Below are 127,779 nucleotides of genomic sequence, written 5' to 3' on the forward strand. Positions count from 1 at the left end.
TACAATGATGGTAAAAAAATAAAAAAATAAATAAATAAACTTTCTTAAAAAGAAAAAAAAAATATGAAGAAGGGAAAAAAAAGAAAAAAAAAAGAAGTGAAGTGAGGAAGGAGAAGGAAATAGTAATTGATCATTTATATGTAACTATTTTGATTTCAATTCAAATTTTTTAAATAAAATGTAAACAAAGGCTATTAAAAGAGGTAAGGGAAGTCATACTGTTTAACTGCTTACGAATGATTTTGAATGCTTCTTTTGTAGTATAAGACAATCCTATCTTTGGATCACAATACCTACAACATGAAATGACAATTCATTAAGAAGTACAATGGTAGAGTATATGAAGGAACCATTTATTTCAAAATTACATTTTAAAATAAAGAAGAAGAAGAAAAAAAAAAAAAAAAGAGTTAATGTGATACATATAAGGAAAAAAAAAGTAGAACTTAAAGAAAGTCTATCATAAACAAAAGAAAAGAAAACAAAGAGGAACTTGCAAAAGATAGAACCTGAAAATTTGTTGAAACTTTGACAGTAAATGTCTTTAATCTGAAGAAAAAGAAAGGAAGATATAGAGCTAAACTAAATGTCTTCAATTTGAAGAAGAATGAGAAAGAGAAAGTGAGACAGAAACTGCAAAGCGTACGTGAGTTTATGGTTTTAAAATGTAGGAGTTTTAATTTACATATCTATCCCTGGTAGTTGAAAACTTGTAAGTGGGTATGATGAGGGTATCTTAGATATAAACAATATGGAATCCAAACAGGGGAAGCTCCTTAAATAGTAGTATAGATATATATGGAATTTGTTTAAATTGTTTTGCCAACTGTATATGGAGGGATTATGGGCTAAAGAATGGGTAGTTATTTACTTTTAGGTTCTTTGTATCAAATTTCTAAAGATTAAATTTAAATTTTAGGAAGGCCAAAATATTAGGGGAGCCAGTAAGTAAATTTTAGAAAAATGTTACGTTCACAATATTTTCACAACAAATCATACATGGTTAGTTGTTATTGGTTCTAATTTAAATATATCATTGAAATTACTTTTTTACCCTACTAATAACAACCTTTCACTTAGAATTTATTTTGAAAATGTTGTGAAAATATTATGGACATAGTATTTTTCTAAATTTTAATACTAATTATAATGTTATTACTATTTTTAATGGAAATTTTAAAAAAGTCAAGGGGGCCAACCAGCTCTGCCCCAGTCGCCACCATATAATAGCCTACCACCAATGATGACAATGGTAGAGGTGCTTAGTAAACTGATGAGAACTTGTTGGCTCATTATATCAGTGAAGACATGGAGAGCTTAACTGGTGACTTACCATCCCATGGCATCGAGATCGAGAAAGCAACTTCTCACATGGGCTGCCAATTATTCAAGTTCCCTCCCAATAAAGTCTCTGCCACCATATAATAGCTTGTCACATATGAAGTAATCCCAGATACCCTACGCCAGGTTGGTTTTTCAATCATATTTTCTATTATTGTAAGTAGAATAACTTTGTTTGGATGCTGAGTTTTAGAGGTGAGGCCGCGTTAGAGTCCCATAGATATGGAAAATGATATGAGTTTATGTAATGCTGAAACCTCTCCTAATAACTTAAAGCTTCTACCATTATTAAGATAAAACTATATGAATAATACATTGGCTCGTCTTAAATTTAGAAACTGATATTATTGAATTTGTAGAAAGCTTCCTATAAATTTTTTGAAAAAAGAATTAGAAATAATTGGTCTTGCAGTTGCCTGCAGAAACCGGTAGTAAACAAGAAGAAATGATGGTGCAATAGGTTTCAAGCAAGAACGGAGAGGTTGAATACATTTCTATTTATGTTTGTAAGTGTAACGTATTGCAACTATTCTTATTAGTGGATTGGTTGGAGCTATAGCCTATAGGCCCTTTAGAGTTTTTTTGCCCAATTTTGACTTTTTCTTTCCGTAGACACTTTGAGGTGTTTGGGTGCTTATGTTTGCTATTGGGATTTGCTATCTATATATATGCTAATTGGCTAACCAAATTAAAAATGGGCTTAAAATTGGAATTGGGGTCTAAAGTTTTAATTTCTCACAAGTAGTCATATCATATGGGATGAAAATAAAGGTCAATCCCCAGCCTTCTGAATGACAATTAATTGCATAGAAGAAAACGTATTATCCTTGTTTGATTTTGGCCGCGGCCAATTATAGGCACTGTCTAAAATTATATGCGTGTGTTGGACCTCAAAATCAGTAAAGAGAGATTCCCTCAACTAAAGCAATCTACACTCTGAATAAAATGGTTAAATCTTACTCTTCTTGTTGGTCCCCGTAGGCCGGTACCAGTAGTCCAAGTTAGGCTAATTGGATTATATTTGTTCTTTTGTTTGGCAATGCTTTGCCTTTTCTGCTATGTAAAATTTGATTTGATAAGTAGGTGATTAACCAGATCCATTAATAATTAATGACTGTGGTAAGCTAAAAGCTTAAAAGAGAAAAGGTATTGTCAACCAAAAGAACGAATCACCTAGAAAGTTAGCCTAACTTGAACTACTGGTATTGGGACCAACAAGAAGAGTGTGGATTGCCTTAGTTGAGAGAAGCTATTTCAAATTTTTGTTTTTCAAATATAAAAAAGAAATAGAAGAGAACCTATCTTCGGTTATTTTAAGGTGAAAAACTAATAGTTTCAATACACAAATTATATAAATAAAGTCTATATAAGTGACATAAAAATTTTCGCTAATGTTTTTCTTAATAATTCAAGTAACATGTAGTTGATGCATAAGTTAAAATAATATATTATGATAGAATAATCTAAAAGTGACTCGACATCATATATAACTTGAAACCAATAAATTGTGAAAAATATTGGGTCTCTCACATGATTTTTATTTTGGTAATTAACCATTTTTTGCAAATACATAATCTTTTTATTCCATTTTCATGTAACATTTCATTTTTTTTTTCCCTATCTTTCAACTAAAACCACTCAATGAGAGAGAGCGAGCGAGAGATAGCGACCAAACTTCTCTACGCAGGTTGGGTTCTCACATCAATCTTCACCTAGACCATTTAATTGAAGCCCTATAGCCACATATCACCTTCATCCCCATCCTTTCCTCCATTAATGGCCATGGTCTACAACCATGTCGCTGAAGTAGTGAAATCCTAATGCAGTCTTTCAAATATTTGGAATGCACGTCTTGGGAAAGTTTAGAGAGGGAGAGATGGCGACCTAACTTCACTAATCGCACAAGGCTAGTGCTAGGTAGTCGTATCACTCTTCATAAACCATTTGATTGACGCCTAAACTAGCAATCCAGAAAACAATTTTTTAGTTGAGTTATCATTAAAAAAAAAAAAAAAAAAAAACCTGTAAGTGTGAGGCAAGTGAAAGCAAGATTTAGGTGGAAGAGTTGAATCGGTATTATCAGTGTAAGCGTTAGAAGACATTGAAGAAGCTAAAAGCTCAAAAGTTGAAGAAAAAGCAAAAGAAAAAATAGCAAGAAGGTTCTAGAGAGTGTTGGACAGAACAAGAAATATCTAAACTGGTTAATGATTCTCTTATACTAACCATACCAAATTGACAGAATATTTCATTATTAGCTGACATGAATAATTCTGTTATAGGAAGTAGTTAGTTATTTTTTTAACTCATCTGGTGATCCCACTATTGTTGTACTATGATTTACACGTGTGGATCTTTGTTCATACTTGCAAGCTATACTGTTCCTTAATTAGCTTTACTTAATTGGCTTGTAACAACACGTTGTCGTTTCCAATTGCTCGCGGCTTGTGTCACTAAACTGTGTTGTTTCATCATTCTTCTTAACTTGAACCTCTAATATTTATATACCTATGATACCAAGTTAAATTCATAAGTAATATTATACCGTTAATAATTTGTCGTTAATTTTTTTTTTTTCCAGCATCACACTCTTAGATTACAGTTTTGGATTAGAACCAGCATTGTTATTGTACCGGGTGCAATTAAACCCAATCATTCTTACAAATTTTTTTCACTTTTTTATTTTTTTTAACTTTTTTTAATCAATGGCTGAGATTGAAAGTTGCTTTTTTAAACATTGAATCTCAACCATTAAGAGGAATTGCATCCGGTCTATAGGGTATTGCACTTGATTTCACTCCACATGTTTTATATGTTCTTAATATGTATGTCAATTTTCATGACCAATTAGATATTATTTACTATTAAATCCATAAACTCATCTTTTATATATTATTTTGAATTACCAAAACTTGAATTTAAATAATTGATTAATGATATGACTTGAAATTTTGCATGCATGTAGAGTAAAAAAAAAAAAAAAAAAGTCTAATTCAAGTGTGAATTTGTTAAAATTCACATCTAATAAAAAAATATTAAATAATATAACATAATTTAAAGTTACACCAAATGTAACTTGAACTAATTTTCAATGCCTACCAAATAATTTTAAATGTTTACCAAACTTAAGAGTAGCATTATGTACAAGATTAGATCACATAATTATCAAGTAAATTTTCTCTCCATAAAAAAAATTTCAAATAAATTAATGAACTACTATATCATCAGAATAGCTTGCTTGCAAACTCTTCAATGGCCTCCTCCCCTTTTTTTGAAGAAGATAATGCAGCAAGATGCTTGAGTTCTGAAAGACTCCTGCCAAGCTGTAGTGCCACCTTTATCTTAAATAGTTCCCCGTTCTCTCTTCTCTCAACTTCTCTCAAACTTATATTTGATTCTATAATCTCTTGCATGAGCCTAAAGAAACCAGCATTGCTCCTATACATCTCAAACACCATCCCAACTTGCCCTCCATGCTCCAATGTGTTTACCACGCTTGCCAAAGCTCCAGCAATGACTGCAAGCATCACAGCCCATGCCCCATGAGTAGTGCCCAAAAAACAAGACCCTAAAGCCGCAATGCCAGTCAATAAAGGGCCAGAAATTGCTAAGATCTTGTTAACTTTCAAGGCTTTTTGACTCAACCTCAAGTACTCAGCCACATCCTTCCTCTTCAAAACCCCAACAATCTCTCTCATTTCCTCTTCCAACTTTCCATCCCAGCCATTCCCATCTATTTCTTCACCAAGTCTCTCTAATCTTATTTGTCTTTTTGGAGGCCACCACACTGTAGGTTCCACAGTTTTTGGAAATTTCTCAATCATCGCACCTAGTAAAGGAAGTGGATATGCCTTATCTAATGCCAAAACTTTCTCCATTGCTTCATTGATCACATCTATATTAGTCAACTTGTAGAGAGACATAGTTGTTTGCATCTCTCTATAAAGCTGCTTAAATAATCTAGCAGCATTGCGCTGTTCTTCACCTAGTTGTGAAGGCTGTATCTTGTTCATCACCACCAAAATGACTGTGGCTGCTAAATATAGCAAGGTAGAAGATACCTTTAGTGCCACAAGAGGTGTACTAGTACCTCCAATTGCTGCTAGTCCAGCCATAATAGCAGCAGACAGAGTTATTGAATTAATAGATGTTAGCAACAGGTGGTTCCAGTTGTCACGTTGTGCTCCGATATTCAAATGCATCTCCACTCTATCAGCAACAGCCTCCATGATTGTATAAAACTTAGCAACCACCAATGCTTCCGGAGGATTTGCGCTCTGCCTTTTACAAGTATTGAGATTGATCACAGAGTTGTGATCCTTCTCCAGCTCCTCAGCCAAGCCTCTACTAAAGATTGTTGGTATAAAAAGAGGACTCATCTGGGTTTTGGGTGCATTGGCTGTGGCTCTAATACTTCTTCTACAACTACATGATGAAAATGGACCAATTGAGTACAAGAATATTGGAATTTGAAGGATTGACATGCTCACAATCTAATAATGGTCTTTTATTGAGTTCTTCTCCAGGCTTCGATGGTGTTGTGAATGTTTTTGACTTAGCGGATGAGTATGGTGAACATTCACAATCTAATAATGGTCTTTTATTGAGGACCCTTGGGTCAAAAACATTCACAATCTAATAATGGTCTTTTATTGAGTCCTTTAAATCTCTTGTTCCGTAAATGTAGACCGTGTAGTTGAACCCCTTAAAACATGGGTTTGGAGCTTTCTACACATGGCTTTTGAAATTAGACCACCACTTACCGTATAATCTGGGTTTGGGAGATTGCAGTATTGCACTGTTCGTACAGTTTGGTTTGCTCAGAGTTGAGGTCTTTTATGTTGACTTTGTAACACCGATAACGAGTAGAACCTTGAAACATCCAACGACTTAAAGACAAAAAACTGTCGCCTCAACCATTCTATATTTGAAATAAATATAAAGAGTTCAATGAGAATTAGACCACTTGCATTTAATTATTAATCCAATATAATATATTTATTATATAAAAAGAATGCATGGAAATCACGAATCACTGGTGACATAATTTTATTTCAACATATTTCTCCACCATTCACATGTGTGCCCTTTTTTGTTTTCTTCGAGCTATCTCCACTTTTTATAGGGAATATGTCAGGAGAATGAAATACCAATAAATATAAACAAATCTTATCCAAAATTTGTTTGAGACATTGAGCTAAACATTCTATAAGGACTGAAATTGGATTGGACCTAATATAGGATTTGGTTGTAGCCCAAGATGCTCAAATAATAAATTTATAGAGCGTGGATGAAAGAACTAGATCTACTCTAAAAGAAAGACGATAAAATTGGCTAATTTGAGGCTATTAAACACATATAAGACAAGAAAGTTCGTCATCGGATTGGCCTGAGGAGTTTATATTATATTATCTTGTTTTTCAACAAAGTTATAAGAGTTCACAGTCTTATCGTAAAAATTGCTTGATTTCTTCTCCGATCCTCTTTTTAGTACATCTTCTCATGCTATATACTACAATCTTGGTATCATCCCTCCTATACACGTGTAGGTTAGATTCTGGAGACTCTTTCCTGTCTCGTCTAACACCTCCCAGAACCAGCAACTAGTAGCTGTAAGGCTGCTTGACCACTGTTCAGGCATCACCTCCACATTAATGCGGTCAGAGGGTTAGTTGGGAGGCATTTAATGCGAATGTAACAGTTTTTTGAAAATATTTGTTGCCCTTCTCCTCTCTTACCTCTTGTCCAATGTCCAACTTTTAGTTGTGATGTAACTTCGAAGAAAGTCCATGATGATATGGCACTCTTACTGACCTCGGACCCTTGTTGTCGAGATGGCTTTTCTCCTCGGACATTCGTAGGACTTATCTCATATTATCTCTACTTTTCTCTTTACTCTGTTCCCCTTATAATCTTATCTGGATATCTTCGGATTGACTAATGTTTTCAAATTGGGTCATAGGCCCAGTTAGTACAGTCTTAACAGTACCTCCTAATTAACTGACCCCCACGTTCTTTGGCATATCTCTCTCAAAACTTTAAAAAAAAAAAAAAAAAAAAAAAAAAAAAAAAAACTCATAAATATATATATATATATATATATATTTTATATATAGAGAATTTCAACTTATGGTGTCCATTCTTGATGAGTGCTCTTTATTATCATACCAAGACACCAATCGGTTTTTAGTGTAGACAGAAATTGAACTTGAAATCTCTTATTCAACCATAAAAAATTTTACTAGTTGAGTTAATTGGAACCACAACTCATATATAATAGTTTATCCAAAAAAAAAAAAAAAAACTCATATATATTATATTAACATGATTTTCTTTTTTCTTTTTATATAACATGGATTTGCTTGAATAATCATTGATTTTGTTCAAAAGGCATTTTGTTTCTTGAGCATATCGATTTTTTAATTCTAGTACAAAAACAAATGAAGAAAATAGAACACTCAGATATCCCCAAAAAGTTTTGCACATCTTTTCTGAAAGTCTTGAACATCCAGTACATTGTCAATCCACAAATCTTGAATATCTGTAACTCTGAATTACGAACATATATTTAATAAATAGTAACTACATATCCTTCTAATTTTTTTTCCCTTTTTTTAATACCACCTTTGTGGCGCACATAAAATGCACACCACTTTCACATGTCCAGGATAATTCATCTTGTTTGTTCATTAAAAACGATGGAACCCCACACTTGGTACCCGATGCCAAACAATTCCAGAAAAAGAATCAACCACCCTTATTACCAAGACAGTTTGGCAATTTTCGGACTCAGTTTGCGATGAATGTTATAGACTCTTCTAAGCAGGCCCTGCTCTTAGGTGTTGATGAGCTTATGGACATAATGTTTTATGGTCTTTATGTTATATTTAAACCTCAACTATATAAGGTGAGTCCCAGAGTTCGATCAACATTCAAAACTCAAGGTGGTATATTATCAACATCATGCAAGTATATGCAAGAGGGACCTAAGTGTATATGTGAATTTTACATAAATTTGATAGAAATGCTGCATACAACAATAGTAAATTTAAGATTTTATTGATTCACATGTTTTTTATTTCTTGGGACTGTCACTCTCACATGCTTTTGTGGGCTCGCTAGCAGGCAAGAACTTACCTCGGAATGGAAGCAAAGCAATCTTTGACATATCCTTGGTTGTTGAAATTGACATAAACTTGTAGCAATCCAATTGTCAATTCTCTTGTTTGCACACTCCCATGAAAAAATTTTAAAATGACAAATGACAAATGCTTAGTGAAGCATGAAATCATTGATAAATAATCCACGGATACCACACAGAGAGTCAGGATTGATATTCAATTATTTAAAAATACATGAATGCTTAGACATCATCTTTGAGCCACAAAGAATAAGCTAGCACAAACTGTGCATTTGTCCCATCTGAAGACTCAATTTCCTTGTTTTCATTTCGCCTTTGTCAATGCCATGGATCTTGCTCGTAGATTCAGAAATATTCCCCTAAAAAATTTATTAAAAAAAAAAAAAAGGAAAACACCAGAGAAACACCACTTTCATTTTGGCAATTAACAGAAATGAAAAGTAATTAAGACAAAAAATTCATGCACATAAGTAGAGCAGAAGGGAGTTATAGGTACCAGCCAAATGCAATGAAGCTATGGAAAATGACACGAAACTGCAACGGCACATACTGGTGATTCACCCACCCAACAACTGGCCAGAACTGTTCAAAATGATTAAGGTAACATTAGGATACAATTCATGTTTTCACGAAATGTATTACAAGAATTCATAATGAGAACAGAGCAATACCGTCCAAGCTGTAAGCTGCACTGATGGATAATCCTTCTTAATTTTAGTTTTCACATGCGTCCAGGGTCTTCCTGCATTCACATTCCTTTTTCCAATTATTACAAGCAGTAAATTGTACAACTTTATAGCATGCTACATGATAGTTCATATGTAACTTACATGCTTCTTTCAGGCTGATTGTTTTTGAAAACTTGAGAGATGTTTGACAATTAAATTTATTTAAGAGTTGACACCAGAAAAAATCCTAATATATATATATATATATTCTTAAGGCTGATTGTTTTTGAAAACTTGGTAGTTGTTTTGACATTAAATTTATTTAAGAGCTGACAATAGAAACAATCCTATATATATATTGCATGCACCTGGCACGTCTTTCCATACCAACCTCCCCCCCTCCCAACCAAGAAAAAGAAATACTGCATACATTAAGGAAGGACCCAGGGAAGAAATTACATTTGATTACTCTAAAAACAATTACGAATAATCTGTTATTGGCTCCACTAATATGTCTCGGTGTCTGGATTCTTTATATAACACTTATATGTGATCCAACACTTATATGTGATAGACTTACCCTCAATAACCAACCCATAGTAAACCATAAAGAGCAAGTTGTTCCAAGGTGAAGATGTCAACTGTTCCAGCACCACCTGAAATAATTTGACAAGGCAGTTTAGAATAACCTCTTTGTTCTTCAAGGCTAGGATGACTTAATAGATTAAATGACCAGTGGCTGCTTACTCAGGCTCTGAGTACTAACTCCTAATTTCAAGATAATCAGTACCTGATTAACCTCATACAGTCTTGGATATATAAATAGGAAAGCAAACTTCTGTTTAAAATGAACATCAAGGAAAAGTGGCATATAGTTGTGAAGATAAAAACCAAATAATTGAGAATTTGAAATTTTTTCAGTATTTTGGTTTGCAATGATTATGCTAAAATTCCAGATAGCTATTCATCACTTCTGCCCACTCAGTAATCAACCAGAGCATGAGGGTGGGTAGCATACCTTCTTGGCTACTGTTTTTGAGTCCCTCTTGCCCTTGAAAATTTTGTCCAGTACAATATACAGGAAATGCCCAAAAGGTCCAAGATATAAGACTCCAAAAAGCTGCAGATAGCTATGTTAGAAATTAGGAAGTAAGACTGGAAAGATAGATGAAACAGTAGATAGAAACATGAAAATCAAAATATAAGTAGTTGACATATATACAACTCCATGAAATTAGCATCTTTAAATTTTTAGTACATTAATATTGTCATGTAAAACAAATAGTGCATTCAAACACATCCAAACAATTTTAATCAACCTTTTTTTTAACAGTTTTAACTTTTAAACAGAGACATAAATTGTCACCTAATAATAATTGCACTTTATTTATTTATTTATTTATAAGTAATGAAATTTCATTCATTAGAAGGGAAACACTCGTGTACACCAGGGTTGTACTCAGGAGTAGTACAATCACTCTTTCAAATTACAATGTTCAAGCATTTCTAATAATTTAGAGCAGTGGAGGGCTTTAAAAGCTACACTTCAATCCAGTAAAGTGTAAAAAAAGAGAGATTTAATCCCAAGAATAGACTGTTCAAATCCCATCTCACATTTCTTTCCTGCCAAAGACACCACATAATGCAATATTGCAATACAGCACAACCCTCCAAAAAGCTATATTATGGTGCATACCAAAGGCACCTTGCCAAGCTGCTAACAAATCAAGAACCCTCTGTGGCCTATACCAAAGAAGACCAAACAAACTCCAAACCATTGACCATAGCCCATATGCTATGGGAGAATGAAGAAGGAGATGGTCCACTGACTCCCCACTCTACTAACACATATAGCACCAATCAACAATGATAATAACTTTCTTCCATATATAATAAGAAGACAAAATCTTCCCTAAGGCAGCAGTCCACAAGAAGAAAGCTACCCTAGGATGAACCTTCGAAAGCCAAGCCAACTTCCAAGGAAATAACATGCCAATAGTAGAAGAGAGGGAAAGGTAGTACCCATGCACTTCAAAACCCTGGCTCTTGGCTAGTCTCCAACAGAGAGTATCAAATACTCCAATTCCTAATCTTGGACTGATCTAAAGAACTACACATCCCAATGAAGTTTCCCATTTGGGAAATGCATAACCTCCACTATAGAGACTGCTTATCACAACTAATTCTATATTAACTCCTAGAAGGCCTCTTTAAGTGGACAATCACCACACCACAAATCATGCCAGAATTTTACTCTAGTACCATTGCCTACCTCGAATTGTATAAACTGAGAAAAAGTCAATCACTCCTGTCTTATGGATTTCCAGAGACTTAACGCCATAAGGACCTCACACCCCTTCTGTACACCAATCAACCCCATTCACTCCCATACTTTACCTCTATGACCCTCCTTCATAGATGATTTCTCTCAGTCCCATATCTCCACAAACATTTCCCTAATAATGCTTGGTCTCAGATTCTGAACACTCAATCCGCCAAACTGAAGCTGTTCACAAATCTAAACCCAACTAACCAGATGGAATTTAGGTTCCTCACCAATACCACTCCATAAGAAATCCCTTTGAAGCTTCTCCATACAGTTGGCCAGCTCCGCCAGAATAGTTGTTTCTCTTTCTTTTCTTTTCTAATAATATTCTCTTCTTACTTATCAAAAAAAAAAAAAAGTTGGCCAGCTCCGCCAGAATGGGAAAGAGAGAATAATTGCACTTATAATTCTTATATTGAAATCAATCATGAGCATCGCAAGCAAGCATGACTTGCAATTCATGCCATGCATTTTCCATTAGGGTGGCATGCTTTTGGTGTGATCCATCCACCTCACAACTAGGTTTGGTGATTATATAGTTCTCCAGACTGCATGCCCAAATACCAAAAGTCTGCTTGAGGGATTGATTTTCCAACAGGTCTTGAAGAACCAAATTTATGCCATGCCATTAATTTATATTGAACCTAAAGGTCCCAAACCCCATTCCCTCATTGTAATTTGAGGTTATCGGGCATCCAAACTAATGAAACAATTCCACAATTATCCACATTCATTTGGTACTCACATCATCTGAAGTTAATATGCAAGTCCTAATAAGGGACAGGTAAAGATATAGAGCATGAAGCCATGAACTTTACATTCCAACACACTCACACCAAGTTTCAGAGGAGGAAATAAAAAAACAAAAATAAAATAAATCCCCCAATCCTCAGCCAGGTACTTAAATTTCGGTGCTGCATCATGTGGTAGTACAAATGATTGAAGAACTTGGAAAAAGTGATACCAAGATTTTCTAACAGTAGCAATTAGGGGAACTACTTCCTGAGAACTTGCTCTTCTTAGGTGTATTTATTTTTCAGTCCAAAAGTAATTCAAGATATCTTGCCTATGGTTGAACAGGGCAAATTAAAATGTTAGTATTTTGGGTAAATTTTCCTGCATTCCAGAACATACCAGGTCTATATATTCATTGCACTATATATAAATTATGGTCATTGGTCAATGATAAATCATAACTTTCTCAGGCATAAATATCGACATAACTTATAAGATATTACAATTACAGACCACAGATATCAAAATTTCTCTTTCTTTTTAGCACTAGCACCGACCTAGTTCACATTAGCATCTACTACAAATATTTGCCAAGATTTTAGCATTACTAACTACAAAGAGCATCTTCTGAATTCTGATTATTCTAAAGACGATAAATGGTACCCTACTTAATGCCACAACTAATGTTGCAGAGTATCATATCAACGCACCAACTGAAATCATACTCACTAAAGCCACTACTTACTGTCCTCCCATCCTCTACATTCACTTAATTATTTTTTCATGTTCAAATTAGGAACAGACTCAATCTCCCGGTGTCAAAACACAGAGCACCAACAGGTTTGGTTTGAGATTTTAGCATCATTTTAGGCCAAAGGGTCCTCAAAATCCAATATCAAAAAAAGAAAAAAAAAAAAATGCATACGTGCACATGTACAATAAGAAGCTTTATACTATACAATATAACTATCTTCAATTGAATTGACAACATAAGTAATTTTGCTATAAATTGAATTGAGAAAGAGCTTTACCACTTTGAGAACAAGCCTTCTCAGTTGAATCTTCTGTATCCCAGTGAGCTTCTGCGAAACCAAGTCACTGATCCCCGACAACACCCCTGCTGTAATTGCCTGATTTAAATAACAAATTGCACACTGATTAATCGCAGAGAAAAAGTAAAACCCAATTTATAGCCGTTAAAAATACATATATAATTCACTTTCAGCACAGAAATAATACAAGAAAATTAAATTTGACATTTTTCCTGATTCAGCTGAATGTTCGTGACATATAATTCCAAACCCAGAAAAGAAAAACAATGGAAAAGATTCAAACTTTCATGTTTCTTCTATTTCCTCTTCATTTCTCAGCAACCAAACATGGGTCAAACGAAAAATTAAGCAAAATCAAAACTTCAAACGAACCCAGATAACCAAAAAAAAAAAAAAAAAAAAGAACAAAAATTATGTGTTGTTTTGTTGAGTGAGACCTTGGTTCTCAGTGGATGATGCTGAAGCTGCAACAAGTACTGGTTCAACAAACCCTTCTTTGCCATTGACCCAGAGCTCGATTTTTGCTTCCAACTCCTTGAGATTTTGCGAGTGAATTATTATTAACAAACTGCTCTCTCAGTTCTGTGCTATTATTGGTCCAAGTAGTCTAGTACTAAATAATGCTATACTGTCATTGACTGACAGACCATGAGCGCAATTTATAATGCCTCACTGTTCTGAAATATCTTTTGTTTGGGACAATGTTTTGAGTGTTGGGCCGACGGGCCCAGCCAGCATTGGTTCTTTTCGACCAAAACTATTGGAAATCATCCTTAAAATCAGAATTGTGCTAAGCATATGCTTGTGTTTCTTTTTGTTTTTTGACTAAATATATTCTTGTTTTTCTGGTTGGTTTTTTACTAAGAAAAAGTTAACTGATGTTGTTTTGAGTGTTAAATTACCGATTGTTATAAAAGTTTAAGCTATTAAAAAATGGTAAATTTAATCATTTAATCACATCATCCTAAGCGATTCTACACATAAATAGCAAAATGCTAATTTAACATACAAAAAAAATTTTACTGTGCAGATGAACAGCAAAACCTAACTACATGGGTGGGTCACCATAAAAAAATGACATCAAAAAACCCAAATGCAGATGAAAAAACATCACACATACCTTGCCCAGGTTCGATGATGCAAAAGAAGTGCTTTCTCCCTCTCCACACGCTCCAAACCGCGAAGAACAAGCCTGATTGCACCTTGGGTGTCTCTCTCGAAAAGTGTTTGAGTTTTGGGGATTTTGATTCGCGTTATGTTCTGTTTTGGAGTTACAAGGTGTTTTTGTAACGGCAGAGACCGAGGTGGGTTACGGAGAGTGACGGAAACAGACCTCAGGTGGGTTAAGTGATACTTTTCAAACCACGGGTAGGCAAAGTGATTTTCGCCCAAACCACAGGTGGGTTATGTGTAATTATCCCAGTGAATTATTATTAACAAACTCCTCTCTCACTCCTGTGTTATTATTGGTCCAAGTAGTCTAGTACTAAATAATGCTATACTGTCATTCAGCAAAAAAAAAAAAAAAAAAAATTAATGCCATACTGTCATTGAAAAATAATGCCATACTGTCATTGACTGACAGACCATGAGCGCAATTGACAATGCCTCTCTGTTCCAAAATATCTTTTGTTTGGACAATGTTTTGAGTGTTGGGCCGACAGGCCCAGCCAGCATTGGTATTTTCGTCCAAAACCTATTAGAAATCATCCTTTAAATCAGAATTGTGCTAAGCATATACTTATGTTTCCTTTTGTTTTTTGGCTAAATATATTCTTGTTTTTCTGGTTGGTTTTTTACTAAGAAAAAGTTAACCGATGTTGTTTTTTAAGTGTTAAATTACAATTAACAAAAAAAAGTTTAAACTATTAGAATATAATAAATTTAATTATTTAATTATGCAATTTTAATACTCGTCTTCACATGTAGACGGTAGCTCCTTCTTTTACTCTAATTCCATATTAAAGTTTAAGGTATTAAGAGGAGGTAAATTCTATCATTTTATTACATAATTCTAACATTAAGGACATGATAAAATTTAGTTACAAAATTAATTGTAGCCTAAAGTTACAACCTTACTTAATAAAATAAACATTAATACATATTTTTTGGAAATCTAACCGTTGAATTGAATGTTCTTTTTGCTCTTAATACACATGTCAAATTTTGTGTCAATTGAATATTCTTTACTTTATAATCTATAAATTTATATTTTATGGATACTTTTAAACTATAAAAACTTACAATTTAAATAATTTATTAATGATATGGCTATTGATCTATAATTTTCTAGAAATTTTGCAAGTATAGAAAATATAAAAAGAAGATGTGATCCAATGGTGAATTTGTCAAAATTCATTTCCAATAAAAAGATATTGAGTAAGGTTGTACCCTAAGGTTATAATCAATTTTGTAGCTAAACTTTGCCCGATATTGGTTTTTGAAATATTTTTAGAAACTTTTTATAAGAAAAAAAAAAAAAAACTGAATTTTTTTGATTGTTTTATATATTTTTCATGAAAGTGATGTTAAAATTTTCTTAAAATAGTTTATTAACAAAGAGTAATGTCATAGTCACAAACTATTTTACAACATTTTTATAAACTATTGATGCGGCAAATTCTTATTAATTCTAATATGGGTCCACCACTAACATCACATTTATATTTATTAATGATTATTTAAAAATTACCAAAGCCACATCAACAGTTTGTAAAAATATAATAAAATAATTTGTGTTTGTAGCATTAATGCTCTAAAAACACTATTACTAATTCTATTATAATTTGGTAGAACTCTTTTACTAATTCTATTAACAAATGCTCTTAAAACACTGTTACTATTTTTTTTTTTTTGGTTAGAACTCTTTTACTAATTCTTGTGCTTAATAAAATGGGGTTGGGGTTTGGGGTTTGAGGATTGAGTTGCAGTGGACTTTGTTGAATGGGTTTGGCTGTTGGCGAGACCTTTGAAAGTCAAACCCAACCTATTTGTAGTTTGTAATACCTTTCCAAGTCTATTTTGAAAGCCCATTTTGGTTGAAGCGGAAAATTCAAAAGAAACTGGTTAGTACAATTTCCACTTTCTACGTCCTACGCGCATACAAATTTTCATGATATATTATTCAGAACTATTTACATATTACTTTAAAAATATTTAGTATTCTAAAAAAAAAAAATGATATATTTTTCATAACTATTTACATATTACGTTAATTTTGGTGTCATTCAAAATTTTAAATAGTATCATTGATAATGTCATGAAAATAATACTAACACGTCAACTTCTTTCAAAGTCATTATGTGTTGATTCATATAAATATCTACACCTATCATTTAAATAAGTTATATCATTTGTTAAACAAGTTATGTAAAACTAAAAATATAGTGTGGGAGCCAGGCTCAAGAGGAAGGATTTAAACCTAGATAGTTTCGATGGAAATAATAGGAAGTACCAACCTAATTACATGTCCAAATCTAAAAGAAAAAATATTGGAATAGGTAGGGATTTTTTTGAATCCATGAAAAAAAGTGTTGACTTAAACCTGACCCATTAAAATGTTGGCTAGAGTCGACCCACTAGTCACACAAGTTGAATACTTTTTTTTCGGAAATAAATGTTTTATCATTTCCTTTTACCATTTTTTGGCTTTCTAACTTAGTGTAACATTCACATTGTGCTCTTATTTATTTCCTTTCTTTCTAAGTTCTTTTCTTCTCACAAATATTCATATATTATTTCTTAATGAGGTCGAGGCTTGAAGGCTTCAATTTAGTAAACCTTAGATGGTATAAACTTAAGAATTTATGTATTATTTAACTTTTATTTATGAATATCTTCTTTTCGTTTTTTTTTTTTTTTTGGTTCTCTTATTTGTATTGAAAAGAAAATAAAAGACAATATATCAAAACAATTAATTTTTTTTTTTCATGTAAAAAAAATAAGGATCATATTAAGTTGACCTGATCTTCGAAAAGATCATATTAGAGTCATAGGTTTTACCATCCATTTAGGACGTCGTTCCATTTTTTTATCTGAATTTAATTGGATTGAACCCAAACACTACGTTATGTCCTGTTTTTCAAGTCTAGATAAGGTGTTGTGGACTTATAAGTTCTAAAATATGGCAGAAACACAAACTTTAAGAGTCCTTTCACAAATTTTTCTATTGAGACCATAATAAATATACATATGCAAGGAAAGACCATGTCAAGAATTATAAAACTAGGACTTAGCAAAAAACAAATATAAACCTTGGATCAAACCAGTCTCCTATAGAGATGGGGACATAACTCTTAACTGATTAAATTCAATTAAAAGTAATGTTCTAGTCAATGGCAGTTCCCATGAAATCATCAATACCTTGGCAAGAAATTAATCTGAAGGCGAAGGGTATTATCTATGATATTTAGAATGCAAGTAATCTATGATTTGGCTGAGTGGAAATGTAGTATGAAAAAGCCGTATATAGCAGTAAGACATGCTTTCGACTTGGAGATGTTGACCCCTTATAGTAGACTCAGTAGAGCCAGATTGCATTATACGTAATAGAAGAAGTTAAGCAACCAAGGGTTTTAGTAATTAATAGTTTCCAAGTTTTACCACGTCGCATGAGAGACGCAAGACAAGGGGGGAAGATTTTGAATTTGAATGTTATGAATTAAGGAATGGATTAGCCAATGGACCTAAGCCAAAGAGAAAGAAAGGAAAAAAATATAGTCAGCCAATAGGTTGGGAGTCATCCACCTCAAAAGTCACAACTGGGTTTTATGATGATAGACTATTCTTCAGACTACATGCATGCCCAAATACTGAAACCCTGCTTGAGGGATTGATCTTCAGGCAGGTCTCTTAAAAGAACCAAATGCATGTGTGCCGTGCCATATAGTACTTACTGGAACTAAATCCAATTCCCACATATATAGTAATTTGAGGTTTTCAGTCACTCAATCTAGTGAATCAATTCCACAAATAGCTACATTCTTCATCCAATACTCACCTAATTAATCTGAAGCTACTCTACAAGAACCAATAGAGGACGGGGAAAGATAAAGGGGCAAGAAGCCATGAATTTGCATATGTTCCTTGAAACATTTTGGGAGAAATTAAGTTTTACCATCTTATATTATATATTTTTTATTATACTTTACATCCTAAACTTTTTCAAATGCATGTTTTACACCATAAACTGTGACATTTGTTAAACTTTGTACTCTAACGTCAAAATAAAAGAAAAATTATACTTTATCACCCTAAACTATATTTCTTATTACACTTTGCATCATAAACTTTGAATTTTCATCCAAACTAACATCAAACTTGATGTAAGAGTGCAAAGTGTTACAAATATCATAGTTTATGGTGCAAAACATGAATTCAAAAATTTAGGATGCAAAGTATAATTTAGGGTACAGTTTAAGGGGATAAAGTATAATTTTCCCAATATTTTGCTTTCTGTCTCATATTTTATCAAATAAGTTACAAAACTAGTTTTTTCTTCTTTTTTTTTTATAAATAAAAATAAAACTTTTCTTTCTTTCTTTTTTTGTCTTGGTACGTTTAATGAATAAGCTATAAAAAGCATGTCTTGGTATGTTTAACAAATAAGCTATCAGAAACTATAGAAAGTCAAACTTACTGAGCACCAAATTTTAGAACAGGAAATAAACCCTAAAAGTACCTCTACAACCCCACCAACCCAAAAAGAAAAAAAAAAAATATATATATATATATATATACACACACACACACACATACATGTGGGTTGAGTCCAAGTTATATCTGATGTAATTCTAAACAATGTTACATTACTTAATATTTTTTAATTGGATGTAAATTTTGACAAATCTATTATTAGATTACATTATCTTCGTATATTCGCAATACTTGCAAAATTTTAAGGTGATCAAAGATTAATAGCCATGTCATCAATCAATTTTTTAAATTCAAGTTTTTGTAGTTTAAAATAATGCATAAAAGATGAATTTATAGATCAAATGGTAAATAACATCCAATTGACATGAAAATTGACATGATTGTTAAGAACATATAGAATATGTAATTTAACGGTAGGATTTTCAAAATATAAATTCTATAACAAGTTATTGGATTGTGTAATATGACTTAGAGTTATACTAGGTGTAATTTGAAAGCTTGCATTTTTGCCTGAGATTTTGATAGAAATCAACAATATAATTGAGAGATCCTAGAAACCTTTGAAGCTGGGTTTTGTCTAGAATGTCATCGGGAAACTTATCAGCAAACTGGATGGCTCTGTCTATGGGTTTGATAACACCATAACGAATATCAAAACTTAAGAACCGAACACTAGTTTGGAAAAGTTTAATCTTTGGGGCTGAGACAACCAGACCATTGGACTTGATGGTATGGAGAAATGTTCGAAGGTGTTTCCAATGTTGTGCTAGGGAATCTGAAAATATGAGTACATCATCAATGTATACAATGATGTGACTGGAGAAGGGATTGAAGATCTCATTCATGATGTTCTGGAATTCAGAAGGTGCATTTTTTAGACCAAAAGGCATTACATTCCATTCGTAATGACTAAAGGGTGTGGTAAAGGCTGTCTTGTACCTATCAGATTCTTGGTTCACCCGTGTCAGCTGAGAGAGAGGCGTTTTAGGGTGTTAGCATTGTGGAGAGTTTGTGGCAGTAAGAGGTTGTAGTTAGCTTGAGAGAAGGCATTGGATAACATATTCAAAATAATGAATAATGCATAAAATAATGGATAACTATGGCAGTTGAACCGGCCAACTTGATTGAATATAAACAGTAACTTACAACTTATTATCAGCCAAACTTGGCTCTGATACCAAAAGGGGATAAGTTACAGACAAAGGGGGTGAGGGCCGACTGAGGCCGTCAGGGGGCGGAAGCATAAATAAAAGGTTACACTTGTAACGCTATAGTCATAGTCTTCACAACTGTAACCTTTTATTTATGCTTTCGCCCCCTGACGGCCTCAGTTGGCCCTTACCCCCTTTGTCTGTAACTTACCTCCTTTTGGTATCAGAGCCAAGTTTGGCCGATAATAAGTTGTAAGTTACTGTCTATATTCAATCAAGTTGGCCGGTTCAACCGCCATAGTTATCCATTATTGACCCATTTCAGGACTCTCAAGATCCTTATGATGGTTATAACTTGGACAGCGATTAGGCAATTCAGAACAGCTCCAGGATGCTCCAAAACAGCTCTAGAAGCCCCAAAACAACTCAAGAACCACCTTTGCAACCCGGTTACTATTCCAGAACAGTACCCGCACTGGCAAAGTTGCAAACAGACTACTATTCATCCACAGTCCCAGAACACTGTGCATGATCACTATTCAGAAAAGCAAGGAGACAAATCACTATTCATGAACAGTGACTGTTACCGTTCATCGAACAGTGCCCCGACAGAATCATCTAGTTTACTGTTTACTTTCGGCTGAAAAGATTTTCACCCAGAGTAAAAGCAATTCACCCTCCATGATTCTAGCAATCTCTTGAAAGAATCCAAGGCTTCCTCCAGCTATTTAAGGAACCCTTTGCTTCAGTCTTTAGCAGGTCCAATTTGCAGTCTCCATTCCAGAGATTAGAAACCTCCCTTCTCTTTACTTTGTAAACAGATGGCTTTTTCAGTTTATTTTCAAGTTTACACTTGTAATGCTATAGTCATAGCCTTCACAACTGTAACTTTTTACTTATGCTTCCGCCCCCAGACGGCCTCAGTCGGCCCTCACCCCCTTTGTTTGTAACTTACTCCTATAGGAAGAAAACAAAGTGATTGTAACTCTCCATTTTGGAAGGAGAAGTTCATCAATGGCTTACCCACATTATTTGGACAAAAGGTCAAAGAAACTCTTGCTATCCCTTTAGGTGTCATAGATTATGATAACCTAACCTATGGAGACATCTCTAGCACAATCCGAAATGAAGGAATGAAGATGTGTAGAGATCTCAAGATCCAAAGTCAAGCCAACAAGAGCAAAGCCAAGTACGAAATAGGAAATTTCTGTACTCAATATGGCTTACCTTCAGCCATTCACAAAAGAAAATCCAAACACAGAGGAAAAGAACCCTCTGAGAAATCCCATTGGAAGAAAACAGCCTCTAAGTACTATAGAAAACAGAAGTTCAAAACTGATGATTTCTATAAGAAAGGAAAGTCCAAATCCACAGGAAAGTTCATACCTAAAACATCAGGAAAATGTTTTAAGTGTGGAAAAAGAGGTCACTTCCAGAAAGAGTGTAAAGCTAAGGCCAAATCCCTTATCAATACCTTCATCACTGACCAAACCAGTAAAGAAGAAATCTTCAAACTCTTAGAACTTGACCGCTCAGATAGTGAGTCTTCAAATAATTCTAATGAAAAAGAGAAACACCAGTTGTATAGGTCATCTTCTGAACCCTCTAGAGTTTCCTCTAGCTCCTCTAGTGGCATAGATGAAATCCTAGCTTGCAAAGATAGTTGTTGTAGGAACAAGACTATTAGTGTTCTTTCTAAACAAGAAGAGCTGCTCTTAGATCTCATAGAACAGATTGAAGACCCAGTCATCAAAGCTCAAAAACTCAGTGAGTTCCATAAAACCCTAGTTAAGGAAGCCAGTACATCCAAACCTAGGATCCAGGAACCCAAAGTTGATTTGGAAAAGATCTACAATAGGTTTACCAAATCCAAGAAAGAGATAACCGTCCAAGATCTCTAGAAAGAGATTAAGGATACCAAATCAGAAGTGAGAACCCTTAAGCAAGAATTAACCATCCTTAGGGTTGATCACAATCTCATGGACCAGAGAGTCAAACAATTAGAAAGCAATTCTCATCAAGACAATGGGGAAGGCACCTCATTACAAAACTCCTCTGATGAAGAAATAGATGAAACAGTTAACCCTACTGCAAATATGGAACAAGAACCAACCAATGAAGCGTTCTTGCAAACCATCAGTAGAATTAACTTCCAGAAATGGCACTCCAAAGTTAGGATTGTCATCAGCAGAGATTTTGAATTTGAGGTAGTAGCCTTGATAGATTCAGGTGCTGATCTCAACTGCATCCAAGAAGGAATCATTCCCTCTAAATACTTCCGGAAAGCCAAAGAAAGGTTAACTTCCGCAAGTGGAGGAAAAATGCAAATTGAGTTTGAAATCCCAAAAACACATGTTTGCCAAAACAATACGTGTTTTAAAACCACATTTGTTCTTATAAAAAATATGACAGATAGGGTCATCTTAGGAAATCCTTTCATGTGTCTATTGTACCCTTTCATCACGGATAGTGAAGGAATCACTACCTATCCTTTTGGCCAACCAGTTAGGTTTAAGTTTCTTAGGAGCCCAGAGTCTAAAGACATCAACAGTCTCCAGGAAGTCTCTATCTCTAAGACCCTTAACCTTATTAATGCCAAAACCCAGCATCTCAAATATCTTAATGATGAACTTAGTTACTAGAGAATTGATAAACAATTAGCCTCTGAAACTTACCAAAAAGAGATCAGAAAGTTTGAAGAAAAACTTAAGCAGGAAGTCTGCTCTGATCTTCCTACAGCATTTTGGCATAGAAAGAGACACGAGGTTGCTCTCCCTTATGTCAAAGATTTCCATGAAAAGAACATCCCTACCAAAGCTCGACCTATCCAAATGAGTCAAGAACTTATGGATACTTGTAAAGCTGAAATAAAGGATCTTCTTAAGAAAGGAATCATTCGAAACTCTAAGTCACCATGGTCTTGTCCAGCCTTTTATGTCCAGAAAAACGCTGAGATTGAAAGAGGAGTCCCTAGACTTGTCATAAACTATAAGCCTCTTAATAAAGTCTTAGAGTGGATTAGGTACCCTATTCCTAACAAAAGAGACTTAGTTAACAGACTTAGCAAAGCAGTAGTTTTTAGCAAGTTTGACATGAAGAGTGGATTCTGGCAAATACAAATCAAAGAATCTGATAGGTACAAGACAGCCTTTACCACACCCTTTGGTCATTACGAATGGAATGTAATGTCTTTTGGTCTAAAAAATGCACCATCTGAATTCCAGAACATCATGAATGAAATCTTCAATCCCTTCTCCAGTCACATCATTGTATACATTGATGATGCACCCATATTTTCAGATTCCCTAGCACAACATTGGAAACACCTCAGAACATTTCTCCATACCATCAAGTCCAATGGTCTGGTTGTCTTAGCCCCAAAGATTAAACTTTTCCAAACTAGTGTTCGGTTCTTAGGTTTTGATATTCGTTATGGTGTTATCAAACCCATAGACAGAGCCATCCAGTTTGCTGATAAGTTTCCCAATGACATTCTAGACAAAACCCAGCTTCAAAGGTTTCTAGGATCTCTCAATTATATTGCTGATTTCTATCAAAATCTCAGGCAAAAATGCAAGCCTCTTTTTGATAGGCTTCAGACAAATCCTCCTCCTTGGACCCCAATTCACACCTCTGTTGTCCAAGAAATAAAAAAATATGTCAAGACACTCCCTTGCCTAGGAATTCCCTCAGAAAATTCCTTTAAGGTCGTCCAGACAGATGCCTTTAACATTGGTTATGACGACATTCTTCTCCAACGTATCAGTCCCACTTCCCCAGAACAAATAGTCTGTTTTCATTCAGGAATTTGGACTCCCACTCAGCTTAACTACAGTACTATAAAAAAAAGAAATTTTATCTATAGTACTATGCATTTCAAAATTTCAAAGTGATCTTTTGAATCAGAAGTTTTTATTAAGGATTGATTGCAAATCTGCAAAACATGTTTTAGAAAAAGATGTTCAAAACATTGCATCAAAACAGATTTTTGTACGATGGCAAGCCATCCTTTCCATTTTTGACTTTGACATTGAATTCATACAAGGAACTCAAAACAGTATCACTGACTTCCTAACTCGTGAATTCTTGCAGACTCCCATACAAGATGTCCGGAAAAAGACCCGTACAGCCCCAACCTCCAAAATTGCCTAGCAACAAACCACCAAAGATACTGACCAGGCAAAGAACCCTGGCCCTTTAGTACCCTTTTCTCCCAGACCAACAAAAGCCCTACCTGTGTCACCGTCTGTTGTTGCCAATAGGTATTTGGTTTCTACCATCCCAAAACCAAATTACGAGAGGCCCCAAGGACAGCACAGTTACAGCTCTGCCTTAGCCACACCTCCCCCCAAAGCACTCACCCCATACATAGTTGAAGAACCTTTTGGCCCAATCATACCCAAAAAGCTTCCCTCTCTTCCTTCTAAGACAGGACGATCCTCCTATATTAAGAAACCCTTTGTCCAACACATCTCTTATATTGAACCTCACTTGGTCCACATAACAGATCCGCTGACACTGGCAATGGAAGTCTTGCCCAAAGGTTGGCATTTTCTCCCCAAAAGCCCAGAAAAGAACATCAAATTCTACAAAGGCATCCTCACTCAAGAAAAGTCTGCCCGAGTAGAAAATATCATGGATCGTAAGAACCCTTCTGAAGTCCTCTATCATAAATTCATAATCCAAAGTTTTGTAAGCTGCAAAGATTGGGGACACCCCTCCTCACTCAGAACACTTACAGTACTCAAGGGATCAGAACCCCAGTACAATTATTATGATTATATGGATGCTTTCGAAAAGGTTTTGTTTTACCAGAACAAAAACTATGATCACTCATGGTTCATGCAGTTTGACAAGAAGTTCTCCAGCCCAATTCCTTCATGGTTTCTCAAGTGGTGGGAAATGTTTGGATCGATTCCTCATAACTTCCCTGAATCCCTCAAGGATGCATTAAGGTATTTCAGCACCAGATTCCAGGTAGACAGCCATACTTCCCAATTCCCAGCAATTTTGCACATAACAATCAAGTACACATTGGATCAGTATGTGGAATTATGCAATCAACCAGAACCTTTTAGACAGAGAATTCTTTGTAAAATGGTGGGATAGTTTCAGGTTTAACGAGATTATTGCCAAAATACACAAAGAATTTCCCCTTCCAGTTCCGAAAGCCATTGCTTATAGTTCAAGATCACAATCTAGTCTAGACTCCTTCCAGATCGCAGGGAAATCTAGCAAAGAACTCAAAGATCTTGCCCAGCAATTGCTCCTCCAATCACAACAATTAGAGTCAGAAGAAAGGAACTCTCCTACCTCTTCAGAAGCCTCATGTAATCATGCTCCAATTGACCCATTTCAGGACTCTTAAGATCCTTATGATGGTTATAACTTGGACAGCGATTAGGCAATTCAGAATAGCTCCAGGATCCTCCAAAACAGCTCCAAAAGCCCCAAAACAGCTCAAGAATCACCTTTGCAACCCGATTACTATTCCAGAACAGTACCCGCACCAGCAAAGTTGTAGACAGACTACTATTCATCCACAGTCCTAGAACACTGTGCATGATCACTATTCAGAAAAGTAAGGGGACAAATCACTATTCATGAACAGTGACTGTTACTGTTCATCGAACAGTGCCCCGACAGAATCATCCAGTTTACTGTTTACTTTCAGCTGAAAAGATTTTCACCCAGAGTAAAAGCAATTCACCCTCCGTGATTCCAGCAATCTCCTGAAAGAATCCAAGGCTTCCTCTAGCTATCTAAGGAACCCTTTGCTTCAGTCTTCAGCAGGTCCAATTTGCAGTCTCCATTCTAGAGATTAGAAACCTCCCTTCTCTTTACTTTGTAAATAGATGGCTTTTTCAGTTTATTTTCAAGTTTACACTTGTAATGCAATAGTCATAGCCTTCACAACTGTAACCTTTTATTTATGCTTCCGCCTCCAGACGGCCTCAGTCAGCCCTCACCCCCTTTGTCTGTAACTTACCCCCTTTTGGTATGGATATAATTGTTTAATTTAAACTTTGATTCAGAATGATGAACAGGATGTTTAAAAGGAGTGATTCATCCTCTAGCATTAGATCTTGTAGTACAACCCTCCCTGAGATTCCTCAAGATGATGGAACGATAAACTTGGGGTCATACCAACTTTCAGATTTAGATCAAAAGTTAAGAGATTGGAACATACCAAAAGTACCCACAAACCAAGTCTATAAGTCATCATCGTGGTCCTTGAAAAAGACTTTCAATATGGAAAGACAGATAACTGGGAAATAACTGATTAGTAAAAACAAATAATATTAGAATAATAGACAGAAGTTTAAACAGGAGGCTTAGCCTACCACCAAAAGAGATTACAGTAAACAAAGACTGAGAAGAAATAATAGATGAAGAAAGTGATAAATGGGAATGGAAGAGTTATCAGAAAATAGATGTAAAACAAAATGTAACTTGTAGGAGATAACATATTCAAAATAATGAATAATGCACAAAATAATGGATATATATATATATATACCACATCATATGATAATACAAATATATGATTCAGTAGTTTTGAAAAGTGTTACCAAGATATCACCATTGCGCACCTTTGGTGCGGTGGTCACTCCACAAGTATAAGTGCTTGTGGAGTGTGGGGGCAAGGATCAGGGTTCAAGCCTCCAAGAGGGAGCTTCACACACATATATATTTAGATTATGTTAAAGTAGAAATTTTATCTTATATTAAAAAAAAAAAAAAAAAAAAAGTGTTACCAGGATATCAAATTATGGTAGCAATACGGGGAACAACAACTTCCTGAGAACTTCCTCTTCTTTTAGGTGTTGCATAGAATATCACATTAGTCATTTCTATTAGATAAGTACAACTACAACCCAATAATTAAATAGTAAAAAAAAAAAAAAGGTTCTCACTAATATATAAAGTCAATACTTATTGCATCCCATCTGTTCTGGCTTGAATGATTGCACAAATTGCATATGAAATAGCTCCATTTGGGATTCTACTACCCCACTTTTAATGATAAAATAAAAATAATCCTTTGTTCTTTTATGAGAGAGAAATAGTATGGTCTTTGTTTTATTCTGTTAGGTATTGTCCTTTCTTAACGGACATTTAGTACCCGTTTGGATACAACCGGTATTTATCAACATCTGTGTTTTGGCACTTTTTTTTTTTTTTTTTTTTTGAGAAGAGAGTTTCACGTGAGATTATGTTTTTATAGTGGGTCTCGTGCACTATTCACAGGACCCACAGGTACTTCATTCCAAAAAAAAAAAAAAAAACTTTAAAACTGGGTTTCACAATACTATTCACACATTTAAAAATTATTTTATTACAGTGTTTTCAGTTTTCAGCAAAATAAGCAGTATCCAAACAGGTCCTTATTTTGTTTCCAATAGAAGCTCCTTCCTATCCACAAAAAAGGAAACTGGAAGCTCTCCTATTCTTTCCTGTTTTGGAGTTCTTCATTCCAAAAAGGATTGCTTGCCAACCATTAAAGTTAAACATATAGATAATGTCGCCTCCCCATGGTTTTTATTTGCCTCATGTGAGACTGCCACCACTCTAGAAATAAAATTTCTCTATTCTTTATCATTCGTGAGATTTATTTATTTATTATTATTTTTTTTTTTGTACATTCAATATTTGGATTTTATGAAAATACTTCTATACTACTTATGCAATTTTCACATTTTTTTTCCTATTTGTGAGTGAGAATTTTCACTCGTATCTCATTGTTGTGGACATAGACCTAAAGTTGAACCTTGTAAATCTTTGATTATCTTCTCTTGTGTGTGGTTGTGTCCATTTTACTTTCTACTCTCTAGCTATTTTCTTTATTTCTATTATTTGTTTGTGAGATCTTCCTCAAAATCTATAATAATTTTAATAATCAATGTTGTATGGGATGCTTCCGAAAGCCAAATCTCTGTTGTATGGGATGCTTCCGAAAGCCAAATCTCTTACCACAAACTAGTATTAAAACCAAATTCGATACCTATGGATTTGGAATTGTTCTATTTGAAGAATTTATTGATTCGTTCATGGATTCGAGTAATAGAGAGAAAGATAAAGTTTGAATCCTCATCAAAACTTTCGGTAGCTAGTAATGATCACACTCTTTAATGCCAAATTTGATGTAGAGGAAATTGATAGAAAAAACACCTCAACATGTGATAATGAGATGTTATAGATATCATGATCCAACAAGTGTATATTGCTTTGGAAAGCAACAAACCTAAAAGATTTCAAATAAAGATTGGAAACAACTTCAACATGTACGTGATAATGAGATGTTATGGATATTATGATCCAACAAGAGTATATTGCTTTGGAAAGCAACAAACCTAAAAGAGTTCAAATAAAGATTGGAAGAAGATATAGGCTTGCATCACCATCATTTTGTGTTTGGCCAAGAATTATAAAAAGGAAAATTTTTATGAGGGAGAAGAGGGTTAAGGAGTTGAGGAAAAAAATTGAAGGAGGAGTACATGAATAGGGGTGTGGAGAACTTACTTTATTCGTAGGAGAAAAATCTTTTGTTTCTAGTATCGAAGGTATTTCTACATTTGAGCATATAAATGATTATAAAAAAAAGCTAGCTGATTTGAAAATTTTTAAAGTTTAGATTAGTGAGGATGAAACTTTTTTTTTATTAAACTCACCACCTAATACTTATCATCATTTGATTACCATACTCTTGTATAGAAATGATGAGATTTAAAATTTATGTAGAATACTAAAACAATAACGAGTACCATAAGGAGACTACGCACGCTTATAGAGACACAGTGAGTTTTTGAGAGTTAGGGATAGGTCCAATAATTAAAAGTCTAGTAGGAGAGGTAGATCCCGATTTAAATCAAAACACCAAATTAAATTTTTGACCTTAAAGTCTAGCGTTATTTTCATTTTGTTCCCTGAAGTTTGAGATTTTTTATTTTGGTCTATCAAACTTTTTTTTTTTTTTTTTAAATAGTTCATTCTTCATGATTGATATAGCTATTAAGTTTCAACAAAATAACATCATTTAGTGTTATATATAAATTATAATGTTGTGACCTTGGTTATTTGTTTTCCTGTGAGAGTATTGCAAACTAGAGAGAATTAAATTTCTCTTGAACAAAATGTTTTGGGTATATTTGGGGTTTGTGTTTTAAGAAAGTGACAATATGTGCTACTTTTAACCTGTTTTATTTTTATGTGAAATATTTTTCAGAAAAAATAAATTATATATGTAGCATAGAGAGTGACTCTATGCTCACCGTCCAAGATCTATTAGATCGAGAACACCAGTGCTTGAATCTATGTTTTTTCAAATTTTTTTTTTTAAATTTCAAAATTTTAATCTCCTAGATCTTGAACTTCTATTGTATCTTGGTTGTAATATTTTCAAATTGGTTCAGATTTTGCGAGATTATCCCATTTCAAATTTTATTGTTGATTTGTGCATTGGGAGATTATATATATATATATATATATATATATTATTTTTAGGATTTATTTACCTATACAAACTAAATGCCTTAAAATGTTTTCCAAAGCATTGTTAGGAAAGTAATAAAATACCCAAAAACAAATTGTTTTCTGAAAATGTTTTCAGCTGAAAATATTTTATAGTTGAAAAATATTTTTCATTGAAACAAACGCACCCTTAATCTCCATATTTGTTAGTGCAATTTTCTCTTTATAGTTATCCTTGGACATAGGCTTTAAACCCATAGTGTTATTTTCATGTTTTTGATTGTGTCTATTTTTCTGTATATTTTCTTGGTTCCTATTATTTTTATTTTATTTTTTTAGATCTTTCTTTAAGTACATAATAGTTTTCACGGTTAATCTTGTGTGAGAGTATTTTCAAAAGCCTTTTCGTGCAACGCCACCCTCTACGAGTACCTTAACTCCATCTATTACTTGTTTTTCTTCAAATTAGGAATAGACTCCATTTTCCTAGCTGTGTGTCACAGGAAACCCATTTGCTTAATTTGAGCCTCTAACTTCAATTAATTATGCCAAGATCCTCAAAATCCTATATGATATCAAAAACCAAATCAAAGACATATATATAATAATTTGGGCAATGTCTATTACACACTGCATGTAAGTTGTAAATGATTACTTTAACATAAATCCGATATTTTTTCTCTATTATTTATAGTCAAGTACTTTAATGTTATGACAAAAATTATAACACAAGTTACAAAATTAAGATTTTTGACTTGGTGTCATCAACTGTAAATTGTAAATGATCACTTTAACATAAACGTATTAATTGTTCTCTATTATTTACTGTTGACTACCTCAAAGTAATTATGGCGAAAATTATTACGCAAAAGTTATGATATTTTAAGATTTTTGACTTGGTGTGTGTATGAAAAAGCCGTAACATATACTTTAACATAAACCCGTCACTTTTTCTCAATTATTTACAGTTGAGCACTTCAAAGTTATGACAAAAATTACAATACAGAAGTTACAATACTAAGATTTTTGACTTGGTGTCGTCAACTCAACTGTAAATTGTAAATGATCACTTTAACATAAGCATGTTAATTTTTCTCTATTATTTACTGTTGACCGTCTCAAATTACGGCAAAAATTATTACAAAGTTATGATATTTTAAAATTTTCGACTTGGTGTGTGTATGAAAAAGCCGTAGCACATGCTTTTGGAGGTGTTGACCTCTTAGAGATGTCTATTTGCAACTGCATGACATGAAATATAAAGAAAGCAATCAGTTTGTAGTAATAATACAAATAGGCCAACAGCTACGTCGTGTGCAAGAGGGAGCCAAGACAATGACTCAAAAATTCTGAACTTAGAAAATTATGAATACAGAATGGGTCAGCCAATGGAATTAACCCCCCAAAAAAACAGAGAATGAAATGGTCAGCTCACAGGCTGGGTCAAGCCAGTCAAAACCATTCAAATTCAACATTTTCCCGTATATGACCCAGTGTTATAGTTCTGTTTCCAACACTATAAATAAGACCCAATATGCCTCTCAATCTTCATTCAAAACCTTTTCTTTCTACAACACAAATACACAAGATCCAAAAATATTCTTTCTGCAACACAAATACACAATTACCAAAGAGAAAAAAAAACCTCTCAATCAAATGGCTTCAGCTCTCCTTTTACCTTCTGCATCTTCGTCTTCTTGTTGTTCAAGGAAAATCCATGCTACTATTCAAGTCCCAAAACTTCCAAAACTCTCTTTCTCAGTTCCAAAAATACCAAAGAGAAATCTAGGTGAGGAACTGAATATAAGAGACGGGTTCATAAACACAACCCCAGTTGAAAAGTTCAATGTCATCGATGATAGATCACACAGCTCTAGTTCTAATGTTACCACTCAACTCTATGCCATCTTAGAGGCCGTATCTGATAGAGTAGAGATGCACGCCAACATTGGAGAGCAACGTGACAACTGGAACACCCTTCTTCTAAACTCCATCAACATGATAATTCTCACAGCTGCAACCATGGCTGGTGTTGCTGTAACTGGTGGCATTGGAATGCCTCTTTTGGCTTTGAAATTATCGTCTACTCTTTTGTATTCCGCAGCCACGGGAATGTTGCTTATAATGAACAAAATTCAACCTTCACAACTTGCCGAGGAGCAACGCAATGCTACAAGATTGTTCAAGCAGTTACAAAGCCAAATCCAAACCATGCTCGCCATTGGAACTCCAACACAAGAAGATGTGAAGGAGGTGATGGAAAAGGTTTTGGCTCTTGACAAAGCGTACCCACTTCCCTTACTTGGTGCAATGCTTGAAAAATTCCCAGCAAAGTTTGAGCCAGCTGTTTGGTGGCCTAAAAATCAAGTACTACAAAAGAAAAACTTTTCCCATGAAGGAAAACAATGTAACAATGGATGGAGTGAGGAACTTGAAATGGAAATGCGAGAGATCATTAAGGTGGTGGAGAGAAAAGACATAGAGGACTATGTAAGACTGGGCAACTTGGCGTTGAAAATCAACAAGACTTTAGCTATCTCAGGTCCATTACTCACGGGCATAGCAGCCTTTGGCTCAGCTTTTATTGGTAATGGATCATGGGCACCAATAGTAGCAGTGGCTGCTGGGGCTTTAGCTAGCACAGTTAATGCTTTTGAGCATGGTGCACAAGTTGGGATGGTGATTGAGATGTACAGAAACTGTGGTGGCTTTTTCCGGCTATTGCAAGAATCAATTGAAGCCACACTAGAGGAAAAAGATTTGGAGAAAAGAGAAAATGGGGAACTGTTTCAAATGAAGGTGGCTATGAAACTTGGAAGAAGCTTATCACAACTCAGAGAACTTGCTACAAAGTCAGCTTCTTCCCGTGTAGACGAATTTGCAAGCAAGCTTTTCTAGTTCTGGATTTTGTAATTAATCAAATTCTTTAATCTGATAATTGTTTATATAATAACTTGATTAATTCATTGTACATTGTACAATCTTCTAACATAGAAAAAAAATGTTAATTCTCCAATTTTATATATATCAGCTACTTGTGCAAAAAGAGTTTGTAAAATAAAATGCATGTATTTCTTAGTTTCTCGATCACTTAATTGAATTCTTTTATTTGTCAATTGTTTATAACTTATTTAACTCTTTGTACAATGTTCTAACATTGAAAAAAAAATGCTAATTCTAAAATTTTATATTCGCTACTTGTGCAAAAAGATTTTGTAAAAGAATTTTTTTTGGTTTCTTGCATATAATAACTTGAATTTCCTATTACAAGGGGTTGAAAATCGAAGTTGCACAAACAAATAACTTTACGACAGTACCACAAGAGAGTTCAAAAATATGTTGTTGAAGAAGTAATTCTATGTAGATTAGTTGAATATCTAGTAGACTATTCAAGACAGGTGGTCAAAAAATTGCACGGGCTTAGATTATTTGAAATGTCTTAGTTTATTGTTTTATTATGTTGAATAGTTGGATTTGGTCACGAAATTGGAGATGGCTCAACTGAAACTTCTGGTCCCACTGCCACTCTCCTTTTTTGCATCTCAGGACAAAGAGTGAATAAAACTAAAAATTCAATGAAAACCTATATTATTGAGTATTTTCGGAGTACCATAAATTCTTGCTTTCTCATCTTACATAACTATGAGTCTCACTAATTAAATTTATGATTAGACCCATAATTCATATGAGAGAGGGAGTATGCACTTATGGTACTTCCGGAATATTCAATAATTTTCCATATATGGGTTGGATCAAAAACTTATATAATTAATGCCTTGGTCATTTTGCCTCATGAATTCATAACAACTGAGTGGGAATATATGGAGAGGCAAATAGTTTTATGACATTCAAAACCAGGGATGGACCTAAGTGGGGCCCAGGCCCCCTTGGGCCCAAAAAAAAAATAGTAGCTTAATTTTTTGATTTAAAAAAAAAATAATAAATTAGACTTGAGCTCCCCTTACTTTGTATCTTAGGCCCCCTCCAAAATCATGAATTATTAACCCAGTCTATATAAATTGTTAAAAAAAAAATGCAAATCCAAAAAAATGCAAACCTAGTAGTCCAAACGGAAAAACGAGTAAAAAAAAAATTTTTTTTGAAAGGCGAGACAGAGAGAAAGAGGAGAGTGAGACCTATAGAGTAGAGAGTAGGCGATACAAAGAGAAATTGAGAGGCGAGAGAGAATGAGAGTCCAAGACGGCAAGACCCATCTTGCCATTGCCCACTCTACCACCACGCAAGACCAACAACCCATCTCGCTGCCCACGCCGCAACCCACACGAAACCCATCTTGTTGCCCTGACGCAAACCCAAACGCCCACACCAATGCTGCCACACAAGACCCATCCCGCCACTGGTTGATCAATCTGCCCAGCCCAACTTTGTTGCTCTAGCCTTCACAGTTAACACCTCACACTCAATTAAGTATTTAATCTATCCTTCAAAACCTAATATAATGTTTGTGAATCTCAGAATCTGTACTTGTGGTGTTTGTGTTTTTATTGATGAGTGATGATGGTGATTGTGAATTTGAATATATGCATCTGTGCTTGTGGTTTTTTTTTTTTTTTTTTTGGCTTTTTAGCTTTTTGGCTTTTTGGCTTTGTGAGTTTGTGATTATTAGGTAGTTGGGCAATAATAGGGACAAGTGACAAAAAGAGGAACAATAATTCAACAGGATTAAAAACGGTAAAGTTAGAAAAAGTGTTTATTGGTAATGAATAATAAATTCATAGTATCGGTTGTGAGACTGGTTGAGTGACAGAAACAATAATGTTTTGTGTATTAAGAAATAATAGTGTTTTGTGTCTTTTGTTTTTATTGGTAGATGATCGTATCTTAATATATTAAAAAAACAATAATTTTTGTGTATTTTTCTTGGTTGAAAGTTTCTTAATACTATATGGATGTGTATTTGATTTTTTTTTTTTCGCTTATCTCCGCCCCCCTAGCTTGAAATCCTGGGTCCGTCCCTGTTCAAAACACATATAAATTAAACAACAGAAGTTTTTGCCATGTAATTAGAGGTTAGCATTGTGATGTTAAAAAGCAATCGGTAATAGAGCATGCTTTTCTTTTTTGGTTTTTCTTTTTTGGGAGATATAGTTATACTAAAATTTTATATGTGCAATTAAGATGTCAATTTTGTGAATCAATATACATGTGTATGTATAATTATTTAATTATATATACATATTTTGAATCAAAATAATTTGTCTCACTATAATTATTTCATTTTTTGTTCTATTAATCACAATATGCTACACATTCTTTTTCTTTTTCTTATAAAGCCACAAAAATATTTATTAAAAAAAAAAAATCAAATGCATGACATACTACAGTATGTCAGTTATAAAAGCATAAAAGAAAACACAAAGAATGGTTTTTCTTCCATATGTAGTGTGCGTGTAATGCCCCAATTTAATTGATTGTGTGATGTGTGTGGGTATGTGATGAGTCCCACATCGGGTATTTATTGGGTAAATCTGGATTTTATTAACAATTGCAAGGAGCCTTAATAGTGATTAGTTCTTTTGAGGTATAGCGCAGATGTGGCTAGTGCTTTTTCTTGAGTCGTTACATATGGTATTAGAGCCGGTTCGGTAACCCCATGTGGGCTCAAAAACACTACCCCACAAAGTGGGCCCTAACGAGGACGTTAGGAATTTAAGTGGGGGAGATTGTAATGCCCCAATTTTAAGTTTGATTGTGTGATGTGTGTGGGTATGTGATGAGTCTCACATCGGGTATTTATTAGGTAGATTTGAACTTTATTAACAATTGCAAGGAGCCTTAATAGTGACTAGTTCTTTTGAGGTATAGCGCAGATGTGGCTAGTGCTTTTTCTTGGGTTGTTACATATAGTATTAGAGCCGGTTCGGTAACCCCATGTGGGCTCAGAAACACTACCCCACAAAGTGGGCCCTAACGAGGACGTTAGGGATTTAAGTGAGGGAGATTGTAATGCCCCAATTTTAAGTTTGATTGTGTGATGTGTGTGGATATGTGATGAGTCTCACATCGGGTATTTATTAGGTAGATCTGAACTTTATTAACAATTGCAAGGAGTCTTAATAGTGACTAGTTCTTTTGAGGTATAGCGCAGATGTGGCTAGTGCTTTTTCTTGGGTCGTTACATATAGTATTAGAGCCGGTTCGGTAACCCCATGTGGGCTCAGAAACACTACCCCACAAAGTGGGCCCTAACGAGGACGTTAGGGATTTAAGTGGGGGAGATTGTAATGCCCCAATTTTAAGTTTGATTATGTGATGTGTGTGGATATGTGATGAGTTCCACATCGGGTATTTATTGGATAGATCTGGACTTTATTAACAACTACAAGAAGCCTCAATAGTGACTAGTTCTTTTGAGGTATAGCACAGATGTGACTAGCGTTTTTTCTTAAGTCGTTACAGTGTGTTTTTGTTAATTATTAGATGCATGAATTTGAGCATATTCCACTTTATATTTTACTAACTATAGCTTGCCATTCATCCTTTTTGTTTTCTTATAAACTAATAAAAAAAATTTCTTATAAATTAATCAAATTTTACAATGAAAAAAAATTAGAAACATATATATATATATATATATGGTATTGTAGTTGGTTAATTGGTTTGGCCGCATGTAAAATGAAACACTAAGGATGAAAATAGAAGTTTTATTTCATATTGTGCATAAATATATATATATATATATATATATATATTTTGTGTGTGCTTTTTACTATAATTAGATATTTAAGTATATATTTATTTTAATTCGCTTATTTAGAGTGGGTCAAGTTTGTTGATCTCGTGACCTTTATAATAAATTGTTTATTTCTTTTTTGATATACTTTTTGTGATTCCCATTATCTTTTACAATTCCACCTAATACTCTGATGCTTAATCTACTCTGAAATCTTCAACCACTATCTTGCTAAAGCCCTAGCTCCACTGCAAAACTATGGTGGACAAGGCAACCAGCCTCTCAGCCGTTGGTCATCATATCCTGCTTGATACCTCAATATATTCCCTGACTTTCAAAGATTTCCTTCAACCGGGTATATAGAGAAGCTCAACATGTTGTCCATACTCTAGCTAAGTGGTCCTTGATAGATCGATCTTTTTTTATTTTTTTATTTATTTTTAGTCTCTTTTGACCTGGGCATGGGGTTCAGCCCACCTAATTTTGCTAATCTCATCTTGGTGAAAGCTGCCTAGACTGTGTTGTTGTTTTTTCTTTTTTTGGTAATAAAGTTTTCTTTTCCGCAAAAAAAAAAAAAAAAAAATGACATTAATAGTTTTGTCATACTCGTAAACAAGGTAACTCAGTAACACATTTTTCATTCTCACCAGATCTCCTAAAAATGTCCCTCTTGATCTCCTAAATGTATATCATGATCATGATATACATTTAGGAGATCATGATCATGAGATTTCGCCTTTGCTTAATTTAGTCAAGCTATGTTTTTTATTCTCACCCAAAAAAAAAAAAAAAAAAATCCTTCGAAATTGTTAAATATATTTTGATAGTTTAATTTAACCCTTAGAACTTTCTTTCTTATGCTAACAATGCTACTACAAAGCTTATTGACTTAATCAGTTAAAACCGTTAAAATAAAAGGAACAATTTTGATCTCTTTAATTAATTAACTCACAAGTGATGAACTCACAAAAATATTTACTATTCTGTTGTACAATAAAAATAAATAAATAAATAAATAAAAATTTGATCGATGTTTAAATTAATAAAAATGAGGGATTATTCCAATTTTATTCCTAGATTTTGAATTATTTTTAATTTTATAAAATCCCTAGACTTTGATTGAGAGTTAGTTTGGTCCTTGCACTTTTTAGAATAATTAACCTTTGAACATTAAGTTAATTTATGACATTACTCTAAAAAAATTAATTTATGACAAATCAATCCTTTTTTTATTATTTTCTATTAAAGTTTAACGGATTTAATTACATATATAATAAACATAGGGAAATCATGTGTATATCACGTAATTATATATTTTAGGTTTTAATGGAAAATATTAGCACATAAGCTTTCCTTTTTTCTTTTTTTTTTTCTTTAAAGATAGAATTAACACAAAAGCTTGATTTGTCACGAATATAAACATAATGTCCATGGCCTTAATTATTTAATAATGATAAAGTTTGACTCTAACCACCAATAGAAAGATGATATTTGCTATTATCATATGCAATATACTTGACTCACTTAACCCAATTAACAAAGTGGGTCATGTGAATTACACACAGCAAGACACATATTTTCTTAATTTCTTTTGGAGGTTGAGCCTAACATTTTCCATTATTTAAATTGAAAATCAAAGATGCTTACATCAAATTTTAAAAATAATACGAGTAAAAAACTACTAAAAATAAAGAGAATAAATTTTGGCCACAAAATTAGTTAGAGCGTTAGACTTTAATGCATTATAAGAAATAACATGTGTCGTTGTTGCTCACAATGTGCATAACTCACTTAAAATGATTGTATACAATTACTTAAGTGTGGTTTAGTAAGTTATGTGCAATACATATGACAGCGACACATATCATCATCATATTACTCTAACCAAATTTTTAGACAAACTTTGTCCTAAAAATGAAAAAGAAATTTCCTTCCATGCTAGTTTAAAAGAGATTCTTCTAATTTCTTCAATATATTACGTGGGTATTCATATGCATTCAAAGGTATTTTAATCACATAACTTATTAAATTAATTATTTAAACAAGTGATGTGGAAGGATATATTTTAATCACATAATTTATTAAATTAATTATTTAATGGATCATGAGATTAAAAGTATATATGGATGTATATTTCATTGTCATGTTTTTTTGTATAACTTAGTTAATATCACTTTTTAATGTTATTCATATTAAGTACACCTTTAGACATTATTTTAAGATATTTGTTTCATTACATTTTTCACATAATAGTGTCAGTTTTTATTTACAATAAGTTTGAATAGAAGTTATATAATGAGAGAAACCTAGCTCTAACATTGTCATTGAGCTCTCAAGTGAATAGAGTGATCAAACAATTGAACTACTTTTCTATTATATAAGTCCTTTAAAGACGACGACGACGACGATATAGAGACAACATCTCTTTTATATTCTCTCCATTTTCTCACCCAATATAGAGAGAAAAGTCCTCTTTTGTTTTTTACCAACTTTTCCAAGTACTATTTCCGATTCTATTTATTCATTCTTTATTTTATTTAAATATTATTTATTATTTTTTAATAATATTTTTGAAATCTAATACTATTTTTCTTAGATTTTTATCAATATATAGAGAGAGAGAGATGGGCAACTGAAGAACGGCATTCATTGTGAAACCGAGCTTATCCCCTCCACTGCCATGCTCTTCCCTAAACCATCCTAATTGCAACAACGTCTCCATTATTGGATTGGAAGATGGCTAGGTAGTTGGTGTTCACCATGACTACAACAAATGTCAGAGTTGTTTTTGTTAGTGTTGTAGGAGAATGGTTCCTAACGGGAATAGATGGGAATTGTAGGAGAATATATGAGAATTATAGGAACACCGATTTAATTAGAAAAATATTAAGAAATGAAATGCAATCAGCAATCAATTGTAACTAACTAATAATAGGCATATATAAAACTATAAAACTATTCTATTGGCCCACATTCTATTATTCCCTATATAAATTAATAATTTCAACATGTGTTAAATACGATTAACATGCCTAGAATCATAACTAATTAACTAAATACCTAACTTTTTTTATTGCTAAAAAAATAAATCCCTAACTAACTAAATACAACCTTACAACAATTATTATCAATACGGTTCCCTCACCACTATTCAATAAAACTCTTGCTCTTGCATAAAAAATAATAATAAATAAATAAATAAACACTTGCTCCAAACCACAGTCTTCTTTTTATTCTTGTTGGATTAATAATACAAACGGACAATAATTCAATAAAGCAAAGCAAATTAGGAACAGACTCAATCTCCCGGTGTCAAAACACAGAGCACCAACAGGTTTAGTTTGAGATTTTAGCATCAATTTAGGCCAAAGGGTCCTCAAAATCCAATATCAAAAAAAAAAAATTTTAAAAAAAAAAAATGCATACGTGCACATGTACAACAACAAGCTTTATACTATACAATATAACTATCTTCAATTGAATTGACAACGTAAGTAATTTTGCTATAAATTGAATTGACAAAGAGCTTTACTACTTTGAGAACAAGCCTTCTCAGTTGAATCTTCTGTATCCCAGTGAGCTTCTGCGAAACCAAGTCACTGATCCCCGACAACACCCCTGCTGTAATTGCCTGATTTAAATAACAAATTGCACACTGATTAATCGCAGAGAAAAAGTAAAGCCTAATTTATAGCCGTTAAAAATACATATGTATAATTCACTTTCAGCACAGTAAATATACAAGAAAATTAAATTTGACTTTTTTCCTGATTCAGCTGAATGTTCGTGTCATATAATTCCAAACCCAGAAAAGAAAAACAATGGAAAAGATTCAAACTTTCATGTTTCTTCTACTTCCTCTTCATTTCTCAGCAACCAAACATGGGTCAAAAGAAAAATTAAGCAAAATCAAAACTTCAAACGAACCCAGATAACCAAAAAAAAAAAAAAAAGAACAAAAATACGTGTTGTTTTGTTGAGTGAGACCTTGGTTCTCAGTGGATGATGCTGAAGCTGCAACAAGTACTGGTTCAACAAACCCTTCTTTGCCATTGACCCAGAGCTCGATTTTTGCTTCCAACTCCTTGAGATTTTGCAAGTGAATTATTATTAACAAACTGCTCTCTCACTTCTGTGTTATTATTGGTCCAAGTAGTCTAGTACCAAATAATGATATGATTATTGATCTATAATTTTCTAAAAATTTTGAAAGTATGGAAAATATAAGAAAAAGATGTGATCCAATGTTGGATTTGTCAAAATTCATTTCCAATAAAAAGATATTGAGTAAAGTTATAACCTAAGGCTATAACTAATTTTGGGAAAATTATTAGGTACTCCCGGAATATTATAAATGCGTACTCCCCACTCTTACATGAATAGTGGGTCTCATCATGCATTTAATTAGTGGGACCTACCATTCATGTGAGAGAAAGGAGTGCGCATTTATGGTAATCTAAGAATACACAATAATTTCCCCTAATTTTATAGCTAAATTTTGTCAAATATTGGTTTTTGAAATATTTTTAAAAACTTTTTATAAGGAAAAAAAAAAAAAAAAACTGAATTTTTTTTACAGTTTTATATATTTTTCATGAGAGTGATATTAAAATTTTCTTAAAATAGTTTATTAACAAAAAGTAATGCTACAGTTACAAACTATTTTACAATATTTTTATAAACTATTGATATGACAAATTCTTATTAGTTCTAATATGGGTCCACCACTAACATCACATTTATATTTATTAATGATTATTTAAAAATTACTAAAACCATATCAGCAGTTTGTAAAAATATTGTAAAATAGTTTGTGTCTGTAGCATTAATGCTCTAAAAACACTATTACTATTTTTTTTTTTGGTAGAACTCTTTTACTAATTCTATTAACAAATGCTCTTAAAACACTGTTACTATATTATTTATATAAATATATATATATATATATATATATATATATTTTGGGTAGAACTCTTTTACTAATTCTAGTGCTTAATAAAATGGGGTTGGGGTTTGGGGTTTGAGAATTGAGTTGCCAGTGGACTTTGTTGAATGGGTTCGGCCGTTGGTGAGACATTTGAAAGTCAAACCCCACCTATTTGTAGTTTGTAAGATGGCCCTCAAATCGTAATACCTTTCCAAGTCTATTTTGAAAGCCCATTTTGGTTGAAGCGGAAAATTCAAAAGAAACTAGTGAGTACAATTTCCACTTTCTACGTACTACGCGCATACAAAATTTCATGATATTTTTTTCATAACTATTTACATCTTACGTTAATTTTGGTGTCATTCAAAACTTCAAATAGTGTCATTGATGATGCCATGAAAATAATGCTAACACTAACATGTCAACTTCTTTCAAAGTCATTATGTGGTGACTCATAAAAATATCTACACTTATTATTTAAAAAAGTTATATCACTTGTTAAACAGGTTATGTAAAACTAAAAATATAGTGTGGGAGCCCGACTCAAAAGGAAGGATTTAAATCTAGATAGTTCTGATGGAAATACTAGGAATTGTACCAACCTAATTACATGTCCAAATCTAAAAGAAAAAAATATTGGAACAGATAGGGATTTTTTTGAATCCATGAAAAAAAAAAGTGTTGACTTGAACCCTACCCATTAAAATGTTGGCTTTATTAGTTGATCTATTGGTCACACAAGTTGAGTCCTTTTTTTTTTCGAAGATAAATTTTTTATCATTTCTTTTTACCATTTTTTGGCTTTCTAACTTAGTGTAACATTCGCGTTTTGCTCTTATTTATTTCCTTTCTTTCTAAGTTGTTTTCTTCAATTTAGTGAACTTTAGACAATAAATACTTAAGAATTTATGTATTATTTAACTTTCATTTATGATTTTTTTTTCTTTTGTTCTCTTATTTGTATTGAAAAGAAGATAAAAAGATAATATATATATATATATATATATATCCACACCAAAAAAAAAAAAAGAAATTGCATGTAAAAAAATATGGGTCATATTAAGTTGACCCAATCTTCCAAAAGATCATATTGGAGTCATAGGTTTTACCATCCATTTAGGACGTTCCATTTTTTATCTGAATTTAATTGGATTGAACCCATACACTACGATATGTCCTGTTTTTCAAGTCTAGATAAGGTGTTGTGGACTTCTAAGTTCTAAAATATGGCAGAAACACAAACGTTAAGAGTCCTTTCACAAATTTTTCTATTGTGACCATAATAAATATACTTATGCAAGGAAAGACCATGTCAAGAATTATAAAACTAGGACTTAGCAAAAAACAAATATAAAACTTGGATCAAACCAGCCTCCAATAGAGATGGGGACATAACTCTTAACTGATTAAATTCAATTAAAAGTAATGTTCTAGTCAATGGCAGTTCCCATGAAATCATCAATACTTGGCAAGAAATTAATCTGAAGGCGAAGGGTATTATCTATGATGTTTAGAATGCAAGTAATCTATGATTTGGCTGAGTGGAAATGTTTCGACTTGGAGATGTTGACCCCTTATAGTAGACTCAGTAGAGCCAGATTGCATTAAGGAATGGGTTAAGCAAACAAGGGTTTTAGTAATTGATAGCTTCCAAGTTTTACTACGTCGCATGAGAGACCCAAGACAAGGGGGGAAGATTTTGAATTTGAATGTTATGAATTAAGGAATGGGTTAGCCAATGGACTTAAGCCAAAGAGAAAGAAAGGAAAAAAAAATATAGTCAGCCAATAGGTTGGGAGTCATCCACCTTAAAAGTCACATGACTGGGTTTTATGATGATAGACTGTTCTTCAGACTACATGCATGACCAAATACTGAAACCCTGCTTGAGGGATTGATCTTCAGGCAGGTCTCTTAAAAGAACCAAATGCATGTGTGTCATGCCATATAGTACTTACTGGAACTGAATCCAATTCCCACATATATAGTAATTTGAGGTTGTCAGTCACTCAATCTAGTGAATCAATTCCACAAATAGCTACATTATTCATCCAATACTCACCTAATTAATCTGAAGCTAGTCTGCAAGAACCAATAGGGGACGGGAAAAGATAAAGGGGCAAGAAGCCATGAACTTGCATATGTTCCTCGAAACATTTTGGAAGAAATTACGCTTTACATTTTTATATTATATATCTCTGATTATACTTTGCATCCTAAACTTTTCAAATGCATGTTTTACACCATAAACTATGACATTTGTTAAACTTTGTACTCTAACGTCAGAATAAATGAAAAATTATAGTTTATTACCCTAAACTATACTTGTTATTACACTTTGCACCTTAAATTTTAAATTTCCATCCAAATTAACACCAAACTTGATGTTAGAGTGCAAAGTGTTACAAATATCATAGTTTATGGTGCAAAACGTGAATTCAAAAATTTAGGGTGCAAAGTGTAATTTAAGGTACAGTTTAAGGGGGTAAAGTATAATTTTCCCAACATTTTGCTTTTTGTCTCATATTTTATCAAATAAGTTACAAAACTAGTTTTTTCTTCTTCTTCTTCTTCTTCCTCTTTTTTTTTTTTTTTTTTTTTTTTTTTTTTTTTTTTTTATGAATAAAAATTAAACTTTTCTTTCTTTCTTTTTTTGTCTTGGTACGTTTAAAGAATAAGCAATAAAAAACGTGTCTTGGTATGTTTAACAAATAAGCTATCAGAAACTATAGAAAGTCAAACTTACTAAGCACCAAATTTTAGAACAGAAAATAAACCCTAAAAGTACCCCTACAACCCCACCAACCCAAAAAGAAAAAAAAAAAATATATATATATATATATATATATATATATATACACACACACACATATATATATATATACACACACACATATATATATGGGTTGAGTCCAAGTTATACCTGATGTAATTCTAAGCAATGTTACATTACTCAATATTTTTTAATTGGATGCAAATTTTGACAAATCTACTATTAGATTATATTATCTTCATATATTCACAATGCTTGCAAAATTTTAAGGTGATCAAAGATTAATAGTGATGTCATCAATCAATTTTTTAAATTCAAATTTTTGTAGTTTAAAATAATGCATAAAAGATGAGTTTATGGATCAAATGGTAAATAACATCCAATTGACATGAAAATTGGCATGATTGTTAAGAACATATAGAATATGTAATTTAACGGTAGAATTTTCAAAATATAAATTCTATAACAAGTTATTGGATGGTGTAATATTGCTTAGAGTTATACCAGGTGTAACTTGAACACAACTCTATATATATACCATATCATATGATAATGCAAATATATGATTAAGCAGTTTTGAAAAGTGTTACCAAGATATCACCACTGTACACCTTTGATGCGATGGTCACTCCACAAGTATAAGTGTTTGTGGAGTGTGGGGGATAAAGACCGAAGTTCAAGTCTTCAAGAGAGAGCTTCACACACATATACATTTAGATTATGTTAAAGTAGAAATTTTATCTTGTATTAAAAAAAAAAAAAAAAAAGTGTTACCAGGATATCAAATTATGGTAGCAATATGGGGAACAACAACTTCCTGAGAACTTCCTCTTCTTTTAGGTGTTGCATAGAATATCACATTAGTCATTTCTATTTGGGGTTCTACTACCCCACTTTTAATGATAAAATAAAAATAATCCTTTGTTCTTTTATGAGAGAGAAATAGTATGGGCTTTGTTTCATGCGGTTAGGTATTGTCCTTTCTTAACCGACATTTAGTAGTCGTTTGGATACAGCTGATATTTATTAGCATCTGTGTTTCGGCGCTTTTTTTATTAGTTTTTTTGAGAAGAGCGTTTCAAGTGAGATTATGTTTTTCTAGTGGGTCCCGTGCACTATTCACAGACCCACAGGTACTTTATTCCAAAAAAAAAAAAAACTAGATTCCACAATACTATTCACACATTTAAAAATTATTTTTGCCACAATATTTTCAGCAAAATAAGCGGAGTCTAAACAGACCCTTATTTTGTTTCCAATGGAAGCTCCTTCCTATTCATAAAAAAGGAAACTGGAAGCTCTCCTATTCTTTCCTGTTTTGGAGTTCTTCATCCCAAAAAGGATTGCTTGCCGACCATTAAAGTTAAACGTATAGATAATGTCGCCTCCCCATAGTTTTTATTTGCCTCATGTGAGACTGCCACCACTCTAGAAATAAAATTTCTCTATTCTTTATCATTCGTGAGATTTATTTTTTATTTTTTATTTTTTATTTTTTGTATATTCAATATTTGGATTTTATGAAAATACTTCTATACTACTTATGTAATTTTCACATTTTTTTTTTTCCTATTTGTGAGTGAGAATTTTCACTCGTATCTCATTGTTGTGGACATAGACCTAAAGTTGAACTTTGTAAATCTTTGATTATCTTCTCTTGTGTGTGGTTGTGTCCATTTTACTTTCTACTCTCTAGCTATTTTCTTTATTTCTATTATTTGTTTGTGAGATCTTCCTCAAAATCTATAATAATTTTAATAATCAATGTTGTATGGGATGCTTCCGAAAGCCATATCTCTTGCAACAAACTAGTATTAAAGCCAAATTCGATACCTATGGATTTGGAATTGTTCTATTTGAAGAATTTATTGATTCGTTCATGGATTCGAGTATTAGAGAGAAAAATATAAGTTGAATCCTCATCAAAACTTTTGGTAGCTAGTAATGATCACACTCCTTAATGCCAAATTTGATGTAGAGGAATTGATAGAAAAAACACCTCAACATGTGATAATGAGATGTTATAGATATCATGATCCAACTAGAGTATATTGCTTTGGAAAGCAACAAACCTAAAAGATTTCAAATAAAGATTGGAAACAACTTCAACATGTACGTGATAATGAGATGTTATGGATATTATGATCCTACAAGAGTATATTGCTTTGGAAAGCAACAAACCTAAGTTCAAATAAAGATTGGAAGAAGATATTGGCTTGCATCACCATCATTTTGTGTTTGGTCAAAAATTATAAACAAGGTTTTCAGACCCGAATCATTCATTAAACCGTAAAAGGGAGAGATTCAAGGTTTTTAAGGTCAAACCGAGGTTGAACCGGAGTCGAACCGTGATGACATCATAATTAATTTAATAATTATTTAAATATAAATAAATATATTAAAAATTAGTATAAATAGAAAAATTAAATTAAATGACCCAATTAAATATAGAAATCTATCTTTCAAATGTAGTTTGTCATATCATAACTTTCACATGACAAATAAGAAATATCATATCCTAAGTATACATAGATATAATATTTCTTTATTTATTTATATATTGATTAGTTAAACTCGTGATAGTAATATTGTAATAATATAGGAATTAGAAGGACACTTAGTAATTTTAAATTAAAATAATTATTATATACTATCTGTTGACTCACTATTTTTTCTCTACTATTCAAACTTTTGTTTTTGAGTAAACAATAATACTTATTAGAAAATACATGAAAAAATGTAACAAATAAAATATTATACGTACTTTTAATTAATATTTACAATTTTTTTTAAACGAGAAAATCTAGTATTACAAAATATTTCACAATTTTTTTGTCACAATTATGACATAGCAAAGTTTGAATCGTCAAAACTCAGGTTCTTCAAATGGATTAATTATGACAATTGATGGATTAATTATGACACTGTGCTATGTCACAAGATGGATTAATTATGACAATTGTGCACTATGCAGTAATGTCCACAGTGTACCAGACTTGCAGCATCAAAAAAAAAAAAAAAAAAAAAAAAAAAAAAAAAAAACCAAACAAAACAAAACAGCATGCTCTCTTTGTTCATTGTACCATTACTAGAAAAAATACAAAGAAGTGGCTAGTGCCACATCACGAGCTCCAAGATCTAACGGTTGAAACATTTTGCCATCTTTAATTCAAAAATCAAAAGTCTTCTTCTTTCCCAATGCAAGTCACATGAAGGGGCTTTGGAAACATAAAAAAGAATTCAAAACAAGCACAAACAGAGAGAAGGTGAGAAACTCAGAAACCACAGCTATGGAGACGGAAAGAAGAAAGAGAAGAAGGAGAAAAAGAAGAAAGAAAAAGAAATAGGAGCAGAAGACGAAGATGAAGGCCGTGACTGGTGATCTATGCTGGGTTGCTAGCTTGTAGCTTCAACTTCGCATAGCCCCTACTTTGTCATCTTCTTCTTCTCAATTTGTTTTTTTTTTTCCGTCACAAATCTTTTGGTTCCAAATCTGAAAAAGAATCCAAAGTGCATGCCGGCCCAATCTTTAATTTCAGTCGGTATTTGCTAAAAAAAAAGGAATCGTGAGAACTGATAGAACCATTCATGGTTCTCAAAACCGTGAGGTCCGATCGTGGTTCGCACGGGTCCCTGCTTTTTTCCCATAGAGAGGTTCTTGAGGCTAAAAGAACCGTAAAAATGAGCAGTTCGAGGTTTTTCCAGTTGAACCGTATGGTCTGGTCTGGGTTTCAAAACCTTGACTATAAAAAAGGAAATTTTTATGAGGGAGAAGAGGGTTAAGGAGTTAAGGAAAAAATTTAAGGAGGAGTACATGACTAAGAGTGTGGAGAACTTACTTTATTCGTAGGAGAAAAATCTATTGTTTCTAGTATCGAAGGTATTTCTACATTTGCGCATATAAATGATTATAAAAAAATGCTAGGTTTTTTGAAAATTTTTGAAGTTTAGATTAGTGAGGATGAAACTTTTTTTTAATTAAACTCACCACCTAATACTTATCATCATTTGATTACTACACTCTTGTATAGAAATGATGAGATTTAAAATTTATGTACAATACTTAAACAATAACGAGTACCATAAGGAGACTACGCACACACAGGTCCAATAATTAAAAGTTTAGTAGGAGAGGTAGATCCCGATTTAAATAAAAACACCAAATTAAATTTTTGACCTTAAAGTCTAGCATTATTTTCATTTTGTTCCCTGAAGTTTGAGATTTTTTATTTTGGTCAACCAAACTTTTATTTTTTGTTTTTTTGTTTTTTTTTAAATAGTTATTTCTTCATGATTGATATAGCTATTAAGTTTCAACAAAATAACATCATTTAGTGTTATATATAAATTATAATGTTGTGACCTTGGTTATTTGTTTTCTTGTGAGAGTATTGCAAACTATAGAGAATTAAATTTCTCTTGAACAAAATGTTTTGGGTATATTTGGGGTTTGTGTTTTAAGAAAGTGACAATATGTGTTACTTTTAACCTGTTTTATTTTTATGTGAAATATTTTTCAGAAAAAATAATTTATATATGTAGCATAGAGAGTGACTCTATGCTCCTCCCCACTGTCCAAGATCTATTAGATTGAAAACACCAGTGCCTGAATCTATGTTTTTTCAATTTTTTTTATTTTAAATTTCAAAAATTTAATCTCCTAGATCTTGAACTTCTATTGTATCTTGCTTGTAATATGTAGGGATATTGGGCCCAGAAGTTCATTATCTGTTTATATATTGGGCCTGTGGCCTAATCCGAGGACGAGGGTTTGTCCAAGAATGAGATATCTTTATCAGAAGAGACTGCGACAGTAAGTAAAGAGATTAGTCTTGGTCATAACAGCTCAAGGGGTGGGCTGAGGATGAGCACATCCTCGGCTAACCAATGTCGAGGTCCAAAGGGGTTGTCTGTCGTCCTGAATAACGTTCCTGGAAGTTCCGTTGGTGTGGATATGTATTGCAGTGACATTAGACATGGAGAAGTCCTATAAATATCTTAGGAGAAAGCTGTTCCCTCCGCATTAAATGCATTGTAGCTAACTCTTTGACTGCATTAATGTGGAGGTAATGTCTGAACAGTGGATTTCAGCCTTACAACTACTACATGAGAACTTATGGGGAGTGCTGATGGGACAAGTATTAACACCAACCGTCTGGCATACACATAGAAGGTGGAGATGAAAAGGAGAGACAGTATAAAGGAAGAAAGAGGGAATGAGACTTGGGGATCGAAAAAGAATAAGAAAATTACTATAGTATTAAGAATTGACTTTGTAATCAAATCTGAAAGAAATATATAAGAATATATCTCCTCAGACTTTGCCGAGGACGATTTTCTTCATTATAAACCTGTCCATTTACATCTTCTTGTCATCTAAACCTACTTTTGTGTTTCTCTGATTCATTAGAGCCCAGTTTTCCAACCCATTCTCTACAAATTCATTGTTTTGGGCTTTTTGGGCCTCAGTCCATCTATATGTTGGGCTAAGGATTCAAATCTAGTCCTTACAATTGGCGCCATCTGTGGGAACTACTGGTGTGATAGTGAGTTTAACGTTCAACTATGGTAGGTTCAGGTTCAAACTAAGCAGAATCCATGGGGTCTCAATGTCAAGATCACTTCTATGAACTTGAGCAAAGGAGAGACCAAGAGGGGAGTGTACGTACTACCCATACTAGTAAGAGTCATTCTCGGGGTGGTAGCCATCTCTCCCAGGAGAAAGATACCAAAACCATGTAGAAGGAAATTGATCACCTAAAGAGAAGCTTGCGCCATGAACGACGAAAGCGAGCTCCATCCAATTCTAACTTATCTTCCGATGGTGAAGAGGATGACAGCTATAGGCACAGATTAAGGACTCTAGCGAGTCTTTCTCATATGATGAGGACTATCATTATGAGCGCAGAAACCGAAATTCATCCTCGGTAGACCTGGGAAACGACTCTATGAGTAAAGCATTCAACCAAATTTCCAGGTTACCTTTCACGCACAAGATTGAGGGAGGGAGACTTCCTCGGCAGTTCACTCAGCCCACATTCAATGTACAATGGTAGAACGGACCCTGTGGAGCATGTCAGCTACTTCAATCCAAGGATGGCTGTACACTCCAAGTACGAGGCCTTGATGTGCAAGGTATTCCCATCCAGTTTGCGGCCTGTGGGGATGAGGTGATTTGATTGTCTAAGGGCAGGTTCCACTGATTCCTTCAAGGAACTCACTCAGGTGTTTGGATCCCGCTTTATTACATACAGCAGGGTTCCTCGGCCTTTAACTTCCTTGTTGTCTCTGTCCATGAGAGAAGGAGAAACCCTGAAAACATATTCGGACAAATATTGGGAGATGTTCAACGAGATAGATGGTGATTTTGACGATGTAGCCATCAGCACCTTCAAACTCGGCCTACCTGCCGAGCATGGCTTAAGGAAGTCTTTGACTGGGAAACCTATTACCAGTGTACACAAACTCATGGATCGGATTGACAAGTATAAGAGGGTTGAAGAAGACCAACAGCAAGGTAAGGGAAAGGGCAAGGTTATCCCTTAAAAGAGGAGGGATTTTAGGTCAGACCATTACAACAATAACAGACCCTGGAGGGATTTCGCTGGGCAGTTTGAGCCTATAGCTCCTCAAGCAGTTAACACTGTGTTCAGAGAACTGGTGCATCAGGTTTTGGAGAAGATAAAAAAACGAGCCATACTTTAAATGGCCGAACATAATGAGTGGAAACCCTTTGAGATGCAACCAAAGCCTTCACTGCCAATACCACCAAGAGCCTATACCACCGAGGACTGCAGAATACTATGAAACCATCTGGAACAACTGGTTAAGAATGGGAAGTTGCAACAATTTCTGTACCAGCCCAATGGACAAGGGGATCAATCAAAGTCAGGGGCTCGAGGGAATACTCCTTCAAGGCCCCCGCTAGGTACCATCAATGTCATTTTTGCTATGCCTGGGAGAACTGTTTCTCACCCTTCCAAGGTAATGTCTGTAGTTAGGTTACTGGCCAAGGACTCTTAATCCAAGCTGAAGAGAGCTAGGATGGAGGTCCGACTGTCGCTGAGTTTCTCGGATGAAGACAAGATTGGAACCATCCAATCACATGATGATGCCTTGGTGGTCTCCCTCAGAATAGGGGGGTATGATGTGAAGAGAGTAATGGTAAACCAGGGCAGTTGTGTAGAGATCATGTACCCTGACTTGTACAAGGGGCTGAACTTAAAGCCTGAAGATCTAACAATCTATGATTCACCTTTGGTAAGTTTTGAAGGAAAAGTTGTTATCCTAAAAGGCCAGATTAGGATGCCCGTTCAGGCAAGCTCAGAGGTGGTTGAAGTAAACTTCATTGTAGTGGACATATACTCGCCCTATATGGCCATTGTGACTAGACCATGGCTCCATACCCTTGGAGTTGTTTCTTCAACTCTGCATCAGAAGGTGAAGTATCCGTCAGGGGATCGGATTGAAGAGCTAGTAGGAGATCAATCCATGGCTAGGCAGTACCTTGTGTCTGCAATTTTATATCAGCTAGCAGCTGTGTCATCGGCCTCTGTTGAGGGAGGCTTATAGCAGTCAAAGTCTCTAGTATTACCTGTGAAGGGTCCAACTGAAGAGGCCAAATGTGAAGATTTAGAGAAATTTGCTGTAAGTGGAGATCCGGAGAAGTTTTTTCAAGTTGGAGCTTAGCTACCATCTCAAGAGAAAGAGGAGTTGGTGGAATTCCTCAAGAGGAATGTTGACGTATTTGCTTGGAATGCTTTCAAAGCTCTAAGGGTGGATTCGAGCTTCATCTGTCATCATTTGAACGTTAACCCATTCGTCATCCCTAAAAAGCAACCACCTCGACGCTCCTCTAAGGATCATTCTGACGCCGTCAAAGACGAGGTGATGAAGTTTAAGTAGGTTGGGGCAATTAAAAAAGTGTTTTACCCTAAATGTTTGGCCAAGATTGTGGTGGTGAAGAAGAAAAACGGAAAATGACGGGTATGTGTGGACTTCACAGATTTGAACAGAGCATGTCCGAAAGGCCATTTCCCCATGCCTCGGATCAACTAGCTAGTGGATGCCACTGTAGGTCATTCTGAGATGAGCGTTTTGGATGCCTTTTAAGGATACCATCAAATACCTTTAGCTGTGGATGATCAAGAGAGGACAGTTTTTGTCACACCTATTGGGAATTACCATTACAAAGTGATGCCCTTTGGTTTGAAAAATGCAAGTGCTAGCTACCAGAGGATGATGACCAGGATGTTTGAGCCACAGTTAGGGAAAAACATTGAAATTTATATCGATGATATGGTGGTAAAGAACAAGGCAAAGTCCGAGCATGTTAATGACCTCGGGAATATTTTTAATATCTTGAAAAGACATAAGCTACGACTTAATGCTTCCAAATGTTCTTTTGGTGTCGGATTAAGGAAGTTCCTAGGCTACATGGTCACACACCGCGGAGTTGAAGTCAATCCCGACCAGATTAAGGCAATCAACGATCTACAACCACCTCGGAATCCCAAAGAGATCCAAAAGCTTATAGGGATGACCGCTGCCCTAAACCGATTCATTTCTTGATCAGCAGACAGGTGTAGGCCTTTCTTTCAGTTGTTGAACAAGTGGAAGGGGTTTGAATGGACCGAGGAGTGTGTCCTGGCTTTCCAACAGTTGAAAGAGTATCTGTCTCGACCACCTATCATATCCAGACCCAAGGTGGATGAGGTTTTGTTTGCGTACATCGCAATGGCCTCCCGCAGTGTGAGTTTGGTGCTAATACGAGTTGATAATGGTGTACAGAGGCCAGTTTATTATATGAGCAAGTCACTACATGAGGCCGAGGTCCGTTACTTACCACTAGAGAGGGCCATTCTGGTAGTGGTACATGCTTTACTGCATCGGCCACATAGCCAACCTTTCCTCCTTAGAAATCCCTGATGGAGGCATCGGCTAGCAGAGGGGCCTCATCCAGTATCGGGGTAGGAAGCCAGGCTGAAGGCTCGACCTAAGGATCGCTCCTCCTCTTGGCACCCTTCTGCCCTACCTTGGCCTGCTTAGCCGTTCTCTAGGCCTCAACCTCTTAAGAGGGGTGGGTTTTACCAACATCCATCACCTCTTTGCCTTTAGGCTCCCTCTTTCTCTTCAGGTCAACAGGTCCAAGCTGGAAGGGCAAGGTAGGAGGGGGAGTGGAAGGCTTAGTCTGGGCTACCTTCCCAGGTGTGTCCTTCCCCGGTTGGGACTCTATCAGGTCCATCAGACTGGACTTTGGCTTACGTTGAATCCCCATCTCGTCAAGTATAAGTGAGAATGGTTGGTTGAGATCAAGAGTTGAAGTTTCAGGGGACAAAGCTTGGTTGAAGACTTCAAATTCTTCCTCGGAATCAGGTGCTTCAACTACTTCTTCTTCTTCTTCTATATTGATGGGGTAAGCAGAAGTGGCTACTCCGATCGTTTGTTTTGGTGGTGAGGCTAACTTTTGTATTGCTTCAAATATGGGCTTTGTGGTGAGTGTGCCTTTTGGGACAAGGCCGGGGAGAAGAAAGCCTGGAGCTGCTACACTGATCCGATGCAGCCAAGGATCTCTGGCTTTAATGACACACTTTGGCGCCAAGAAGCTCTTGGAGATAGGGGTGTAGTCTAGGATCAAATGAGCTGCCCTAAGTTGGCCATCTGTATGTAGGAATACCTCGGCCTTCAAAATCTTATCCAAACTCTGCTGGTTAACAAGACCGAAATTAGGCACAGCGGTGTTTTTATATGGGAAATCATGGAGAGAAACAGAAAAACATTGTTAGTAAAGAAAATATATAGAGCTGATCAAAAGAAAGCTCATATAATTGTTCAAACTTAGACCAAAGACCCCACCTGGTTGCCTCTCTCTCATTAGGCAAGGGAGGCCATCGTGCCATTTCTCGGACACAATCAAGAAGTCTTTGTTTAAACCCTTATTGGAATCAGGGAGGCATTAGATGAGCCTAACTTTAGGGTACCTAGACTTGAGGTAATATCTCTACCCCATTAAGTGATGGAGATTATAAATCCAATTGACATCGTGGTGTGTGAGGTTTAAGCCCATCCTCTCGTTGAGGGCATCTACACAACCTAAGATTCTGAACATGTTGGGGACACATTGGGTGGGAGCTAACCTATGGGCCCTAGGTAGTCTCTCGTGACTATACCCATAGGAATTCTCATCCCTTCTTCTATGAAGGAAATCATTGGGATTACTACTTCTCCCTCTTGCCTATCTTCGTGCCATTGCCCCTCTTTACAGTACCTAGTGCCCACCCTTGGAGGGATCCTATACTTAGTCCTAAAGTTTTCCATTCCCTCCTCGGAGTCTATCAAGCCCTTGAATCTACCCATTTCTAGGAAGGGTTGTGAGAACTAATGAAATTGAGAAGAAAGAGTGGAGCTAAGGATGAGAAAAGTATAGAGAAAAGAAAAATATACGGAAAAATAGAGTGTAGAGATTTGTGAAGACTTACAGAAATAAGGAGGGTGTCCTCAGACAGACTTTTAATATTTGTAGAGACACGAGTAAGTTAAGAGAGTTGGCAGGTTCAGTGTATGAGCGCTAGAGCTAAGTGAATGCTAAGATAAGATGGAAGATTGATTGGGGTGATATTTATATCAAAGAGAAAGCTACAGAGCGGGAAAGTTCCCGCCCAAGTCCTAGCAGAATTCTCAGTCGTTGGATTTGCATCGCACCGTAGAACGTGGGGGACATAAGGCCGTAAAAATTTAATGAAGAGTGCACCTCGAAAGCAGAAGCATCAGGAGCGTGTCTCAGGCAGTCAAAAAGGTGTTTGCACAGGCAAAGGTGATGTGTGATAAGCACGGACTAGCTAATGTGACATCGAAATCCTCCTTTCTTACCGAGGAGCCAGAAAGAAGAATCCCGAGGGGCTATTGTAGGGATATTGGGCCCAGAAATTCATTATCTGTTTATATATTGGTCCTGTGGCCCAATCCAAGGACAAGGGTTTGTCCAAGAATGAGATATCTTTGTTAGAAGAGACTGCGACAGTAAGTAGAGAGATTAGTCTTGGTCATAACAGTTCAAGGGGTGGGCTGAGGATGAGCACATCCTCGGCTAACCAATGCCGAGGTCTAAAGGGGTCGTCTGACATCCTAGGTAACGTTCCAAGAAGTTCCATTGGTGTGGATATGTATTGCAGTGACATCAGATAGGGAGAAATCCTAAAAATATCTTAGGAGAAAGCTACCGCTTCCGCATTAAATGCACTGCAGCTAACTCTCTGGCCGCATTAATGTAGAGGTGATACCTGAACAGTAGATTTCAATCTTATAGCTACTACATGAGGACTTATGGGGAGTGCTAATGGGACAAGTATCAACACCAACCATCTGGCATGCACGTGGAAGCTGGAGATGAAAATAAGAGATAGTATAAAGGAAGAATGAGGGAATGAGACTGGGGGATCGGAAAAGAAAAAGAAAATTCTTGTAGCATTAAGAACTGACTTTGTAATCAAATCTGAAAGAAATATATAAGAACAGATCTCCTTAGACTTTGCCGAGGACGATTTTCTTCATTATAAACCTATCAATTTACATCTTCTTGTCATCTAAACCTACTTTTGTGTTTGTCTAATTCATTAGAGCCCAGTTTTCCAACCCATTCTCTACAAATTCATTGTTTTGGGCTTTTTGGGCCTCAATCCATCTATCTGTTGGGCTAGGGATTCAAATTTGGCCCTTACATAATATTTTCAAATTGGTTTAGATTTTGCGAGATTATCCCATGTTAAATTTTATTGTTGATTTGTGCATTGCGAGATTTTATATATATATATATTATTTTTAGGATTTTTTTACCTATACAAACTAAATGCCTTAAAATGTTTTCCAAAGCATTTTTAGGAATGTAATAAAATACCCAAAAACAAATTGTTTTCTAAAATGTTTTCAGTTGAAAATATTTTATAGTTGAAAAATATTTTTCATTGAAACAAATGCACCCTTAATCTCCATATTTGTTAGTGCAATTTTCTCTTTATAGTTATCCTTGGACATAGGCTTTAAAGCCAAGCAGCATAAATCCATTGTGTTATTTTCATGTTTTTGATTGTGTCTATTTTTCTTTATATTTTCTTGGTACCTATTATTTTTATTTTATTTTTTTAGATCTTTCTTTAAGTACATAATAGTTTTCACGGTTAATCTTGTGTGAGAGTATTTTCAAAAGCCTTTTTGTGCAACGCCACCCTCTACAAGTACCTTAACTCCATATATTACTTGTTTTTCTTCAAATTAGGAATAGACTCCATTTTCCTAGCTGTGTGTCACAGGAAACCCATTTGCTTAATTTGAACTTTTAACTTCAATTAATTATGCCAAGATCCTCAAAATCCGATATGATATCAAAAACCAAATCAAAGACATATATATAATAATTTGGGCAATTCTATTACACATTGCATGTAAGTTGTAAATGATTACTTTAACATAAATCCGTTACTTTTTCTCTATTATTTTTAGTCAAGCACTTCAAAGTTATGACAAAAATTATAACACAAAAGTTACGATACTAAGATTTTTGACTTGGTCTCATCAACTGTAAATTGTAAATGATCACTTTAACATGAACTTGTTAATTGTTCTCTATTATTTACTGTTGACTACCTCAAAGTAATTATGGCAAAAATTATTACAAAAAAATTATGATATTTTAAGATTTTTGACTTGGTGTATGTATGAAAAAGCCGTAGCATATGTTTTAACATAAACCCGTCCCTTTTTCTCTATTATTTATAGTCGAGCACTTCAAAGTTATGACAAAAATTATAACACAGAAGTTACGATACTAAGATTTTTGACATGGTATCGTCAACTGTAAATTATAAATGATCACTTTAACATAGACACGTTAATTTTTCTCTATTATTTACTGTTGACCGACTCTTATTTACTGTTAACCGACTCAAATTACGGCAAAAATTATTACACAAAAGTTATGATATTTTAAGATTTTCGACATGGTGTGTATGAAAAAGCCGTAGCACATGCTTTTGGAGATGTTGACCTCTTAGAGATGTCTATTTGCAACTGCATGACCTGAAATATAAAGAAAGCAATCAGTTTGTAGTAATAATACAAATAGGCCAATAGCTACGTCGTGTGCAAGAGGGAGCCAAGACAATGACTCAAAAATTCTGAACTTAGAAAATTATGAATACAGAATGGGTCAGCCAATGGAATTAACCCCCCAAAAAAAACATAAAATGAAAAGGTCAGCTAACAGGCTGGGTCAAGCCAGTCAAAACCACTCAAATTCAACATTTTCCCGTATATGACCCAGTGTTATAGTTCTGTTTCCAACACTATAAATAAGACCCAATATGCCTCTCAATCTTCATTCAAAACCTTTTCTTTTTACAACACAAATACACAAGATCCAAAAATATTCTTTCTGCAACACAAATACACAATAACCAAAGAGAAAAAAAAACCTCTCAATCAAATGGCTTCAGCTTTCCTTTTACCTTCTGCATCTTCTTCTTCTTGTTGTTCAAGGAAAATCCATGCTGCTATTCAAGTCCCAAAACTTCCAAAACTCTCTTTCTCAGTTCCAAAAATACCAAAGAGAAATCTAGGTGAGGAACTGAATATAAGAGACGGGTTCATAAACACAACCCCAGTTGAAAAGTTCAATGTCATCGATGATAGATCACACAGCTCTAGTTCTAATGTTACCACTCAACTCTATGCCATCATAGAGGCCGTAGCTGATAGAGTAGAGATGCACGCCAACATTGGAGAGCAACGTGACAACTGGAACACCCTTCTTCTAAACTCCATCAACATGATAATTCTCACAGCTGCAACAATGGCTGGTGTTGCTGCAACTGGTGGCATTGGAATGCCTCTTTTGGCTTTGAAATTATCGTCTACTCTTTTGTATTCCGCAGCCACGGGAATGTTGCTTATAATTAACAAAATCCAACCTTCACAACTTGCCGAGGAGCAACGCAATGCTACAAGATTGTTCAAGCAGTTACAAAGCCAAATCCAAACCATGCTCGCCATTGGAACTCCAACTCAAGAAGATGTGAAGGAGGTGATGGAAAAGGTTTTGGCTCTTGACAAAGCTTACCCACTTCCCTTACTTGGTGCAATGCTTGAAAAATTCCCGGCAAAGTTTGAGCCAGCTGTTTGGTGGCCTAAAAATCAAGTACTACAAAAGAAAAACTTTTCACATGAAGGAAAACAATGTAACAATGGATGGAGTGAGGAACTTGAAATGGAAATGCGAGAGATCATTAAGGTGGTGGAGAGAAAAGACATAGAGGACTACGTAAGACTGGGCAACTTGGCGTTGAAAATCAACAAGACTTTAGCTATCTCAGGTCCATTACTCACGGGCATAGCAGCCTTTGGCTCAGCTTTCATTGGTAATGGATCATGGGCACCAATAGTAGCAGTGGCTGCTGGGGCTTTAGCTAGCACAGTTAATGCTTTTGAGCATGGTGGACAAGTTGGGATGGTGATTGAGATGTATAGAAACTGTGGTGGCTTTTTCCAGCTATTGCAAGAATCAATTGAAGCCACACTAGAGGAAAAAGATTTGGAGAAAAGAGAAAATGGGGAACTGTTTGAAATGAAGGTGGCTATGAAACTTGGAAGAAGCTTATCAAAACTCAGAGAACTTGCTAGAAAGTCAGCTTCTTCCCGTGTAGACGAATTTGCAAGCAAGCTTTTCTAGTTCTGGATTTTGTAATTAATCAAATTCTTTGATCTGATAATTGTTTATAACGTGGTTAATTCATTGTACAATCTTCTAACACAGAAAAAAAATGTTAATTCTCCAATTTTATATATATCAGCTACTTGTGCAAAAAGAGTTTGTAAAATAAAATGCATGTATTTCTTAGTTTCTCGATCACTTAATTGAATTCTTTGATTTGTCAACTGTTTATAACTTATTTAACTCTGTACAAAGTTCTAACATCGAAAAAAAATGCTAATTCTAAAATTTTATATTCGCTACTTGTGCAAAAAGATTTTGTAAAAGAATTTTTTTTGGTTTCTTGCATATAATAACTTGAATTTCCTATTACAAGGTGTTGAAAATCGAAGTTACACAAACAAATAACTTTACGACAGTACCACAAGAGAGTTCCAAAATACGTTGTTGAAGAAGTAATTCTATGTAGATTAGTTGAATATTTAGCAGACCATTCAGGACAGGTGGTCAAAAAATTGCACGGGCTTAGATTATTTGAAATGTCTTAGTTTATTGTTTTATTATGTTGAATAGTTGGATTTGGTCACGAAATTGGAGATGGCTCAACTGAAACTTCCGGTCACCACTGCCCCTTTCCATTTTTGCATCTCAGGACAAAGAGTGAATAAAACTAAAAATTCAATGAAAACTTATATAGGAAGGTAATTATTGAATACTCTCGGAGTACCATAAATGCTTACTCTCCTATTTCACATAATTGTGGATCCCACTAATTAAATTTATGATAGGACCCATAATTCATATGAGAGAGGGTGTACGCATTTATGATACTTCTGGAATATTCAATAATTTTCCATATATGAGTTGGATCAAAAACTTATATAATTAATGCCTTGGTCATTTTGCCTCATGAATTCATAACAACTGAGAGGGAATATATGGAGAGGCAAATAGTTTTATGACATTCAAAACTAGGGACGGACCCAGGTTAATTTTCAGATTTAAAAAAAAAAAAAAAAAGAGAGTTGGGCTCCCCTTACTTTGTAGCTTGGGCCCCTCCCAAATCATGTATTATTAACCCAGTCCATAAAATCCTTAAAAAAAAAAAATGCAAATCTAAAAAAATGTAAACCCAGTCGTCCAAATGGAAAAACGAGTAAAAAAAATTTTTGAAAGGCGAGACATAGAGAAAGGAGGCAAGAGAGACCTATAGAGTAGAGAGTTGGCGATACTGAGAGAAACTGAGAGGCGAAAGAGAACGAGAGTCTGAGACGGCGAGACCCATCTTGCCGTTGCCCACTCCGCCACCACGCAAGACTGAAGACCCATCTTGCTGCCCATGCCGCCACCCACACGAAACCCATCTCGCTGCCCTAATGCAGACCCAAACGCCACACCAATGCTACCACAGAAGACCTATCCTGCAGCTGGTTGATCAATCTACCCAGCCCAACTTTGTTGCTCTAGCCTTCACGGTTCACATCTCACACTCAATTAAGTATTTAATCTATCCTTCAAAACCGAATATAATGTTTGTGAATCTTAGAATCTGTACTTGTGGTGTTTGTATTTTTACTGATGAGTGATGATGGTGATTGTGAATTTGAATATATGCATCTATGCCTGTGGTGTTTTTTTTTTTTTTTTTTTGGCTTTTTGGCTTTGTGAGTCTGTGTTTCTATTAGGTAGTTGGGCAATAATAGGGACACGTGAATAAAAGAGGAACAATAATTCAATAGGATTAAAAACGGTAAAGTTAGAGAAAGTGTTTATTGGTAATGAATAATAAATTCATAGTATCGGTTGTGAGACTGGGTGAGTGACAGAAACAATAGTGTTTTGTGTCTTTTGTTTTTATTGGTAGATGATCATATCTTAATATATTAAAAAAAAACAATGATTTTTGTGTATTTGTCTTGGTTGAAAGTTTCTTAATACTATATGGATGTGTATTTGATTTTTTTTTTTTTTTTTTTTTTTTTGTTTCACTTATCTCTGGCTCCCCTAGCTTGAAATCCTGGGTCTGTCCCTGTTCAAAACACATATAAATTAAACAACAGAAGTTTTTGCCATGTAATCAAAGGTTAGTATTGTGATGTTAAAAAGCAATTGGTAATAGAGCATGCTTTTCTTGTTTGGTTTTTCTTTTTTTGGGAGATATAGTTATACTGAATTTTATATGTACAATTAAGATGTCAATTGTGTGAATCAATATACATGTGTATGTATAATTATTTAATTATATATACATATTTTGAATCAAAATAATTTGTCTCACTATAATAGTTTTATTTTATGTTCTATTAATCACAATATGCTACACATTCTTTTTCTTTTTCTTATAAAGCCAAAAAAATATTTATAAAAAAAAAAAAAAAAAATCAAATGCATGACATACTGCAGCATGTCAGTTATTAAAGCATAAAAGAAAACACAAAGAATGGTTTTTATTCCATATGTAGTGTGTGTTTTTGTTAATTATTAGATGCATGAATTTGAGCATCTTCCACTTTATATTTTACTAACTATAGCTTGCCATGCGTCCTTTTTGTTTTCTTATAAACTAATCAATTTTTTTTCTTATAAATTAATCAAATTTTACAATAAAAAAAAATTAGAAACATATATATATATATATATATATGTATATATGGTATAGTATTGTAGTTGGTTGGTTTGGCCGCATGTAAAATGAAACACTAATAAGAGCATTCCCCTCAGCTCTCTCATAAAAAATGCCATTTTGACACTCTAAAATCCCACTTTATTATTTTAGCACATCATTTTACAACATATCATTTATCAGATATTTTATACTTCAATTCTATATATTAAAATAATATATTTCAATATTAAAATAACATTAAAAAAACCAACAATATATAAAAATACAAAATAAAAAAACCAACCCCCCCACCACAACCCACAACCCAACCCCGCTGCCAGCAACCATCAACGCCCCACCCACATCTCACCCACCACTGTCTCACACCAGAAATAACACAGCAGACCACCAAAACCACCACCACAGAAAAACAAAAACAACAAAAAACACGATCCAACCGCATCCCACACACCCACCCATTGCCGCCGCTAACCCATCCACCGCCGACCCACCCACTGTCGCCGCTGACCCATCCACTGCCGACCCACCCATCAACAACCCACATCCCACCCCACCACCGTCTCACACTAGAACCACCACAGAAAAACAAAAACAACAACAAAAAACACAAAGATCGGCATCAGGTGGAGCGACGAGGCTGAACGGAGGAGAGGTCGCCACCCACTGCCGAACCCACCCATCAAAAAAAAAAAAAAAACCCACAGCTACAGAGATCGGCATCAGGTGGCGCGGCGAGGCTGAACGGAAGAGAGTTCGCCACCCACTGCCGAACCCACCCATCAAATCACTGCACAAAAAAAAAAAAAAAAAAAAAAAAAAAATCCCACAGCTACAGAGATCAGCATCGGTGGCACGGCGAGGCTAAACGAAAGAGGGAAGCCTCCCACTGCCGAACCCACCTATCAAATCACTGCAAAAAAAAAAACCATAGCAACAGAGATCGGCGAGGCTAAACAGAAGTGAGAAAAGCCACAACAATGAGAAGAAAAAAGAGTGAAAGAAGAGATGGGATGATTGGAATGTCTGAGGAAGAACGAGAGAGGAGAGAAGAAAAAAAAAAAAAAGCAATAGAGTGATGAGAGAGGAGAGAGAAAGATGAATAAACAAACAATAAACGAAAATAGCACTCGGATCCGTACGCTCTCAAAAATGAGAGCGTACTGTAGCATGTTCTATATTTATAGCACATTTAGCATACCTGATGAGGGTCAGTTTTTGTATTTGATGTGTCAAATGTGCCAAATATTTGGCATTTGACACATTTGAGAGACCTGATGAGAGTGCTCTTGGATGAAAATAGAAGTTTTATTTCATATTGTGCATAAATATATATATTTTGTGTGCTTTTTACTATAATTAGATATTTATGTATATAGTTATTTTTATTCGCTTATTTAGAGTGGGTCAAATTTGTTGATCTTGTGACCTTTATAATAAATTGTTTATTTCTTTCTTGATATACTTTTTGTGATTCCCATTATCTTTTTCAATTCCACCTAATACTCTGATGCTTAATATACTCTGAAATCTTCAACCACTATCTTGCTAAAGCCTAGCTCCATTGCTAAAGCCTCTCAGCCGTTGGCCGGTCATCAAATCCTCCTTGATACCTCAGTATATAATATATTCCCTAACTTTCAAAGATTTCTTTCAACTGGGTATATAGAGAAGCTCACCATGTTGTTCATACTCTAGCTAAGTGGTCCTTGATAGATTTATTTTTTATTTTTTATTTTTAGGCTCTTTTGACCTGGGGTTCAGCCCACCTAATTTTGCTAATCTCATCTTGGTGAAAGCTGCCTTGACTGTGTTGTTGTTTCTTTTTTTGGTAATAAAGTTCTTATTTCGGCAAAAAAAAAAATATATATATATATATATATATATATTATTATTATAAAAAAAATAAAAAATGACATTAAAAGTTTTGTCATACTCATAAACAAGGTAACTCAGTAACACATTTTTCATTCTCACTAGATCTCCTAAAAATGTCCCTCCTGATCATGATATACATTTAGGAGATCATGATCATGAGATTTCGCCTCTACTTAATTTAGTCAAGCTACAGTGGCGGTGCCACATAGAGGTCAGGGTAGTCCTAGGACCACCCTGACCTGAAAAAAAAAAATTATATGTAATAATTAAATATTTTTTATTTATCTACCCTTAAAAAAAAATATGAACACCCTCAAAATTTTTTTATGCCAATAAAATTAAAGAGAGATGATATGTTCACAACATTTTTACAATATTTTCATAACAAATCACAAGTGGTTAGTGGTTATTAGTTCAAATTTGAACCTAGCACTAAGATTACTTTTTTATGACAACAATAATAACCAGTAACAACCTACTACTTAGGATTTATTGTAAAAATGTTGTGAAAATGCCATGGACATATCATTTCTCAAAATTAAATTTTGGTGAATTATTTGTTACATTTCGGCCGATACTAGTTTTTAGAAGAAAAAAAGAAAAATCCCTAAACGAACAAACTCGTCAACACAACATGTCATTACCTGCGTCGAATGCCTAAAAAACAAATCCAGCCATCGCAAAGGTCGCCCCTACTTCTTCTTCTTATTGTACTATTTTTGGTTGTTGTTTTTTATTATTTAATTACATATTTATGTTTTAATATTATAAAATAGTAATTGTTATGTAATAACTAAATGATCTGAGTGTCAAAAAAGAAAAACTAAATGATTTGTTTTATTTGAGATTTACTTATTTGGATCAATAATTTTATGTTGTATAAGAAAATATAAATATAAATATATATTATTTTTAATTTTTTTTAGAAACTCCGAAATACCCTGAAATGGTACGTCGAAATAGATCAGTACCGAAATATTCCGTTCCACTAAACAAATCGAAACAGTGTCCAAATCAGTATTCATAACATTGCTTTCAAGCAAAAAGAAAAGGCTAAAAAAAAAAATTGAACTAAAATCTAAAAAAGAAAAAATTGTAATAGAGAATCTAAAGAAAAAAAAAATTGTAATAGAGCAAGCCCACCCAGGAACACCCTGAAAAATATTCCTGAAGTCGCCACTGTCAAGCTATGTTTTTTATTCTCACCAAAAAAAAAAAAAAAAAAAAAAAAAAAACCCTTCGAAATATAGTTTAATTTAACCCTTAGAACTTTCTTTCTTAGGTTAACAATGTTACTACAAAGCTCACTGACTAATCAGTTAAAACCGTTAAAATAAAAGGAACAATTTTGATCTCTTTAATTAATTAACTCACAAGTGATGAACTCACAAAAATATTTACTATTTTATTGCACAATTTAAAAAAAAAATTAAAAACGATGTTTAAATTAATAAAAATGAGGGATTATTCCAATTTTATTCCTAGATTTTGAATTATTTTTAATTTTATAAAATCCCTGGACTTTGAGAGTTAGTTTGGTCCTTGCACTTTTTAGAATAATTAACCTTTGAACATTAAGTTAATTTATGACATTATTCTAAAAAAATTAATTTATGACAAATCAAACCTTTTGTTATTATTTTCTATTAAAGTTTAACGGATTTAATTACATATATAATAAACATAGGGAAATCATGTGTTTATCACGTAATTAAATATTTTAGGTTTTAATGGAAAATATTAGCACATAAGCTTTCCCTTTTTTTTTCTTTAAAGATAGAATTAACACAAAAGCTTGATTTGTCACGAACATAAACATAATGTCCACGGCCTTAATTATTTAATGATAAAGTTTGACTCTAACCACTAATAGAAAAATGATATTTGTAATTATCAGGTGTAATATACTTGACTCACTTAACCCAATTAACAAAGTGCGTCATGTGAATTACACATGCAAGACACATATTTTCTTAATTTCTATTGGTGATTGAGCCAAACATTTTCCATTATTTAAATTGAAAATCGAAGATGCTTACATCAAATTTTAAAAATAATGAGTAAAAAACTACTAAAAATAAAGAGCATAAATTTTGGCTACAAAATTAGTTAGAGCATTAGACTTTAATGCATTATAAGAAATAACATGTGTCGTTGTTGCGCACAATGTGCATAACTCACTTAAAATGATTGTATACAATTACTTAAATGTAGTTTAGTAAGTTATGTGCAATGCATATGACAACGACACATATCATCATCCTATTACTCTAACCAAATTTTTAGACAAACTTTGTCCTAAAAATGAAAAAGAAATTTCCTTCCACGGCAATTTAAAAGAGATTCTTCTAATTTCTTCAATGTATTACGTGGGTATTCATATGCATTCAAATGTATTTTAATCACATAACTTATTAAATTAATTATTTAAACAAGTGACATGGAAGGATATATTTTAATCACATAATTTATAAAATTAATTATTTAATGGATCATGAGATTAAAAGTATATATGGATATATATTTCATTGTCATTTTTTTTTGGATAACTTAGTTAATATCACTTTTTAATGCTATTCATATTAAGTACACCTTTAGACATTATTTTAAGGGAAAATTATTAGGTACTCCTGGAGTACCATAAATGCGTACTCCTCCCTCTCACATAAATGGTGGGTCTTACCATGAATTTAATTAGTGGGACCCACCATTCATGTGAAAGGAGGGAGTACACAATAATTTTCCTATTTTAAGATATTTGTTTCATTACATTTTTCACATAATAGTGTCAGTTTTTATTTACAATAAGCGGGAGGAAAACAAAGATTTGAATAGAAGTTAGATTATGAGAGAAACCTAGCTCTAACATTGTCATTGAGCTCTCAAGTGAATAGAGTGATCAAACAATTGAACTACTTTTTGTTGATGCTCATTTTGGGAGGCCCATTAGAAAGAAGAAGCCCAGCAACATGGGTGAAAAAGAGTTAGTAAATAGATAGAAAAAACCATTAAACCCAAGTGACAGGAATAATGAATCATAAGCCCACAAGATAAACAAATGGGCCTTGAGGAAGCAAAAGGACTTAAAGGAGCCCCCAAAGAGAGAGGTAGCAAACCCATGGGCAGCATGTGATGTAGTAAAGTAAGAATAGGCCACAACAAGCCTGAAGTAATGTAAGCAAAGAAAGTAAGGGGTTGATGGTAAGCCTATGAGTCCTAAGGATGAAGGATAAAATAATTGGGCCAAGGAAGCCCAAATTAGTTAATAAAAGCCCATGGGTACGCAGAATTAGACAATGCCGAGAATGCCCAAGGAAAGTAAATAGGCCAAGGATGCCCAAAAAGAAATAAATGGGATGCAAGAGCCCGCAAGTAATGTAGTAAAAAACCTAATGATCATACTGAATCATTGAGAGAAGAACAAGTAGCAAACCTAAAGAAGCCTAGTAGGCTTAGGTCAAATGACATCACAGCAGGAATGGTGGAATAATGCAGCAGAAAATGCAAAGACTGTAGAAAAGAGCAAAAGAGTGGGCTGAAGAAGAAAAAACCCACAATCAAATAAAGCCTAGCCCTTAAGGGAAGCAAGCCATAAAAGAATGGGAAATCAAAAAACAGCTCACGCCATAAGAAGTCAAGGATAGGCAGCAGAATATGCAGATGAGCCTCCAGACCACAACAAACGCAAAAGCAACAGGTAGATTTTGGACATACACAGAAGTGAAGCACGAGCAAAGCCCAGACATCACCAGCTTGTACCTAGCCAATACAAGACGTTGTGAGGTCATGGTTCATAGGTAAGAGGGCATGGTCTGGCGGTGGGGAAAGAAGAAAGCCTATTCTAGGGTTTCTACTCAGGTTCTTTTGGGGGAAATGTCCTGCTGAAATGACATACTTTCCAAAAGAAGTATGAATGAGTTGGAACCATCAGGTGCATGCCATAAGGGATAGGAAGAAAGAGAGCACCCACACCATGGCAGATAAGAGTGTCATGGCAAACAAACAAACAAAATAGTCCTCTTTGTTTGATGACACAGCCAGCACAGGCAAGTGGTGATGGTTAGGAGATTAACAAACCAGTAGGTGGTCGGCAAGGATACCCAAACCAGACAAAGGTGATTAAAGGCTAAAATAGTAAAATCCGGTCACGGCAGGCATTATATAAAGGACCCTTGTCGTGCACGGGAGGGGAGGAGGATCACGAACAAAGGAATAGTAATCTCGAAGAGAGAATCGCAACAAATAAGCAAACACTAAGAAAGAAAACTAAAAAGAAAATAAATGAAGAATTAGAAAGAATGGCAAGCATGCACCAATAGGTTGATCATCTTTCTCCCTCTAAAGGTCCTGCTATCTGCCAAAGGCAAAGGATTCTTTTGGGCATAAGCCATTTAGGTTTGTTTCCCTCAAAGTAACTAATTTCCACGGCAGGATTTTCCCTGAGAGATTATTCGCATTGAGGAAAAACAGTTTTCTCTCTTTGGTCTTGGCCCTGTGACATAACTTGGCACATCAAATTGATCTTTTTTTCTTTCTTTTGCTAACTTGTGTCTTACCCATTTATTCTCACTATTTTCTTTACAAGGTGTTTCTTATAATCATGATTATCATCTTAATTGGGGATTATTTATTTACTTTGCCTAAAGGCAAAAGTACTTTTTTTTATTATTGTTATCATGTCTGCTTATCATAACTCATCCGAAGTAGCTCTGCCTGCCATGGGTATGTTCTTTGCAAACGAGGCATAGTTTGTGCACAAACCGAACCAAAGCGAGTTGCATTTAGACCGGTCTCAACTCCCTAATCCAAAATACTTGGGTCTAGTATGGCAAGAAACAACCCAGTCTAACATTACAAAAAGGCCAACCACACTTTTTTATTATATAAGTACTTTAAAGACCCAAAAAAAAAAAAAAAAAACCTTAAAAGGGACCACATCTCTTTTATATTCTCTCAATTTTCTCACCCAATATAGAGAGAGAAAAGTCCACTTTTGTTTTTTACCAACTTTTTCAAGTACTATTTCCAATTCTATTTATTCATTCTTTATTTTATTTAAATATTATTTCTTTTTCTTTTTTAATAATATTTTTGAAATCTAATACTATTTTTCTTAGATTTTTATCAGTACATAGAGAGAGAGAGATGGGCAACCGAAGAATGACATTCATTGTGAAACCGAGCCTATCCCCTCCACTGCCATGCTCTTCCCTAAACCATCCTAATTGTAACAATGTCTCCATTATTGGATTGGAAGATGGCTAGGTAGTCGGTGTTCACCATGACTGCAACAAATGTCAGAGTTGTTTTTGTTAGTGTTGTAGGAGAATGGTTCCTAACGGGAATAGATGGGAATTGTAGGAGAATATATGAGAATTATAAGAAAACCGATTTAATTAGAAAAATATTAAGGGATGAAATGCAATAAGCAATCAATTGTAACTAACTAATAATAAGCATATATAAAACCATAAAACTATTCAATTGGCCCACATGCTATTATTCTCTATATAAATTAATAATTTCAACATGTGTTAAATACAATTAACATGCTTAGAATTGTAACTAACTAACTAATTAACTAAATACCTAACTTTTTTTATTTCAAAAAAAATAAATCCCTAACTAACTAAATACAACCTTACAACAATTATTATCAATACGGTTCCTTCACCACTATTCAATAAAACTCTTGCTCTTGCATAAAAAAAATAAATAAAATAAAATAAAAAATAAAAACACTCTTGCTCCAAACTACAGTCCTCTTTTTATTCTTGTTGGATTAATAATACAAACGGACAATAATTCAATAAAGCAAAGCAAAGCAAAAAAGTGAACATATATAACGGGCCAAAGCAATTTTCGTCGGCTCTCATCAAAGTTCTCTCCTCCGCAAAATAATCAACAAAAGCAGCCAAAGCCAAATATTTTGATATGATATCAAAATTTCTCTTTCTTTTTAGCACTAGCACCGACCTAGTTCACATTGGCATCTACTACAAATATTTGCCAAGATTTTAGCATTACTAACTACAAATAGCATCTTCTGAATTCTGATTATTCTAAAGACGATAAATGGTACCCTACTTAATGCCGCAACTAATGTTGCAGAGTATCATATCAACGCACCAACTGAAATCATACTCACTAAAGCCACTACTTACTGTCCTCCCCATCCTCTACATTCACTTCATTATTTTTTCATGTTCAAATTAGGAACAGACTCAATCTCCCGGTGTCAAAACACAGAGCACCAACAGGTTTGGTTTGAGATTTTAGCATCAATTTAGGCCAAAGGGTCCTCAAAATCCAATATCAAAAAAATAAGAAATGCATACGTGCACATGTAGAACAAGAAGCTTTATACTATACAATACCTTCAATTGAATTGACAACATAAGTAATTTTGCTATAAATTGAATTGAGAAAGAGCTTTACCACTTTGAGAACAAGCCTTCTCAGTTGAATCTTCTGTATCCCAGTGAGCTTCTGCGAAACCAAGTCACTGATCCCCGACAACACCCCTGCTGTAATTGCCTGATTTAAATAACAAATTGCGCACTGATTAATCGCAGAGAAAAAGTAAAACCCAATTTATAGCCGTTAAAAATACATATGTATAATCCACTTTCAGCACAGAAATAATACAAGAAAATTAAATTTGACATTTTTTCCTGATTCAGCTGAATGTTCGTGTCATATAATTCCAAACCCAGAAAAGAAAAACAATGGAAAAGATTCAAACTTTTATGTTTCTTCTACTTCCTCTTCATTTCTCAGCGACCAAACATGGGTCAAACGAAAAATTAAGCAAAATCAAAACTTCAAACGAACCCAGATAACCAAAAAAAAAAAGAACAAAAATACGTGTTGTTTTGTTGAGTGAGACCTTGGTTCTCAGTGGATGATGCTGAAGCTGCAACAAGTACTGGTTCAACAAAGACTTCTTTGCCATTAACCCAGAGCTCAATTTTTGCTTCCAACTCCTTGAGATTTTGCGAGTGAATTATTATTTTAACAAACTGCTCTCTCGCTTCTGTGCTATTATTATTGGTCCAAGTAGTCTAGTACTAAATAATGCCTCGCTGTTCCAAAATATCTTTTATTCTTTTATTTGGACAAGATTTTGAGTGTTGGGCCGACAGGCCCAGCAGCATTGGTATTTTCGTCCAAAACTATTGGAAATCATCCTGTAAATCAGAATTGCGAATTGTCCTAAGCATATACTTGTGTTTCCTTTTGTTTTTTGGCTAAATATATTCTTGTTTTTCTGGTTGGTTTTTTACTAAGAAAAAGTTAACTGATGTTGTTTTTTAAAGTGATAAATTACGATTATCACAAAAGTTTAAACTATTAGAATATAATAAATTTAATAATTTAATTACACTATTTTAATACTCGCCTTCACATGTGGACTGCAGCTCCTTCTTTTACTCTAATACCGTATTAAATTACTGATTGTTCCAAAAGTTTAAGGTATTAAAAGATGGTAAATTTAATCATTTTATTACATAACTCTAATATTAAGAATATGACAAAGTTTAGCTACAAAATTGGTTGTAGCTTAAAGTTACAACCTTACTCAATAAAATAACCATTAATACATATTTTTTGAAAATCTAACCGTTGAATTAAATGTTCTTTGCACTCTTAATACACATGTCAAATTTTGTATCAATTGGATATTCTTTACTTTATAATCTATAAGCTTATATTTTATAGATAATTTTAAACTATAAAAACTTACAATTTAAATAATTTATTGATGATATGGCTATTGATCTATAATTTTCTAGAAATTTTGCAAGTATGGAAAATATAAGAAGAAGATGTGATCCAATGGTAGATTTGTCAAAATTCATTTCCAATAAAAAGATATTGATTAAGGTTATAACCTAAGGTTATAAACAATTTTGTAACTAAACTTTGTCATTAAGGATATTGGTTTTTGAAATATTTTTAGAAACTTTTTATAAGGGAAAAAAAAACTGAATTACTCATTAACAATATTTGTAAAAATATTGTAAAATAATTTGTGTCTGTAGTATTACTCATGCTCTAAAAACACTATTTTTTTTTTTTTTGGGTAGAACTCTTTTACTAATTCTATTAACAAACCTTCTTAAAACACTGTTACTATTATTATTTATTTATTTATTTTTGGGTAGAACTCTTTTACTAATTCTAGTGCTTAATAAAATGGGGTTGGGGTTTGGGGTTTGAGGATTGAGTTGCAGTGGACTTTGTTGAATGGGTTCGGCCGGCCGTTGGCGAGACATTTGAAAGTCAAACTCAACCTATTTGTAGTTTGTAAGATGGCCCTCAAATCATAATACCTTTCCAAGTCTTTTTTTTTTTTTTTTTTTTTTTGAGGGAAAACTTTCCAAGTCTATTTTGAAAGCCCATTTTGGTTGAAGCGGAAAATTCAAAAGAAACTACTAAACTAGTTAGTACAATTTCCACTTTCTACGCATACAAATTTTCACGATATTTTTTTCATAACTATTTACATATTACGTTAATTTTAGTGTCATTCAAAATTTCAAATAGTGTCATTGATGATGTTATGAAAATAATACCAACACGTCAACTTCTTTTAAAGTTATTATGTGGTGACTTATAAAAACATCTACATCTATCATTTAAATAAGTTATATCACTTGTTAAACAGGTCATGTAAAACTAAAAATATAGTGTGGGAGTCAGGCTCAAGAGGAAGGATTTAAACCTAGATAGTTCTAATGAAAATACTAGGAAGTACCAACTTAAATACATGTCCAAATCTAAAAGAAAAAATATTGGAATAGGTAGGGATTTTTTTTGAATCCATGAAAAAAAGTGTTGACTTAAACCCGACCCATTAAAATGTTGGCTAGAGTCGACCCACTAGTCACACAAGTTGAATCCTTTTTTTGGGAAGATGAGTTTTTAATCATTTCCTTTTACCATTTTTTGGCTTTCTAACTTAGAGTAACATTCACATTTTTCTCTTCTTTATTTCCTTTCTTTCTAAGTTCTTTTCTTCTCACAAATATTCATAGATTATTTCTTAACGAGGTCGAGGCTTGAAGGCTTCAATTTAGTAAACCTTAGACGGTATAAACTTAAGAATTTATGTATTATTTAACTTTTATTTATGAATATCTTTTTTTTTTGTTTTGTTCTCTTGTTTGTATGGAAAAGAAAATAAAAGACAATATATCAAAACAATTATTTTTTTTCATGTAAAAAAAATATAGATCATATTAAGTTGACCTGATCTTCGAAAAGATCATATTAGAGTCATAGGTTTTACCATCTATTTAGGATGTCGTTCCATTTTTTTATCTGAATTTAATTGGATTGAACCCAAACACTACGATATGTCCTGTTTTTCAAGTCTAGATAAGGTGTTGTGGACTTCTAAGTTCTAAAATATGGCAGAAACACAAACTTTAAGAGTCCTTTCACAAATTTTTCTGTTGTGACCATAATAAATATACTTAAGCAAGGAAAGACCATGTCAAGAATTATAAAACTAGGACTTAGCAAAAAACAAATATAAAACTTGGATCAAACCAGTCTCCTATAGAGATGGGGACATAACTCCTAACTGATTAAATTCAATTAAAAGTAATGTTCTAGTCAATGGCAGTTCCCATGAAATCATCAATACTTGGCAAGAAATTAATCTGAAGGCGAAGGGTATTATCTATGATATTTAGAATGCAAGTAATCTATGATTTGGCTGAGTGGAAATGTAGTATGAAAAAGCCGTATATAGCAGTAAGACATGCTTTCGACTTGGAGATGTTGACCCCTTATAGTAGACTCAGTAGAGCCAGATTGCATTATACGCAATAGAAGAAGTTAAGCAACCAAGGGTTTTAGTAATTAATAGCTTCCAAGTTTTACTACGTCGCATGAGAGACCCAAGACAAGGGGGGAAGATTTTGAATTTGAATGTTATGAATTAAGGAATGGGTTAGCCAATGGACCTAAGCCAAAGAGAAAGAAAGGAAAAAAATATTGTCAGCCAATAGGTTGGGAGTCATCCACCTCAAAAGTCACAACTGGGTTTTATGATGATAGACTATTCTTCAGACTACATGCATGCCCAAATACTGAAACCCTGCTTGAGGGATTGATCTTCAGGCAGGTCTCTTAAAAGAACCAAATGCAAGTGTGCCATGCCATATAGTACTTACTGGAACTGAATCCAATTCCCACATATATATTGTAAACTAGAGAAAATTAAATTTCTCTTGAACAAAATGTTTTGGGTATATTTGGAGTTTAGGTTTTAAGAAGGCGAAACTACAATGCTTATCCCTCAAGTTTATCCTATGTGCACAATTGGTCTCTCAAGTTTGAAACGAGTACAATTGGTCTCTTAAATTTTAATACTAAGTTGTATTAGTTCTTTTACTAACTGTCATTTGTGGTGTTACTTATATGATTAACAGAACAATGATTTGTCATTTTTTTTAATGACGTGACATTTTTTATATTAAAAAATTGCAAAATGCGAAGTTGGGTCAGGATGTGAAACCCAGCTTTGATTTCTTCCCATAAACAATAGACAAACGCAGCTGAGAGAAGGAAGCCAAGCCAAGAACCAGTGCCTCCACCAACAGCATTAAAAACCAGAAATCCTTGGAGGCTAGAGCAATTGTCTGCAAGCTTTCTGATACGGTTCAATCACAGATCAACAATCTCCTTGCCAACTGAGGTGGGTTAAGCTGGTAAGAATGTGAATTTGGGTCAGGTTGTTCATTCGGTGCCCGATTCGCCGATGTTGGAAATGATGTCGTTGTTCGGGTCCACTTCTTCTTCGCCTTCGTTTAAATTTGCGGCCAATTTGGGTTCATATGGAGGATGGTGGGCAGTGGCGGTGGGGTTAGAGTGGCGGATCAAAAACCTTTTTTTTGGGATAAATGGCAGATCAGAAACTTGGTATTGAGGAAATAGTTTTGTTTTAGATGTTGTAAATAAAATGGCACCAAAAAAAAAAAACATTGACCAATGTGAAATGCTTACTAGAATAGTGGCCACGAGCAAAGTTGTTGGCAGCATCTTACGTGTAAGTTTATTTGATAATTTTTTTATAAAAGAAATGCCACATCATTAAAAAAAAAAAAAAATGTCAAGTCATTATTCCGTTAATCATGTAAGTAACACCACTAACGCTAGTTAGTAAAATGACTAATACAACTCAGTTTTAAAACTTAAGGGACTAATTGTGCTCGCTTCAAACTTGAGAGACCGATTACGCACACAGGATAAACTTGAGGAACTAATATTGTAGTTTCGCCTTTTAAGAAAGTGACAATATATGCTACTTTTAACCTGTTTTATTTTTATGTGAAATATTTTTCGGAAAAAATATTTTATATATGTAGTGTAAGGACTCAATTTGCAATGACCCCAAAATGATATTGGGTTCGTGCGTTAGGGGTTCAAACAATATAATTTGTAGAGTGTGGGTTTGAAAGGCTAGGCCTTGATCACCGGACGATGGTTAGTCGTGGTGTTCATACGGAAATAAACTATGTTCGCTCGAGAAGTTTTTCTCCTCAGTACGGCCTGGGAAGCTCTGGTTCTTAGCCTTTTTTTTCCCAGCTCCCTTTCTGGATTGCTTACTTCCCTTTTTATATTAGCCTACACCCCTCATCCAACGTCCACGTGTAGGTTCGACTTTCCAAGACTGATACTTGTCCCATCAGCCCATACTCAAAGTGGTTGGGGGTGGTTGTAAAAGCTAAAAAGCATTGCTCTGTCTGACACAGAGTATTCAATAGCAGTAATGGCAGCTTTTCATGTGTCCTTTGTCGCCATATTATCCAGGGGTCCTTTCTCTATCAACGCGGATATTTTAGATTTTTCCCAAAACTGTTCCTATACCATTCTGACCCTTTCCTTTATGAGGGCCTTGGGAATGCCGAGAACAAAGTTATCCTCGGCTATGTCTCAAGGCTACTTGGACTTTTATTGTATGTCCTCGGCTATATCCCACCTCGGCTCGGGCCTTGGGCCCTAAGGTAAAATGGGCCAGGGTCTCAATTTCTTTGGCCCCACAATAGCCCCTCAAAATCCTGCTGCTCGACCTCTTGGTCGGGGAGGAGGGTTTTGGTGATGTCGGGCCTGTATCATGGGCTGCCCAGTTTTATCCTTCATTAATTATCGGTGTCTTTTAGTTTGCCTGGGAAACGCTCCCGGTCATGAGACATTCCTTTAGTTTTACTCACGTCGCGCCTCTACCGTTTCAGTGTACGAGGCGCGTTTTTAATAAGCTCCTTTCACGAGGCGACGCCCATTCAACGGTTGTAAACGGTATTGGGAGTTGAGCGGGAATTATCTCGTTTTGAGCTTTCCTTGGAAATCTGTACAGATTAAATGCCACCAGTCTTGCCTTCCGTATAAGAAGCAAGGCAGGAGGTCACTTCTTTCACGCACAGACTCTTCAGTCTTTCTAAAGTCCTAACCCTCCAACTACACTCAAAGTTTTCCTTATCAGCATAATCAAACTTTAGAGTGTGATATGTTTGAGGCCAAAGCAGGGGTGAAGGAACCACATCCTCTCCAGAAGCACCGGGTCCCTCCGAAACTTAAGATGGCTCGATCAGGGCAGGGTAGGTAGAGACTCAAGATATTTTTCCTCTTCCTTCAGCCAAAATCCGAAGTAGGTGCTAATCGCATCAAATTTTTGGTGCTACGGAGCTGGGGTTGCTCATCATCAGTACCATCTGCTCTCTTTCGAGCATAGCTAATATGGCACCTGCGTGATAGGAGTCAGGGCTAACGCAGGGATTAAGCATCCCTGCTTCTTCCTCTTTTCCTTCACTGGTGCCTCCTTTCGCCTCCTTTTCTTCTTCTTTCCCATCACCGAATCCATCCTGGTGCTTTTACTTCTTCCTCTTCTTCTCCTCATCCATCAAAGGGGGTCAACCTCTCATACATAATCGCTACTGGGGCAGAGCTTAGAAAGATTTGTCGTTTCCTTGTATCTTTTTATTTTTGCTTTTGTAATTAGCTTCCTGTATAGGCTTGTTTAAGCCCCTCATTGTACGCTGTACTACTTCTTTATATTAATAAAAGTTGACATTATTTTATTCTATGTATTCTTTCTTTTCTGCAATAGTTATGCTATGAATGGGTGTGCTATTATATGATTATTTTCTATTTATTTTTTATTCTGAATGGTACTTAGGGCTGAAACCCTTGTTAAGAAAAGGATATTATTCTGAGCTTATTAAAACTATTCGACACAATAATGCCAACCTAAAAAAGGTTACATACCCAAGACTAACCGAGATGACAGCTGAATGCTCGGTACTGTGTAGGAGGTAATCATCCGAGGATGGGTAACCCAAAATGAACTGCTCATGCGGGTCGCTATGTACTTAGGTGCTTTGCCACCTTCCTAATAACCTTTCTAGCCTTAGCCATTCTTAGCATCCGGTCCAAGGACCGAAGTATGACCATACCGAACTTAAACGCTCATTTGCATCAGTTCCCTTAGAACTGAGGATCTGAGGACAGGTCAGGATCTTCACTTCGTCTAGGACTTAATCCGACTCTTAGTAAATAATCTTCCCGCTGGTTTGAGCAATCTAGAATTCTCCTTAAGTGGTTGGTTTCCCCATAGGTTTAAGTCTGAGGACCATGATCTGCCCCTCGGCCTAGGTGTGGGACATTGGTTTGGGGGGATTAGCCCCTCGGCTAAGCCCCTAGAACCATCCGCGCTACTAACGCTTCGAAGCGTAGCCCCTAATGGAACTTTATGTTAGGGCACTATAACGGGCTATTGGAAGTGATGGGGGGACTTTCTCGACCCACCGCCTGTGCCAACACACAAGCCTTTCCCAAAAACGGCGCCAATTGTAAGGACTCAATTTGCAACGACCCCAAAATGATATTGGGTTCGTGCGTTAGGGGCCCAAACAATATAATTTGTAGAGCGTGGGCTTGAAAGGTTAGGCCTTGGTCACCGAAAGATGGTTAGTCGTGGTGTTCATACGGAAATAAACTATGTTCGCTCGAGAAGTCTTTCTCCTCGGTACGGCCTGGGAGGCTCTAGTTCTTAGCCTTTTTTTTCCCAGCCCCCTTTCTGGACTGCTTACTTCCCCTTTTATATTAGCCTGTACCCCTCATCCAACGTCCACGTGTAGGTTCAACTTTCCAGGACTGATACTTGTCCCATCAGCCCATACTCAAAGTGGTTGGGGGTGGTTGTAAAAACTGAAAAGCATTGCTCTGTCTGACGCAGAATATTCAATAGCAGTAATGGCAGTTTTTCCTTTGTCCTTTGTCGCCATATTATCCAGGGGTCCTTTCTCTATCAACGCGGATATTTAGGTTTTTCCCAAAACTGTTCCTATACCGTTTTGACCCTTTCCTTTAGGAGGGCCTTGGGGATGCCGAGGACAGAGTCATCCTCGGCTATGTCTCAAGGCTACTTGGACTTTTATTGTATGTCCTTGGCTATATCCCACCTCGGCTCGGGCCTTGGGCCCTAAGGTAAAATGGGCTAGGGTCTCAATTTCTTTAGCCCCACATGTAGCATAGAGAGTGACTCTTAGGAGGGCCTTGGGGATGCCGAGGACAGAGTCATCCTCGGCTATGTCTCAAGGCTACTTGGACTTTTATTGTATGTCCTCGGCTATATCCCACCTCGGCTCGGGCCTTGGGCCCTAAGGTAAAATGGGCTAGGGTCTCAATTTCTTTGGCCCCACATGTAGCATAGAGAGTGACTCTATGCTCCTCCCCCGTCCAAGATCTATTAAATCTAGAACACTTGTGCCTGAATCTATGTTTTTTTAATTTTTTTTTTTTAATTTTCAAAAATTTAATCTCCTAGATCTTGAACTTCTATTGTATCTTGCTTGTAATATTTTCAAATTGGTTCAGATTTTGCGAGATTATCCCATGTTAAATTTTGTTGATTTGTGCATTGCAAGATTATATGTATATTAGTTAGGGCAGCACGTGCAAGGCACGTGCTTGCCGTGGAAAAAAGTATTGTAGTAATTAAGGTCAATTCTAGATTTTATTTGTATCATAAAACAAAGATATGAATCATTTAATTTTTAAAGTATATAGAGATTTACATTAATCAAAAGAGACATTAATTTTAAGAATTTTGATAATTATGTCGAAAAAAGTTAATCTCATTCATTTAAGAATTTTAATCAACCACAAAGTTAGAGTAGTTATTTAACATATAAATATTTATTTAACTATAATAGTTTTTTAGTACCTATTTGCTAAAGAAAATATATCTATTTACTAAAAACTTCTAAGAATGATAACGAATATCATCATCTTCCAACAATAAACAACTGAGTTTTGCTAAGAAATTTTAAAAATAAAAAATAAAAAATAAAAAATAAAAGATAACAAAAGGCTTGTGTCATTGAATATCATCATTCTATCTTTTTAAGGATTTTTATCATTTAAAACTCAAAATACATAAAGAAAACTTTTAGGATGTTAAAATTTAGCAGGAGTAATTTAGACATTACATAATAAAATATTTTAAGAATCATAAGCTTTCATTAGGGCTTGCATGATTTTAAAGTTTAAGGAAGAATTGTAAACTATCCCAAACATAAAGGAAGAAAAATGGTTTTTTCCTAAATTTTTGTTTTTGTTTTTTTTTTTTTTTTTTTTTTTTTTGTGCAAAACTATGTGTTTTTACTTAAAATAGTGTGTAAAGAAAAAAAATATACAAAAAGGCAACCCAAAAAAATTGTATGTGAAATAGTGAATTTTGACTCAACAAAGTTGAGTAAACCAACTTGGTACTGTAACTACTGTTCAAAACTTTAAAAAAAAAAAAATATATATATATATATATATATAATAAATAAATAAAAAAAAGACAAAGTGGCTTAACAAAATGGCACTGTAGATGTACAGCGCAAATACACTGGATGTACAGTGATATATATAAAAGGAAAAAAAAAGTACAAATGGAAGACTAAAAAAAAAATGTAGCTATTGTAGCTACAGTGCCGCTTGGTACTGTAGCTACTGTTCAAAACTTAAAATAAAATAAAAAGACAAAATGGTTAACCAAAATGGAACTGTAGATGAATAGTGAAAAACATTGTATGAACAATGCAAAAATACTGTAGAAAAAATAGCACAAATCGATGACCGGGAAAAAAAAAAAAAAAAAAAAGCAATGAACAGTTCATTTTGAACAAACAAAAAGTACTGTAGCTTTTATACATTCACCCAACAAGTGTTATAACATATTCACAAAACATTTATTTTCAATTGTAGTTGATCACAGTTTCATATTTTAATATTTTATTTTGACTTATAAGAAATTAACACGTCAATTGTGAAAATATTATGAAATTTATTGTATCAGTATAACAATATATATGCGAGTTCTTATAAATATTTAAAAGAAAAAAAAAAGTACAAACAGAAGACTGAAGAAAAGAAAAAAAAAAAAAAAAAAAACGGTGTAGCTACTGTAGCTACAATGCCACTTGAACAAACTAAAAGTACTATAGTTTTTACACATTCATCTAACAAGTGTCACAACATTTTCACAAAACATTTATTTTCAGTTGTAGTTGGTCACAGTTTCATATTTTATTATTTTATTTTGACTTATAAGAAATTGACACCTCAATAATTGTGAAAATATTGTGAAATTTGTTGTGTGATTGTGTTAGTCAAACAATATATATAAAAGAAAAAAAAGTTCAAAAAAAAAAAAAAAACTATAACTACTGTAGCTACAGTGCCTCCTGGTACTGTAGCTACTATTCGAAACTTTTAAAAAAATAATAATAAATAAAAGAAAAAAAGCAAAGTGCCTTACCAAATTTCCACCGTAGATGAACAGTGGAAACACACTGAATGAACAGTGTCGAAGCACTGTAGCGGCATAGCCGCTTTTATATATAAGATATATTATTTTTAGGATTTTTTTTTACCTATACAAACTAAATGCCTTAAAATGTTTTCCAAAGCATTTTTAGGAATGTAACAAAATACCCAAAAACAAATTGTTTTCTGAAAATGTTTTTAGCTGAAAATATTTTATAGTTGAAAAATATTTTTCATTGAAACAAATGCACCCTTAATCTCCATATTTGTTAGTGCAATTTTCTCTTCATCGTTATCCTTGGACATAGGCTTTAAAGCCAAGCAACGTAAACCCATAGTGTTATTTTCTTGTTTTTGATTGTGTGTGTTTTTCTTTATATTTTCTTGGTTCCTATTATTAGTTTTAGTGTTGAAATCAAGAATGCAAGCTCGAAGAAAGTTCAGCAATGGCAGAAAGCATGCAGAGACGTGAAGGTATGCAGAGAGAGAGAATGAACATTCTGAGCTTTGAGAAAAATGATTTCGTATATATTAAAATAACTGACTCTATTTCTTTATATAGCAGAAACAGAGCAACCAAATGACCAAGTCAAGCAATACAATCAACCAATACAAACATGACAAGTGACCTAACTAACTAAGTATGCCCTGTAATATCTACACCCGTGTAATACAAGCACTACTATATACAAAACTACAATACAAAAACTACTAAACTAATAGCTACAAGATAATATCTCCAAGATATTCTATATGACAAATATCTACAAGACTCAGATATTTACAAGATATTCAACACTCCCCCTCAAGATGAACTATATACGTTGACTAGATTCATCTTGGATAACAGATAATGAAATTACTTATACCCGAGTGCCTTAGTAAAGAAATCCGCAATCTAGTGTCTAGTAGGTACATGGAAGGTCTTGATCACTCCAGCTTGAATTTTTTCTCTGATGAAGTGGCAGTCTATTTCTATGTGCTTTGTTTTGTCGTGGAAAACTGGATTTGCAGCAATATAAATAGCTGCCTTGCTATCACAGTAAAGGGAAGCTACATGATTGTGCTCTAGTCCAAAAGTCTTGAGCAAAGCTATCAACCAAACAACTTCACTTGTGATTGTAGCCATTGATCTGTACTCAAATTCTACTGAAGATCTTGATACAACTTGTTGCTTTTTACACTTCCAAGAAATCAAAGACTCACCAAGAAAGACACAAAAACCTGATATAGACCTTCTAGTATCTGGACATGCAGCTCAGTCAACATCACAGTAGGCCTTAAGCTTCAATTCTGAGTTTGCAGAGAGAAACAACCCCTGACCTGGTGTCTTCTTTAGATATTTAAGAATTCTATAAGCTGCCTACAAATGAGGCACTTTGGGAGAACTCATGAACTAACTAAGTTTGTGTACTGAATAGCATATGTCTGGTCTGGTGAGTGTCAAATAGAGCAATTTACCTATTAACCTTCTGTACAAGGAAGAATCAGGAACATCCTCTCCCATTGAACTACTGAATTTGGCAGACTGCTCCATTGGCACATTAGCAGGCTTGCTAGCTAGCAAACTCGTATCAGACAACAACTCCAAGGTAAATTTCCTTTGACATAAACTAATACCCTTCTCGATTCTAGCAACTTCAAGGACTAAGAAATACTTCAAAGTGCCAAGATCTTTTAACTTGAATTTGTTGTCTAGGAAAAGCTTGAAGGTGTTGACAGCATCCACATTATTGCTAACTATAAGAATGTCATCAATATACACTAGCAAAATGATGATTGAACCTTTGTGGACCTTGGTGAAGACTGAATAATCAACTTTGGATTAGATGAAACCAACAGCAATGATAGTAGCAGACAACTTAGCAAACCACTATCTACTAGCTTGCTTGAGTCCATAAAGAGACTTTATGAGCTTACAGACCTCCCCCTTGCTGTCAAATCCAAGTGGAGGAACCATGTACACCTCCTCATCTAAATTCCCATAAAGAAAGGCATTGTTGACATCCAATTGAGAGAGATGCCAACCATAAACAGCAGCAAGAGCCAACAATGTTCTAACAGTGACAAACTTCACCACAAGAGAGAAAGTCTCATAATAATCAATGCCCTTAGCTTGAGTGAATTCTTTTGCAACTAGTCTTGCCTTGTATCTCTCAACAGACCCATCTGCCTTGAGTTTAATCTTGTATACCCACTTGCAACCAATGGGAACCTTGCCAAGAGGAAGTTTGGTCATAACCCAAGTGTTGTTAGCTTGAACAGCATCAATCTCAACCTTCATAGCAACTTGCCACAAAGGATCAGTCAAGGCTTGAGCATAAGAGGTAGGTTCCTTGGCAACAGTCAAAGCAATGGCAAAAGTCTTATGTGAAGTAGATAATCTATTATATGAAAGAGTAGAAGAAAGAGGGTAAAGAATACCTGGACTGTCAGAAATAGAAGAATCATGAGATTGAGGTAAAGAAGCAATGGCCAACACATGAGCAGATGCAAGATTACAATGATAGTCATGAAGATATGAAGGTGGCTTATGAGGCCGAGAAGACCTTCTAACAAGTGGTAACTCAGGTACAAGAGAAGAAATAGGATCAAGAAGTTCATTATGATCATAATGAACAAAAATAGATGGAGAAGGAGCTGAATTAGAATGCACAAGGTTAGGAAATTCATTAGGGGGAACAGCAGGATCAACAGAAGAGAAAGGAAGAGAAAATTCTGCAGAAACAGTAGGAGGAATATCTGGAACCGAATTTTGAGGTCGAAATATAAGAGAAGAATTAGAAGTAGAAGATATGATAGGTTTAGAAGTCCAATGTTTGAAAGGGAAAATGAACTCCTTAAAAATGACATCCCTAGACAAGAAAACAGTCTTAGAAGCTAAATCATACAATTTATTACCTTTGGTACCAAAAGGATAGCCAATGAAAATGCATGCTTTAGCTCTAGGATCAAATTTTGTTCGATGTCTAGTTAAGGTTGAAGCATAACACAGACTGCCAAAAGACTTAAGATGATCATAGGTAGGAAGATGACCTAAGAGTTTCTCATAATGAGTAAGATTTTGTAACAATGGACTAGGAAGCCTATTAATGAGATATGTTGCTGTCAAGACACAATCCCCCCAAAATTTCAAAGGCAAATTAGCCTGAAATCTTAAGGCTTTAGCAACATTTAAAAGATGCCTATGTTTTCTTTCAACCACAGCATTTTGCTGTGGAGTTTCAACACAAGACAGTTGATGAATGATACCCTTAGAAGCATAAATGAAGAAAGGGCAAATTTAGGTCCATTGTTTGACCTAAACACTTTGATAGGAACATTAAATTGGATCAAAATCATATGAAAGAAGGATGGAATTAAGGTTGAAGCATCAGACTTGTGCTTCAACAAATATACCCAAGTACACCTGCTGTGATCATCAACCAAAGTGAGAAAATACTTTGATCCATTCAAGGAAGGAGTGGAATACAGTCCCCAAATGTCAGCACGAACCAAATCAAAGCAAGATAAAGAAATGCTAAAAGAATGAGTAAAAGGCAATCTGTGCTGTTTAGCTAAAGGACAAATGTGACAGTCAAAAGGCTTAGTATTATTGCAAGATTTGATATCAGGAACAATATTATTCAACAAAGTCAATCTTTGTGAAAATGGATGACCTAATCTATAGTGCCATATCCTAAAAACCCTATCAAAAGAATCAAGATTACAAGAACTAACACTTTTGCCATGAAAACATGATGACAACATAGACAAAGCCTCAAAAACAGAATCTGGTAGAGTGACCTGTGAAGTGCACTGCAGTGTGTAAAGGTCTTCTTGCTTTTTACCCAATCCAATCATCTTCCAATGCTGTAAGTCCTGGAGAAAACAAAAATTGGAGAGAAATATACAGCAACAAGAAGAATTCTGGGTCAGTTTGCTAATAGAAATAAGGTTGAAAGAGAAACTAGGAATACAAAGAACATTTTCTAAGAGTAAAGATGCAGAAACTTGAATAGTGCCTATATGAGTCACCTTGACCATATCACCATTAGGTAATCTAACAAAAATCTTAACAGAAGAAGTAATGGACTTGAAAAAATGAAGAGAATGAACCATGTGGTCAGTAGCTCCACTGTCAAGGATCCAATCAGTGGAGCCTATATGTGAAGTATTGACACTAGAAGAGAAAAATGAATACTCAAAGGATGGAGAAAACTAGATACCTGACAGCTCTTGACCTTGAGAACCAAATGGAGATTAAGAAACAAGAGGAGGCTGAGTTATGATGCTAGCAACCTGATGGGTAGTGGCCAAATTTGCTTCTGGTGAGGCTTGAGTACCAAAATGACATTTTGAATTCAGTAAACCAACCAGTTGTTGATACTCAGCTCTGGTGAGGGAGACAGGTTCATTAGAGGTATCCTCAGTTGTAACCAGATTGCTTGCAAAGGTTTGAGACTTGTTCTTGAACTTGTACCCAGGAGGGTAACCATGTAGTTTGTAACATTTATCAACTACATGTCCCATAGCACCACAGTGAGTGCATTAAGGTCTGCCAGTCCTTGACTTATTGAAATTCTTGACATTACCACCAGACTTGGGTCCCAATGCTACCAATGTAGCTGCTGTGTCAGTCAAAACCTTCTTCCCAGCACTAACCTTTCTTTGCTTCTCATCTTGAAGCAAAAGAGAGAAAACCTTCCTCAAAGGAGGTATGGGATCCATAAGAAGAATTTGACATCTGATTGCAGTATAAGTCTCATTCAATCCCATCAAGAATGACATAGTACAATCCTCCACATGGTGTCCACAAGTACAGGTTCTATAGGTAGAAAATTCATCCCAAAGACCCTTAAACTTTGTCTAGTATGCATTGATACTTAAATCCTCTTGAGTTAAAAAGCTAACTTCCTTCCTTAATTTGAAGATCCTAGGACCATTGCCTTGTCCAAACCTGTATTGTAGGTCAAGCTAGACCTCTCTTGCAGGCTTGAAATACACTATGCTTGATTGTAAATCCTTAGAAACAGAATTGAACAACCAAGCTGATACTATGCTGTTACATTTACACCAAGCTGTGTACAGAGGATGGTCAATGGATTGTGGCTTAGAAATTGAGCCATCAATGAACCCTAGTTTGGTCTTGGCATCCAAAGAGATTAGAATAGCCCTACTCTAAGTGTTATAATTCTCCTCAGTAAGAGGTTGAACGACCAATGAAACACCAGGATTATCACCACTGGATAGGAAATATGGACTAGAGGAATTTTCCCAAGGCTGGACAGTACGAGCAGTTGCACTAGATGTACTTTCAATCATACTTAGTACAATGATGAAGATACAGAGTCCCAAACAAAAAAAAAAAAAAAAAAAAAACCCAGACTTTCCAGAGAATTCTTCAAAGAACAATGAATGCAGTGATATGATGTACAACCAAATCAAATCAAGATTCAATATACAATCTTGATGAAATCACAACAGAGAATAGCAAATTGGGAATTGAAACCCTAAGAAATCAAATCAAGATTCAATTTACAATCTTGATGAACTCACTGCAAATATCAAGAATTGAACCCTAAGATTGGAAAGAAAACAATTTCCAAATATGAAGAAAAAGAATCTAGATTTCAATATGCTAAAGAAATCAAGATCTAGAGAGTGATGAACTTAGTACAAGAATCAATCAGCAGAAACACAATGAAGGAAATTTCTAATTGATTTGAAAGAAGCACCAAGAATTCAGAAAATGAAATTGAACTAGGAAGAATCAGAGAATACTAGACTTGAACAATTCGCTTATCTAGTTCAGCTCTAATACCATGTTGAAATCAAGAATGCAAGCTCGAAGAAAATTCAGCAATGACGGAAAGCATGCAGAGACGTGAAGGCATGCAGAGAGAGAGAACGAACATTCTGAGCTTTAAGAAAATTGATTTCGCATATATTAAAATAACTGACTATGTTTCTTTATATAGCAGAAACAGAGCAACCAAATGACCAAGTCAAGCAATACAATCAACCAATACAAACATGACAAGTGGCCTAACTAACTAAGTATGCTCTGTAATATCTACACCCGTGTAATACAAGCACTGCTATATACAAAACTACAATTCAAAAACTACTAAACTAATAGCTACAAGATAATATCTCCAAGATATTCTATGTGACAAATATCTACAAGACTCATATATTTACAAGATATTCAACATTTAGATCTTTCTTTGAGTACATAATAGTTTTTACGGTTTATCTTGTGTGAGAGTATTTTCAAAAGCCTTAATCATGCAACGCCACCCTCTACGAGTACCTTAACTCCATATATTACTTGTTTTTCTTCAAATTAGGAATAGACTCCATTTTCCTAACTGTGTCACAGGAAACCCATCTGCTTAATTTGAGCTTTTAACTTCAATTAATTATGCCAAGATCCTCAAAATCCGATATGATATCAAAAACCAAATAAAAGACATATAATAATTTGGGCAATGTCTATTACACACTGCATGTAAGTTGTAAACGATTACTTTAACATAAATCCGTTACTTTTTCTCTATTATTTACAGTCGAGCACTTCAAAATTATGACAAAAATTATAACACAAAAGTTACAATTCTAAGATTTTTGACTTGGTGTCATCAACTGTAAATTGTAAATGATCACTTTAATATAAACATGTTAATTTTTCTCTTTTATTTACTGTTGACCACCTCAAAGTAATTATGGCGAAAATTATTATACAAAAGTTATGATATTTTAAGATTTTTGACTTGGTGTGTGTATGAAAAAGCCATAGCATATGCTTTAATATAAATCCGTCATTTTTTCTCTATTATTTATAGTCGAGCATTTCAAAATTACGACAAAAATTATAACACAGAAGTTACGATACTAGATTTTTGACTTGGTGTCATCAACTGTAAATTGTAAATGATCACTTTAACATAGACCCGTTAATTTTTCTCTCTTATTTACTGTTGACCGACTCTTATTTACTATTGGCCGACTCAAATTACAGCAAAAATTATAACACAAAAGTTATAATATTTTAAGATTTTCGACTTGGTGTGTGTATGAAAAAGCCGTAGCATATGCTTTCGGAGATGTTGACCTCTTAGAGATGTCTATTTGCAACTGCATGACATGAAATATAAAAGAAAGCAATCAGTTTGTAGTAATAATACAAATAGGCCAATAGCTACGTCGTGTGCAAGAGGGAGCCAAGACAATGACTCAAAAATTCTGAACTTAGAAAATTATGAATACAGAATGGGTCAGCCAATGGAATTAACCCCCCAAAAAAACATAAAATGAAATGGTCAGCTAACAGGCTGGGTCAAGCCAGTCAAAACCATTCAAATTCAACATTTTCCCGTATATGACCTAGTGTTATAGTTCTGTTTCCAACACTATAAATAAGACCCAATATGCCTCTCAATCTTCATTCAAAACCTTTTCTTTCTACAACACAAATACACAAGATCCAAAAATATTCTTTCTGCAACACAAATACACAATTACCAAAGAGAAAAAACCTCTCAATCAAATGGCTTCAGCTCTCCTTTTACCTTCTGCGTCTTCTTCTTCTTCTTGTTCAAGGAAAATCCATGCTGCTATTCAAGTCCCAAGACTTCCAAAACTCTCTTTCTCAGTTCCAAAAATACCAAAGAGAAATATAGGTGAGGAACTGAATATAAGAGACGGGTTCATAAACACAACCCCAGTAGAAAAGTTGAATGTCATCGATGATAGATCACACAGCTCTAGTACTAATGTTACCATTCAACTCTATGCCATCTTAGAGGCCGTAGCTGATAGAGTAGAGATGCACGCCAACCTTGGAGAGCAACGTGACAACTGGAACACCCTTCTTCTAAACTCCATCAACATGATAATTCTCACAGCTGCAACAATGGTTGGTGTTGCTGCAACTGGTGGCATTGGAATGCCTCTTTTGGCTTTGAAATTATCGTCTACTCTTTTGTATTCTGCAGCCACGGGAATGTTGCTTATAATGAACAAAATTCAACCTTCACAACTTGCCGAGGAGCAACGCAATGCTACAAGATTGTTCAAGCAGCTACAAAGCCAAATCCAAACCATGCTTGCCATTGGAACTCCAACTCAAGAAGATGTGAAGGAGGTGATGGAAAAGGTTTTGGCTCTTGACAAAGCTTACCCACTTCCCTTGCTTGGTGCAATGCTTGAAAAATTCCCGGCAAAGTTTGAGCCAGCTGTTTGGTGGCCTAAAAATCAAGTACTACAAAAGAAAAACTTTTCACATGAAGGAAAACAATGTAACAATGGATGGAGTGAGGAACTTGAAATGGAAATGCGAGAGATCATTAAGGTGGTGGAGAGAAAAGACATAGAGGACTACGTAAGACTTGGCAACTTGGCGTTGAAAATCAACAAGACTTTAGCTATCTCTGGTCCATTACTCACTGGCATAGCAGCCTTTGGCTCAGCTTTTATTGGTAATGGATCATGGGCTCCAATAGTAGCAGTGGCTTCTGGGGCTTTAGCTAGCACAGTTAATGCTTTTGAGCATGGTGTACAAGTTGGGATGGTGATTGAGATGTACAGAAACTGTGGTGGCTTTTTCCAGCTATTGCAAGAATCAATTGAAGCCACACTAGAGGAAAAAGATTTGGAGAAAAGAGAAAATGGGGAACTGTTTCAAATGAAGGTGGCTATGAAACTTGGAAGAAGCTTATCACAACTCAGAGAACTTGCTACAAAATCAGCTTCTTCCCGTGTAGACGAATTTGCAAGCAAGCTTTTCTAGTTCTGGATTTTGTAATTAATCAAATTCTTTAATCTGATAATTGTTTATATAATAACTTGATTAATTCATTGTACAATCTTCTAACATAGAAAAAAAAATGTTAATTCTCCAATTTTATATATATCAGCTACTTGTGCAAAAAGAGTTTGTAAAATAAAATGCATGTATTTCTTAGTTTCTCGATCACTTAATTGAATTCTTTGATTTGTCAATTGTTTATAACTTATTTAACTCTTTGTACAATGTTCTAACATTGAAAAAAATGCTAATTCTAAAATTTTATATTCGCTACTTGTGCAAAAAGATTTTGTAAAATAATTTTTTTTTGGTTTCTTGCATATAATAACTTGAATTTCCTATTACAAGGTGTTGAAAATCGAAGTTGCACAAACAAATAACTTTACGACAGTACCACAAGCGAGATCAAAAATATGTTGTTGAAGAAGTAATTCTATGTAGATTAGTTGAATATTTATTAGACTATTCAAGACAGGTGGTCAAAAAATTGCACGGACTTAGATTATTTGAAATGTCTTAGTTTATTGTTTATTATGTTGAATAGTTGGATTTGGTCACGAAATTGGAGATGGTTCAACTGAAACTTCCGGTCACCACCGCCACTTTCCTTTTTTGCATCTCAGGCCATAGAGTGAATAAAACCAAAAATTCAATGAAAACCTATATATATGGGGGTAATTATTAAGTACTCCCGGAATACTATAAATGTTTACTCTCTCCTCTCACATAACTGTGAGTTCCACTAATTAAATTTATGGTGAGACTCACAATTCATGTGAGAGGAGGGAGTACGCATTTATGGTACTGTCAGAGTATTCCATACTTTTCCATATAAGGGTTAGATCAAAAACTTATATAATTAATGCCTTGGTCATTTTGCCTCATGAATTCATAACAACTGGGAGGGAATATATGGAGAGGCAAATAGTTTTGTGACATTCAAATAGGGACGAACCCAGGTGGGGGCCTAGGCCCCCCCTCCCCCCCCCCCCCCACCCCCCGGCCGGGGCCTAAAAAAAAGAAAGACTTGGGCCCCCTCCAAAATCATGAATCATTAAACCAGTCCATATAAATCTTTTTTTTAAAATGCAAATCCAAAAAAATGTAAACCCAATAGTCCAAACGGAAAAATGAATGAAAAAATAAAAAGAAAAGAAAAATCAAGAAGCAAGACAGAGAGAAAGAGGCGAGAGAGACCTATAGAGTAAAGAGTAGGCAATACAGAGAGAAACTAAGAGGCGAGACAGAACGAGAGTCCAAGATGGCAAGACCCATCTTGTCGTTGCCCACTCTGCCACCACACGAGACCGAAGGCACATCTCGTTGCCCACGCCGCCACCACACAAAACCCACCTCGCTGCCTTGACGCTAGGGCTATCCAAGGACCCGCCGGAACCGACCCACCCGTTGCCGCCGACCAAACCCGACCCGTCGCCGACAGAACCGACTGCTCCAGCGGTTGGCGACAGATTTCATTCTCCAAAACCCGAGATCAATGGGTCGGAGATCGGATCTCCTCCTCTCAAATCCGAGAAACCCGATCTGACCGACCCATCATCTTTCCGGCGAGTTTTGAGTTTTCTTTGGGAAGATTTAAGCTAGATCCGGCGAGATTTCGCTAGATCTAGCCAAGATCTTACCGAAAATGGCCAAGATCTGGTCGGATTTCTACCGTTTTTCAAAATTTCCTCGCCGGATACTACCGTTTTTCATATTTTCTTGGCCAAATTCTCGCCGTTTTCCAAATAATCAACCCCGACCGAGACCCGACCACTTTTCGGCAAGAACCGTCCGATCCGATCCGATTTTCTGACTAGTCGGCGGCAGGTCTGAAAAATTGGAACCCGACTTGGTTGGATCGGTCACGGGTTGGGCACAAACCCGACCCGGACCGACCCGTGGTCACCCCTACTTGACGCAGACCCAAACGGCCACACCAACGCTGCCACGTGAGACCCATCTTGCTGTTGGTTGATTGATCTACCCAGCCCAACTTTGTTGCTCCAGCCTTCACAGTTCACACCTCACACTCAATTAAGTATTAAATCTATCCTTCAAAACCTAATTTAATGTTTATGAATCTTAGAATCTGTACTTGTGGTGTTTGTATTTTTATTGATGAGTGATGATGGTGATTGTGAATTGGATATATGCATCGGGACTTGTGGTGTGTTTTTTTTTTTTTTTTTTTTGGCTTTTTGGCTTTTTGGCTTTGTAAGTCTATGACTATTAGGTAGTTGGGCAATAATAGGGACAAGTGACAGAAAGAGGAACAATAATTCAACGGGATTAAAATGGTAAAGTTAGAAAAAGTGTTTATTGGTAATGAATAATAAATTCATAGTATCGGTAGCGAGACTAGGTGAGTGACAGAAATAATAGTGTTTTGTGTCTTTTGTTTTTATTGGTAGATGATCGTGTCTTAATATATTAAAAAACAATGATTTTTATGTATTTGTCTTGGTTGAAAGTTTCTTAATACTATATGGATGTGTATTTGAATTTTTTTTTTTTTTTTTGCTTATCTCCAACCCCCCTAGCTTGAAATCCTAGGTTCGTCCCTATTCAAAACACAAATAAATTAAACAGCAGAAGTTTTTGCCATGTAATCAGAGGTTAGTATTGTGATGTTAAAAAGAAATTAGTAATAGAGCATGCTTTTCTTGTTTGGTTTTTCTTTTTTGGGAGATATAGTTATACTGAATTTTATATGTGCAATTAAGATGTCAATTGTGTGAATCAATATACATGTGTATGTATAATTATTTAATTATATATACATATTTTGAATCAAAATAATTTGTCTCACTATAATTGTTTCATTTTATGTTCTATTAATCAAAATATGCTACACATTCTTTTTCATTTTGTTATAAAGCCACAAAAATATTTATTAAAAAAAGTATAAATAAAAATTCAAATGCATGACATACTGCAGTATGTCAGTTATTAAAGCATAAAAGAAAACACAAAGAATGGTTTTTATTCCATATGTAGTGTGTGTTTTTATGCATGTGTGTGTGTTTTTGTTAATTATTAGATGCATGAATTTGAGCATATTCCACTTTATATTTTATTAACTATAGCTTGCCATGCGTGCTTTTTGTTTTCTTATAAACCAATCAGTTTTTTTTCTTATAAATTAATCAAATTTTACAATGAAAAAAAATTAGAAACATATATATATATATATATATATAAATAGTATTGTAGTTGGTTGGTTTGGCCGCATGTAAAATGAAACACTAAGGATGAAAAAAGAAGTTTTATTTCATATTGTGCATAAATAAATATATATATATATATATATATATGTGTGTGTATATATATATTGTGTGTGCTTTTTACTATAATTAGATATTTATGTATATATTTATTTTAATTAATTCGCTTAATTAGAGTGGGTCAAGTTTGTTGATCTCGGGACCTTTATAATAAATTGTTTATTTCTTTTTTGATATACTTTTTGTGATTCCCATTACCTTTTTCAATTCCACCAAATACTCTGATCGATGCTTAATATACTCTGAAATCTTCAACCACTATCTTGCTAATAAAGCCTAGCTCCATTGCAAAACTATGGTGGACAAGAGGCAACCAGCCTCTCAGCCGTTGGCCAGTCATCATATATATCCTGCTTGATACCTCAGTATATAATATATTCCCTAACTTTCAAAGATTTCCTTCAACTGGGTATATAGAGAAGCTCACCATGTTGTACATACTCTAGCTAAGTGGTCCTTGATAGATCTTTTTTTATTTTTTATTTTTAGGCTCTTTTGACCTGGGGTTCAGCCCACCTAATTTTGCTGATCTCATCTTGGTGAAAGCTGCCTTGACTGTGTTGTTGTTGTTTTTTCTTTTTTGGGTAATAAAGTTTTCTTTTCCGCAAAAAAAAATAAAAAATAAAAAAAATAAAAAAAAGACTTTAAAAGTTTTGTCATACTCATAAACAAGGTAACTCAATAACACATTTTTCATTCTCACCAGATCTTGTAAAAATGTCTCTCCTGATCTCCTAAATAAATATCATAATCATGATATACATTTAGGAGTTCATAATCATGAGACTTCGCCTCTGCTTAATTTAGTCAAGCTATGTTTTTTATTCTCACCCAAAAAAAAAAAAAAAACCCTTCAAAATTGTTAAATATATTTTGATAGTTTAATTTAACCCTTAGAACTTTCTTTCTTATGTTAACAATGTTACTACAAAGCTCATTGACTTAATCAGTTAAAACCGTTAAAATAAAAGGAACAATTTTGATCTCTTTAATTAATTAACTCACAAGTGATGAACTCACAAAAATATTTACTAATTTATTGCACAATTTTAAAAAAAAAAATTAAGATCGATGTTTAAATTAATAAAAATGAGGGATTATTCCAATTTTATTCCTAGATTTTGAATTATTTTTAATTTTATAAAATCCCTAGACTTTGATTGAGAGTTAGTTTGGTCCTTGCACTTTTTAGAATAATTAACCTTTGAACATTAAGTTAATTTATGACATTATTCTAAAAAAATTAATTTATGAAAAATCAAACCTTTTGTTATTATTTTCTATTAAAGTTTAACGGGTTTAATTACATATATAATAAACATAGGGAAATCATGTGTATATCACGTAATTAAATATTTTAGGTTTTAATGGAAAATATTAGCACATAAGCTTTCCTTTTCTTTTTCTTTTTTCTTTAAAGATAGAATTAACACAAAAGCTTGATTTGTCACTAACATAAACATATATAATGTCCATGGCCTTAATTATTTAATGATAAAGTTTGACTGTAATCACCAATAGAAAGATGATATTTGTTATTATCATGTGCAATATACTTGACTCACTTAACCCAATTAACAAAGTGAGTCATGTGAATTACACATGGAAGACACATATTTTCTTAATTTCTATTGGTGGTTGAGCCAAACATTTTCCATTATTTAAATTGAAAATCAAAGATGCTTACATCAAATTTTAAAAATAATATGAGTAAAAAACTACTAAAAATAAAGAGAATAAATTTTGGTTACATAATTAGTTAGAGTGTTAGACTTTAATGCATTATAAGAAACAACATGTGTCGTTGTTGCTCACAATGCGCATAACTCACTTAAAATTATTGCATACAATTACTTAAGTGTGGTTTAGTAAGTTATGTGCAATGCATATAATAGCGACACATATCATCATCCTATTACTCCAACCAAATTTTTAGACAAACTTTGTCCTAAAAATGAAAAAGAAATTTCCTTCCACGGCAATTTAAAAGAGATTCTTCTAATTTCTTCAATATATTACGTGGGTATTCATATGCATTCAAAGGTATTCTAATCAAATAACTTATTAAATTAATTATTTAAACAAGTAACGTGGAAGGATATATTTTAATCACATAATTTATTAAATTGATTATTTAATGGATCATGAGATTAAAAGTATATATGGATATATATTTCACTGTCATGTGTTTTTGGATAACTTAGTTAATATCACTTTTTAATGTTATTCATATTAAGTACACCTTTTTTTTTTTTTTTTTTGAAGACATATTAAGTACACCTTTAGACATTATTTTAAGATATTTGTTTCATTACATTTTTCACATAATAGTGTCAGTTTTTATTTACAATAAGTTTGAATAGAAGTTATATTATGAGAGAAACCTAGCTCTAACATTGTCATTGAGCTCTCAAGTGAATAGAGTGATCAAACAATTGAACTACTTTTCTATTATATAAGTCCTTTAAAGACAACAACAACAACAACAACAACCAAAAAAAAAACCTTAAACGGGACCGCATCTCTTTTATATTCTCTCCATTTTCTCACCCAATATAGAGAGAAAAGTCCACTTTTGTTTTTTACCAACTTTTTCAAGTACTATTTCCAAATCTATTTATTCATTCTTTATTTTATTTAAACATTATTTCTTATTTTTTTAATAATATTTTTGAAATCTAATACTATTTTTCTTAGATTTTTATTAGTACATAGAGAGAGAGATGGGCAACCGAAGAATGACATTCATTGTGAAACTGAGCCTATCCCCTCCATTGCCATGCTCTTCCCTAAACCATCCTAATTGCAACAATGTCTCCATTATTGGATCGTAAGATGGCTAGGTAGTCGGTGTTCACCATGACTGCAACAAATGTCAGAGTTGTTTTTGTTAGTGTTGTAGGAGAATGGTTCCTAATGGGAATAGATGAGAATTGTATGAGAATTATAGGAAAACCAATTTAATTAGAAAAATATTAAGGGATGAAATGCAATAAGCAATCAATTGTAACTAACTAATAATAGGCATATATAAAACTATTCTATTGGCTCACATGCTATTATTCCCTATATAAATTAATAATTTCAACATGTGTTAAATATGATTAATATGCTTAGAATCGTAACTAATTAACTAACTAACTAATTAACTAAATACCTAATTTTTTTTTATTGCTAAAAAAATAAATCCCTAACTTACTAAATACAACCTTACAACAATTATTATCAATACGGTTCCTTCACCACTATTCAATAAAACTCTTGCTCTTACATAAAAATAATAATAATAAATAAATAAATAAACTCTTGCTCCAAACTACAGTCTTCTTTTTATTCTTGTTGGATACTTGGATTAATAATACAAACGGACAATAATTCAATAAAGCAAAGCAAATTAGGAACAGACTCGCACTACAAAAAAAAGGGTCTAAAGCTGCGTTTGAAAAACGCAGCTTAAGACCCCAAAAACGCGGCTATAGGCTTTTAGCCGCGTTTCCTATGGCCGCGTTTGTAAACGCGGCCTAAAGTCCGCGGCTCAAAGCCTATAGCCGCGTTTTTTGAAAACGCGGCTAAAACCGGACCTGGAGCCGCGTTTTCTAACCGCGGCTATAGGATTCGACCTATAGCTGCGTTTACTAAAAACGCGGCTCCAGGACAGCTTCGAGCTGCGTTTCAAACGCGGCTATAGCTATTTCCCAGTAACATTGATCACGCTATAGCCGCGTTTTAAAAAACGCGGCTATAGGTTTTTAAAAAAACAAAAAAAAATTCTGGGTAAATTTTTCCCCAGAAAATTCAAAATTGAAAAATCAAATATAAAAAATTCAAAATTAAACACAAATACAAAAAATTCAAAAACAAATACAAATCCAGAAAATTCAAAATCAAATACAACATACTCACAATACAAACACACCCAGAAAATTTTAAATTAAACACAATATACTCACAATACAAACACATGCACCCAAAAAATTAAAAATCAAACATAAACCCATAAAATTCAAAATCAAACACAAACCCGGAAAATTAAAAGCACACACAACATTCTCACAATACAAACACAACGAAAAAATTCAAAATCAAACAAAACGTGTTCCAAAATATAAAACAAACCCATGAATCTCCTCTCATTCAACAAAACCAACCAAATCTAACACTAATTCCATTCAATAAAACAAAAGCACAAGCTCAGAATCAAAAAAGAACACAAGCCTGTGAAGAAGGAAGAAAGAAAAAGGAACAAAAAAAAAAAAAAAAAAAAACGCAGTACCCAGATGTGAAGGAAGAAAGAAAAAGGAAAAAAAAAAAGAAAAGAAAAGAGAAAAGAGAAAAGAGTTACCTGGATGTGGAGAAGGAAGGAAAAAAAAAAAAAAAGAAGAAGAAGAAGACTTACCCAGATGTGAAGAAGGAAGAAAGAAAAAGAAAAAAAAAAAAAAAGAAGAAAGAATGAACCATCTGATGAATGAAGAAAGAAAGGGAAAAGGAAGAAAAGAGAGCAAGTGGGGGTAGGTGGGAAAGTGGGGTGCAGGTGTGAAAGGGTTGTGTACGTGGGAAGCTTCAGGAAATTTTTTTTTTTTTTTTTTTAAGCGCTACCTATAGCCGCGTTTTTAGAAAACGCGGCTATAGGTAACATGTAGCTGTGTTTTTTCAATGTAAAAACGCGGCTAAAGGTGACCCGTAGCCGCAGTTTTAAATCACAAAACGCGTTTTTTAGCCGCGTTTTTCCAAAAACGCGGCTCAAAAACGCGTTTTTTAGCCGCGTTTTTCCAAAACGCGGCTATAGCTTTTCCTTTGAGCCGCGTTTTTGGAAAAAACGCGGCTCCAGCCTTTCCTTTGAGCCGCGTTCACGAAAAACGCGGCTCAAAGGAAAAGCTTTAGCCGCGTTTTTCAAAAACGCGGCTTAAAGTCGCGTTTTTTGTAGTGTCGATCTCCCAGTGTCAAAACACAGAGCACCAACAGGTTTAGTTTGAGATTTTAGCATCAATTTAGGCCAAAGGGTCCTCAAAATCTAATATCAAAAAAAAAAAAAAAAAAATTTAAAATGCATACGTGCACATGTACAACAACAAGCTTTATACTATACAATATAACTATCTTCAATTGAATTGACAACATAAGTAATTTTGCTATAAATTGAATTGAGAAAGAGCTTTACCACTTTGAGAACAAGCCTTCTCAGTTGAATCTTCTGTATCACAGTGAGTATCTACGAAACCAAGTCACTGATCCCCGACAACACCACTGCTGTAATTGCCTAATTTAAATAACAAATTAAGCTTGTGTTTCTTCTCCCCACTGGAGGAGCGTTTCTTCTCACCTATAGAGTGTGAGTGTTTCTTTCTTTCTTGTCTTCTAGGGTAGCCTACGAGATAAGAGAGCTGGTGCCACAAGAGTGTCCGTTTGCTGTCATGAGCAGCAATATGGACGCAGACTTCTTAGAAAAGATCCAAAAACTGCAGCTTACTACAGAAGAAGACGAAACTATAACCATACGTCCAGTGAGGAGAAAAGAGATCCTGGATGAATACTCTCTAAGTTTAGTCGGGAAGTTTCTAACCAAAAAACCGATTAACTTAAGAGCAGCAAAGAACCTACTACGATCTATGTGGAAGATGGGGGACGACCTGAAGATTGTCGAGGTAGGCGATGGTTTATTACAATTTAAATTTACGCTGGAAAGCCAACTACTATGGGTGCGGAACAATGGTCCATGGTGTTTTGATAACCATATGCTGGCTGTAAAGAGATGGGAGAAAGGCATGACGAGTAGATCAGTCACATTCACGCACCTCCCCTTTTGGGTCCAAGTGTGGGGCCTCCCCTTTGATCTAATGACTGAAGAAGCAGGTCACGATATTGGGAGGGGACTCGGAAAAGTTATTGAAGTAGATAGTAAGGCCTTCAAAGCTGACCAAGCCCGTTTCTTGAGAATACGAGCTGAAATACCATTAGACAAACCACTACGACGGGGTGGTCCAGTGGTTAGCCCGGAGGGAGATGAAGTACGTGTGGCATTTCGATACGAGCGCTTGGTTGGGTGGTGCTTCGCATGTGGCAGAATTGGACATGATCAGAAAGAATGTAGCATGGTCGGAGGGGAAGACACAGGAAACCGAACTTATGGGGAATGGATGAAAGCCGGTACTCGCATCCGTGCCGATGAGCAGAGGAACAACCAATACAGTCCACGGCATCGCCGGACTGAACCAGCCACCCAAACTGACCATAACCAGAACAGAGCTAGCCCTACCACGCCCATTAATGCAGAAACGGACAAGCCGAAAAACAAGGAAACCGATACGATGAGCCCCACCCACACGTTACGCACGTTAACGCAATCAATACCCCAGCAATTACTCCATGATACGGTACAGGTGGATGCGAATATTTCAGGAAATATGGTTAATGCACATTCACGCTCGACCAATATGGAAACTGAAAACGGTGATCATGCCCTTTATTACGTGCCAATCAGTTACGGGGAATCAAATGCAAGTCACACGCCGTCTACCAAGGAGTCACGTGCAACTGTTAATGAACCAAAAACAACACGCACAGCTACTTGGAAGAGGATACCAAAACAGGGGCTGCCCAAAAACAAAACAGAGGAGGAAGACCGTGTACCAGTGGGGAAGAAGAGACAATCTGAAACCAGTGAGCTTGATGATGGACAGGATATCACAACCAGCAACAAACGGCTTAAGGGTGTGGCCGGATCAACACAACCTACATCTCCAACGGTGGTGGCTGCGTCACAGCCCCGCCGATCGCAATGATCGTCCTAAGCTGGAACTGCCGAGGGCTTGGGAACCGCTCGGCAGTGGATGTTCTTGCTGCATTGGTGAGAACACAAGTTCCCACAATTTTGTTTCTCATGGAAACAAAATTGACTGTGCGTGAGATGGAACCGATTAAGTCGGAGTTGGGTTTCTCTTCTATGTTGGCTGTCTCAAGCGAAGGAAGAAGGGGTGGCCTGGCTATGTTGTGGAAGCCCGACGTAGTGATTGACACACAGACATACTCCCCACACCATATAGACGTTCAAGTGCTTGTCCCGTCCATTCAACCATGGAGACTAACGGGTGTTTATGGTTACCCGGAGGAGCAGATGAAGCATGAAACTTGGAGATTAATGAGGCACTTAAAAAACAGGTCCAATCTACCGTGGTTATGCATAGGAGACTACAATGAGATACTACATTCTGAGGAAAAAAATGGAAGGCACCCTAGACCGTTGCCACCGATGGCTGCATTCCAGAACACCTTGTTAGCTTGCGGGCTAATAGACTTGGGATACAGTGGATATATGTACACATGGCGGAATGGAAGAGAAGGTGAAGCTTTCGTTGAGGAAAGACTGGATAGAGCGTGTGCATCCCTGGAATGGTCTGACTTGTACCCGGCGGCCAAGGTGAAACACTTGACAGCATCATACTCTGACCATGACCCAATCATAATTGACACAAGACCCATGAACCATCAGCAAGTACGCAGGAAACAAAAGCTCCACCGATTTGAAGAAAAATGGGTTGCTCACCCGGAGTGCGAAGGGATAATCCGAGATTCATGGAGCCATACCCAACCATCGGGTAGCCCTATGTACTGCCTTTTTGAGAAGATTAAAAGATGTAGAGCATGCCTGGTAGCATGGAGTAAGTCAGCTTTCGGAAACACAAAAGCTCGCCTAACAGAAAAACAAAAGGAACTTGCGGAGACAGTGCAACAGGGATATGCAACAAATCTTGAACGTATAAAAATATTGAGAAGGGAGATCAATGAATTGATTCACCATGAGGAAGTGTTCTGGAGGCAGCGGTCTAGGTCCTTATGGCTTCCGGCGGGCGACAAAAATACTAGCTTCTTTCACCAAAGGGCTAGCCAAAGAAAGAAGAAAAATACTATTGAGGGGCTGTATGATGAAAATGGGGTGTGGCAAACAGATGAGGGAAGAATCTCTGCTATAGCCGAAAGATACTATGCTGACTTGTTCAAAGCTCAAAGTCATACAAGTATGGATAGGGTGCTGGAGGATGTTGACAAGGTAGTCACGGATGAAATGGTGGGCTCCTTAAACCAACCATACTCAGAGGAGGAAGTAAGGAGGGCTCTTTTTAGCATGCACCCATCAAAATCACCCGGACCGGATGGTATGTCTCCTTTCTTTTTCCAAAAATTTTGGCACATTGTAGGGCCGGATGTTGTCAGGGCTGTGTTATCTGTCTTACAATCGGGTAAATATTTGAGAAAAATGAATTTCACACATATTGTACTCATACCTAAAAAGAATGACCCACAAAATATCACGGAGTTCCGCCCCATAAGTTTGGGAAATGTTGTATCCCGTATTGTATCAAAAGTACTTGCAAATCGGGTGAAATCTTTTTTACCCAATATTATATCTGACGCCCAAAGTGCTTTTATTCCTGATAGACTTATCACAGACAATACTACAGTTGCGTATGAAATGCTTCATAGAATGCGCAATCGGAGGAGAGGAAAGACAGGTCATATGGCGATAAAGCTTGATATAAGCAAGGCGTACGATAGAGTCGATTGGGGTTTTCTCCGACGGATTATGCTCAAGATGGGACTACCGGATCAGTGGGTGAATCTGGCTATGGAAACCGTGAGTACAGCCTCCTACTCCATACTCATTAATGGAGAACCAAAAGGCCTCATAACACCAACCCGTGGAATTAAGCAAGGTGATCCTTTATCCCCTTACCTCTTCTTATTTTGTGCTGAGGGGCTATCTTCTATGATCAGGAAGGCAGTGACTACCAATAAAATAAAAGGCATTCAAAGTTTCCGGGATGGTGTCCGTATCTCCCACCTCCTCTTTGCAGACGATAGCCTGTTGTTCTGTGAGGCTAAGAGAGGTGAATGTCAGCAGCTCCTTGAAATCCTTACACAATATGAGGAGGCATCCGGACAAGCAATCAACAAACAAAAGACCACAATTTTCTTTAGCAAAAACACAGCCCCAAGTGTTAAGGAGGAAATTCAGAATTTGCTAGGTGCACAGGTTATGACAAATTGTGAAAGATACCTTGGCCTCCCTATGGTGGGGGGAAAATCTAAGGTAAACACCTTTAAGGACCTGCAGGAGAAGATAACAAAAAGGGTGATGGGGTGGAAGGAAAAAACAATCTCTAAGGCGGGAAGGGAGGTGTTGATAAAGACGGTGGCCCAAGCAATACCCACATATTCTATGAGTATTTTTAAGCTCCCTAAGAAGGTGTGTGACGATATTAACTCGGTGTTGGCTAAGTATTGGTGGGGCCAAACTCGCAATGAGAAAAAGATACATTGGATAAATTGGAATAAATTGTGTAATCCAAAGAATAAGGGAGGAATGGGTTTCCGAAACATCCACGCCTTCAACCTAGCTATGTTAGCCAAGCAGGCATGGCAGTTGGTCACAGGTGCACAATCTCTATTTTATAGAGTGTATAAAGCTAGATATTTTCCCCGGTGTTCATTCTTGGAGGCTGAGCTGGGTCCTAATCCATCTTTTGTGTGGCGTAGCTTGTGTGCTGCTAGAGAGCTCATCATTGAGGGGTCACAATGGCAAATTGGGAATGGGCAAAGTATCACCATAAACAACCAAAAGTGGCTGCCTCGTCCACCCCTTTTCAAACCGGGGGCTGACACATCATTGAAAGTCGGTGACCTTATTGACAAACACACCATGCAGTGGGATAGGCCAAGGGTACAAGACATCTTCATGCAACCCACACAACAGGATGTACTCAATATCAGGCTCGGTGACCTCCGGACACAAGACAGAATTTATTGGAAGGAAAATAAGGCCAACCGTTTCACAGTCCGGTCTGCCTACTCTGTTGCCCTTCGCTTGAACCAAGGAGGCGTGGTTGAACACTCTAGAGCACACAAGGATAAGAGGCTGTGGAATAAAATATGGAGTTTGCGAGTGCCACCGAAGGTGCGAAACTTCCTTTGGCGAGCTTGCTCAGACATCCTCCCAACTCGAGCTAATATTGTGAAAAGAAGACTCCCTATTGATCCTAGCTGTGCAATCTGTGGTCAGGCAAAAGAATCAGTTTGTCATGCACTATGGGAGTGTCCGTTAGCCACCAATGTTTGGGCGCTGGTTAAAGGTAAGTTGCAAAAAAGCTCGGCGGTAGTGCAGGATTTCCATTCCCTCGCCAGACAAATGGAAGACAAGCTCACGGGTAAGGAAATGGAGGTTTGGGCAATGGTTGCTTGGTCCATTTGGAACGCCAGAAATCGTTTCTATTTTGAGAAGAAACAGTCCCAACCTGGCGACATACTCCACAGCGCCACGTCCCTGTTACAAGACTACCAACGTCTGAATCAGCACATAGCCGGTCAGAATCACCCAACGTGAGATCTCATGGGTTGACATAATGTAACTTCTTTTTATGTTTTAGTGGATAAAGAAAATGTAAGCCAATATGGGGTGTCCCCTGTTTTTATTAATGAAATTTCTATCTTCAGTGTCAAAAAAAAAATAACAAATTGCACACTGATTAATCGCAGAGAAAAAGTAAAGCCCAATTTATAGCCGTTAAAAATACATATGTATTATAAGGACCCGTTTCACAGCCCAAGCCCAAGTTGTAGGATCTTGGCCCAGTACAATGAATTTGTAGAGAATTGGTCAATGAACTAGGTCTTAGTGAGTTGGACAATGGCTAATACTAAATTAAATGACAATCAAACACAAATAAGAGATTCTGATATCAATGGACTTATTATCCGAGGAGGTCTCACTTTTATAAGTTGATCACAATTGGGTACAAATGCAATTTAGATTGCTACCATGTTTTCTCTAATGAAATTTTCGATCCCTTCCTCATGGAGGGTCTCTTACATTATATAGTTCTCTTCAGATCATCTTGATTCTATACTTGTTGGTTATCTGAGCCCTTACTTGAGTATCTGTCTCATCAAACACCCTCTCTGGCTTTCTGTGAGTTGTGATGGCCAAAGCAACACTGTTCAGGGGTCTTTTCCACATAAATGCGGCCAGAAAAGTAGCTACAGTGCATTCAATGCGGTGGTAGCAGCTTTCCCTTAGATATTTTTGGGTTCCCCTCCTTTTCGCATATTCATGATGCACGTCCCTATCAATGGAGCTTCTTGGAAGGTCACCTCGATTGTTGGAATACATATCTGAATTGTACTTATCGTATCCGAGGAGTTATTCTTCCTCGGACCAACTTCCCATTCGTATCTTACTCACTAAACCCTAAGCCTGAATCACTCATTACCATTTGCTTCTCCTCGGACTGCTCATACTCTCGACCTAGGCCCAAGACTTAATATGTAATTTGGGGCCTTAACCCTACATGTATAATTCACTTTTAGCACAAAAATAATACAAGAAAATTAAATTTGACATTTTTCCTCATTCGAATGTTCGTGTCATATAATTCCAAACCCAGAAAAGAAAAACAATGGAAAAGATTCAAACTTTTATGTTTCTTCTACTTCCTCTTTATTTCTCAACAACCAAACATGGGTCAAAAGAAAAATTAAGCAAAATCAAAACTTCAAACTAACCCAGATAACACAAAAACAAAAAAAACAAAAAAACAAAAAAACAAAAAAAAACAAAAAACAAAAAACAAAAATACGTGTTGTTTTGTTGAGTGAGACCTTGGTTCTCTGTGGATGATGCTGAAGCTGCAACAAGTACTGGTTCAACAAACCATTCTTTGCCATTGACCCAGAGCTCGATTTTTGCTTCCAACTCCTTGAGATTTTGCGAGTGAATTATTATTAACAAACTGCTCTCTCAGTTCTGTGCTATTATTGGTCCAAGTAGTCTAGTACTAAATAATGCTATACTGTCATTGACTGACAGACCATGAGCGCAATTTATAATGCCTCACTGTTCTGAAATATCTTTTGTTTGGGACAATGTTTTGAGTGTTGGGCCGACGGGCCCAGCCAGCATTGGTTCTTTTCGACCAAAACTATTGGAAATCATCCTTAAAATCAGAATTGTGCTAAGCATATGCTTGTGTTTCTTTTTGTTTTTTGACTAAATATATTCTTGTTTTTCTGGTTGGTTTTTTACTAAGAAAAAGTTAACTGATGTTGTTTTAAGTGTTAAATTACCGATTGTTATAAAAGTTTAAGCTATTAAAAAATGGTAAATTTAATCATTTAATCACATCATTTTAATACTTTCACATGTGAACTGAAACTTCTCATTTAGTCTGATACTGTGTTAAATTATTAATTGTTCCAAAAACTTAAGATATTAAGATATGGTAAATTTAATCATTTTATTACATAATTCTAACATTAAAGATATTGGTTTTTTAAATATTTTTAGAAATATTTTATAATTAAAAAAATGAATTTTTTTTATAGTTTTATATATTTATATCTATATTACTATTTAAGGAGGCTTCCCCTATTTGAGATTCTCATTTTTTTTGGTTCAAAAATGCCCCTACACCCCTATATTTAAGTAGAGACAAAACTAAAAGACAATCCGGTAAAAATACAATTCTAAATCTCACTAAAACATTACCTAAAAAAAAGGGTCACTTTCCTGTTGATTTTCAAATTACTTTATTCACTTATAAATTATATTCTCAAAATAAAAATTATATATATAAAATAAAAACACAGGGTTTTTTTTTTATGCTACAAAATAAACGTGTAATATTTGTTCATTTTTCGAAGTTAGCCTCATGACACTCCTGGTTGTATTAGTAGTTCTAAATGCGTAATATAATAAGAAAACGTGTAAACCTCAAATTGAAATAAATGAAAAATTATGACACTATAAAAAAATAAAATAAAAAAGCCTCATTGCATGCGCGAAACATGTGTGATGAGGCTAGTTTTCATTAAAATGTTATCAAAACTTTCTTAAGGACAAAATTTAACTACAAAATTGGTTGTAACGGAGGTGAATTATGACAAATCCACCATTGGATTATATCTTTTTTTTATATTCTCTATGCTTGCAAAATTTCAAAAAAATTAAAGATCACTAGCTATGTCATCAATAAATTTTTTAAATTGCAAGTTTTTGTAATTTAAAATTATGCATAAAATATAAACTTATTGATCATATAATAAATAATATCTTATTACACAAAATTTGACATGTGCATTACGAGCATAGAGAACATGCAATTCAACTGTTAGATTTTCAAAATATGTACTAATATATATATTTTATTGAGTGAGTTTGTAGTCTTAAACTACAACCAATTTTGTTACTAAATTTTGTCAATTTCTTAAAATGGTTTATTAACAAATGTTCTAAAAACACTTGTTACTTTTTTTTTTTTTTTTTTTTTGGTAGAACTCTTTTACCAATTCTAGTGCTTAATAAAATGGGGTTGGGGTTTGGGCTTTGAGGATTGAGTTGCAGTGGACTTTGTTGAATGGGTTTGGCCGTCGGCGAGACATTTGAAAGTCAAACCCAACCTATTTGTAGTTTGTAAGATGGCCCTCAAATCATAATACCTTTCCAAGTCTTTTTTGAAAGCCCATTTTGGTTGAAGCAGAAAAATCAAAAGAAACTAGTTAGTACAATTTCCACTCTCTTACGCACTACGCGCATACAAATTTTCATGATATTTTTTTCATAACTATTTACATATTACTTCATTTTAGTGTCATTCAAAATTTCAAACAGTGTCATTGACGATGTCATGAAAATAATACCAACACGTCAATTTTTTTCAAAGTTATTATGTGGTGACTATAAAAACATCTACATCTATCATTTAAATAAGTTATATAACTTGTTAAACAAGTTACGTAAAACTAAAAATATAGTGTAGGAGCCAGGCCCAAGAGAAATTATTTAAACCTAGATAGTTCCGATGGAAATACTATGATGTACCAACCTAATTACATGTCCAAATCTAAAAGAAAAAATATTGGAATAGGTAGGGATTTTTTTGAATTTATGAAAAAAAGTGTTGACTTGAACCCAACCCATTAAAATGTTGACTTGATCAATCAACCTACTAGTCACACAAATTGAATCCTTTTTTTTTCAAAGATAAATTTTTTATCATTTCTTTTTACCATTCTTTGGCTTTCTAACTTAGTGTAACATTCACATTTTCCTTTTATTTATTTACTTTCTTTCTAAGTTGTTTTCTTCTCACAAATATTCATAGATTATTTCTTAACGAGGTCAAGGCTTGAAGGCTTCAATTTAGTGAACTTTAGACGGTTTAAATTTAAGAATTTATTTATTATTTAACTTTTATTTATGAATATATATATATATATATATATTTTTTTTTTTGTTCTCTTATTTGTATTGAAAAGAAGATAAAAGATAATATATATATATATCCAAAAAACAAAAAAAAATTGCATGTAAAAAAATATGGGTCATATTAAGTTGACCCGATCTTCCAAAAGATCATATTGGAGTCGTAGGTTTTACCATCCATTCAGGACGTTCCATTTTTTATCTGAATTTAATTGGATTGAACCCAAATCCTACGATATGTCCTGTTTTTCAAGACTAGATAAGGTGTTGTGGACTTCTAAGTTCTAAAATATGGCAGAAACACAAACTGTTAGGAGTCTATATCATTGGGTGTGATGGGCTTGTATTGGTTGTAACAGATAGTTAGTTACTATGGGTTAATAGTTAGTTACTATGGGTTAATAGTTAGTTACATTGGTTAATAAAGGGATGAGTGGTTAAGGAGGTAGTTAGTGGACCATGGGTTAGTTAGAAGGGTCCACGGGTATAAGGGGCATAAACTTGTAACAGAGAGGCATTGATGAATAATACTCATTCAGTTACTTTCTCTATCTCTCTCTCTTTCTCTCTTCTCTTCCATGGAGTTCAGGTCCCCTTGAAGTGACCCACATCATTTTCTGCTTAATTCATTAGGAAAACCTTAACATTTGGTATCAGAGCCTCTGATTCTTTCATACCACCATGACAAAAACACGTTCCACTTCACAAAATCCCAATTCACAAAATTTAGAGAAGCAAAATTCAGAGAAACTAGCGGCTTTAGCAAAGATCTCTGAAAATCATGAACATGCATTACAAGAAATCCAGAAGCAATTGCAAACCATCGCTGGGTTCATGCAAAAGGTTGCGGAAGTAGAGGAAAAACGCCAACAGATCCCAAATTCAGGTTCCCGAGCTCTTCTTATCAATAATAATGGGGGAAATTCAGAGTCTTCAACCCTCAATTCTATCAAGAACCTAAGATTGGACTTTCCAAGATTCCATGGAGAAGACCCCACTTGCTGGGTTTACAAGGCCAACCAATTTTTCTCATATCATAACACCCCAGGGCACCAGAAGGTGATGATGGCTTCGTATCATCTAGAGGAAGAAGCTCTTATTTGGTTCCAGGATGCAGAGCAATCAGGTGGGTTTAGTAGCTGGGAGGTCTTCATTAAAGCCTTGCAGACACATTTTGGTGTCACTGCGTATGATGATCCTATGGAGGCTCTTACCATACTCAAACAGACTTCCACGGTGATAGCTTACAAAGGTAACTTCGAAATTTTGTCAAATAGAATTTTGGGTTTATCTGAGACACACAAATTGAGTTGTTTTCTAAGTGGGTTAAAGGATGAAATTAGACTACCTGTTAGGATGTTGGTTCCTAAAACTCTTAATGAGGCTTTTGGGTTGGCAAAAATTCAGGAGGAATACTTAAGCCATAGTAGGAAGGGAATTAGGAATACAATTAAGAATGGTAAAGTTTCAGTTTTTGGGTCACCGAAGTTAGAACCAAGAATAGAATCAAGAACCAAATTTCCTTTACAAAGGTTGACTGGAGCCCAAATGGAGGAAAGAAGAAAACAGGGGTTATGTTACAACTGTGATGAAAAATGGCAAGTTGGGCATAAGTGTAAAGGGGCTAAATTGTTTTTGTTGGAGGGGGTAAATGAGATAGAACCTAAAACTTCTGGGATACCACTTGTGGAGATTACTGAGGAGGAAGTTCTGATGGACAATACAAATGTTAGTTCAAGGAATGAAGTTAATTCTGCTGATATCACCTTGTATGCCTTGGTGGGGAATCCTACTGCCAATACCATGAGGATAAAAGGGAGAATCCAGAATCATGATGTGGTGTCTCTCATTAACTCTGGGAGCACCCATAATTTTTTGGATGTTGCAGTGTTACCTGTGCTGCAATTGCACTTGGATACCTCTCAGATATTAGAGGTTAAAGTAGCTGATGGCACAGTTATTAAGACTTTGGGAAGCTGTCATGGGGTCAATATCACTTTGCAAGGACATAGGTTTGTGTTGGATTTTAATGTCTTACATTTGGGGGGTTGTGAGGTAATTTTAGGTACCCAATGGCTGAGTACTTTGGGGGTAATCAGTTGGAACTTTCAGTTGTTGACTATGGAGTTTCTGCATTTGGGAAAAATGGTGTTTCTCAAGGGATTGCAGCCTGCTTCCTCGATCATTTCTGATGCTAGCAAGCTTTTCAGTGGGTCAACAAGGAAGGGTTTAGTGCTGCAAATTACGACTGCAACCCTTGTGTCCTTTGACCAACCCCATTTTCCACCTGTGCTGGTAGATTTGCTGAATGAATTTTCCAAGGTTTTTGCTGTTCCTACTGGCTTACCACCTATCAGAGGTCATGAACATAGCATCAACCTCAAGGAAGGAACCTTGCCTGTGTGTGAAAGGCCATACAGGTATCCTCATTTTCAAAAATCTGAAATTGAAAAGATAGTAAATGAGTTGCTAGAAGTAGGGTCAATACAGCCTAGCCAAAGCCCATTTTCTTCACCTGTTTTGCTTGTAAGGAAAGCTGATGGAAGCTGGCGTATGTGTATAGACTATAGGGCTCTTAATAGGGCTACTATTAAAGACAAATTTCCAATTCCCATTGTAGATGAGCTATTAGATGAATTGGCAGGTGCTTCAGTGTTTTCTAAGCTAAATCTTCGGTCAGGTTATCACCAGATTAGGATGAAGAGTGAGGATGTTCCTAAAACTGCCTTTAGAACTCATGAAGGGCATTATGAGTTTTTGGTTATGCCATTTGGATTGACTAATGCACCATCTACTTTTCAGGCCTTAATGAACTCTATCTTTAGACCCTATTTGAGGAAATTTGTCCTAGTGTTTTTTGATGATATTTTAGTCTACAGCCAGTCCATGGAAGCTCTTGTGTCTCATCTTAGAACTGTTTTGGAGGTGTTAATGTCTAACCAGCTATATGCCAAGCAGTCCAAGTGTGTATTTGGCTGTATTGAAGTTGAATATTTGGGTCATGTCATCTCTGGGGAGGGTGGCAGATTCCAAGAAGATTTCAGCTATGGTTCAGTGGCCTATACCTGATTCTGTCAAGGCTTTAAGAGGGTTTTTAGGGCTGACTAGATACTATAGGAAATTCATTAAAGGGTATGGGGCCATTGCCAAACCTTTGACTGATCTCCTAAAAAAGGATTCCTTCCATTGGAATGATAAGGCCTTGGAAGCTTTTACAAAGCTAAAGGAGGCTGTGACTCAGCCCCCTGTGCTGGCTCTCCCAGATTTTTCTAGGCCATTCGTCATTGAGTGTGACGCTTCAGGGAAGGGTTTGGGAGCTGTGTTAATGTAGGATCAGAGACCAATAGCTTTCCACAGTCAAGCTTTGAAAGATAAATACCTTCATTTATCTACTTATGAAACTGAGTTAATGGCTTTAGCTTCTGCAGTTAAAAAATGGAGGTCTTACTTGTTGGGTAGGCCTTTTGTGGTGAAGACTGATCATCAAAGCCTTAAGTTCTTGTTGGAACAGAGGATTGCTACACCATCTCAACAGAAGTGGCTTGCCAAACTCTTGGGATATGCCTTTGTGGTGGAATATAAAAAAAGGTCTGATAATAGGGTGGCAGATGCCTTATCACGAACTTTTGGATCTGCTCCTGATCTGTCTACTTCTATTTCTGCTTCTATTTCTGATTCCAAAGCAAGTTGCTAATGCTTTTGACAGTCCCTGATCCTACTTGGTTGAAGGTGCTGCAAGATAGTTATTCTTTGGATGAATCTGTCCAACAGCTTATTGCTGCTGTCCAAGCAGGGACTCCACCTAAGGGTTTCACTTTTCAGAATGAATTGTTATTTTACAAAGGAAGGTTTTACATTGGTCCATCTTGCCCCCTTAAGGTTCAATTTCTGCATCATGTCCATAGCAGTCCCTTAGCAGGTCATTCGGGGTTCTTAAAGTCTTATCAAAGGGCAAAGAGTGATTTTTATTGGAAAGGGATGAAGACTGACCTTAAGAAATTTATCAGAGATTGTGATACTTGTCAGAGGATCAAATCTGATACCTCTTCTCCAGCTGGCCTACTTTAACCATTGTCTATTCCTAATACCCCTTGGACTGATGTGAGCCTAGATTTTGTGGAGGGCCTTCCTAAATCTATGGGGTTTGAAGTTATCTTGGTGGTGGTGGACAGATTAACTAAGTATGTGCATTTTGTTCCTATCTCACATCCCTATAGTGCAGCCAAAATTGCTTCTCTCTACATGCAACATGTCTTCAAACTACATGGAATGCCTTCTTCCATTGTTAGTGATAGAGATGCAACTTTTACTTCTTTGTTTTGGTCAGAGCTATTTAAACTACAAGGCACTATTCTAGCAATGTCCACTGCCTATCACTCTCAAACAGATGGGCAGACTGAGATAGTGAACAAATGCTTAGAACAATATTTGAGGGCTTTTACCAGTGATAGACCTCATCAGTGGGCTTCTTGGTTACCCTTGGCAAAATTATGGTTTAACTCCTCCTTCCACACCAGTTTGAAGCTAACTCCTTTTGAGGCTTTGTGTGGTTTTCCTCCCCCTAAGCTTCACAGTATTGTTCCTAGCACAACTCGGGTGGCTGCTCTAGATTCCTTGCTAAGTCAGAGGCAGGATGTTCTGAACATCTTAAGGGATCATTTGGCTGCTGCTCAAGGCAGGATGAAGACACAAGCAGATAAACATAGGCAAAATAGGTCCTTTGCAGTAGGGGATTGGGTTTTCCTCAGGTTGCAACCCTATAGGCAGCAGTCATTGGCTTACAAAGGAAAGTGGAAGTTGTCTCCAAGATAGTTTGGACCATTTAAGGTGTTGAAGAGAATTGGGACTGTGTCTTACAAGTTGGAACTGCCCCCAGAATCAAAGCTCCACCCTGTGTTCCATGTGTCGTGTTTGAAGTTGAAATTGGGCCAACATGTCACACCCTTACCTACCTTGCCTCCAGCAGATGATTCAGGGCAAGTGTATACGGAACCTGTTGCAATTCTGCAGACCAGGAGTAAGTCCTTGAGATCCAGAGTCATAACTGAAGTGTTGGTGCAGTGGTTAAGTGCCTCACCTGAAGATGCAACTTGGGAGTCTCTACATTAGTTGCAACTTTCTTTCCCTCACCTTGTGGGCAAGGTGTTGTAAAAGGGAGAGGTAATGTTAGGAGTCTATATCATTGGGTGTGATGGGCTTGTATTGGTTGTAACAGATAGTTAGTTACTATGGGTTAATGATTGTTACATTGGTTAATAAAGGGATGAGTGGTTAAGGAGGTAGTTAGTGGACCATGGGTTAGTTAGAAGGGTCCACGGGTATAAGGGGCATAAACTTGTAACAGAGAGGCATTGATGAATAATACTCATTCAGTTACTTTCTCTATCTCTCTCTCTCTTTCTCTCTTCTCTTCCATGGAGGTCAGGTCCCCTTGAAGTGACCCACATCATTTTCTGCTTAACTTATTAGAAAAACCTTAACACAAATGTTAAGAGTCCTTTCACAAATTTTTCTATTGTGACCATAATAAATATACTTATGCAAGGAAAGACCATGTCAAGAATTATAAAACTTGGATCAAACCAATCTCCTATAGAGATGGGGACATAACTCTTAACTGATTAAATTCAATTAAAAGTAGTGTTCTAGTCAATGGCAGTTCCCATGAAATCATCAATACTTGGCAAGAAATTAATCTGAAGGCGAAGGGTATTATCTATGATATTTGGAATGCAAGTAATCTATGATTTGACTGAGTGGAAAGCCGTAATACTATATAGTAGTAAGACATGCTTTCGACTTGGAGACATTTGTTAGGACATATGTGATTCACTTGTTAGGAACATATGTCACTATTTTATGTAATTAGCTAATCATTTGACAAAATGCACTTTACTTGTATTTGGGTAGATTTATGATGTGTTTAATACTTCAAGAAACTTTATTTCAAGATCAAGTCATGCAAGTCTGTCCAAAATTCAAGCTAAAAGGTGTCTGTCATTAAAGCTCGACAACTAGCCATCTATTGAGCTTGAAAAGCTGTTTAGCCCCGTGGCTCGACGGTTTATGAAAAACAAAATTTCAGTTCTGTTTTGATTCTAATATATGATTATATATTTGGACTTTCTTTTCTTACAACCTTAGACATATAAAATGATTATTTTAAGGGCCATCAAAGAGGACATAAGTTGCACAAGTATTGAGCAAAGTTTGTTCAAGCAATTTGTGACCAAAGACACAGTTTTGCCCTAGTTCATCATTTTTGTGAAGAAGTTGTTGTGTTTGTACACTGTAGGGTTTTATGATCAAGCATCTTCTTGATCTTCATCGTTGGGATGAACTGAAGAACTATGCAACCAACAACCTTCTCTAGTTGGTGATTGAAGTCACGTACTAGGATCCGAGAAATTGGTTAGTCAAGTACTGGGAGCCGTGCATCAAAAGGAAAAATTGTCATTATAGAATAAGTCCAACTGGGTATTAGGGTAAGGGTTCAACTGTAGGTTGGTATAAGGTACTGAGATTCCTTTATTTATAACCACTTGTTGTGATAATAGTGAAATTTCGGGAGTGGTGACCTTAAAATCACCCGGTGGGGTTTTTGCCTTGTAGGTTTTTCCCATTTGTAAACAAATCACCGTGTTAATTTATTTTCCGCTGCATACTTAGTTTATTGGTGATTTGTTTGTGCTACCACGCGTTTACATTTTAATTTGATTAAATAATAAACTTGACTAATTAATCAATTAATCTATCACAAGGAGTCGATTCGTTTTTGACCTATCAATGTTGACCCCTTATAGTAGACTCAGTAGAGCCAGATTGTATTATACGTAATAGTAGTTAAGCAACCAAGGGTTTTAGTAATTAATAGCTTACAAGTTTTACTACGTCGCATGAGAGACCCAAGACAAGGGAGGAAGATTTTGAATTTGAATGTTATGAATTAAGGAATGGGTCAGCCAATGGACCTAAGCCAAAGAGAAAGAAAGGAAAAAAAATAGTCAGCCAATAGGTTGGGAGTCATCTACCTCAAAAGTCACAACTGGGTTTTATGATGACAGGCTATTCTTCAGACTACATGCATGCCCAAATACTGAAACCCTGCTTGAGGGATTGATCTTCAGGCAGGTCTCTTAAAAGAACCAAATGCATGTGTGCCATGCCATATATTACTTAATGGAATTGAATCCAATTCCCACATATATAGTAAATTGAGGTTTGTCAGTTACTCAATCTAGTGAATCAATTCCACAAATAGCTAAATTATTCATCCAATACTCACCTAATTAATCTGAAGCTAGTCTGCAAGAACCAATAGGGGACGGGGAAAGATAAAGGGGCAAGAAGCCATGAACTTACATATGTTCCTCGAAATATTTTGGGAGAAATTACACTTTATCAACTATATATCTTTAATTATACTTTGCATCATAAACTTTAAAAGATACATTTGTTATACTTTGTATTCTAATGTCAAAATAAAAGAAAAATTACACTTTATCATCCTAAACTATATTCCTTATTACACTTTGCACCGTAAACTTTTAATTTTCATCCAAGTTAACATCAAACTTAATGTTAGAGTGCAAAGTGTAACAAATATCATAATTTATAGTGCAAAATGTGAATTCAAAAGTTTATAATGCAAAGTGTAATTTAGAGTACAGTTTAAGAGGGTAAAGTGTAATTTTCCCAACATTTTGCTTTTTGTCTCATATTTTATATCAAATAAGTTACAAAACTAGTTTTTTCTTCTTCTTCTTCTTCTTCTTCTTTTTTTATTAAAAAAAAATTAAGCCTTTTTTTTTCTTTTCTTTTCTTTTTTTGTCTTGGTACGTTTAACAAATAAACTATCAGAATCTATTGAAGGTCAAACTTACTAACCACCAAATTTTAGAACAGGAAATAAACCCTAAAAGTACCCCTACAGCCCTACAACCCAAAAGGGGGGAAAATATATATATATACCGCGTCATATGATAATGCAAATATATGATCGAGCAGTTTTGAAAAGTGTTACGAGGATATCAAAAAATGTAACAATATGGGGGAACAACAACTTCCTCTTCTTTTAGGTGTTGCATAGAATATCACGTTAGTCATTTCTATTAGGTAAGTACAACTACAACCCAGTAATTAAATAGTAAAAAAAAAAGTACTCACTAATATATAAAGTCAATACTTTCTGCGCGCATCCCAGCTGTTGTGGCTTGAATGATTGCACAAATTGCATATGAAATAGCTCCATTTGGGATTCTACTACCCCACTTTTAATGATAAAATAAAAATAATCCTTTGTTCTTATATGAGAGAGAAATATCATGGTATTTGTTTTACGCGGTTAGGTATTGTCCTTTCTTAACCGACATATATTTTGTTCCCAATAGAAGCTCTCTAGTCTCTCCTATCCTTAAAAATTGAAACTGGAAGCTCCCATATTCTTTCCGGTTTTGGAGTTCTTTATCCCAAAAAGGATTGCTTGCCGACCATTAAAGTTAAACATATGGATAATGTTGCCTCCCCATGGTTTATATTTGCCTCATGTGAGACTGCCGCCACTCTAGAAATAAAATTTCTCTATTCTTTATCATTCGTGAGATTTAATTTAATTTAATTTTTTTTGTATATTCAATATTTGGATTTTATGAAAATATTTCTATACTACTTATGTAATTTTCACATTTTTTTTTCCTATTTGTGAGTGAGAATTTTCACTCGTATTTCATTGTTGTGGACATAGACCTAAAGTTGAACCTTGTAAATAATTTGATTATCTTCTTGTGTGTGGTTGTGTCCATTTTACTTTCTACTCTCTAGCTATTTTCTTTATTTCTATTATTTGTTTGTGAGATCTTCCTCAAATCTATAATAGTTTTAATAATCAATGTTGTATGGGAATGCTTCCAAAAGCCATATCTCTTACAAAAAACCAGTATTAAAGCCAAATTTGATACCTATGGATTTGGAATTGTTCTATTTGAAGACTTTATTGATTCGTTCATGGGTTCGAGTATTAGAGAGAAAGATATAAGATGAACCCTCATCAAAACTTTCGGTATCTAGTAATGATCACACTCTTTAATGCCAAATTTAATGTAGAGGAAATTGATAGAAAAAACACCTCAACATGTGATAATGAGATGTTATAGATATCATGATCCAACAAGAGTATATTGCTTTGGAAAGCAACAAACCTAAAAGATTTCAAATAAAGATTGGAAACAACTTCAACATGTGATAATGAGATGTTATGGATATTATGATCCAACAAGAGTATATTGCTTTGGAAAGCAACAAACCTAAAAGAGTTCAAATAAAGATTGGAAGAATAGAGAAATGCATCACCATCATTTTGTGTTTGGCCAAGAAGTATAAAAAAGAAAATTTTTATGAGGGAGAAGAAGGTTAAGGAGTTGAGGAAAAAATTGAAGGACGAGTACATGACGAAAAGTGTGGAGAACTTACTTTATTCGTAGGAAAAAAAATATTTTGTTTCCAGTACCGAAGGTATTTCTACATTTGAGCATATAAATGATTATAAAAAAAATACTAGTTGATTTGATAATTTGTAAAGTTTAGATTAGTGAGGATGAAACTTTTTTTTTTTATTAAACTCACCACCTAGTACTTATGATCATTTGATTACTACACTTTGTATAGAAATGATGAGATTTAAGTTTTATGTACAATACTTAAACAATAAATTCAAATCTTCTGTCCCACTTTTCATACTCCACTCTATACTCCACTAATAAAAACTTGCCACGTGTTAACATAATTAATTAAATACTATCATTAACTAATAATGGTAATACTAATAAGTTAATAATGATAGTATTTAATTAATTATGTTAACATGTGGCAAGTTTTTATTGGTAGAGTATAGAGTGGAGCAGGAAAAATGGGACAGAAAACACAATGAGTTTTTGAGAGTTAGGGGGCAAGTCCAATAATTAAGGGGCTGTTTGGTAGTGTATTTTGATCAATAGTTTTTAGTGTTAAAACAATATTACACGTATTTTCACATACTTTTTCACCTACACATATTTCCAAAAAATACAAACAACATTACTTAAACAACATTACCAAACGAGCTGTAAAAGTCTAGTAGGAGAGGTAGATCCTGATTTAAATCAAAACACCAAATTAAATTTTTGACCTTAAAGTCTAGCGTTATTTTCATTGTGTTCCCTAAAGTTTGAGATTTTTTTTTTTTTTTTAAATAGTTCTTTCTTCATGATAGATATAGCTATTAAGTTTCAACAAAATAACATCATTTAGTGTTATATATAAATTATAATGTTGTGACCTTGGTTATTTGTTTTCTTGTGAGAGTATAGCAAACTAGAGAAAATTAAATTTCTATTGAACAAAATGTTTTGGGTGTATTTGGGGTTTGGATTTTTAGAAAGTGACAATATATGCTACTTTTAACCTGTTTTATTTTTATGTTAAATATTTTTCGAAAAAAATATTTTATATATGTAGCATAGAGATGACTCTATTCTCCTCCCCCACCGTCCAAGATTTATTAGATCTAGAACACCTATGGCTGAATCTATGTTTTTTCAATTTTTTTCTAAAATTTTTTCAAAAGTTTAATCTCCTAGATCTTGAACTTCTATTGTATCTTGCTTGTAATATTTTCAAATTGGTTCAGATTTTGTGAGATTATGCCATGTTAAATTTTATTGTTGATTTGTGCATTGTGAGATTATATTATTTTTAGGATTTTTTTTTACCTATACAAACTAAATGCCTTTAAATGTTTTCCAAAGCATTTTTAGGAATGTAATAAAATACCCAAAAACAAATTGTTTTCTGAAAATGTTTTCAGCTGAAAATATTTTATAGTTGAAAAATATTTTTCATTGAAACAAATGCACCCTTAATCTCCATATTTGTTAGTGCAATTTTCTCTTTATAGTTATCCTTGGACATAGGCTTTAAAGCCAAGCAGCGTAAACCCAGAGTGTTATTTTCATGTTTTTGATTGTGTCTATTTTTCTTTATATTTTCTTGGTTCCTATTATTTTTATTTTATTTTTTAGATCTTTCTTTAAGTACGTAATAGTTTTCGATCACAGTTAATCTTGTGTGAGAGAATTTTCAAAAGCCTTTTCGTGCAACGCCACCCTCTACGAGTACCTTAACTCCATATATTACTTGTTTTTCTTCAAATTAGGAATAGATTCCATTTTCCTAGCTATGTGTCACAGGAAATCCATTTGCTTAATTTGAGCTTTTAACTTCAATTAATTATGCCAAGATCCTCAAAATCCGATATCAAAAGCCAAATAAAACACACACATATATAATAATAATAATAATAATAATAATAATAATAAGAAGGTAATGTCTATTAATACACATTACATGTAAGTGTAAATAATCACTTTAACATAAACCCATCACTTTTTTTCTATTATTTATAGTCGAACACTTCAAAGTTATGACAAAAATTATAACACAAAAGTTACGATACTAAGATTTTTGACTTGGTGTCATCAATTGTAAATTGTAAATGATCACTTGAACATAGACCCGTTAATTTTTCTCTCTTATTTACTGTCTAACAACTCAAAGTTATGACAAAAATTCTTACCCAAAAGTTATGATATTCTAAGATTTTCGACTTGGTGTGTGTATGAAATAGCCGTAGCACACGCTTTTGGAGATGTTGACCTCTTACTGTCTATTTGCAACTGCGTGACATGAAATATAAACAAAGCAATCAGTTTGTAGTAATAATATAAATAGGCCAATAGCTACGTCGTGTACATAAGGGAGCCAAGACAATGACTCAAAAATTTTGAACTTAGAAAATTATGAATACAGAATGGGTCAGCCAATGGAATTAACCCCCAAAAAAACATAAAATGAAATGGTCAGCTAACAGGCTGGGTCAAGCCAGTCAACCATTCAAATTCAACATTTTCCCGTATATGACCCAGTGTTATAGTTCTGTTTCCAACACTATAAATAAGACCCAATATGCCTCTCAATCTTCATTCAAAACCTTTTCTTTCTACAACACAAATACACAAGATCCAAAAATATTCTTTCTGCAACACAAATACACAATTACCAAAGAGAAAAAAAACCTCTCAATCAAATGGCTTCAGCTCTCCTTTTACCTTCTGCATCTTCGTCTTCTTGTTGTTCAAGGAAAATCCATGCTACTATTCAAGTCCCAAAACTTCCAAAACTCTCTTTCTCAGTTCCAAAAATACCAAAGAGAAATCTAGGTGAGGAACTGAATATAAGAGACGGGTTCATAAACACAACCCCAGTTGAAAAGTTCAATGTCATCGATGATAGATCACACAGCTCTAGTTCTAATGTTACCACTCAACTCTATGCCATCTTAGAGGCCGTAGCTGATAGAGTAGAGATGCACGCCAACATTGGAGAGCAACGTGACAACTGGAACACCCTTCTTCTAAACTCCATCAACATGATAATTCTCACAGCTGCAACAATGGCTGGTGTTGCTGTAACTGGTGGCATTGGAATGCCTCTTTTGGCTTTGAAATTATCGTCTACTCTTTTGTATTCCGCAGCCACGGGAATGTTGCTTATAATGAACAAAATTCAACCTTCACAACTTGCCGAGGAGCAACGCAATGCTACAAGATTGTTCAAGCAGTTACAAAGCCAAATCCAAACCATGCTCGCCATTGGAACTCCAACACAAGAAGATGTGAAGGAGGTGATGGAAAAGGTTTTGGCTCTTGACAAAGCGTACCCACTTCCCTTACTTGGTGCGATGCTTGAAAAATTCCCGGCAAAGTTTGAGCCAGCTGTTTGGTGGCCTAAAAATCAAGTACTACAAAAGAAAAACTTTTCACATGAAGGAAAACAATGTAACAATGGATGGAGTGAGGAACTTGAAATGGAAATGCGAGAGATCATTAAGGTGGTGGAGAGAAAAGACATAGAGGACTACGTAAGACTTGGCAACTTGGCGTTGAAAATCAACAGGACTTTAGCTATCTCTGGTCCATTACTCACTGGCATAGCAGCCTTTGGCTCAGCTTTTATTGGTAATGGATCATGGGCACCAATAGTAGCAGTGGCTGCTGGGGCTTTAGCTAGCACAGTTAATGCTTTTGAGCATGGTGTACAAGTTGGGATGGTGATTGAGATGTACAGAAACTGTGGTGGCTTTTTCCAGCTATTGCAAGAATCAATTGAAGCCACACTAGAGGAAAAAGATTTGGAGAAAAGAGAAAATGGGGAACTGTTTCAAATGAAGGTGGCTATGAAACTTGGAAGAAGCTTATCACAACTCAGAGAACTTGCTACAAAGTCAGCTTCTTCCCGTGTAGACGAATTTGCAAGCAAGCTTTTCTAGTTCTGGATTTTGTAATTAATCAAATTATTTAATCTGATAATTGTTTATATAATAACTTGATTAATTCATTGTACAATCTTCTAACATAGAAAAAAATGTTAATTCTCCAATTTTATATATATCAGCTACTTGTGCAAAAAGAGTTTGTAAAATAAAATGCATGTATTTCTTCGTTTCTCGATCACTTAATTGAATTCTTTGATTTGTCAATTGTTTATAACTTATTTAACTCTTTGTACAATGTTCTAACATTGAAAAAAATGCTAATTCTAAAATTTTATATTCGCTACTTGTGCAAAAAGATTTTGTAAAAGAATTTTTTTTGGTTTCTTGCATATAATAACTTGAATTTCCTATTACAAGGTGTTGAAAATCGAAGTTGCACAAACAAATAACTTTACGACAGTACCACAAGAGAGATCAAAAATATGTTGTTGAAGAAGTAATTCTATGTAGATTAGTTGAATATTTAGTAGATTATTCAAGACAGGTGGTCAAAAAATTGCACGGACTTAGATTATTTGAAATGTCTTATTAGTTTATTGTTTATTATGTTGAATAGTTGGATTTGGTCACGAAATTGGAGATGGTTCAACTGAAACTTCCGGTCACCACCGCCACTTTCCTTTTTTGCATCTCAGGCCATGGAGTGAATAAAACCAAAAATTCAATGAAAACCTTTTCATAGGTAATTATTGAGTATCTTCTAAAGATCATAAATTCATACATTCTCCTTTCACATAACTATGGGTCTCATTAATTAAATTTTTGATGAGACCCACAATTCATATGAGATGAGGGAATACGCATTTATGGTACTCCTAGAGTATTCAATAATTTTCCATATATTAGTTGGATCAAAAACTTATGATGGGTCATATTAACGAGTGCCCTTAGGGTATTAGTTAACAATTCAGTTAAAGAAAATTTTTATGAGAAAAAAAAAAAACAATTAATATTTTGACAGTTTTTTTCATTCTCTATAAAAGTGATGTCAAAACTTTCCTAAAATAAATTGTTAACCAATTCCTTAAAAGCACTCGTTAGCATTTCCCACTTATAATTAATGCCTTAGTCATTTTGCCTCATGAATTCATAACAACTGAGAGGGGATATATGGAGAGGCAAATAGTTTTGTGACATTCAAAACCAGGGATGGACCTAGGTGGGGGCCCGAGCCCCCCAGGCCCAAAAAAAAATTACTCTCTCCGTCTTAATTTGTTTAACCTCTATTTCATTTTGGGATGTCCCAAAATATTGTCCTGTTTCTAAAATAAAGGCCATTAACTTACTAGTATTCCTATTATATCCTTGCTTTATTTTCAAAACTATTTGAAAAGAAAACTAACAAATATTTAAAAAAAATCAATCTAATTGGGGCACCTTTTTAGTTGCCTCATTAAGAATAACTTTTTTTTTTTTAAATCTGATAAATTTATTTAAGGATAATTTTGTAAACTTATACATTTTTATAAAGCAGACAAGACAATAAATGATGTTTTCTTAAAAAAATTTGACTTTTCAAATAGGACAAAAAAATTGGGACGGAGGGAGTAGTAGCTTAATTTTTAGATTAAAAAAAAATTTAGACTTGGGCCCCCTCCAAAATCATGAATCATTAACCTAGTCCATATGAATCTTTAAAAAAAAAATACAAATCCAAAAAAAATGTAAACCCAGTAGTCCAAATGGAAAAATGAATGAAAAATTTTTTTTTTGAGAGGTGAGATAAAGAGAAAGAGGCAAGAGAGACCTATAGAGTAGAGAGTAGGCGATACAAAGAGAAACTGAGAGGCAAGAGAGAACGAGAGTCCAAGACGACGAGACCCATCTTGCCACCGCCGACTCTGCCATGTGAGACCTATCCTGTTGCTGGTTGATTGATCTGCCCAGCCCAACTTCGTTGCTCTAACCTTCACAGTTCACACTTCACACTCAATTAAGTAGTTAATCTATCCTTCAAAACATAATATAATGTTTGAGAATCTCAGAATTTGTGCTTGTGGTATTTGTGTTTTTACTGATGAGTGATGATGGTGATTGTGAATTGAATATATGCATTTGTGCTTGCGGTGTTTTTTTTTTTTTTTTTCTTTTCTTTTTATTTATTTATTTTTTTTTTTTTTGACTTTGTGAGTTTGTGACTATTTGGTAGTTAGGCAATAATAGGGACAAGCGACAGAAAGAGAAACAGTAATTCAACAAGATTAAAAATGGTAAAGTTAGAAAAAATGTTTATTGGTAATGAATAATAAATTCATAGTGTCGGTAGTGAGACTGGATGAGTGACAAAAACATTAGTGTTTTGTGTCTTTTGTTTTTATTGGTAGACGATTGTATCTTAATATATTAAAAAACAATGATTTTTGTGTATTTGTCTTGGTTGAAAATTTCTTAATATTATATGGATGTGTATTTGATTTTTTTTTTAATTTGATTTTTTTTTTTTTTTTTTTTGCTTATCTCCAGCCTCCCCTAACTTGAAATTCTAAGTCCGTCCTTGTTCAAAACACATATAAATTAAACAACAAAAGCTTTTGCCATGTAATCAAAGGTTAGTATTGTGATGTTAAAAAGAAATTGGTAATAGAGCTAGCATGCTTTTCTTGTTTAGTTTTTCTTTTTTGGGAGATATAGTTATATTGAATTTTATATGTGCAATTAAGATGTCAATTGTGTGAATCATTATACATGTATATGTATAATTATTTAATTATATAACATATTTTGAATCAAAATAATTTGTCTCACTATAATTATTTCATTTTATGTTCTATTAATCACAATATGCTACACATTCTTTTTCTTTTTCTTATAAAGCCACAAAAATATTTTTTAAAAAAAAAAATCAAATGCGTGACATACTGCAGTATGTCAGTTATTAAAGCATGAAAGAAAACACAAAGAATGGTTTTTATTCCATATGTACATAGTCTGTGTTTTTAACTTTCTATACATGTGTGTGTTTTTGTTAATTATTAGATGCATGAATTTTGTTAAGAATATAAAGTGTGAGAAAGACTGAATAGTCTGTATATTAATGTGTTTTCTGGCCGTTCTTGGTTGGGTTTTGCTCGGGATTGTGTGTTCTGTCACTCAATGCCTTTGTTTTGACAGTTGGATGAGCAGAACATTGAAATCCGAGATTTGTTGGGACTGTGGGCGTGACGGCGGTGACTCGCTTCTGACAGTGGCTACTGGATGAAGGCGAGGGCAGCGGAAGAACGCCGGAGATGTCCACAGGAACCAGAAAGTCAGAGGATTGGCTCTGATACCATGTTAAATATTAGCATAGAGATGTGTTATATCATGTTGTATATGCTAGAGTAGAGATGCAGAAGAGAAAGCATAGAGGAGGAACACTGAGAACACAAGGGTTACGTGGTTCAGCCTTACGGCCTACATCCACAGAGGAATCCCTTAAGGGCTACATCTTTATTATATGAGAGTGTAGTACAATAACTTCCTGTGTTACAATGAACCCTAACATGAGTATATATAGGTGACTAAACCCTAGACTAATAGACTTCTAGTACAAGTAGGAGACTTGACTTGCACACAAAGTAGAATTAGGGTTGGGCCTATTACATTGGGCTAATATGAATAATATATATCTCTAACAAATTTGAGCATATTCCACTTTATATTTTACTAACTATAGCTTGCCATGCGTCCTTTTTGTTTTCTTATAAACTAATCAAATTTTTTTCTTACAAATTAATCAAATTTTACAATGAAAAAAAAATTAGAAACATATATATATATATATAGTATTGTAGTTTTTTTTTCTTAAGAGAGTTTCAATCTATGGCGTCCACCAGTTGAGCTAACTGGAACCCAGTATAGTATTGTAGTTGGTTGGTTGGTTTGGCGCCACGTAAAATAAAACACTAAGAGTTCATTTACAACTTATTTTTGCTGAAACTGAAAACTGAAAACACTATAGCAAAATAATTTTTAAATGTGTGAATAGTGTCATGAGACTCATTTTTAATTTTTTTCCTGATGAACAGTGCATGAACAATGTATTTTCTCCTAAAAGTTGTTGCACGTGAATAAAAATAAATAAATAAATAAATAAAAAAGGAAAAACGCAAACGTGAAACGCAGCTCAAAATGTGGATCCAGACACTCACTAAGGATGAAAATAGAAGTTTTATTTCATATATATATATATATATTGTGTATATATATATATATATATATATTTATTGTGTGAGCTTTTTTCTATAATTAGATATTTATGTATATTTTATTTTAATTCGCTAATTTAGAGTGGGTCAAGTTTGTTGATCTCGTGACCTTCATAATAAATTGTACGTTTCTTTCTTTTTTGATATACTTTTTGTGATTCCCATTATCTTTATCAATTCCACCTACTACTCTGATGCTTAATATACTCCTTTGAAATCTTCAACCACTATCTTGCTAAAGCCTAGCTCCATTGCAAAGCTATGGTGGACAAGGCAACCAGCCTCTCAGCCGTTGGTCATCATATCCTGCTTGATGCCTCAATATATTCCCTGACTTTCAAAGATTTCCTTCAACTGGGTACATAGAGAAGCTCACCAGTCACCATGTTGTTCATACTGTAGCTAAGTGGTCCTTGATAGATCTTTTTTTATTTATTTTTAGGCTCTTTTGACCTGGGGTTCAGCCCACCTAATTTTGCTAATCTCATCTTGGTGGAAGCTGCCCAGACTGTGTTGTTGTTGTTTCTTTTTTTGGTAATAAAGTTTTCTTTTCTGCCAAAAAAAAAAAAAAAAAAAAAAAGACATTAAAAGTTTTGTCATGCTCATAAACAAGATGACTCAGTAACACATTTTTCATTCTCACTAGATCTCCTAAAAATGTCACTCCTAATCTCCTAAATGTATATCATGATCTCCTAAATATATATATCATGATCATGATATACATTTAGGAGATCATGATCATTAGATTTCGCCTCTGCTTAATTTAGTCAAACTATGTTTTTTATTCTCACCCAAAAAAAAAAAAAAAAACCCTTTGAAATTGTTAAATATATTTTGATAGTTTAATTTAACCCTTAGAACTTTCTTTCATATGTTAACAATGTTACTACAAAGCTCATTGACTTAATCAGTTAAAACCGTTAAAATTAAAAGGAACAATTTTGATCTCTTTAATTAATTAACTCACAAGTGATGAACTCACAAAAATATTTACTATTTTATTGCACAAATTAAAAAAAAAATTTAAGATCGATGTTTAAATTAATAAAAATGAGGGATTATTCCAATTTCATTCCTAGATTTTGAATTATTTTTTAATTTTATATAATCCCTAGACTTTGATTGAGAGTTAGTTTGGTCCTTGCACTCTTTAGAATAATTAACCTTTGAACATTAAGTTTTTTTTTTTTTTGAGGAAGAACATTAAGTTAATTTATGACATTCTTCTAAAAAAATTAATTTATGACAAATCAAACCTTTAGTTATTATTTTCTATTAAAGTTTAACGGATTTAATTACATATATAATAAACATAGGGAAATCATGTGTATATCACGTAATTAAATATTTTAGGTTTTAATGAAAAATATTAGCACAAAAGCTTTCCTTTTTTATTTTTTTTCTTTAAAGATAGAATTAACACAAAAGCTTGATTTGTCATGAATATAAACATAATGTTCATGGCCTTAATTATTTAATAATGACAAAGTTTGACTCTAACTACCAATAGAAAGATGACATTTGTTATTATCATGTGCAATATACTTACACTCACTTAACCCAATTAACAAAGTGGGTCATGTGAATTACACATGACAAGACACATATTATCTTAATTTCTATTGGTGGTTAAGCCAAACATTTTCCATTATTTAAATTGAAAATCGAAGATGCTTACATCAAATTTTAAAAATAATATGAGTAAAAAACTACTAAAAATAAAGAGAATAAATTTTGGTTACAAAATTAGTTAGAGCGTTAGACTTTAATGCATTATAAGAAATAACATGTGTTGTTGTTACTCACAATGCGCATAACTCACTTAAAATGATTGTATACAATTATTTAAGTGTGATTTAGTAAGTTAAGCGTAATGCATATGACAGCGACACATATCATCATCTTATTACTCCAACCAAGTTTTTAAACAAACTTTGTCCTAAAAATGAAAAAGAAATTTCCTTCAACTTCAGTTTAAAAGAGATTCTTCTAATTTCTTCAATATATTATGTGGATATTCATATGATATTTTAATCACATAACTTATTAAATTAATTATTTAAACAAGTGACATGGAAGGATATATTTTAATCACATAATTTATTAAATTAATTATTTAATGGATCATGAGATTAAAAGTATATATGGATATATTTTTATTTATACAAGTTTTATTTATTCAAGTTTTCACTGTCATGTTTTTTTTGGATAACTTAGTTAATATCACTTTTTAATGTTATTTATATTAAGTACACCTTTAGACATTATTTTAAGATATTTGTTTCATTACATTTTTCACATAATAGTGTCAGTTTTTATTTACAATAAGTGGGAGAAAAACAAAGATTTGAATAGAAGTTATATTATGAGAGAAACCGAGCTCTAACATTGTCATTGAGCTCTCAAGTGAATAGAGTGATCAAACAATTGAACTAGCTACTTTTCTATTATATAAGTCCTTTAAAGACAAAAAATAAAAATAAAAATAAAAAATCTTAAAAGAGATAGCATCTCTTATATTCTCTCAATTTTCTCGCCCAATATAGAAAGAAAAATCAACTTTTGTATTTTACCAACTTTTTCAAGTGCTATTTCCAATTCTTTTCATTTTTTTCTTTATTTTATTTAAATATTATTTCTTTATTTTTTTAATAATATTTTTGAAATCTAATACTATTTTTCTTAGATTTTTATTAATACATATATATATAGAGAGAGAGAGAGAGAGAGAGAGAGAGAGAGAGAGAGAGAGAGAACTGAATATTAAAATGTGCTATTCAATATTTTAATCTCAAATATTTGTTTAATATTTGAATATTTGAAGTGCTGTTTTGTGAATTTACTCCCCATAAAGTAAAATAAAACCACTACTTATAGTCTCATACTAATTAACTCAAGAACAATACTTAAGATTTGCTCAAATTATTTGTTATGAACATAATGGTTCCTAACGGGGATAAATGAGAATTGTAGGAGAATATATGAGAATTATAAGAAAACCAACTTAATTAGAGAAATATTAAGAGAGGAAATGCACTAAATAATCAATTATAACTAACTAATAATAGGCATACATTAAACCATAAAACTATTTTATTAGTGCATGTAGGGATAAGGGCCCAAAATCATATATTGGGTCTTGGGCTTTGTCCGAGGACGTTGAATGGTCCTAGGAGGGACAAATAGTTATGAGGGGTTCCAATTTAAAGTCTCGTGAGAAAGGAATGAATGGAAGGTGATCCGAGGAGGAACTCCTCCTCAGATACAATGAATGTCGCTCAAATATGTATTCTAACAATTAGGGTGACCATCCAAGAGGCTCCAGGGATAGGGACGTGCCTCATGAACATATGAGAAGGAAGGAACTCAAAAATATCTAAAGGAAAACTGCTATCACCGCATTAAATGCACTGCAACTACTTTTCTGGCCACATTTATGTGGAGAAGACCCCTGAACAGTGCTGTCTTGGTTACCACAACTCACAGGAAACCAAAGAAGGTGTCTGGTGGGACAGACACTCAAGTAAGGGCTCAAATGATCAACAAGTGTAGGATGAAGATGATCCCAAAGGAGCTATATAATGTGGGAGGCCCTCTATAAGAAAAGGATCGGAAAATTCATCAGAGAGAATATTGTAACAATCTAAATTGCACTTGTTCCCAATTGTGATCAATTTATAAAAAGAGACCTCCTCGAACTAGAAGTCCATTGATATCAGAATCTCTTATTTGTATTTGATTGTCATTTAATCTAATACTATCTGTTATCCAACTCACTAATGCCTAGTTTTTTGACTCATTCTCTACAAATTCATTGTACTGGGCTCATTAGGCCAAAATCATACAACTTAGGCTTGGCTACGAAACGGGTTCTTACAGTGCACATGCTATTATTCCCCATATAAATTAATAATTCCAACATGTGTTAAATACG

At 34.6% G+C, this 127,779-nt stretch overlaps 8 protein-coding genes across 10 annotated transcripts; 6 read left to right on the forward strand and 2 right to left on the reverse strand.

Annotated features, from left to right (window-relative positions):
- Positions 1-4,526: 4,526 nt before the first annotated feature.
- LOC126729182 (probable F-box protein At4g22030) lies at positions 4,527-5,871 on the reverse strand. The gene has a single exon (XM_050434871.1). It carries the CDS (start codon positions 5,820-5,822, stop codon positions 4,563-4,565), a length of 1,260 nt encoding a protein of 419 aa, XP_050290828.1. The 5' UTR covers positions 5,823-5,871; the 3' UTR covers positions 4,527-4,562.
- Positions 5,872-8,600: 2,729 nt separating this feature from the next.
- Positions 8,601-70,103, reverse strand: LOC126727067 (peroxisomal membrane protein PMP22). 3 transcript variants are annotated; one of them, XM_050432533.1, is made up of 7 exons: positions 70,023-70,103; positions 13,240-13,338; positions 10,166-10,267; positions 9,728-9,803; positions 9,151-9,221; positions 8,976-9,061; positions 8,601-8,838 (listed from the first exon to the last, which is right to left on the reverse strand). In XM_050432533.1, exons 1-7 carry the CDS (start codon positions 70,086-70,088, stop codon positions 8,784-8,786), a joined length of 555 nt encoding a protein of 184 aa, XP_050288490.1. In that variant the 5' UTR covers positions 70,089-70,103; the 3' UTR covers positions 8,601-8,783. The 3 variants fall into 3 exon arrangements, with proteins under 3 accessions (XP_050288490.1, XP_050288489.1, XP_050288488.1); XM_050432532.1 differs by lacking the exon at positions 70,023-70,103 and adding an exon at positions 40,219-40,392; XM_050432531.1 differs by lacking the exon at positions 70,023-70,103 and adding an exon at positions 13,698-13,895.
- Positions 30,960-32,615, forward strand: LOC126724714 (probable F-box protein At4g22030). The gene has a single exon (XM_050429090.1). The coding sequence runs from the start codon at positions 30,960-30,962 to the stop codon at positions 32,433-32,435; it is 1,476 nt and encodes a 491-aa protein (XP_050285047.1). The 3' UTR covers positions 32,436-32,615.
- LOC126724715 (probable F-box protein At4g22030) lies at positions 57,238-58,765 on the forward strand. The gene has a single exon (XM_050429091.1). It carries the CDS (start codon positions 57,238-57,240, stop codon positions 58,648-58,650), a length of 1,413 nt encoding a protein of 470 aa, XP_050285048.1. The 3' UTR covers positions 58,651-58,765.
- Positions 70,104-87,413: 17,310 nt separating the features above from the next.
- On the forward strand, positions 87,414-88,792 carry LOC126727066 (probable F-box protein At4g22030). Its single transcript, XM_050432530.1, has one exon. It carries the CDS (start codon positions 87,495-87,497, stop codon positions 88,734-88,736), a length of 1,242 nt encoding a protein of 413 aa, XP_050288487.1. The 5' UTR covers positions 87,414-87,494; the 3' UTR covers positions 88,737-88,792.
- Positions 88,793-97,461: 8,669 nt separating this feature from the next.
- Positions 97,462-98,817, forward strand: LOC126728703 (uncharacterized). The gene has a single exon (XM_050434488.1). It carries the CDS (start codon positions 97,462-97,464, stop codon positions 98,815-98,817), a length of 1,356 nt encoding a protein of 451 aa, XP_050290445.1.
- Positions 98,818-106,970: 8,153 nt separating this feature from the next.
- Positions 106,971-109,358, forward strand: LOC126728704 (uncharacterized). The gene has a single exon (XM_050434490.1). It carries the CDS (start codon positions 106,971-106,973, stop codon positions 109,356-109,358), a length of 2,388 nt encoding a protein of 795 aa, XP_050290447.1.
- A 340-nt stretch (positions 109,359-109,698) lies between these two features.
- Positions 109,699-119,761, forward strand: LOC126728705 (uncharacterized). Its single transcript, XM_050434491.1, has 5 exons — positions 109,699-109,877; positions 109,973-110,137; positions 110,507-111,026; positions 111,126-111,306; positions 118,280-119,761. Exons 1-5 carry the CDS (start codon positions 109,699-109,701, stop codon positions 119,647-119,649), a joined length of 2,415 nt encoding a protein of 804 aa, XP_050290448.1. The 3' UTR covers positions 119,650-119,761.
- Positions 119,762-127,779: the final 8,018 nt, after the last annotated feature.

This window comes from Quercus robur, chromosome 5 (assembly GCF_932294415.1).
Source record: "Quercus robur chromosome 5, dhQueRobu3.1, whole genome shotgun sequence".
Classification (NCBI taxonomy): domain Eukaryota; kingdom Viridiplantae; phylum Streptophyta; class Magnoliopsida; order Fagales; family Fagaceae; genus Quercus; species Quercus robur.

What these genes read in the sequence shown, in the direction of transcription:
- LOC126729182 (XM_050434871.1), bottom strand. Translation starts at nt 5,822, where the DNA reads ATGTCAATCCTTCAAATTCCAATATTCTTGTACTCAATTGGTCCATTT.
- LOC126724714 (XM_050429090.1), top strand. Translation starts at nt 30,960, where the DNA reads ATGGTCAGCTCACAGGCTGGGTCAAGCCAGTCAAAACCATTCAAATTC.
- LOC126724715 (XM_050429091.1), top strand. Translation starts at nt 57,238, where the DNA reads ATGACCCAGTGTTATAGTTCTGTTTCCAACACTATAAATAAGACCCAA.
- LOC126727067 (XM_050432533.1), bottom strand. Translation starts at nt 70,088, where the DNA reads ATGGCAAAGAAGTCTTTGTTGAACCAGTACTTGTTGCAGCTTCAGCAT. An exon ending in ATCATCCACTGAGAACCAAG is followed by an intron (nt 13,339 to 70,022) that starts GTCTCACTCAAC and finishes TATTTAAATCAG; the next exon opens with GCAATTACAGCAGGGGTGTT. An exon ending in GAAGGCTTGTTCTCAAAGTG is followed by an intron (nt 10,268 to 13,239) that starts GTAAAGCTCTTT and finishes AGCTATCTGCAG; the next exon opens with CTTTTTGGAGTCTTATATCT.
- LOC126727066 (XM_050432530.1), top strand. Translation starts at nt 87,495, where the DNA reads ATGGCTTCAGCTCTCCTTTTACCTTCTGCGTCTTCTTCTTCTTCTTGT.
- LOC126728703 (XM_050434488.1), top strand. Translation starts at nt 97,462, where the DNA reads ATGGACGCAGACTTCTTAGAAAAGATCCAAAAACTGCAGCTTACTACA.
- LOC126728704 (XM_050434490.1), top strand. Translation starts at nt 106,971, where the DNA reads ATGACAAAAACACGTTCCACTTCACAAAATCCCAATTCACAAAATTTA.
- LOC126728705 (XM_050434491.1), top strand. Translation starts at nt 109,699, where the DNA reads ATGGCTTTAGCTTCTGCAGTTAAAAAATGGAGGTCTTACTTGTTGGGT. An exon ending in GTGGTGGAATATAAAAAAAG is followed by an intron (nt 109,878 to 109,972) that starts GTCTGATAATAG and finishes CTGATTCCAAAG; the next exon opens with CAAGTTGCTAATGCTTTTGA. An exon ending in CCTTTGCAGTAGGGGATTGG is followed by an intron (nt 111,027 to 111,125) that starts GTTTTCCTCAGG and finishes AAGGTGTTGAAG; the next exon opens with AGAATTGGGACTGTGTCTTA.